Below are 144179 nucleotides of genomic sequence, written 5' to 3' on the forward strand. Positions count from 1 at the left end.
AAAGAGGGCAGCATTCACTGCAGTCACGTGGGCCCAGGTGGCGTCTGGGCACCAGGGTGCCTCGCCTTCAGGACCAGCTTCAGAGCTGGTTTCCTGGTAGAGAATCAGACTTACAGAGAGGGAAGGAAGGACTCTGTGAAAGCTGTATGGCATGTTAACAAAATCACTTAACTAGAAATATTTTCTCAATTGCTTTCCCTGACAGAAAAGTGAAATTCTGGAAAACACTAATTTGAGACACTCGACAATGCTACAGGATTGGAGAAGGCTCCTCAGTCTCCCATCTTTCCTTCTCTACAGCACACTCCCACACTATTCCCCACATAACAGCTGGAGAAATCCTTCTAAAAATGCCACAGTTAGATCATGCAACCTCCCTGTTCAAAAGAACCCAGATCCCAGGGCTTTGCTTAATGTTCACGAATAAAACCCAAAAGTCCTCCTGGACTCTGGCCAGCTCTCAAACCCATCTCATGTTATTCCCCTTTGGGCTCTCAGCTCATCGATACTGAAAGTTCCCTTGCTGTTTCTGGAATGCTCGAATCCCACTGTCTTGTGAAGGCCTCTACACTTGCTGCTCCCTCTGTCATGAACACTGCTCCCCAGATGTTTAACATAGCTCATCTCCTGGCTTACTTAGGTCTTTGCTCAAATGTCACTTTTTCAGAGGCCTGACCACCCTGTCCTCAATCCCCATCTTAACACTCACTCCTGTCTGACTGTTTACCAGGTGTATATCTCTTTACTGTCTACCCCACTGAAAATGAATACTGATATATCCCCAATGCCTGGAATGGTGTCTGGTATGTAGCTAGTGTCAACTATTTGTGGAATGGATGAATGAATGAATGAATAAGTGAGAGCAACAAAAAATGACAAATATGATGAAAGAAAATCAGGTAAATGGGTTTATAAATGCTTTTTGAGAATATTCCCTCTATACAGATAATTTTATGAGCAGTTTATCGGAATTGAGCTTTGCAGAAAAAAAGAGAAGGGAAGGAAAGAAATGAGGCAGGGACAGAGAGACAGTGGTAGAGATGGAAAGACAGAGATGGGCTCAGTGGTTAGGAGAAGTAGTGGTGTAATTATTTGTTCATTCTAGCAGGCAAAAGATTTAGTCAAGCCCCAAATGGTCATGTCTTAAGTAAAAATCTATGGAACGGGCTGGGCGTGGCGGCTCATGCCTGTAATCCCAGTACTTTGGGAGGCTGAGGAAGGCGGATCACTTGAGGTCAGGAGTTCGAGACCAGCCTGGCCAACATGGTGAAACCCCATCTCCACTAAAAACACAAGAATTAGCTGGGCGTGGTGGTGGGCACCTGTAATCCCAGCCACTCGGGAGGCTGAGGCAGGAGAATCACCCAAACCCGGGAGGCAGACGTTGCAGTGAGCTGAGATTATGCCACTGCACTCCAGCCTGGGCGACAGAGCGAGACTCCAGCTCAAAAAAAAAAATTCCGTGGAACGACTGTATGAATGATGTTAGGGGTTTTCCTGGTCAACAATAAAGATGTGAAACAGATTTTCAAGGGACTTGTTAAGTGGGTGGTGAAGGATTTGTTGACATGCTCAATGTAGGAATTGAAAATTAATCAAAAGCCTTAGAGAACTATTAGAGGAACTGATAAGATCACCAACAGAAGACATTGCACTCTATGGGGGACTTATGGGGTTTTCAGGGGTAATTTGAATTGCGTAAAATTTTCACTTTATGGGCTAACCCACCTAGTCCTGGAGTAAGACATGACTCCATTTCAAAGGGAGAAAGAAAGATTAAGATTTGTTCTAGTTGTACACTCAAATTGGTAGGGTCTCTCGTTTTAGGTTAAGGAGGAAAAAAAAATTGGTAAGGTCGAGAGAAGATGATGTTCACCGGGCCAGGAGTGGTGGTTTATGCCTGTAATCCCAGCACTTCGGGAGGCCGAGGTGGGTGGATCACCTGAGGTCAGGAGTTCGAGACCAGCCTGACCAACATGGAGAAACCCTGTCTCTACTAAAAATACAAAATTAGCCGGGCGTGGCGACACATGCCTGTAATCCCAGCTAATCGGTAGGCCGAGGCAGGAGAATTGCTTGAACCTGGAAGGTGGAGTTTGTGGAGAGCCAAGATTGTGCCACTACATTCCAGCCTGGGCAACAAGAGTGAAACTCCATCTCAAAAAAAAAAAAAAGAAAATATGATGTTCACCCTGGAAGTAGTTCTGTGTCCCACCCATCTTCCCAACTGATAAGTATTTAGGAAGGACCTTGATTTTGACCAAAACCAAACTATCGGAAGTTGTGAAATCTAAGCACTTCTATCTGGCTTATCGTCACTTCTGTGTTACAGAGAATAAAGAGGTTGAGTACAGGCTGTCAATTTCCTTGCTTGCCATGTAGTTGGTGATTCATTAGGATTTTCCAGTGAGCACTACATGAACTAAATTTCTTGTCTTGATGCATGTTGGTGCCACTGGAAGCCATGACGTGGTTTGCATGTGATCTGCAGCCTCAGGGCTGGCCTCTGCGAAGGTTTTAAAAATTCAGACTTACTGGTCTGTGCATTATTTACACAACCTTAGCTTGGAAGGCCTGAAGTAGAAATGTGTCTTCACAACTTTGAGAAGTGACAATAGCAGTGAAGGGAAGGGGTATGGAAGCTGAGATAATGCAAGATCACATAAAAGATTTGGTGTGTTGGGACACACAGAAATGCTTTTAAAAAATTAGCTAAAAGTTGAGGTGACGGTGAATTTGTTTCTGCATTAGTGAGATATAATTTCTCTCTCTCCTTTTGTGCTATGTGTGTGTGCTTTGATGTGTCAGGGTGGGGCTGATGAAGTCTAGTGGTGCTTACTGTGTGATTGGTTCACACTAACTTGTGTTCTAACCCAGAGAAATTACTGAAGCTTTTTTTTTTTTTTTCAAGAGAAGGACGGGAAACAGACAAGCAGCTATGGCATTACCCATATGGCAGAGGAAGCTACCTTTATGGCATCTTCACAAACACTGAAATGTGTTATTGGTCTGCATCTATGCTTCACTCCAAGATTTCCTAGCTCTATTTTTTTTTTTTGCATTCCAAAGTGAAAAGATGTAGCCTTTTGTTAACTTACAAAATTCTATAGCTCACACAATAGAGTAAAATAGTAATTAATACAGGTTAGGCTGTGAGGCTAATCACTGTGGAAAAATTGTGATCAAATCACTTAATTTCCTCTATTATCTAGGTCAGTGAGGAAAATAATTTCTCCACTTTCTTTGCCCTTTGTTCCAAACTGTTTTTAGTGACTGTGGAGAGTTGCAGGTTTTATCATATAGTAAAAAGAGGAGCCATTCTGACAATTATCAGCTAAATTAAAATGAATGGTTAAAAACCATTCAGCCCGAGAAATACATAATGCAGTTTAATGATAGAAAAGACCCAGCCAGGCTGGGCACGGTGGCTCACGCCTGTAATCCCAGCACTTTGGGAGGCCGAGTCGGGTGCATCACCTGAGGTTGGGAGTTTGAGACCAGCCTGACCAACACGGAAAAACCCTGTCTCTACTAAAAATACAAAATTAGTTGGGCGTGGTGGCACATGCCTGTAATCCCATCTACTCAGGAGGCTGAGGCAGGAAAATTGCTTGAACCCAGGAGGTGGAGGTTGCGGTGAGCCAAGATCGTGTCATTGCACTCCAGCCTGGGCAACAAGAGCGAAACTCTGTCTCAAAAAAAAAAAAAAAAAAAAAAGAAAGAAAAAGACCCAGCCAGTCTTTCAACCACTGGGATTGAAATTTCATGGTCTCTGAGGATGACTCACTTCTTAGCTGTGTCATGAGTTTCATTTTGAAATGAAATACACTGTGTGGTTTCATTTGAGGCTTCATGTTGATGCAAAAAGGAAATGAGTCCATATTGGGAAGTTAGGTTGAAATACATATATTAATGATGAAAAAGTGTCAGGCTGTCATTCAGCCATCCTTACTACTTCTGTTCCGGCATTACCAGGCTCTTCTGTAATTGTATAACACCTGTTTGTTTCCCCTACTTGTCTGAGAACTCGGAAGGCAGGAACTGGGTGAGGCAAGTAGAAGACACTCAATGAACAGCTGTTGAGTGAACCAGGGAACATCATCTCTAAGGGGAAGGAATCAGGGAATTTTCAGCTCCAATCTTCCTGTGTAATTGTTGATGAGAAAAATCTATATTCATCTTCACTGCATTTACACAGTTGACAAGAACGGTCTTATTTATAGAAGCCACTTTATGGTGTTATTTTTCACGATATAGTTACATTCTCGAACTTGCATATTCTCTTGAAACCAATGAGAGGGGTGGTGAGCATAGGAAGTGTAGTGGAAACAAAGTAGATGTGATGAAAAATGGCGCAAGATTCTGGGTTGATTTTACTCTTATTTCAATTTACATTTACATTTTTTGAGTATGTACAATATTCCAGACTGTTTCAAGGATACTAGACTTTGTATCTGATTTCAAAGAATTTATACTGTCATGGTGAGGAGGGGGACAGAAAGGAGACTTCTTAAGTAACCAAAGAAATTAGAGAACAAGAAAAAACTGTATGTAACAAAATATCCAACTGAATTGTGAGGTGGTACAGCTTAGTCTTTAGAGGCACAGGCTTTTAAATCAGACTAGGACTGGTACTGGTTCTACCATTACTAGCTCTGAGATCCTGGAGAAGTTATGTGACCTAATCTTATTTATTTATTTGCAAAGTGGGAATGACAATAATTATATTTACACTATAAGGTTATGAGATTAAATAATATTCATGTACACTGTATATCCCACAAGGAGTATCAGATCAATGAATGATAATGATAATTATATAATAATTATAATCTTAGTGATTAAAGGTGACAATGGAAAGGACTAGGAAAACAGCTCCAGTAACTGAGGCTATTTTAAAATTTCTGTTTCTAATCCACATGAAATAGAATGTTTTGCTAAAAGATGGTATTGGTTACTTGCAGACAAATTAAAATCATATAATCGATAGGCTTTGATAAAAAACATTGAGAACAGTGCTTGCTTTGGCAAACATTACTAAGTGAACATTTTGAACTTTCTTCTCAAAAGAACACAGTTAAGAGTCCAGAGAGTTGCTTTATTTCTGACAACCAAAAGGGCTATCTTCCTTGTCCAAATTATAACCATGCCGTCCAAGGGAAATACGTGTACTTTTAGAGAACAACAGCTTTGATTCTGGAAAAGGAAATACATGCTATAGAGAGTAGCCCTGAGAAATTGTTGAAGTTTGATAATGTTGCAAAACTGAATTTCTATTTGTGACCAACATAAACATTTTTCTTCCCTTTAGAATATGAGCTCCAGTCTTTTGGAGAAAATCTTTTTCTCTTCCTGATATTGGCTATTCATTTTATGTTTTACTGAGAATGAGGACAGTCCACGTGAATTCTCTCAATATCTCTTGAAGGGTTACCCTCTTTTCCTTTTTTCTACCTCAGCACAAGGTAACTTGCTTTTTTCCTTGCCAAGAACACTGCTCTTAATTCTATTACTGCTCACCTCCTCTCAGTTTTGCTCCATCCTTTAAGCCCTATCTCTCTTCCATCTTCAATCTCCAATCTCTCCTCCTCTGCCACAAATATGGCCAGCCCTCCGTATCCTAAAATAACCCCCTCTGACCCTGCTGCTGTAGCAGGTTACTGCCTTATCTTTCTTCCGTTTATTACCACACTTCTTCTAAAAGAATACAAATTCTGCTTTCACTTCCTGCTTATACATTCACTTCTTAACCCCTTGTAATATGGTTTCTACCTTTACCCCTCTATGAAACCACCTTCTGGAAAATCACTGAGAGTTTAGTTTCATATCCAACAAATCTAATGGACTTGTCTCAGTCCTCATTCTCCCTGTTGTCTCTGCAGAAATTTCAGTTTGTTGAATGTTCTCCTTCTATAGCCTCTGTGATACCATAGCCTGCTGGTTCTTTTATCTTTCTGGAAACTTCTCTTCCACCTCCTTCCCTAGCTGCTTTTTCTTTCTACTGCTCCATAAATAAAATAAAATCTTCTCCACATTCTTTGCCTCATGTGACTTCTTATCTACTCACATTGCTTTACACATGAATTTCTTCAATCTTTTTTCCCTTCATCTCAAAATTTTTCTCCTGATGATTCTAAAATCTAGCAATTTCCAATTGCTGTTAAGACTTTCTTACTTAGGTAACCAGCCAGGATTTTAAACTCAGTGTATCTAAAATGAAGCCCATTAACTTATGTTCATCAAACTCCAAACTCCAACTGATTGTCTCTATTTTGTTTTTATAAATGACACCACTATTAATGAATCATCTTTCACAACTCACAAGTAATTTTTTATTCGTCCTTACTTCTCACACCCTGTGCCTACTAAATTATGGAGTAAGGAAGATTCTATAGGCTTTTTGGTACACAGGGTGGGAAGAGCATCTATTTTGCAGTCAGATAAGTCTGAGTTCAGATCATGGTTTTGCTACTTACTACCCTTTTGGTCTTGAGCCAGTTAGTTAAGCTCACCAGAGTCTTGATATCCTTATGTATAAAGCAGGGAATATAACATTCCCTACATAGCCAATTGAGAGGATTGGATGAGAGCTGCACATTTTATGTGAAGTCCTAAATAAATACTGATCTCATTCTTTTCCCTAATCATGGTTATGCCTCTCATACTCACTTTTCTTTTCCATTAAATGGAATAATATGCATCAAGGACCTCATGCAGTTCCTGAAATGCAGATGCTCATTCCATGTTTTTTTTCTCCTTTCTTCCTTCCATTGTGGCCTGCTCAGTTCAGGACTGTGTTGCTTCTTGTCTGGACAATTGTTGCGGCTCCCGACATGGCTCTTGCTCCTGCTTCAGACATTTGGATTCACCGCACTCAGTGCTGGTTGGTTTTTCTTCCTCATGTGTGCTCTGATTAGGACACCCTTCTGCTCAGAAGACTTCACTTATTCATCATTTCCAAGAAAATGAAGTAGGAAAACATGTGGACCAAGTTATCTTAGAGACATATGTGCCATGACTTTCCTACATGTGAGGTCTATTTTGGCCAAGTGGTACCATTCACTGTTCCTTCAACATGTCCTTACTTTTCTATTCTATTACCTTTCCTCCTGGGTCTAGGATTGCCAACGATGCAGTCTCAATCTTTGAAATTTATTTCTACCATGATGCTTTCCCTGATTCTTTAAACTTATGGGATTTCTCTCTGCTTTGGCCCCCAAAAGACTTTGCACCTCTCATGTTCACCTTAGTTCTCATTTTAGTGGTTATTTATTTACTTGTTCACACTTACCCATTCCTCCCTTCATGATACAATAAGGTTTTGAGCCTGTGTCTAATTAATATATCTATATTTTTAAGTAGCTAGTCTTGCAGGCCCTGAAAACCTTTTGGTTCAATTAAAATAATTTAACTTTGATATACAGACCTATGCTTGAAAGTGAAAGTCTTATAGACAACAGAACCACTGTTTATGAGAAGAGAAAGAGAAAAGATAAGAGGAATAATAAGAAAAAAGGGCAGCTTCCTTGGGTTATGAGGTAGTTATTGGAATTCGGTCAGAAAAGTAAGAAATAGAAATAAGTACGTGTCCCAAGAGAAGCAGCAATACCTAGGATTATGCTGACAGAGTGAGGGGGATTTAAAAGCAGTCTCCATTCTAATACTTTTTAAATTCTCGGCATAGTGTAATGATTACTATTCCAAAACAGAAGATATGTTGGCAAACTGCCCTGTATTTGAAAATAGAGGAAACGCCCTGGAAAGAATGAGATGTGGTAAAGAGAGGAAATGACAATGTACTGAAAAGACTGGGCTGTAAGTCATCACAGGGGCGCCCTGAAACCCGATATGTCAGGCAGACTGGTGGGATCCTGGGATCCCTCATGTAACGGCACTCATTCTGACAGAAGCAGAGATAAAACAGACTAAGTACACAGAGGAGTTTAAGGTTTCGTGAATGTAAGTGCTGAGTACAGAATGGTACTCAATAAAAGCTTGTTAATTGATGGACCACAGGTTTGTGACAAGACTTCTCAGAGTCTGATTCTTTCAGGGTGGGATATAAGAGTAAGGTAAGCACCTCAGAAAATGCCTGGGGCAGGTCACTCAGTGTTGCTGGGACTGATGGTGTTGGCTTGGCTTGACTAGGATTTAATAATACAAATGTGCCTCAACTTATGAAGGAGTTAAGTCCCGATAAACCCATAGCAAACTTGAAATACCATGAGTTGAAAATGCATTTAATACACCTAACTGACTGAGCATTATCGATTAGCCTGGCCTACCTTACTCATGCTCTGAACACTTACATTAGCCTACAGTTGGGCAAAATAATCTAACACAAAGCCTATTTTATGATAAAGTATTGAATATTACATGTACTTTATTGACTACTGCACTGAAAGTGAAAAACAGAATGATTGCATAGGTACTTGAAGTATGGTTTCTACTGAACGCATGTTGCTTTCACACCATTGTTAAGTCGAACTAACACAAATCTCGGACGGTTTGTAGTCATATCTTACCCTTACATAAGCCACTTATTTCACAAACTTAAATCATAAGTAAGAACTTGGATATCATCCAAGAAGGCCTTTGAGTAGCCAAATTAAGTGCGATTAAAAAAGTTCTTTAAGATGAAAAATAGCAGTTTAACCCTGACCAGTCGTTTCTTCTGGTTAAGACAGCACACATCTATATGGTTGAAAAAGTTTCATTTCATTATAAACTTGTCTAAAAAGAATAGTATTCAAAACACATTTTTAAGCATAACATAGAGCATTTACTGCTCCATTAGACACACTTTGAAAATCAGAAGGCAATCTCTGAGATGGTGTGGTTTTGGTGAATTCTGCTTAAGTTGCTTGGCATTCAGGTTTTGTGAGGGCTTGGGCCGTGATCGTCATCCCTCCAACAGCTTTGTGTGTCTGAGATTGAATATATACCCATAACTCAGGGAAAATTTGTTTACTCATCATTTTATCATCAAATACACCATTATAAGTTTAGCAAGCAAAGACCAAGAAAAAGGTTAAATTAATACTGATGTTTTAATTTAAATGCAAGATAAAAAAAAATCTGGTTAACTTTATTCTCCTAAACAGTTGTTGATGCTTTTTGAACTCTAAAAATGAATTATTTGAAATGATGCCTTTAAAGCTTTCCTTTCTCTGTTTCACTTTAGTTTCTACAAGTATATAGGCTTCGCTTTCTAAGAAGATTCAGAAATTATCTTTGAGGAAAACTTCAAGAAATTTCTTTTTGGCCTCTTAAACTGGGCTTTTCATTGAATTCTGGTGCTCTTTGTTAAAATTTGCATGATTGGTTTTTAAATAATTCTGCTAGCATCGTGGTCTCATACAATTATTATTCCAGGATTAACAAGAGTCACAAAACTTTTATTAAATATCCAAAATACTAAGAAAATAACTTTCAATCAGCATGTGAGAACAGCCTATGATTGCCTTCTGCTGATTTACTGCTTATTTGGCATGTTTGGCAGGATATTGCAATCTTGCTTTCCACTACCAGGTTCATGTGGGAAAACTTAGGAACTGCTCCATAACTGTCACATCTGTCGCCAATTTCAGATTTTTCTGAATTTCCCTCATTATCTTCTGTATTTTCACTGGTTTCAAGTTTGCTCATCAAACTTCCTGTTTTTAACCACTGATCCATGCTCCCAGTTGAAAATGTAATTTGAAACTATTCACATAAAAAAGTTAAATGCAGTATAACTTTACAACATTTAAAAAACCTCAGAATTTGGGCTTATTTTGTGTTATGGAAGAATTTACTGTGTTTAGAGAATTAAGCATAAGTGTGTATTTGTAACAAAAAGTATCTGGTCTCATAAACTGCAGTGATAATTTAACTGATCTGTGGGAATTGGGTGTGTGTCCATGCAAAAGTTAAAAAAAAACTCACTGTTTTTTTTTAAATTGTATTTTATTTTTACATTGACAGATAAAATCCCAACTTTTTTATTTTATTTATTTATTTATTTATTTTAGATGTGGTCTGTCTCTGTTGCCCAGGCTGGCCTTGAACTCCTGGGCTTAAACAATCCTGCCTTTCTCCTGAGTAGCAGGGACTACAGGCGTGGCCATGGCCATGTTTTTATTAATAACTACACCATTGATCTTAATGAGACAGATGAGACAGACTCATTAAAAGCAACCCAACTGTAAAGTCTCTGTGGAATTGCCCAGAGATTATGTAACCTGATAGACTAGCACTCTTCCTGCCAGGTAGTGATATTACCATAACCTATTCTCGTAGATATGTTTTCAGGTTTTCTTACTATAAGAGTCGTGTTTATACTATATGATGTGGTCCACTGTGATTGGAGCAGAGGTGATAACTTGATTGGCCTGGATCAATCAGATACTCTTCTATAATTAGGGAATTGGAACTAAAACCTTCTAGTTTAGTCTAGTTACATTTTATGGTAGTCAGAATGCTAAGATGTCCCTAATCTCACTTTAGCTGGATATGATGCTAACCTGCAGCTACTTTGGAAAAGAAATATTGGTGGATAACACTCCTTTAATACCCTCTGAGACATGCAGAAAAATCTGCTCCTTTGCAAAATATGCACTGACTACTATGTCTTTTTGGGTTCTTGTATCTACTTTTTGTGCTTTTCTGACTTGGAACTTTTAGCTCTCACTTCTTGTTGCCATTTTGGTGTTTATCCAAGAGGTGAAGAATAGTCATGAGTCTCTCCAGTTCTGCCCATTCTGGGTCCATACTTTCTATACTGGACTTTCTGAGCTTTTTAATTGAAGGTATACCACAAAGACATCTGATTATTGACAGCATACTGCATACTGATTTTCCAACCTACCTTGGCAGAGTTGGAGCCTTGCTTACTTTTAGTTCAGTTGAGATAATACTGGAATCTTCCAAAAGAAACTTTGACAAAAACTAGGGATGGAGTTTGGTGGGAGTGGAGGGGTGGGATGGTGGAAAAGCATAGAAATCAATGAATTCCTGTAGGGCAGGGTTCTGATCTGTATTTTATGTCCAGTCAAGATTCAGTTTGGCTAGGACAGCTTTAGGGCAGGTAGCCTCTTGTTCCTGGACTAACTTTAAACTTCTCTGTATTGGGCATATATATTTGAATGAGCACAAAATTTTTTCTTCTACAGAAGAAAAAAAGGTAAGTGGGATGTCATCAAAATTTAAAGTTTTGTGCTTCAAATAACATCAAGAATGTAAAAAGACAACAAATGGAATGAGAGAAAATATTTAGAAAGCATATCTCTAATAAGGAATTTGTATTCAGAATATATAAAGAACTTTTACAATTAACAATAAAAGACAGATAATTCAATTTAAAATTGGGAGATAAATTGCATAGACGTTTCTCCAAAGAGTTACGAATGGTGACTCAGGACATGAAAAGACACTTAACATTGTTAGACATTAAGGAAATGCAAATCCAAACCACTATAACACTCTCATCCATTAGGATGGCTAAAATAGAAAAAAATCAAACACCAGACAATAACAATGTGTGTGAGCATGCATGTGTTTTTTTTTTTTTTTTCTGGACTGCTTTTTTTTTTTTCTTTTTTTTTAATAACACTCTGTGTAATTGAGCCACATGAAGCATTAGTTATGTTTGGGTTTCATTGCCATAGCAATTTTCAGCTTATTATGACTTTTACCATGTATTATGTGCCTCATTGATCTTTACAACCACGTAAGGTTGGTGAAATAGTACATTATTTTCTCTTTTTTGAAGATAAAGACACTCAGGCTCAGAGATATTTTGTGACTTGGCCAAGTCATCCTATACGTGGTTAAACTAGGACTTAAATTCAGGTTTTCTTTACAATATACCATACTGCTTCCTAAATAATACTGGCTTATGTTTAATTGCAATGTTTAGATGGCTTTAAAATATTATATTCATGCATATCACTTCATTTTAAACTTCACAACCACCCTATGGGATGAGTAGGCCAAGGAATGTTATATTAATTTTACAGTTGAATATGTTGCTCAGAATAATCAAGTTTTATTTCAAGCTCTGCCACCCACTTACCTTGGACAGATTATATAATTTCTGAAATTCTAAGCTTTTTTTTATGTGTAAACTGAAGTCTCCTAGTAGATGATCTCAAAGATCCCTCCTAAGCCTACTATTTTGTGATCTTATCCTTTAGTATGTCCTTCCATTAGCAGCACATGTACTTTGAGGTGCTTTTCTGGCTGTGGTGAATGAGTTTCTGTAGGATGACCTGTACTTTCTTACTGGATTATTTCTGTAACCCTTATATACATCTTTAAAAAGCATGGTCAAGATCAGGGGAGCAGGCTTTAGCCATGTAACAGAACAGGGCTCAAATAACGGAACAATATGGGGGTTAAATTTATGGAACCAAGGCTTTGGTTTCATTAACTTGGGCTCTGAAGTAATTAAACTACACATAGACATTCTAGAATGTCATAATTTCATTTAGTTGGATGACAACATCCTAACACATCAGAGTTAACTTCTTATGGTAAATAATGTGCCTCACATTTTTGTAACAATGAGTTTCTGCTGTACCAACACTTCGCAACCTGGCTGTAGAAAAAATATCCTTAATTTGTACGTTAGTATGAAGAGTGCATCAGAGGAGACTCTTTTTATTTCCCATTTACTTTCTGCGTTATATATCACTTGTTTTTATTTATTCACAATGATAATAAATAGATTTTAAAAGATATGTTTAAAGATACTTCTTATGTTTTCACATTTCCTAGGCATCTAAAAATAAAATAATGAACTAGATATTTAATAAATGTTTCTAGCTAAATAATTCTGTGATCTTTTCCCTTCATTGATTTTGAAGAGGTAAATTTCAGCTTTTTCCAGGATATTAGTTCAGGAAAATAGGTGGGTGTGAATGTTGCCTAACAGTTTTTGAGCCATCTGCACAATCTTTTGATAACAATCAATTAGGTTTCAGATTCTGTCAATATTTCCCCTACGACCCAAGAACCAATGATCTTATGGAAAATAAAAATTGCCCTTTTCCTTTTTAGCAGTTATCTTTGTCTCTCTCTGCCCTTTTCTCTCTCTCCTGTTGAAGAAAGCCATAAATGCACTGATAGTATTTTCAGTTCATCAACCATGTGGGAAATTATCATACTTCTACTTTCTTAAGAACTGAAAGAAGTTCCCTCAAAGAAAAGAGCTCTCTCAGTGGTTGGCTGAGTTAAATACAGAAAGTCAAAACATATGGGAAAATATTGAAGCCTTTTCCTACAACTTCCTAGAGTTGTTCTCATGAGAAATGAGAGTCAGCTTCAGGACAACTTAATTTTGGCTGAATTTTTGCCATCTTCCCTTCCATGTCTCTATAAAGGCCACCAAGATTCAAGAGTAGTAGTATGCCTGCCTAAGATAGTTCAGAGATCAAGCTTATCAGAAGAGATAAGAGTATAAAGTTTTCTTTGAAAACTGTGAAGAACTAGTCAAATGTATAATACTAAATTTCCAACTAACTTCTTAAAACGGCAATGGCTGTTTCTGAGATGTGTTTAAAGATTAGTAATTACACATTACTTAATAAGATAGTTAAAACCTATTTCATCATTTTTTTTTTATATGAAGTCTTGCTCTGTCACCCAGGCTGGAGTGCAATGCAGCAATCTCAGCTCACTGCAACCTCCGCCTCCTGGGTTCAAGCGATTCTCCTGCCTCAGCCTCCCAAGTAGCTGGGATTACAGACACCCACCATCATGCCTGGCTAATTTTTTTTTGCATTTTTGTAGAGACGGGGTTTCACCATGTTGGCCAGGCTGGTCTTGAACTCCTTACCTCAGGTGATCTGCCCGCCTCAGCCTCCCACCTGTAATCCCAGTGCTGGGATTACAGGTGTGAGCCACCGTGCCTGGCCTCATCAAATTATATTATGATGATTTATTCCCATTAGACCACATTCATTTCATGAAATGTATACATTCCTCTTTCCTAATAATAAGAAATAAAGTAAAAAATCCTATAATAAAAAAGTAACTTAAATATGCAAAGAGATACATTGGTTTTTAAAAAATCTTTTAGAGGGATTATGGGCCAAAAGTTTAAAATCATGATACAAGAATATGCTGAACTAGAACAATTGAACCTGACCATTGTTTCACAATACTATGGGGCCGTGGGAAGTTTTATAACTTAAACTTTCAAAAGATGGTTTTTTATGGATCTCTTCCAAAAGAACATACTTCACTGAATATAGTTCCAAACTATCTTGCTTGAACATTTTTTTTTCAGAATTTACAATATTTTCGTATATATTAATTACTACTCTTTGGTATTTACTGGTTGCTTGTGTATATAAATATAGAAAACATTCTGCTAAGCACTTTCTATGTACAATCCTGTGTAATAGCAGCACAATCTGAATGAGGCTGGTACTATTACTAATTGCAAATGAGAAAACTGAGGCTCAGGAAAGTTAATTGACTTGTCCTAAGAGTGTACATAGCAAAAATGTGGTAGTGGGTTTTTTTTTTTTTTCTGGAGAGTCTGACTTAAGGGTTCCTGTTAACTACTTTTTTTTTTTTTATTATACTTTAAGTTTTAGGGTACATGTGCACATTGTGCAGGTTAGTTACATATGTATACATGTGCCATGCTGGTGCGCTGCACCCACTAACTCGTCATCTAGCATTAGGTGTATCTCCCGATGCTATCCCTCCCCCAACCCCACAACAGTCCCCAGAGTGTGATATTCCCCTTCCTGTGTCCATGTGATCTCATTGTTCAATTCCCACCTATGAGTGAGAATATGCGGTGTTTGGTTTTTTGTTCTTGCGATAGTTTACTGAGAATGATGATTTCCAATTTCATCCATGTCCCTACAAAGGACATGAACTCATCATTTTTTATGGCTGCATAGTATTCCATGGTGTATATGTGCCACGTTTTCTTAATCTAGTCTATCATTGTTGGACATTTGGGTTGGTTGCAAGTCTTTGCTATTGTGAATAATGCCGCAATAAACATACGTGTGCATGTGTCTTTATAGCAGCATATAGCGCCTCCGTGGTATTACTTCTGCCTAACTTCCGACTAATAGTATTTCCATTTGTAAGATGGTCTTCATATTATAGAACCATTATTTTTGTCATCTTGGGACTTACGCTAACAGTTCTTATGGTGGGCCACTCTGACTTTTAGAATCATGGTTGCTACACGAACTTGAACTCATTCAAGCATGTTTGGGTATCTAATTTTGGGAAGTCCCACTAGTTTCTCATCAGTGCATTCAAACAAACTCATTCTTCATGGGATAAATATGTGAAATCTTTTGTGTAAGTAGTAACTCCATATCAGGCCCAGATAATGGCATTTTTTGAGGTATAGGCATTTGTACTTAAGAACAGCTGTAAACCAATCAGTGTTACTGGGTCTTTATATTAATGTTAAAATTCCATACTGTCATTAAAGGGAATTTAGTGTGTGTCAGGCACAGCTAGGACCTGTTAACTATAATACTGTTAACTGTAGCACTATTTTACCTCATTCTAGTATTAGCAATACTAGAGAGGCAGCTAGTGTTATCATGAGGCTGAGTAGTTTCTATCAGCCTCCTTGGGGAAAGCAATGGATCCAAGCCTTCTTAGTTTTATTTAAATCAATATGTTGAGTGATTTCTCCAATATAGCTAGGCATTTGGCAGAATAAATGATAGAAATTGTATTTTAGATACATAATTTTCCCAATAACTTCCCCAAGTAATTTAAAAAATATTCAAGACTTAGTGACTTGACTTTCTTGGTTAAATAGCATTGTTGACTTATTTATATATATATTCACTTCATTGGCCATATGTGTGGATTATTTACTTTTTAGATTAGATTGTGGAGGGGATACTATGGTGTGCCACCCAGGTCCTCCACTTCAATACTGAGGTACTCATTCTTTCAGCACCCTTAGAGTGTTACCTGTTGCCGATAGCTTTTACCCAAGTCCCACTCTAGGGATTGTCCTCAGCTTCCTTGCCCAAGACTATTGGTATGGTTTAGCTGTGTCCCCACCCAAATCTCATCTTGAATTTTAGCTCCCACAATTCCCACCTGTTGTGGGAGGGACCCAGTGGGACGTAATTGAATCGTGTGGGCAGGTCTTTCCCATGCTATTCTCGTGGTAGTGAATAAGTCTCATGAGATCTGATGGTTTTATAAAGGGGAGTTTCCCTACACAAGTACTCTTCTCTTGTCTGCCACCATGTGAGACATGCGTGTCACCTTCAGCCATGATTGTGAGGCCTCCCCAGCCACGTGGAACTGTGAGTCCACTAAATCTCTTTCTTTTGTAAATTTCCTAGTCTCAGGTATGTCTTTATAAACAGTGTGAAAACAGATGAATACACCTATGCTCCTTGCTCAGAAGCAGCCTGCACCCATGACTATGTGATACGCAAAATGTTCCAGGCTCCTTCGCCTCCATTTGGAACAACTCTGAAGGGCTATTCCAGCCCACCCTGACATCAGCTGAGACCACTGTTGTTTCTACATAATGGTTCAGTCTCTCCTTCTGCTCAATCCTTTTTTTCTTCAGCCCTTTACAGATACTCCTGAGATCACTCTCCAATAAAATCCTCATGCAAATCCCCACTATAGTCTCTTTTCTGGGGAACATGACCTAATATAGCTAGGGAAGAGTTTTAATTCCAAAATTATTTATTCTTGCCACTCATTCAGCATTCTTCTGGTCTATCTTCCTCCTTTTGACAGTTGTATACTCTGGGAAATCATTTTTTTTTTTTTAACCTGAGACAGAGTCTTGCTCTGTCACCCAGGCTGGAGTGTAGTGGTGCCACCAGGGCCCACTGCAGCCTCAACCTCCTGGACTCAACGGATCCTCCCACCTCAGCCTCGGGAGTAGCTGGGACTACAGGCCTGTGCCATAAAGCCTGGCTAATTTTTGTACTTTTTGTAGAGACAGTGTTTTGCCATGTTGCCCAGGCTGGTCTCAAACTCCTAGGTTCAAGTGATCCGCCTACCTCAGCCTCCTAAAGTGTTAGGATTACAGGTGTGAGCCATCCTGCCCTGTTGAAATCAAGCTTTTGATAATTAGCCTAATTACAATGTAAGTGGGAATGCAAATGCACTAAAAATAAAATTTAAGAGAAATTTGGATTCTTGCCAATACTTCCTCAGCATTAAAAATGATTAGAGATCTTTCAATATAATAGGACATGACAGGAAAATTAAAGCCATTCACTCAATATTTTGGGTGCCTACTCTACATAAAAATCTATGAAAAATTAAAGAAAAGTAAGATATGGCTCCTGCCCTCAAGGAAAAGAAACAAATAACTAGAAAATAAATAGATAAGAGAAACATTAGTTGTTTTAATAAAGTATTATGAGTTCTGATTAGAAAGCAATTTAGCTGGGATAATCAGAGCGGGTATCCGGAAAACTTTATATTAAGAGGGCATTGCAGGAAGGCTCAGTGTGTCTGAGGACACCTTAGTCAACTTAGCATTTTAAACCCATTAACCAACTTTTTATAAATTCCTATATGATACAATTGTCAAATCTTCTTGGCCCAATCTGAGTCAGTTGGAGGTGAGCTGATTTTGCCAATGGTAGTGTCAGCTACCATTGACGTGCCTCCACACTCCCAAGTCTTTCCTTTCGTAAGCCACAAGATCAAATGACCTTCTCAGTAACTTACATTTTCAGTTTGACAAAAGTATTTTCACTGGTTCCTTGTAACTCTGCATGGGAGAAATCATGAGAAAATTTAACAAGGACTTAAGTGTGTCCACTTATGTCGATGAATCATCTGCTCCTAGCCCTGAACCACTTCTTCCTGCCTTGTTGGCTCTGACTGCTTCTACTCTGTTAATAAGTGGTTTTGTCTGAGTTGTGCTGAAGAAAAAGATCTGGTGAGGGTGGAATGCGTCCTGGGTAAATGAAAGTGCCAATTGAAGTGAGAACACAAAGAGGTGAATGGAGAGATTGAACCCATATTCCTTTAAATTTAGACCTGAACTTATCATTTCAAGATGGGGCTTCAATATTTTAAGTTGGAAACAGTTCTGAGTTAATGCTCAGGGGATCCAATAATAATCTGTCAATAAAGTAGTAATCTTGGGAGATTTTCCCTAAGTGTAATTTCTGGACTTTGTACATATGTCTTATGGTAGATATGTACCCAAAGCAGCCTAACCAAACTGACCAAACTGGTGGATTTACCAATTATGTTTTCTTTGAAGCCATACATAGAAACCTCTGAATCTATTAGTGGACTCAATTCAGCTGTTGTAATTTGTCAACTGAAGGAACATATCAAGAATCAAGACCAACTTATCTAATCCACATGCTACTTTAGCTCTTTCTTTCATTTCACCTGGGATTTTATTAAAATTGTAGTTTTGGAAACCAGGGCAGGAGCAGGGCAGGGGTAGGGGAGCGGGGCAGGGTAGGGGAGTGGGGCAGGGGTAGGGGAGCGGAGCAGGGTAGGGGAGTGGGGCAGGGGTAGGGGAGCGGAGCAGGGAGAAAGGAAGAAAAACCTAGGATTGAAGATAGAGCTTCCCTTCATTGCTCAATCCCTGATATCCTGTGGCATTGGCTCCCATTCCTTGCCATTTAATTCCAGACAATAGAACCAGTCAGACCTGCAGTGCTGTATTTCAGACATTGCATCCTATGACAAACATGTCAACAGATCATAACCATGTGGCTTCTCTATTCTTTCCTGAAGCAATATTTCTTTATTATTGGAGCTTGGGAATTAAATAAAGAGAAACTTTCCAAAGAATTAAGGCATTTAAGCTGTGTGTTTTCAAAGCTTATTTTTTGTTCTATTTGGCAGCAGGAGTGCTCCAAGGATTTCTGGATAATCAGCACCATAGAAAATTATTCCTCCTTTAAAGTTTCTACTAAAGAATTTACATTAAATTTTTACATTTTCTATTATATAGCTCCAACCATCTAAAGCAAAACTGTGGTGTATTGCTTGTGTTTAAAACATGCAGTCACTGGACTGGAAGCAAGCTTTATGGAAGGTCATATTTCTCGAATGTTTTTAAATCTCTGGGGCTATCTTTTTTAAAAGAGAAAGTTAAACACCGATATGATAATATTAAAAGTTAATTTTTATTCAGCTCCTCTTAGGTACCAGATTTCATTCTAAGGGCTTCACAAGCATTAACTCATTTAATCCTCATTAAACACATTAGTTAAATATTTTTATTATCCTCATTTTTTAGCTTAGGAAACTAAGGCCTAGAAAGAGTAAGAAGGTTGATCAAGATCTCACAGCTGGTAGGTGGGAGAGCCAGAATTTGTATCTAGGCAGGTTGCTTCTAGGACTGTGCTACATGGCGCTACATGATGGCAAGCTGCCATTTTATAGATGATAAAATTGGTATCTAAAGGCATGAAATAACGGCCAGGCGCGGTGGCTTATGCCTGTAATCCCAGCACTTTGGGAGGCCAGTGCAGGCGGATCACAAGGTCAGGAGATCAAGACCATCCTGGCCAACATGGTGAAACACCATCTCTACTGAAAGTCCCAAAATTAGCTTGTCATGGTGGCGCATGCCTGTAATCCCAGCTACTCGAGAGGCTGAGGCAGGAGAATCGCTTGAACCAGGGAGTCAGAGGTTGCAGTGAGCAGAGATTGCGCCACTGCAGTCCAGCCTGGTGACAGAGCGAGACTGTGTCTCAAAACAACAACAACAATAACAACAACAAAAAAACCTTAAATAACTTGCTAAGATCATATACCTGGTAAGTCGTGGAGCTGGGATTTGACCTCAAGTCCTTTGGGCCTCTTTCCAATGCCTTTGTTTTCATTTCAAGTTGACTTATAGGTAAAAGTCACAGAAACTGGAATCATACAGTCAGAAGAACAGCCGAAAGGCAGTTTGGGTTTTTCCCACTATGCTAGACAAACAAAACCCCAAAAATGTGGGCATTTATTTTCATATTTCCAAATCTAATATAAATATAGGCTCAGCAGCAGTTTTTCCCAACCAAGCATCTACCTTTGATAAGTCCTCATTGTTCCTTCTTCCCCCTAGACCCCAACCTCCAAAAGAAGGGCTGGAGGCCAGGGAGAAATCTTGACTATAAAAGTGAACAGTTAAACGTACTTGGGGCTCCACTGATGAGGAATCTCCCCCATTGCTCACCTGTCTAGTGCCAGTAGGGTATCTTTGAAGAGAGTCCCAAGTCCAGTGTTGTAGAGCTGTCTCATGGGACCTCAGGGTCAACCCTGTGGTTGTAGTCACCAACGGGCTTCAGCTTGCCCTACAGAAGCTACCTGACATCTATCTGACCCACATCTACTCAAAATCATATCACATGTTGACTTCTTGATAAACATGAAGATGACATGACATGTAAAAATACTGACAGTAAGTGAACAAAGCAGGATACCCAGTTGAAGTCCTGATCATGATGTGAAGTTCTTTTTGAATTTTATGTCTTTAAGGATTAAGTGAATTAGAGTATCTTAAGCCTCTAACAGTGTTTGGGACATAGTAGATACTAATATTCTTTTCTTTGCTTGTCTTCCATTCCCTTCCCTGTTCATGTAAATAATGATCCTGGCAACCAAGAAACATACCAGCTGATCAATTATTGAGCAAATATATTTAAAATACCCACTGTGTGCCTGTCATTCCTAGGCTTTGTGTAGAATACTAGAGTTGTTGCTGGCTAGCCAAGTCCTTAAGAAATATACTTTTAAAAATTATTTTTTAAATCATGGTAAAATTTACATAACACAGAAATGATTATTTTAATGATTTAATTGTACAGTTCAGTGGCATTAAGTACATTTACAGTGTTGTGTAACCATCACTATCCATTTCCAGAAATTTTTTATTATCACAAACAGAAACTCTGTACCCATTACATAATGTCTTCATTCTTCTCATAGCACCTGGTAACGCTTTCTGTCTCCATGAATTTGCCTGTTCTAGGTATTTCTTATTAGTGGAATAATACAATATTTGTTTTTTTGTGTATGGCTTATTTCACCTAGCATAATGTTTTTAAAGTTTATCCATGTTGCAGCATGTATCAGAATTTCCTTTTTGTTGAGATGGGGTCTTACTCTGTCACTCAGGCTGGAGTGCAGTGACATGATCTTGGCTCAATGCAGCCTCAACTTCCCAAGCTCAGGTGATCCTCCCACCTCAGCCTCCTGAGTAGCTGGGACTACAGGCATGTGCCACCATGCCTGGCTAATTTTTTGTATTTTTGGTAGAGACGGGGTTTCACCATCTTGCCCAGGCTGGTCTCGAACTCCTGAGCTCAAGCGATCTGCCCGCCTCGGCCTCCCAAATTGCTGGGATTTCACTGCACCAGGCCAGAATTTCCTTCCTTTTTAAGGCTCGTATTCTATTGTATGTGTTTGCCACATTTGTTTATCCATTTATCTGATGATAGACACTTAGGTTTTTTCTAACTTTTGGCTATTGTGAATAGTGCTGCTATGAATATGGGTATACAAGTATCTGAGTCCCTGCTTTCAATTTTTTTGGGCATAAACCTGCAAGTGGAATTGCTGGATCATATGGTAATTTTATTTTTAACTTTTTGAGGAAACGTCGTACATTTTCCATAGTGGCTGTGCCATTTTACTTTCCCACCAGTGATGCACATGAGTTCCAGTTTCTACACATCCTTGCCAACACAGCTTGTATTTTAGTAAATGCACTTCTTGCAGTATTTTCCATAAAAAATCACCATCCTAATGGATGTAAAGTAATATCTCATTGTGGTTTTGACTTGCATTTCCCTAATGACTAGGGATATTGACATCGTTTTATGTGCTTGTTGGCCATTTGTGTGTCTTCTTTGGAGAAATGTTTATTCAAATCCTTTGTTCCTTCCTGAATTGGATTGTTTTTATTTTCATTGCAGAGTTGTAGGAGTTCTTTATATATTCTGGATATTAATCTGTAGTCAGATATATGACTTACGAATGTTTTCTCCCATCCTGTGGGTTGTCTTTTTAATCTCTTGATAGTATGCCTTGATGCATGAAAGTTTTTAATTTTGATGGAGTCCAATTTATCTATTTCTTCTTTTGTTGTCTGTATTTTTGGTATAGTATCCAAGAAATCATCGCCAAATTCAACATCCTTCAGAAACATACTTTTTGTTTGTTTATTTTGTAAAGAAAAGTCTTGGAGCTGGTCCAAAGGGAGTGAGTTATCTACACTGTTCACAGTCAGTTACAGATCAAACTCCTTGTTCTGCTATTTCCTGGCTTCTCACTGCTGCACTTGACTAGTCTTAAAAAAAAAATTGAGGCCGGGCGCGGTGGCTCACGCCTGTAATCCCAGCACTTTGGGAGGCCGAGGCGGGCGGATCACGAGGTCAGGAGATCGAGACCATCCTGGCTAACACGGTGAAACCCCGTCTCTACTAAAAATACAAAAAATTAGCCGGGCGTGGTAGCGGGCGCCTGTAGTCCCAGCTACTCGGGAGGCTGAGGCAGGAGAATGGCGTGAACCCGGGAGGCGGAGCTTGCAGTGAGCCGAGATCGCGCCACTGCACTCCAGCCTGGGCGACAGAGCGAGACTCCGTCTCAAAAAAAAAAAAAAAAAAAAAATTGAAAAAAGTCTTGGGGGAGTAAAGGAGGAGGGCAAGGGCTGAAAAACTGAGTATTGTGCTTGGTATTTGGGTGACTGAATCAATAGTACCCCAAACCTCAGCATGACACAATATACCCAGGTAACGAATCTGCACGTGTACACCCTGAATCTAAAATAAAAGTTGAAATTATTTTAAAAAAGAGAAAAATCTCAAGGGAAATAGAGAATAATTGAGGTCAATGTATAATAATTTCTAGTTGAAAGTAGTAGATAATGAATATATAGTTGTTCAGAGAAGAGGGAAAACAATCCAAGTACCTTAATAAAATCTTAACTTTACATCAGTTTACTTTGAGCAAGAAGAAATAAAGTGCAAGTACGGAAGACATAGTGCTTGCCCAACTAAAGAGGAGTTCTGGGAATAAGCCAAGCACTTGGAATAAGTGACAGTTGGATAATCACTTCAAATAAACAATTTGGATGTACATAGGATCTTGTATATATATTTATTTATTGCATAAACTTTTATCTCCCAAATCCAATTATGCTTTTAAAATAGGCAAAAGCTTGTTGTAAGGTGATGGATTGATGGGGAATGGGAGTGAGAAGTAAAGCAATTTTTGCAAGCAAGAAAATCAGTTTTGCAATCTGGGAGGCCCCTTACTTTATACTAAAATATCTATTTGTATAGTTTTGTTCCATTGATGAGAGGAAAATATTTGCGATGACATCCATGTGTCCTGAAGTTTCTATGGCACTTACCACTTGAGATATTATGTCCTGTTGTAAAAGAAGAGACCATGATGTTTGGTTTAGAAAAGAAGGTTTCCCTATATATCTAGATTATCTATCTATCTGTCTGTCTGTCTGTCTGTCTGTCTGTCTATCTATCTATCTTAATGCCATGCCAATCACCTAATCAATTATCTTTCAATTCAGAGTATGAATTTGCAATTAAATTCTGGGTAGTTCCTTGAAGTGGCTCTGGGAGTGTTAAGAACTGCAAACAGAGTTGCTATCCTATTATCCAAAGCCTGACTCCAAATTCCTATTTGTTATGTAATTCTTTGTTGGACTGGTGTTTAAACACACATTCCTTTGTATTTATCCTCCATTTCCTGGAGCTTAATTTTCTTCTTGGAGCAAATTGATCTTCATCTTTGGGAGGGTCCAGATCACAAAGGGTCTTGTGTGTCTGGTCAAGATGTGCAGATATTATATGTCATAGATTGGGAAGCCAGTGAGAAGACAGGATTATATTGATTTCCCTTCATATTCCCTTCATATTCCAACCTCACTGGGGAAAGGAGCCTTATGTTGGATATTATAATCCCATAAAGAAACAGGGAGAAAGGGGTTTGAGAAACAGAAACATAATCAATACCCACATACAAACATGTTCCTATGGGGATCTATTGTCAAAACCCTGAGATTTCTTTTGCAATGTTTACCAAGCACTCAGCCCATCAGACATTAAACACATAGGCTCATCACTCCTCTTTGATTCTGGCAGGCAGGTTTCCTAACTTCCAATTTATCTTTCCTATAGAGCAACTGGTCAGATGCTGAGTGTTGGGGATTGGGACAGGCAATTTACATTCTAAAATGGAGGCTTTAATACTTTTAATTTTCCCTTGAAAAGTTTCAAATGTACAGAACAATAGAGATAAAAAATTATTAAAATAAAATCAATAATTTAAATATTTAATTTAATATTAAAATAGCAGAGAAAGGAACTTTGCAATTCCTGTCACCCATGTTCAATAATTAGTAATATTTTGCCATACTTGCTTTATTACTAAGTCTACATTTTTGCTGGTCTTTTTTATTCATATTATTTTGATTGACAAATCATAATTATAACTATTTATGAGGTACAATGTGGTATTCTGATATATGTATAAAATGTGAAATGATTAAATCAAGTAAATTAACATATCCATCACCTCAATTATGTATCATTTTTTATGGTGAGACATTTGAAGTTTACTCTGTTATTTTGAAATACATATTATTGTTGACTATAGTCACCCTGCTCTGCAATAGATCTTAAAACCTATTCCTCCTGTCTGTCTGACACTTTATACCCTTTGATCAACAGCTCCCTATTGCCTCTCCCAGCCACTCTCTGGTAACCACCATTCTACTCTCTACTTGTATGAGTTCAATACTTGTTAGATTCCACACAAAAATGAGATCACATAGTATTTGTCTTTCTGTGCCTGGTTTATTTCACTTTTTGCTGAAGTATTTTAAAGCAAATTTTCTCATGACCTCATGTCATTACACCTCTACATGCTTCATTATGCACCTCTTAAAAAGAAACATTTTCTTACATAACCATAATTATCACATCTAACAATATTAACAGTGATTCTTGGGTAACCTCTAGTATATCCAGTCTACATTTAAATGTCCCTGCTTGTCTTAAAAATATATTTGTATAGTTGATTTGTTGAGCTAGGATTCAAACAAAATCAAAGATATTTTCTAAGCATTTCATTATACTCCAGATATTAGGTTTTCTCTGACAACTTCTTTAACCCCACCTTTTCAGTTTGTATTGGAGTGCTTTTATGCAGGTCATAATTTTGGAAGCCATTTCTATCCATTTCATTAAATCAGTTACCATGTATAGTAGGCTGAATAATGGCCTCTCCCCTCTCTTCCCCATGATATCCAGGTCCTAATCCCTGGAACCTGTGAATGTTAACCTACATGGCAAGAGAGATTTTGTAGATGTGATTAAGTCAAAAATCTTGAGATGGGGAGATTATCCCAGATTATATGAGTGAACATTAAATGCACTTACATGTGTCCTTATAAGAAGGAAGTGGAGGTTGGGTGTGGTGGCTCATGCCTGTAATCCCAGCATTTTGGGAGGTTGAGGTGGGCAGATCACCTGAGGTCAGGAGTTCGAGACCAGTCTGGCCAACACGATGAAAACCCGTCTCTACTAAAAATACACAAATTAGCCTGGTGTGGTGGTGGGTGCCTGTAATCTCAGCTACTTGGGAGGCTGAGGCAGGAAAATTGCTTGAACCCGGGAGGTGGAGGTTGCAGTGAGCTGAGATCATGCCACTGTATTCCAGCCAGCGAGACTCTGTCTCAAAATAAAATAAAATAAAATAAAATAAAATAAAATAAATAGAAGGAAGTGAAGAGAGATTTAATACAGAAGACAGAAGACAGAAGGCCATGTGACAGAAGCAGAAGGAAACAGAGTCACAGAGAGAACATGCTATGCTGCTGGCTTTGAGGATGGAGGAAAGGGCCAGAGCCAAAGAATGCAGGTGGCTACTAGAAACAGGAAAAGGCAATGCAAGGGATTCTTTCCTTGAGACTTCAGGGAGCTCTACCTACATCTTAATTTCACTCCAGTGAAACTGATTTTAGAGTTCTGGAGTCCAGAACTATAAGAAAATATATTTGTGCTGTTTTTTTTTTTTTTGAGACGGAGTCTCGCTCTGTCGCCCAGGCTGGAGTGCAGTGGCGCGATCTCGGCTCACTGCAAGCTCCGCCTCCCGGGTTCACGCCATTCTCCTGCCTCAGCCTCCCGAGTAGCTGGGACTACAGGCGCCCGCTACCACGCCCGGCTAATTTTTTGTATTTTTAGTAGAGACGGGGTTTCACCGTGTTAGCCAGGATGGTCTCGATCTCCTGACCTCGTGATCCGCCCGCCTCGGCCTCCCAAAGTGCTGGGATTACAGGCGTGAGCCACCGCGCCCGGCCTATATTTGTGCTGTTTTAAGCCACCAATCTATTAGCAGTTTGTTAGAGCAGCCATAGGAATCTAATACACCATGGGTCAAAGATGTCTATTAAGTAGGAATTCTATTCTCTGTAGAAGATAATTCAGAGACCAGAGAGCTACTGGAGAGGCAACATGCAGTTGAGGAAATGGTAATGAACTTGGAACTGGATTCTAGACTACATTCTGTCAAAGACTTTGAGCCAAGTTGACCTTTCTGATATTCATTTCCCACATATATAAAAATCAAAGGAATGGGCCAGGCACAGTAGCTCACACCTGTAAGCCCAGCTGTTTGGGAAGTTGAGGCAGGAGGATTGCTTGGGCCTAGGGGTTTGAGGCTGCAGTGAGCCATGATCATGCCAGTGCACTCCAGCCTGGGTGACAGAGTAAGACTCCGACTCAAAAACAAACAAGACAAAACACAAAAGTCAAAGGAATGGGTGGGATAAATTATCCTTGAGGGCCCTTTAAACTCCCTACTCTGTTTCATCAGAAAAAATCAAGTAAGATGGACAAAGCAATAGAACAATGAGGGCAGAGGAAAGCAACATAGGACACCAAGTTCTTATAAAAGGCCTCAAAGCTTAAGGGAATGTGTGGAAGGACGTGGGGAAGGTCGGGGGGAGAGTAACATTGCAAAGTAACCAAAACAATCTTATTACTTTATGTTGGTGTTTGTGCTGGTATGGAGTGTGTTTAAGTGGTGTGGACGGAAATGCCTCGGGTCTTACTGAGAGGCATCCTCCTTTTCTTCCCTGTTTCTTCACTATGTCACAGCATACCCACAACAGCCTGATCTGCAAATCAACAGTGTAAAGAGCTCAAATCCAGAGGCTGAAGGCTTATTGTGTTGACTTTCTCATCCTAGAGGTCACTGAATGCAGAACTTGGGAACTTCTGGACTTCCTATGCAACAGCTTGCTTAAACCTGGAAGGGACCCTTGGCTGGGAATAGTCACATTTATCAAATGGTTAATAGATCTTCTACTGGGTTAAAAGCTTTACATTCGAAATCATCCTATCTTCACAAAAAATCTCTCTGAAGTAGTTATTGGCACCTCTGCTGTGTTAGTAAGGAAACGAAGTTCAGCAGAAGATACGATTTTACTCAAGATGACACAGCTGGCAAGTAGTCAAGTCTGAATCCTTTTCTAATATTCATTTACGGTTATAAATTTCTCTTTAAGCACAACTTTAATTACACATAATAAATTTAATGTGTCATATTTTCATTATCATTAGTTCAAAATGCTTTCTAATTTCCATTATGTTTTTTTCACTAATCTGTAGGTTATTTTGAAGTATATTTTAAACTTCCAGGTGGGTGAGATTTTCACTTATCTGTTAGTTATTAATTCTACCTTACTTGAACTGTGGTTAGAAAACATTTTTATGAATACTATTAAACTTAGAAATGTGTAAGACTTGCTTATGGCTTTCAATTTTTGTAAATATCTGTTTATACTTGAAAAGAATGTGTATTCTGAAGTTCTTAGGTGTCCTCTGTGTGTCAGTTAAATCAAATTATTTGTTGTGCTGTTCAGATCTTCAATATCTTTAGTAAGATATTGCTAAGATTCTACTAAGATGGTGGATTTGTCCATTTTCTCTTTTAGTTCGGTCATTTTTTTGCCTTATATATTTTGATGCTATGTTACTAAGGGTATATGAATTATATTTGTTATATATGGACTGAAACTTTTATCTTTTTAAAGTATCCCTCTTGCACCCTTTTCAGTAAATGGCATGGGGAAAATCTGATTGCCACAGACAGAAGAATGAAACTGGATGCCTATTTCTCACAATACACAAAAGCGATTCAAGATTAAAGACTTAACTGTAAGACTTGAAACTGTAAAAATACTAGAAGAAAATCTAGGGAAAACTGTTCTGGACATTGGCCTAGAAAAAGAATTTCTGACTAAGACTTCAAAAGCACAGTAAACAAAAATAGACAAACGGGACTTAATGAAACTAAAACTCTTCTGCAGAGCAAAGAAAATAAGAAACAGAGTGAACAGACAACCTGCAAAATGGGAGATAGACAATGGAGACTAAGAAGAGCAAAGGAATGACAGAGAGGTGGAGGATGAGAAATTACTTAATGGGTACAAAGTACATTATTTGAGTGATGGATGCCCTAAAAGCTCTGACTTGACCATTATGCAATCTCTGCATGCAATAAAATTGCACTTGCACCCCATACATTTATATAAATTAAAAAGTAAAATATCCCTCTTTACCACTAGTAATGATTTTCCCCTTAAAATCTATTTTAACTATGTAGTAGACCCTCTTAATATTCTGCTCATATTTTCCTGTCACTTGCCATTGCTGTGCACACTGATGGTTTTCCTACTGCCATCACCAGTACTCCATTTGAGAGCTTTCTCTGGTAAGCTTTGTTCGTGTGCAGGGAAGGGAGGCTAAAGGTTCTGGGAAGTTGAAACACCAGTAGCAGTCCTCATCCAGTGACAGATGGAAACTGGAGGATAAATAACTCAGCTTCATCATCTCTTGGGTGGGACCACTGTGAGGGATATTCTGTATTATCTCTCAGAGGTCCTCAGCAGGACTGACTCCCAGGTGTCCTTTGTGGTAACCTGCTCACTAATACCTGGCATTGGCTTCTTTCTCTTCCTTTTATCACCCTTTCCCCTTCCCAGTTCTCCTATTAGAGCTTCTTGTGATCACTTTCCAAATGAACTATGTGCTACGGTTTGAATATTTGTCACCTCCAAAACTCATGCTCAATTTAATCCCTAATGTAGGAATATTGAGTGGTGCAGCCTTTAAGATGTGATTGGATCATGAGGACTCTCCCCTCATGAATGGATTAATTCATTCATGGATTAATTGATTAATGAATTAATGAGTTAATGGATTAATGGGTTATCTTGGAGGGGAACTTGTGGTTTATAAGAGAGAGACCTGAGCTAGCATCTTAGTATGCTCAGCCCCCTGTCTGTGTGATGCTCTGCACTACCTTGGGATTGTGTAGAAAGTCTTCACCAACAAGAAGGCTTTTACCAGATATGTCCCCTTGACCTTGGGCTTCCCAGTCTCAAGAACTGCAAGAAATAAATTCCTTTTCTTGATAAATTATCAAGTTTCAAGTATTTCATTATAAGCAACAGAAAATGAATGAATACACTATATGTTCCTAAATATTTGTCTGAGGTCTGTATCAGAGAGAATCACAGATAGTTTTATGTTTTAGTGTTTGCTTGACATATCTTTTTCTATCTTTTTATTTCCAACTTTTCTATATCCTCTTATTTTAGACATGTCTCTAGTAAGTATATAGCATGTTTTGTTTTCTTTTTTTAATAATACAATAATTTCTCTTTTAATTGAATCATTTATTTCATTTCTATTTGATGCAATCACTGATAATCTTTGTTTTCTTCGCTCCCCTTTTGTTCTTTCTTAACTTTTGGTTTTATATTCATCTAATGTTTTCATTATTCAACTTCTCCTCCTATCAGCTTGATGCTTACACACCGTCTTACTATTTTAGTGATTAGAGATTACCATAGCTATCCTCAATTTATCAAAATCAACTTTCCTAGTTAAAGCCGTGAGTCATTGTTCATAGCTGACATCCACAGTGGTGTGGGTTTAATTCCTATCAGCAGCTCATGTCAACTCTTTCTTTGCTTTCACTACAGTTTTCTTTTTACTTGGGTATAACTGACCAACAATCTTATGGGATCCTTAAAAGCAAGAGAGAGTAGTGGTGAGAATGGTAAGGTTGGAGATAAGGGGAGGTGTCATCATGGAATCAAAGAAACAGTTTTTGGTTTTTGGGGTCTTGGTGACATCACCTTTTTCTTTGCTCCTGGCCTCCCTAAAACCTCCCTTCTGTCTCACCCTTCCTGCTCTGTCTCCTGCTCTTTTTTTCTCTAGCTCTATGGTAGTTTACTAGGGCTGCTGGAATGAAGTACCGTAAGCTTGGTGTCTTAAACAACAGAAATTTATTGTCTCATAGCTCTGGAGGCTAGAATTCTGAAATAAAGGTGGCAGGGCCATATTTCCTCCTAAGATTCAATGGCAGAATATTTTCTTGCCTCTTCCTATCTTCCTAGCTTCTTCTGGTGGTTGCCAGCAATCCTTGCCATATCTTGGCTTGTAGACATGTTATTCCAATCTTTGCCCTCATCTTTATAGGGCATTCTTCCCTGTGCGTCTCTATGTCTCTTCACATGGCATTCTCATTGTGTGTCTGTGTTCTCATTTTCTTCTTCTTATAAGAATACCAGTTATTGGATTGGGGCCCACCCTAATCCAGCATGACCTCATCCTAACTTGATTACATCTTCAAGATCTTATTACCAAACAAGGTCACATTCTGAGGTTCCATGTGGACATAAATTTTGGGGGATGCTCTTCAACCCAGTACAAGCTCACTTACTCTGTAGAGTGCAGTAAAAGTAGCACTGAGTTAGAAATTAGACATTCTAAGTACTAATTGTGCTTGTGCTACTCATTATATAATACAGACTTTGGAGTTCACAAGCAGGGGTTCAAATCTCAGCTTTGTCATTTAACTACCTTGAGCCTCAGAGTAGTAAAATCAAATGATTTTATTTTTGAGATTCAGCTTTCAAATTCTAGTCACTCCTTTGGGCTATTTCTTTTTCTTACTCTGCCATGCCCATCTAATCCCTTTCCTCTTTAACAACTTGACCTCTTAATTCCAGTTTTCTTCCTCCTTAATTCTCCTCTTCATCCTTTTCTTCCCACTTTAGAAAAACATTATTTCTTTTAAATAATAGAGACAGGGTCTCACCGTGTTGCCCAGGCTAGTCTCAAACTCCTGGGCTCAAGCAGTCCCCCAACCCTGGCCTTCTAAAGTGCTGGGATTACAGGCATTAGCTACCATGCCTGGCCTCTCCCCAGTTTTGTTCCTTACAACTAGGATGATATTCATCCTGGTTTGTCCAGGAACAGTCCCAGTTTATGCCCATTGTCACAGTATAATTATTGATAATGCCCCCTTCTACTTTCAAAGCATTCTGGTTTAATGATGAGTTAAATGATTGCCCTACTTAGAGTGTTTTCATAACACTTAGACCTGCCTCTATCACTGCATGATTCACAATGTACTATGTTATTGTATTTTAATTGTTTTTTGGATTTGTCTCCTTGGTGGGATTTAGGGTAGTCACTGGGAATGATTTTCTTCATTTCTGCAGATTCCAGCATATATACCTGGCATTGGGAGGAGCTCAGTCATGCTGCTTGGACATGTGAATGTTTTTGAAACCTTGCTTCTTTCATTTTGGGCATAGCAGGTGTTCAATAAATCATTTTTAATTGAAGTAGATAGCTGTCTATTATGAAAATGAGAAATGAACTTGACAAGAACACTGCTTCTTCTCTCTGCCCTCCTTTATTTGTGGTCATTAGCTCAGAGATCTCATTTTACCTCCAGATTTGTGAGTCATTTCTTCCTCTTGCCTCACCCATAGCTATTTTAATTCTTTGAAAACTGGAGTTAGTTATCCTTTTCAAGCCTCCAGTGAGTGCTGCGGTGACCTGATTTCCAGTTGCTGGGTGCTTGCTTTGGGCAAGTGTACCTCCACGATTGAAATCTTCCCTCCACCCCGAGCTCCTGAGGCTCTCCCCACTCTGTATCTGTTTCAGAAGCAGTTTTTGTACCACCTTGCTTTTACCTTTGAGGCCATACCCACTGTTGGTTACTTCATCCTGTGGCTATGTCTATACAAGTGAAATTAAGTGCATAATGAAGTCAATGGTGGGTTTAATTCAGGCCACTTTTGCCTGACACTTCTTTCTGTTGCTGTCAGCTCATCACCTCAGCACCCCCAACCCACCTATTGTTTGGAGGCTGGGATCTGCTATGCCACAGGAGTATTTTCTGAGCCTTGTCATTTACTTCAAATGATGGAAGACATTTTCTTTCTTCAGGAATTATGAGACCTAATCCACCTGGATTTAGCAAATGGGTTGTTCTTCCTGCTGGTTGCTAAAAACCATCACGTATTCAGTTTTCGACAAACAATTGTTGAGAACTTACTAGGTACAAGCAATAATACCAACAAAATTATTGTCTTCAGGGAGTTCTCTAGAGGCTGCGGGCATGCACTGCTCAAATCCACTTGCGTGAGAAGCTCATGAGGAGGGTAGTTAGCTGACAGTTTCCAGCTGCGGACCCTCTGGCTCTGCCCCTGCATTCACGCTGCCAAGTCACACACTTCTGGGGATTCTTCTAGCGAGTAACTGAATGTGGTAGTTGTATGGTACCATGGTCAGGCTATTTCTGGCTGGCATGGGACTCCTCTAATGAGGAGTCTTTGCTTGAGGCCTCCTGGTCGGCCTGGCTCAGACTCAGTGCTGCAATGCCGTCTGACTCCTACTACCCAGTCCTCCTCCTTCCCTCCTAGTCTGAAGGCCCTCCCTGCCCATGCTGGTTGCCCCTCCCCAAATCCTTCACAGGCGTTTCTCCCAAGAAATCTCCCGCATGACTAATTTTGTCTTGGCATCTTGTTCGTAGAAGAGTTGAGCTGACACAAGTTTCCAGTCCAGTATTGTAGATTAAACATGTGCACAAAGAACACAGCATACTCTTCATTATATTCCTCTCCAACATTAAGTGGTGAGATTAAAGTACAACAGGGACAGGTAATCTTAGATTGCGAAAAGAGGTATATTTTATATTTACCATAGTCTGTCATTTCCGAGAAGGCAAAGACCATGACCAACATAATTATTTGTTCAGGTGAATAGTTCTTTGTTCACTTGTCATGGGTGATTAGTAAAAGCATTTAAGAGAAGAAGAATAATAATAGTTGTGTAATTGTAATAATAATAATAATAATAATAATAATAATTTATTGAGGGCCCTGTCTCTGCCAGGCATTAGGTACTTTGTGTATCTTTTTTTCCAGTCTTCATAACAACCAAGCAAAGAAGGTATTGCTGTCATCCTCATTTTGCAGAAGAGGAAAGTGAAAAATGAAAGAGGTTAGATAGATTGCTCAAGGTTGTCTGGACGCAGTGGCTCACACCTGTAATCCCAGCACTTTGGGAGGCCGAGGTGGGAGGATCACCTGAGGTCAGGAGTTCAAGACCAGCCTGGCCAACATGGTGAAACCCCATCTCTACTGAAAATACAAAAATTAGCCAGGCATGGTGGCGCATGCCTGTAATCTCAGCTACTCAAGAGGCTGAGGCAGGAGAATTGCTTGAACCTGGGAGGTGGACGTTGCAGTGAATTGAGATTGCACCACTGTACTCCAGCCTGTGCAACACCACGCCTGGCTTAATTTTTGTATTTTTAGTAAAGATGGGGTTTTGCCATGTTGGCCGGGCTGGTCTCACACTCCTTACCTCAGGTGATCCTCCCACCTCGGCCTCAGATTATTCTTTTTCCTGTCTTAGAAAAAAAAAAAAAAAAAGATTGCTGAAGGTCACCCTGAAGCTAGTGAGTGGCTGTGCCAGGGTTTGGGTTTGTGAGGCTCTGATGCTCTTGAATTTCCCATGATACCATGCTCTGTCTTTAGGGTGATCTTCAGACTTAGGCCACATGGTAATCAGTCTGGGGAATTTGAGGAATATCCCTCCCAATGGGCTAGGGAGTCTATAGCCTAGACCAGATCTTAGTCCATGAGTTCTACATTCTTAGTATTTCACAGTGTATTTTTAGGAACTTCTGAAAAAGAAAGATGATGTCTTCAAGATGGGCTTCTCCTTTTTTATTAGATCCTGTTGTCCAGAGTTGTAGAGCTAGAAAGTACCCTAGAAAAAAAGCCAGATACAAAAAGCCAATATGGTATGATTCCATTTATATGAAATTTCCAGAATAGGGAAGTGACTTAATGAGGGTGGGGTTTCTTTTTCGGGTAATGAAAATGTTCTGAAATTAGATAGTAGTAATGATTGCACAACTCTTTGAATATACTAAAAACCACTGAGTAAGTATAGTTTAAAAGAGTAAATATAATAAATATATATACAGTGTATTAGGCTTCCAGGCTCTCTTTAAGAACTCAAAAACTTGAGTTAGATAAAACTTCTTACATTACAAATGTTTAAGCTAAACTAAATTATGATTCATCTCTAGGTTTTTACCTTACTTCTAGAGGTCGAATGGCTTTCTTACTCTAAAATGGGTGCACACAGCTCACACTTTCAGATTATTTCTTTTTTATTTTTTGGAGATGGAGTCTTGCTCTGTTGCCCAGGCTGGAGTGCAGTGGCGTGATCTTGGCTTACTGCAACCTCTGCCTCCTGGGTTCAAGTGATTCTCCTGCCTTAGCCCCCTGGGTAGCTGGGATTACAGGCACGTCCACCATGCCCGAGTAATTTGTTTTTATTTTTATTTTTTATTATACTTTAGGTTCTAGGGTACATGTGCACAACGTGCAGGTTTGTTACATAGGTATACATGTGCCAAGTTGTTTTGCTGCACCCATCAACTCGTCATTTACATTACGTATTTCTCCTAATGCTATCCCTCCCCCAGCCCCCCACCCTATGACAGGCCCTGGTGTATGATGTTCCCCTCCTTGTGTCCATGTGTTCTCATTGCTCAGCTCCCACTTATGAGTGAAAACGTGGTGTTTGGTTTTCTGTCCTTGTGATGTTTTGCTGAGAATGATGGTTTCCAGCTTCATCCATGTCTCTGCAAAGGACATGAACTCATCCTTTTTTATGGCTGCATAGTATTCCAGGGTGTATATGTGCCACATATTCTTTATCCAGCCTATCATTGATGGGCATTTTGGTTGGATCCCTTTATTTCTTTCTCTTGCTTGATTGCCCTGGCCAGAACTTCCAATACTATGTTGAATAGGAGTGATGAGAGAGGGCATCCTTGTCTTGTGCTGGTTTTCAAAGGGAATGCTTCCAGTTCTTGCCCATTCAGTATGATATTGGCTGTGGGTTTGTCATAAATAGCTCTTATTATTTTGAGATACATTCCATGAATACCTAGTTTATTGAGAGTTTTTAGCATGAAAGGCTGTTGAATTTTGTCAAAGGCCTTTTCTGTATCTATTGAGATAATCATGCAGTTTTTGTCTTTGGTTCTGTTTATGTGATAGATTATGTTTATTGATTTACCTATGTTGAACCAGCCTTGCATCCCAGGGATGAAGCCGACTTGTTTGTGGTGGATAAGCTTTTGGATGTGCTGCTGGGTTTGGTTTGCCTGTATTTTATTGAGGACTTTTACATCCATGTTCATCAGGGATACTGGCCTAAAATTCCCTTTTTTTTTGTTTTACCTTTGCCAGGCTTTGGTATCATGATGATGCTGGCTTCATAAAATGAGTTAGGGAGGATTCCCTCTTTTTCTATTGATTGGAATAGTTTCAGAAGGAATGGTGCCAGCTCCTCTTTGTACCTCTGATAGAATTTGGCTGTGAATCCGTCTGGTCCTGGATTTTTTTGGTTGGTAGGCTATTAATTACTGCCTCAATTTCAGAACCTGTTATTGGTCTGTTCAGAGATTCAACTTCTTCCTGGTTTAGTCTTGGGAGGGTGTATGTGTCGAGGAATTTATCCATTTCTTTTAGATTTTCTAGTTTATTTGCATAGAGATGTTTATAGTATTCTCTGATGGTAGTTTGTATTTCTGTGGGATCAGTGGTGATATCCTCTTATCATTTTGTATTGTGTCTATTTGATTCTTCTCTCTCTTTTTCTTTATTAGTCTTGCTAGCGGTCTATCAATTTTGTTGATCTTTTCAAAAAACCAGCTCCTGGATTCATTGATTTTTTGAAGGGTTTTTGTGTCGCTATCTCCTTCAGTTCTGCTCTGATCTTAGTTATTTCATGTCTTCTGCTAGCTTTTGAATTTGTTTGCTCTTGCTTCTCTAGTTCTTTTAATTGTGATGTTAGGGTGTCAATCTTTCCTGCTTTCTCTTGTGGACATTTAGTGCTATAAATTTCCCTCTACACACTGCTTTAAATGTGTCCCAGAGATTCTGGTACATTGTGTCTTTGTTCTCATTGGTTTCAAAGAACATCTTTATTTCTGCCTTCATTTCATTATTTACTCAGTAGTCATTCAGGAGCAGGTTGGTCTGTTTCCATGTAGTTGTGTGGTTTTGAGTGAGTTTCTTAATCCTGATTTCTAATTTGATTGCACTGCGGTCTGAGACACACTTTGTTATAATTTCTGTTCTTTTACATTTGCTGAGGAGTGTTTTACTTCCAATTATTTGGTCAATTTTAGAATAAGTGCAATGTGGTGCTGAGAAGAATGTATTTTCTGTTGATTTGGGGTGGAGAGTTCTGTAGATGTCTATTAGGTCTGCTTGGTCCAGAGCTGAGTTCAAGTCCTGGATATCCTTGTTAATTGTTTGTCTCATTGATCTGTCTATATTGACAGTGGGGTGTTAAAGTCTCCCATTATTATTGTGTAGGACTCTAAGTCTCTTTGTAGGTCTCTAAGAACTTGCTTTATGAATCTGGGTGCTCCTGTAATGGATGCATATATATTTAGGATAGTTAGCTCTTTTTGTTGAATTGACCCCTTTACCATTATGTAATACCCTTCTTTGTTTCTTTTGATCTTTGTTGGTTTAAAGTCTGTTTTATCAGAGACCAGGATTGCAACCTCTGCTTTTTTTTTTTTTTTTTTTTTTTTTTTTTTTGCTTTCCATTTGCTTGGTAGATCTTCCTCCACCCTTTTATTTTGAGCCTATGTGTGTCTTTGCACGTGAGATGGGTCTCCTGAATGCAACACACCAACGGGTCTTGACTCTTTATCCAATTTGCCAGTCTGTTTCTTTTAATTGGAGGCATTCAGCCCATTTACATTTAATGTTAATATTGTTATGTGTGAATTTGATCCTGTCATTATGATGTTAGCTGGTTATTTTGCCTGTTAATTGATGCAGTTTCTTCATAGTGTCACTGGTCTTTACAATTTGGCATGTGTTTTCAGTGGCTGGTACTGCTTGTCCTTTCCATGTTCAGTGCTTCCTTCAGGAGCTCTTGTAAGGCAGGCCTGGTGGTGACAAAATCTCTCAGCATTTGCTTGTCTGTAAAGGATTTTATTTCTCCTTCACTTATGAAACTTAGTTTGGATGGATATGAAATTTTGCGGTGAAAATCCTTTAAGAATGTTGGATGTTTGCCCCCACTCTTTTCTGGCTTTTAGGGTTTCTGCAGAGAGATCTGCTGTTAGTCTGACGGGCTTCCTTTTGTGGGTAACCGGACTTTTCTCTCTGGCTGCCCTTAACATTTTTTCCTTCATTTCAACCTTGGTGAATCTGACAATTATGTCTCTTGGGGTTGCTCTTCTCGAGGAGTATCTTTGTGGTGTTCTCTATATTTCCTGAATTTGAATGTTGGCCTGCCTTGCTAGGTTGGGGAAATTCTCCTGGATAATATCCTGAAGAGTGTCTTCTAACTTGGTTCCATTCTCCCCATCACTTTCAGGTACACCAATCAAACGTAGATTTGGTCTTTTCACAGAGTCCCATATTTCTTGGAGGCTTCGTTTGTTTCTTTTCACTCTTTTTTTCTCTAATCTTGTCTTCTCTGTTTATTTCAGTAATTTGATCTTCAACCACTGACATCCTTTCTTCCTCCTGTTGGAATTGGCTATTAAAGCTTGTGTGTGCTTCACAAAGTTCTCATACTGTGGTTTTTAGCTCTATCAGGTCATTTAAGCTTTTCTCAACATTGGTTCTTCTAGTTAGCCATTCGTCTAACCATTTTTCAATGTTTTTAACTTCCTGTGATAGGTGAGAACATGCTTCTTTAGCTTGAAGAAGTTTGTTATTACCGACCTTCTGAAACCTATTTCTGTCAACTCATCAAACTCATTCTCAGTCCATGTTGTTCCCTTGCTGGCAAGGAGTTGTGTTTCTTTGGAGGAGAAGAGGCGTTCTGGTTTTTGAATTTTCAGCCTTTCTGCTCTGGTTTCTCCCCATCTTCATGGTTTTATCTACCTTTGGTCTTTGATGTTGGTGACCTATGGATGGGGTTTTGGTGTGGATGTCTTTTTTGCTGATGTTGATGCTATTCCTTTCTGTTTGTTAGTTTTCCTTCCAACAGGCAGGCACCTCAGCTGCAGATCTATTGGAGTTTGCTGGAGGTCCACTCTAGATCCTGCTTGCCTGTGTATCACCAGCGGACGCTGCAGAACAGCAAATATTGCTGCCTGATCCTTCCTCTGGAAGCTTTGTCCCAGAGGGGCACCCACCTGTATGAGGTGTCTGTTGGTCCCTACTGGGAGTTGTCTCCCAGTCAGGCTACACGGGGTTCAGGGACCCACTTGAGGAGGCAGTCTGTCTGTTATCAGAGCTCGAACACCGTGCTGGGAGAACCACTTCTCTCTTCAGAGCTGTCAGGCAGGGACATTTAAGTCTGCAGAAGCTGTGCTGCCTTTTGTTCAGATATGCCCTGCCCCCAGAGGTGGAATCTAGAGAGGCAGTAGGCTTTGCTGAGCTGTGGTGGGCTCCACCCAGTTCAAGCTTCTCTGCCACTTTGTGTACACTGTGAGCATAGAACCGCCTCAGGCCTCAGCAATAGTGGATGCCCCTCCCCCTGCCAAGCTCCAGCATCCCAGATTGATGTCAGACTGCTGCGCTAGCAGCGAACAAGGCTCTGTGGCCGTGGACCCACTGAACTAGGCATGGGAGGGAATCTCCTGGTCTACCAGTTGCGAAGACCATGGCAAAAGCGCAGTATTTGGGCAGGAGTGTACTGTTCCTCCAGGTACAGTCACTCATGGATTCCCTTGGTTAGGAAAGGGAAAACCCCCAACCCCTTGTGCCTCCCGGGTGAAGTGACGCCCTTCCCTGCTTCATCTTGCCCTCTGTGAGCTGCACCCACTGTCCAACCAGTCCCAGTGAGATGAACCAGGTATCTCAGTTGGAAATGCAGAAATCACCAGTCTTCTGCATCAATCTTGCTGGGAGCTGTAGACCAGAGGTGTTCCTATTCGGCTATCTTGCTATTTTTATTTATTTACTTTTTTGAGACAGAGTTTCGCTCTGTTGCCAGGCTGGAGTGCAGTGGTGGAATCTCGGCTCACTGCAACCTCTGCCTTGCAGGTCCCAGTTCAGTCAATTCTCCTGCCTCAGCCTCCTGAGTAGCTGGCATTACAGGTGTGCACCACCACACCCAGCTAATTTTTGTATTTTTAGTGGAGATGGGGTTTCACCATGTTGGCCAAGCTGGTTTTGAATTCCTGACCTTGTCATCTGCCCACCTTGGCCTCCTGAAGTGCTGGGATTACAGGTGTGAGCCACCACGCCTGGCCTAATTTTTGTATTTTTAGTAGAGATGGGGTTTTGCCATGTTGGCCAGGATCGTCTCACACTCCTGACCTCAGGTGATCCGCCCACCTCTGCCTCAGATTATTCTTTTTCAAGGTTTTCAAGTATTCTGTTTGAATGGGGTGTTTAAGTCAAGTGGCCAGTCAGGTTCTCAACTTTGGACTTGGTCCTGGATCTAGTTGTCAGACACCAGTGAAGCTCCAGTGACTGGGGAAAATAGGAAGACCTAGACAAGACTCCTGTTTTGATAGGTGGGGCTTGAGCAATTTCTGCCAATTGCTTAACATTGATTAAGACATCCCTGCACAGGGACATTAATTAAGACATTCTTGCATGTCTACCAGGAATCCAGGAGCTGCGATTGTACTGAAAGCTGATACTATGTAATTAGTTGGCTCCCGCAGATGTGGGAACTTCCTGTTCTTGGTGGAGGACAGAGAAGCTTTGCTTTTTCCTATAACTCCCTTGTCCCACCAGGTGTAGGGTGACTCTGCAGGGCTGGGCTCCAGACAGGGAGTCTTTCCATCCATCTTCAATCACTAGCTATAGGTGCCAGTTGCTGTAAAATTCTTGAATGAGTTGGTTGTGGTCTTTGTGTCTCAATTGTCCTAGCTGTAGAATGAGGTTAATGGCAATGGATCCAGATATTGTGCTTGTGTGAAGAGAAGTTTGAAGAGACCTTAGGATCCATTATGTCTGACACAGACTTAGAGACAGGAAGTGACATTGGCAGTTGATAGCAGAGCTGGGACTAAACCCAGGTCTCTAAATTCATAGTCTAAGGTCGTTTCCACTTTGACTTATTCACAAGCAGACATGTGATCACAGAAGAGGAAACCAAAATAGAGCAGGGATTGATTTACAAACCCAGAATGTTCTACTTGCTATATTATATCTACACCAATCCCCCAATCTTGTTTCTGTACTTTTTTTCCTCTGGATTTCTCTGTAGGCTGTTTTCTAGCCATTTTGGGGATAATTTTTCCAGATATTTCTCGTATTGAACCTCAAAATTCAATTTATTTCTAATCTGTTCCACAAACACTTTTAAAAGTGTGTTCTAGGCATTGTGGTAGTAGGAGATGAAAGATGAATCAGACCTAGAACGTGCCCCTGAGGCATGTACAATCTAGAAGAGGAAACAGGCATCAATATTTGACAACACACAATCCTACTTACTGCAATGAAAACATGCCAAAGGTACAGAAAAGAGAAAATGAGTGAGTAACTTCAGGGCATGGGGCATGAAAGGCAGGGAGATGGAAGTAGGATTCACAGAAGAGAGTGGCATCTAAATTGGGATTGAAAGAAAAACAGCAATTAGAATAAAAAATTTGCTGATATGCTTTTACTTGTTATGCTTCTATTCAAGCACTATTTATTGCATTTGGCGTAACAAAAGTTGTATGACAAATGCTTCTAGAAGATGACAGATAGATAGGTACAAGTTGGAACTTGGCTTTCATACTGAAAAGCTCACCAGAGAAAGTTTAGAACTTAACTCAGATACTGTTTCCATAACATGCCATTGCCGAGGAGGCTAATTGCAAGAAGTGCTTTGCCTGTAGCCAGAGAAAAGATGGATATGACCATTATGTTTATTTCAAGGGCAGCAACAATATTGGTAATTAAACTTTTTCAAGCATTTACCATGTGCTGTACTTTTTTTTTTTTTTGATACGGAGTCTCGCTTTGTAGCCCAGGTTGGAATGCGGTGGACGATCTTGGCTCACTGCAACCTCTGCCTCCTGGGTTCAAGCAATTCTCCTGCCTCAGCCTCTTGAGTAGCTGGGATTACAGGTGTGTGCCACCATACCCGGCTAATTTTTGTATTTTTAGTAGAGATGTGGTTTCACCATGTTGGGCAGGCTGGTTTCGAACTCCTGACCTCAAGTGATCTGCCCACCTCGGCCTCCCAAAGTGCTGGGATTACAGGTGTGAGCCACTGGGCCCAGCCCATGTGCTGTATTTTGTTACAAGCATCGTGTTATTTAATTCTCATAATAACCATATATAAAGTAGGTACCAGTATTACTGGTGGCTCAGAGAGGGAAAGCAATAACTTGTCTAAGGTCAGAGAACTAAAAAATGGCAAGCCAGAATTAGAACCCAGGGGTTTCTAACTCCAGGGACTGAATTTTAACTCCTATCCTGACCCATGGTAGGAACAGAGTTGGATTGTAACCCAGAATTCATCTGGATCCGTTAAATCTCTGCATAGAAGTCCTAGCCATGAGAATATGCTAGGTCCATGGGGTTAGACTCATGAGTGAATACTAGCTGAGTCCCTGCTTAACACTGTATGCCCTGTAAGGAGTGCAGAGAAATGTGAGCTGATATTCTGGAGGATGAAACAAAACAAAGCTGTGGCTGTAAGAGAATAAGTGCCTGGCCTAAGGTCACACGGCTAGTGAATGAGACCCAGAACTTGAATGGAGGACTTTTAACATTGAAACTAGTGCTCTTTTATCTACAATCCTTCTAGATAGGCTTCGACATTTATGCATAGGAGAGTCAGCTCCTGTAGGACCAGAACCTCAAAAAAATCTTACACAACTTTTAGGGTCAAGGTTTATTATAGTTTCTTTTCTGACCTAGAACAGGCATTCACAAAGTTTATAATAGTGGTGATGCCAGAAAAAAGATGTTTTGAGACTGCGAGCCAGAAAGATTTCTAAGTCTCCCTTTGATGTGACCCCTTATTTTCTTTTCTACTCTTCAATTCTGACCCATGAACTACTTGATATTAAAAAAGTCCTGCTACATAAACAGACACTTCTCAAAAGAAGACATTCACATAGCCAACAAACATGAAAAAAGCTCAACATCACTGATCATTAGAGAAATGCAAATCAAAACCACAATGAGATACCATCTCACCCCAGTCAGAATGGACATTATTAAAAAGTCAAGAAACAGCAGATGCTGGTGAGGTTGTGGAGAAACAGGAACGCTTTTACACTGTTGGTGGGAATGTAAATTAGTTCAACCATTGCGGGAGACAGTGTGGTGATTCCTCAAAGATCTAGAACCAGAAACACCATTTGACCCAGCAATCCCATTACTGAGTATATACCCAAAGGAATATAAATCATTCTGTTACAAAGATACCTGCACACGTATGTTCATTGCAGCAGTATTCACAACAGAAGAGACATGGGCTCAGCTCAAATGCCTATCACTGATAGAGTGGATAAAGAAAATGTGGTGCATATATATACCATGGAACACTATACAGCCATAAAAAGGAATGAGTTCATGTCCTTTGCAGGGACATGGATGAAGCTGGAAGCCATTATCCCCGGCAAACTAACACAGGAACAGAAAACCAAACACTGCATGTTCTCCATGTTCTCACTTATAAGTGGGAGCTGAACAATAAGATCACATGGACCCAGGGAGGGGAACAACATACACTGTGGCCTGTTGGGGGTTGGGTGGGGGAGGGACAGTATTAGAAAAAATAGCTAATGCATGCTGGGCTTTACACCTAGGTGATGGGTTAACAGGTACAGTAAACCACTATGGTACATGTTTACCTATGTAACAAACCTGCACATCCTGCACATGTACCCCAGAACTAAAAATTAAAAAAAAATGGGGAAAGAACATAAACAGATACTTCTCAAACCAAGACATACATATGGCCAGCAAACATGAAAAAATGCTCAGCATCACTAATCATTAGAGAAATGCAAATTAAAACCACAGTGAGATACCATCTCACACCAGTCAGAATGGCTATTAATAAAAATTCAAAAAACAACAAATATTAGTTAAGCTGTGGAGAAATGAGAATGCTTATATACTGCCTGAGGGAATGTAAATTAGTTCAGCCACTGTAGAAAGCCATTTGGAGATTTCTCAAAGAACTTAGAACTACCATTCCACTTAGCAATCCCATGACTGGGTATATATCGAAAAGAAAATAAATTGTTCTACCAAAAAGACACATACACTTGCATGTTCATTGCATCACCATTCACAATAGCAAAGACATGGAACCAACCAAAATATCCATCAATAGTGGACTGAATAAATAAAATGTGGTACATATACACTAGCCACAAAAAATAGAAATACTACACAGCCACAAAAAAGTGAAAATATGTCCTTTGCAGCAACATGCATGCAGCTGGAGGCCATTATCCTAAGTGAATTAATACAGAAACAGAAAACCAAATGTCACATATTCTCACTTACAAATGGGAGGTAAACATTGGATGCTCATGGACATAAAAGTGGGAACAACAAACATGGGAGATTGCTAATAGTGGGGAGAGAGGGAATGGGGCAAGTGTTGAAAAACTAACTATTGGGTACTATGCTTACTACTTGGGTGATGGGATCAATCATGACCAAAACCTCAGCATCACGCAAAATGCCCTTTTAATAAACCTGTACATGTACCCCTGAATCTAAAATAAAACAACATTATAAGTAAAATAAAACAAAACGAAAAAAGTCCTGCTTAGCTAACTTTTGAAATCATGCTGGTACATATTCTTTCCATATTTAAACAGCAATATAACTATAGGATGAGCTAAACTAGTTTTCATATAGGGCAGAGTTTAAAATCTGTGGTTGAAAGATCTAAAATTGTATTTATCTCCTGACTTTAGGGAGAAAAATGAGTAACAGCCCTGGTCAACAAAAAAGAGTAAAAATTAGTTGAAAGATAAGCTAGAAAAGGAGGTTAGTATTACACAATATTCTGGAAAGCTGGTGGGACAATTTGATTATGTGTTCAGAGCTGTGAAGGCCTTTGTGAAAGCCATGACCTTATGTGGTCATGTAACACTATCATGATTGGAGTGTAGCCAAGACCAGCTTTAAAATTAGGTGTCTGTGATGGAGGGACTTCAGAAAGGGTTTCTAAAGAAAACCTTCTCTACCCCTGCAACCCTACTATTAGTTTCATTCTCCTGATTCTAAAAAATTTTTCGAGAGTTTTCTACTAAAACATAGTTCCTCTTTAAATTGGTAGCACATCATGCTCTTGCTTAAAATTTCAAGGCTGGCTAATAATTCATTTACCATTGTATTGTGTTATGAATTAATAGATTCGATTCTTGGACTATCAAGCAGGAATGGCTTCAAGTATCACTGAGTCCAACTCTTTCACTTTATACATGAGGGAATTGAGGCTGTAGGGGGTTAAGTGATTTGCCCAAGATCCATTCCTAGAGCAGGAATGAGAACTAAGGATTTCTTATTCCCATTCATGTTTTTGAAAGTTTTTTTTTTAACTTCTTTTATGAGACTACATACATACATACATATATACATACATATATATGTGATATGTATATATATGTGTGTGTTTTCTTTATAAAAATTTTTACAATATTAAGCCATAAATGGTAAAAAGATTAAAATCCTCTTTCTGCCTTTCCACTCCCCCACAGGGATACTGTTGGAACCTTTTCTATACACATATGTACATGAATACATACATAACAAAATAATAAAATATAGTTTTTAATATTACTAGAGCTCACATTGCATGTATTGTTCTGCAGCTTGCTTTATTTTAAAAATGTGTATTTTATATACATATCACATATTTAATACATGTAAATATTGCATATTAAATATTTTATACACATATTTTATGTACACATTAAATAATTACATGCTATATATATATATATAAATCCAAAAGATTGAAAAGAAGTGAAAAGTCTCTCACTTACTACTTCAGTGTCTCAATCATCTAGTTTTCCTTGGAGTCAACCAATGTTACCAGTTTCTTGTGTGACTGCCTACAGTTATTCTTTGCATATACAAGTCTGTAAACCCCTGCTTTCAAAAAACAAACTGTAGCATACTATACATATTTATTTGCACCTGGTTCTTTTTAAACTTAATGTGTCTTGACGATTATCCCATACTAGCAGATAAAAAGCCTCCTCTTTTTCTTTTAATAGTTGTAGTAGTATAGTATGTCAGACAGTTGATAGTAAGGCATTTTATAAATAGCATTGTGTAGTATTGCATTTTGTGAATTTCTCATCCTTTATTTAACTTGTCACCTACTGATTTAGTTTGTTTTCAATATTTTCCTATTAAATAATTGTGGCAATAAAGAGCTTTGTATATAGGGCATTTCATGCATACTAGAGAACATTTATAGAATAAATTTCTGGAAGTGGCATTTCTGGATCAATTGTGTGCATTTATAATCTTGACAGTGAAAGAATTAAAAATATGTCACTCTGGTATATTGACTATTTAGGTTAAAGGCACTTGAAAAACAGTAGGGGCAAAAAGAATACTCTGCTGTTTCTTAAAAGCAACAGATGAAATTTCCCATGAAAAAGATCCTCAAAAGCTGAGAAGTTGAGACCAAGAGAATTCTGTACAACCTTTTTTTTTTTTTTTTTTTTTTTAACAAGGCTTAACTCATCTTTTAAGCCTACCAACACAATTTAATTCCTTCTTTACAAATTACTGTTTTTTGCCTAATTTAATATATAAGCAACTGACTACTTCTTTGGGTCTTCATTTCCTTCTGAGGGAGGGCTCCCCATGCCATGTCAAACTTAAATAAATAAATCTGTGTGCTTTACTTCTGTTAATCTATCTTATGTAAATTTAATTACTGGGCCCAGCAGGAACACTAAGAGGATGGAGGTTAAATTTTGCCATCCCTACAACAGATATTGCCAAATGGCCCTGCATGGAGGTATGGAGGCTGTATCAATTTACTTCCCTCCAGCAATGTATGGGAGCAACTTGCCTTCCCATGACAGTGCATAGAAATTGTGTTCTTCTTTTTCACACCTTCTTGGTCTTCCACAGAATGGCTACACCATTGTTTATTTAAGCATTCTCCTTATTGATGACATTTAACTTATTTCCAGTTTTTCAGTTTTACAAACAGAGCTGCACTGAACGTTCTTGTGCAAATTTTCAAACATCTCTTTAGGTATTTTTCCAAAGGGCATGTGTTTCCAAGAACTGAACAGTCTTGTGCAAGTTTGCAAACATCTTTTTAGAAAATGCACAAAAGTGGAAAACTTGTTTCAAAAGTTATGAGCACATTATACTTTGATAGATAATGTCAAATTGCTCCATGAATAGGCTGCAGCAGATCATGTCCCAGACAAAGCATAAAGGGTATCTGTTTCCAAAATTATCAGTTTACTTAATTTTTGCCACTCTGATAGTTAAAAACTTAACTCCTGTTTTAATTTTCATTTCCCTGATACTAGTGATGTCAAGTGTATTTTCATGTATTCATTTCTTGAAAAAGGTAGTCAGTAAGAGCAAAGCTTCTGGAGTAATAGTGTTTGGTTGCAGACTCCAACTGCCACTTGGCGACTTCCGTCTGAACAATTACTGGTGGGCAGGTTACTTAACCTCTCTGTGCCTCAAGGGATGTTATGAAGACTTTATGAGATAACGATTGCAAAGTTCTTAGAAAGGTTTCTGGTTTATATTAAGTGCTCACTAAATGTTACTCTTTTTGTTGATATAATTATTTGTATTTCCTCTTCTGTGAATCACCAATTTGTATCCTTTGATACAAGAATGGTCGGTGTCTTGTTAATTCACATACCCTCTTTTATATTCTGGTTATTAAGCGTTTTTTCTTTTGATTTATCTGTATCGCTAATATTTTCTTCCAGTTTGTTGGTTGGTTGCTTATCTTGTTTTTGTTTTTGGTGTTTTAAAAAAAATAATGCAGAAGGTTTAAATTTTTACATAGTTGTATAATTAGTCAATTAAAAATGAATTTTAGGTTTTATGAAGAACTTTACTACTCTCATATTGTAATTATATCCTCCCATAATTCTTTCTAATGTTTTTAATTTCTTTTAAATGCCTAACTCTTTAATGCCTCTTAGCAGGTAAGAATTTTACTTCTTTTATTTTGTTTTAAACAAAAGAATAGCAAATTGTTCCATAGTATAGCTACACCAGAATTTATCTGATTTTCATTTAATTTCACTGGAGAAAATTTATATTAGTGTACTCTGTGTCCTCCTATCCAGTTATGTGGTGATTTTGCTCATCTTTAAGTTTCTTTTCTTTATTTAGGTCTTACACATTTCTTATTAATTTTATTCCTAGGCATTTTATAGTTTCATTACTGCTGTGAAGAGAATCTTTCTTTGGATATCTTTCAACTCGCTATAGTTCATAGCAGAAAGGAACAGACAAATGCTCTATTTTAATTAAATTTTCTAAGATATGTACATTCTGAGAAAAGTGTAAAACGTCTCCCATTGCTTACCGATTTGTAATTTTCTTATAATTCTTGTGAATTTTGATTGATATATTTCAAAACTATGTAAAGAACACAAAACTTTCTAAATAGATTTTTTTCCTTTGTCTTGATTAGACATTGGCTATTAACATTGCCACATTTGCTTTCTTTCGCTTAGGATTTGCACACTGTATCTTTTTACATCTGTATTTTTTAACATTTTGTCATTTTCTTTTACATCTAAAACTAGCATAGTTTCGTGCTTTTTTCCTAACTTGAGCACCTTAATAGGTAAATTTAGTGCCTTCAAATTTATTGTGATTTCTAACATATTTGAACTTATCTTGTCATCTTCTCTCTCTCTCCTTCCATGTCTCTCCCTTTCTCCTCCCTCTTTTCTTCCTTCATCCTTTCTTTCCTTCTTCATTCTTTCTCTCCTTTTGTGGTTCTTCAGAGGTGGTGAGATGTGTGGGAACTTCTTTCTTATTGTGTCTTGGAGAGGATATAAGTGTTGGTGGAAGCTCATAATTTGTGTCTGAAGGTTTTCCCTACACAGCTTCTATGCTGATCTGCAGAGTTGCACCTTGGAGCTTATATAAAAATAGATATTGGACTCTACATCAAGCCCACTGAATCTGCTGGACAGGATTGATGTGCCCGTGTTCTGAATCCTTTCCTTTGTATATAACCCTATATTTTAAGCTTTCCCAGTGCTATTACATTTTTAATAGGCATTTATTATATAATGTTTAATGCTTGTGTAATTTTTTATTCCACTATTATTCAGTATTAAATTGTTTCCTGCTTTTATGCTATTATAAATAATTCTGATATAAACCTCTAAGTGAATTAAATATTTTTACATAATTAATAATATTTAATTTCCTAGGAAATCTTAAAAGTGTGATTATTTTATCAATTGAGACTGAATAGTTTGAAGACTATATACAAAAATTATATTAGGCTGGGTGAGGCAGCTCACGCCTGTAATCCCAGCACTTTGGAAGGCTGAGGTGGGTGGACCACGAGGTCAAGAGATCGAGACTCGAGACCATCCTGGCCAACATGTCGAAACCCCGTCTCTACTAAAAGTACAAAAATTAGCTGGGTGTGGTTGTGCGTGCCTGTAGTCCCAGCTACTCAGGAGGCTGAGGCAGGAGAATCGCTTGAACCTGGGAGGCGGAGGTTGCAGTGAGTCGAGATTGTGCCACTGCACTCCAGCCTGGCAACAGAGTGAGACTCCATCTCAAAAAAATATATATTAATATACAATATTACAAGTATTATGTATTTTATATTAGTATAATCACTATAAATTAAATATAAATTAAATTTATAAATCATTATATTTATATAAATATTTACACATTATATATTATTATAAACATATATATATTTTAAATATATATTTTAATAGTTTAATGGTTTATTTTATTTTTAAAGGTAAAGTTTCACATTTATTGCAGTATTTATGTGTTTTATAATCATCCAATACATGTAAAAGTGTGCCACCTTTTTACTGGTTTTCTATCTTTATGTCCACTGATGCAGTTTTTTTATTAACTTTTATTTTGGGTTCAAGAGTACATATGTAGGTTTGTTATATAGTTAAACAGGGGTTTGTTGTACAGGTTATTTCATCGCCCAGGTATTAAACCTAGTACCCTATAGTTATTTTTTCTGTTCCTCTCCCTCCTCCCACCCTCCATCCTCCACCCTCAAGTAGACCCCATTGTCTGTTGCTCCCTCCTTTGTGTTCATGAATTCTCATCATTCAGCTCCCACTTATAAGTGAGAACATGCAGTATTTGGTTTTCTGTTCCTGTGTCAGTTTTCTAAGGATAATATCCTCCAGTCCATCCATGTTCCTGCAAAAGACATGATCTCATTCTTTTTTTTGGCTGCATAGTATTCCATGGTGTATATATACCACATTTCCTTTATCCAATCTGTCATTGATGAGCATTTAGGTTGATTCCATGTCTTTGCTATTGTGAACAGTGCTGCAATGAACATTCGCGTGCATGTGAAAGACTATGTATTACGAGAATGATTTCTACAAGCTATTATACAATAAGATCTAGAACTTTTATGTGTTAATAAAAGGACCATTTTCTCAAAAAGCAAAGGCAGGAACAATAAAAATAGAATATAAATTTAAGAGAATTTAAAACTGAAGATAACTTAAACTATATTTCTCATAATTGCCCACATGGCTTTACTTCAGAGTGATGCTTGATTAATAAAACATAGTCTAGCAAGCAAGAACTAATTCTAAAATACTTTAGAATTACTTAAATACAAATACTGAATTTGTATTTCTTAAGTTCTGGAAGAAGATACACCGCTCAGAGCCACCCCTCTTACTGTTCTCTTTCATTTCTCATCCTCTTCTTTTGCACCTTGTGGTGCTTCTCTTTTCCAACGCTGGAGAACTTTTCCTGTGTCCTTTGTGTTGCATCTCCCTCACCATTTCCTTCTGATTCTGTATTACAAAAGACAGGGTGAGTCTGGCTATGGCAGAGAGATTCTCCGGGCGCAGGGTTGGCAGAAACCAGGACCCCATGTAAATGGGAAAAGGCAGGAAAAATGCCAGGAACATTCCCACTTAAACAACATGTCCCTTTATACCTGGGAATCTCATCTCTGTGGCTACCTATAATCATCCAATGTATGTAAAAGTATGCCAGCATTTTAATTGGTTTTCTATTTTTATGTGTCACTGATGCAGTTTAAAAAAAATTCTTATTTTAGGTTCAGGAGTACACATGAAGGTTTGTTATACAGGTAAACTCGTGTCACAGGGGTTTGCTGTACAGGTTATTTCATCACCCAGGTATTAAACCTAGTTCCCAATAGTTATTTTTTGTGCTTCTCTCCCTCCTCCCACCTTCCACCCTCAAGTAAACCGCAGTGTCTGTTGTTTCCTTCTTTATGTTGATGAGTTCTTATCATTTAGCTCCCCACTTATAAGGTTTGTTATATTGCCCAGGGAAGGCAAGATACAAACTCACCTCTTCTCTGTAGTGTGATTAACCTTGTTATAAGTTTATAAAATGCAACTTATGGGAAGGAAAGAATAAACAAACTGTTAATTGTTCCTATTAGCTCAGACACACCTGAGCCTTGTCTGATTGCCCAAAGAGTTTAACACACTAGAGTTACACAGAGAATAATTTGTAATAAAATAATAAACATTGCTGCTATTAAGCATTGATTGGTTGTGTTAATAGTTTATAAAATGTTATAATTTCTCAGGTTACTTTTATTACTATGTATCATTGCACTAGAACCCAGTGTCAATATAATTAGGAGGTCTGGATTCAAATCCCAAATTCTGATTTTAATGAGCTTTGTGACCATCTAATTTTACCCCTCTTGGCCGTGTTTCCTTACTTTAAGTCAAAAAATTAGAATCCACCATCTTAAGGTCCCTCTAAAATTTTATTATATTTTATATTCTCAAAGGACCTAGTGGTCAAATTGCCTAACCTGTGCATTGAGGTTAAGTTATCACAAATATTTTAGCAGGAAATCCTACGGACACGGGGTATAGTGAACAAGAGAGTAGAAATTCATCTTCCCTAATCCCATGTTCTCTAGTAAGATGTGCACTTTGCTTTGAGAAAGTTGCTCCTCATTTTCTTCCAGAAAGTCATGATAAATGCATATCTCAGAGGCTTAGTTCAAAGCTCTTCTCTGGAAGACGTCCTCCCATTAGCTTCCTTTGATATAGCAAATGTCACAGTGGATGAGAAAAGGTTTCCCTCTTCTTCCAACCCATGGTACAAATCCATACACAATAGAATGTTGAAACCCAGAACTCTAGAGAAGATACAGAATCTGATAGGATTTAAGTTCCAGGAAAACTTGGGGGTGGGTTTGAAATAAAATGCCTCTGTATGAAACATGGCACCATGATTTCTTTCTAAGGCTGTTGTGGCCCAATGGCTACAGATATTAGGTCAACCCAAATGGAATTGAGTAAGTGATCTCTTTATAAAGGTGGTGTATTGAAACATCCTCATATTACATTTATAATTTTATATTTGGATCCTTAAGTGGTTAACTGGGTAGGGGTTGTGGTGACGAGGAATACCATGGAAGGAACTGCAGAAAGTAGTAATGGGGCCAGTATATGACCCCCAAGATACATCTCCTCCTTTGGAAGAGACACTTCCAGGTCTTTGGTTAGGGATAGCAAAATGTTAGTTGCAATAAAAGCTGGAACGTGTTTGGTTTGGGGTTTGCCCTGGGCCATTCTGTGATCTCTCTAGAGCAGCCGTAAAGCTAGGAAATAGAGCCAGGTGGTAAGGACCCAGTGAGGTGAGTTCTAAGAGACAGAGAGAAAGAAGCAGAGGTAACCGGGCAAATAGAACAGTCAAGATGAGTCCAGAATGATAAGCCACACCTGCTGTGGTGACAGAAGAATGGGGAAATAAAAAGATCAGCCTGTTGGGTGGGACGCACATATTTTTCAGTGAGTCAATAAAATGCTTTTCTTGGAGTGCAGGCTAGATATTATCTAGTTAGTAACTTACTTTTTAAACTTAAGCTGAGCTTTTTAACTCCACCTCTTCATACCTTTTGCTTTATTTATTCACTAGAATTTCCACACTTATATATGATCAGGAATGTGCTATTTACTATTAGAGTCTCTGGTCTCAAAGAATTTGCAATCACATATTAAGCCAACCAGAACAAGGAGATTTATATACAAGTCAAGTGCTGCAATATTGTGGGGGAAGGAATTAATAATAATCCTTAAAGACAGAGAGATATCAAGTAAGGAATACAAAAGAAAGTTAGAATAGCTGCCTTCCAAAATCCCTTCTACTTCTTAACAGTATATAATTTTGCTTGTTCCTGTCTTTCCTTTTCAAGTCCCATTACCTCGTTTATTTATTAAGCAAACATTTAATATACGGCTTGCCATGTTTCAGGTATTACATATGCCTATTCATTTTATGTTCATAATAACCCTTTGTGGTAGGTGCTGTTATCTTCATTTTATCTGTGAGTAAATGACAGCACAGAGAAGTTAAGTTACTCTTAACATCTGGTAAGTGGCTGAGCTGAGATTTGAACCAGAGACTATCTCCAGAGTCTGTGGTCTTAACCATTTTATCATGTTGCATGGTTTTGAATCGAAATAGATATTTGTTTACAGAAAAAGGTAAAATTTGAATGATGAACAAACACCTAATTCTTATTAATTTCCTCTTGGATAGAAAAAGAGTTCATTTTCTCTCTTTTTAAAAAAAACAAGAGCCAATTTATTCTGAGTAGTTTTGGAACCTATATCATTTTAATTTTTCACTGTTCAGGAAATGAAAACACAGGGTGAGATGAGGGAATGATTTAGGTGTCCTTTAGGACTTTTTCCAAAGTGCAAACTATACTTTTGTGGAGTCAAAAGGGGCCATTCTTGTGTACACTTGGGCTAAAGTGACTCTTAGATCCACTGTTCTCTAGGATATTCCAGTCTTTCCCTCACCAAACAACTACTGATGGGATGACATTTATGCATTCATACTATGCTAGTTGAGAGATGGGTATACGTGGGAATGTAGGCTTGGTACCTGCTATTAATGAGCTTATAATTTAATTGGGGAGACAACACACACACACACACACACACACACACACTTAATTAACCTTCACAATCACAATCTAACAGTATCCCAAACAAAGAATTCAAGAACCGAAAGCTCCAGTGGGCAAACATTATGGCTGGGCTGTTTGGCTAGATGAGTAGAAGGCATATTGAACATATACAGTTCTGCAGATTCTCTTGGCTGAATCTGTCTCTAGAACCTTAACCTCTTCCACCCATTTGCTCTGCCTTAGCTGCTGCTGCTGCTGCTGCACCTCATGACACAACCTCATGACAGGTCCATGAGTGTCTAGCACCTGAGACAGACCAGTTTCTTGCCTGGAGTCTCTGGCTTCTTCCACCACTTTGAGATTTGTATATTGTATCACACAGGCTATGCATGAGCTGTGGCTTCCGAAGCAGCTTCCAAAGAGTCCAGAGAATACAATCTAGAAGTGTGGGAAAGTTGACTTTGGACAGAGAAAAACAGGAGCTAGAAAAATTTGGGCAGATAAGTATTGTCATCCCTTGGTATCCATGGGGGATTTGTTCCTGGACCTCCCTTGGATACCAAAATCCATGAATGCTCAATGCCCCAGTATAAAATGGCATAATATTAGCATATAACCTGTACACATCTTCCCACATACTTTAAATTTCTCTGGTTGCTTACAATACTTAATATGATATAAATGCTAAGTAAATAGTTGTCATACTGTGTTGTTTAGAGAATAATGACAAGAAAAAGTGTACATGTTCAGTACGAATGCACTTAAAAAATATTTTTGATCTACAGTTGGTTGAATTCACAGATGAAGAACTCAAGGATAGGGAGGGCCAACCACACTCTTTCCCTTTCTTCCTCTAATAGACTCATGTGAGACACAGCTTCTCTGACCAGTCTGTCTAGAGACATGCTGGGTAGCTGAGCAGGTGACCTCCAAGGGAGTGGCTGAGACTCTTCCAGCTCATTGTGAAGAAGAGGCCATTGTTACGCATTATCTCACATTGCTTGATGTCTTTCCCTGTCTCATTGTCCTTCTCCTTCACTCTTGTTGTCCCAGGATTGTACTTCCCCAAATAAAGGAATACCCTGTAATCTTTGCTCCAGTTTCCATTTTCTAGAGGTCTTAGAATAAGGAGGAAGAAAGGACAGTCTATGCAGAGTGTAGAATATAGAAAGGAATGATCTGGGCTGAAAACATTTATGTTGGAGGTAGCCAGCGTCAAGTTTTGGAGGGCCATACTGAGGGCCATGTAGATTCTTTGAAGGCCTTTGAGCAGAGGAGTGACATGATGGAAAGTGGGATTTAGGAAGGTAGATCAGGTGGGAATAGAAAATTGGAGTGCTATGAGGTTGGGAGAACTGCAGGCAGAAAGACTAGTAGGATGAGTATAGGGCCAAGCTAGAGAAATGAAATGGCAGATGGAGAACCTTAACATGGCTTTAACTACCTTGGTGAACTAGGAAGCAAGGTAATTCACTAGAGGTGAGTAAGAGGAAGATAAAATTGAGGGGTGGATGGGGAGGAGAACTTCAGTGTACTCTCCTGAGGTCAGGTGGCATCATATTGTTTCTTGCTGGGCCTGGCTGTGTCTAGGTCTTCTGCTCTCCATCAGTATGAAATCTAGGGCAACTGCAGAATTCCTCGTTTCATGATTAGTTTGTGTATTATAAGCAAATTGCCCAAAGACTGATCAGATATTTACATGGTCTATTCAATTTGGATTTTGTTAACTAAATGCTGTGAATTTTTTTAATTAAATTTTTTGTTTTTGAGACAGAGTCTCGTTCTGCTGCCCAGGCGGGAGTGCAGTGGCACAATCTCGGTTCACTGCAAACTCCGCCTCTTGGGTTCAAGCAATTCTCTTGCCTCAGCCTCCCAAGTAGCTGGGATTACAAGCATGTGCCACCGCGCCTGGCTAATTTTTGTATTTTTAGTAGGAACGAGGTTTCTCACCATGTTGGTCAGGCTGGTCTTGGACTCCTGACCTCAAGTGATCTGCTCACCTCAGCTTCCCAAAGTGCTGGGATTACAGGAGTGAGCCACAGCAAATTAAAATTAAAATTAATTTGTTAATTTTTGTTAATTAAAACTACTATCACAGAAACTGTTATTTACAGCACTTTTAATGAACAAACAGATAAGCCCTGTGGTTACATAGCAATTGACTTTTCTTCTAGCTGTGAAGCCAGAGTAACCACAGAAGAGTCATTTAGTCATGACTTTTGTCTAGATTTTGCTGTTCATGAGAAGGCAGAAGTGGGCTGAACAAGCCATATATTCATTCTGGACTTGAAATGCAGAAGTGTGTGCTCAGTTAGTTTAATTAAAAAATTTCTCAGTTAACATTTAAAAATATTTTTGAATATTTTAAAAATTTTAAGTACTTTATACACTGGCCAGTTATTGAATGCTTGAATGTTTGTTGAAGTTCCCTGTGTTCAAGACTGTTTGCTTCCCTAGAGGAGAAAATAATTAATGTTCTAAAACACAGCATGAACATATTTTATATGTTGAGACAGATAGGCAGCAATAAACTATAAACTAGATGAGATAGTATATCTACACAGCCTCCGAGTTGAGAAAAATTAAAGAATCCTTAAGTTAAACACACACATGTGCACACACACACACACACACATACCCAGAAACACAGAAATGAGTCCCATAAGGAAAAAGGTAATTTATTGTACATGATGCTGTAGTTTCTAGAGACTTAGAGTGTTGTCTGGCTAGTGACTAAAGTAAGAGTCTGGTTTTGACTCCTAGTTGAGCACAGGTGCCAAGGTGGGTCATTTTTCAAAGGGTGGTGTTCTCATAGTGGTACCCCTTTTGTCTCTAGTGTTGAAGTGGTGATGTTGATGCTTCTGAGGAGATAGTATTTTCTCCCAGCCCTGACAACTGCGCTTGCAGAGATCAAGCCTGACCGAGAGATAGTGTCTCACAGCTTTTTGGCTGTATTCATTGGTAAAGAGTCAGTTGCTTGTCATCAGTAATAACAAGTTTCAGTTTCATCACAGGAATATGTGAGCCAGGAAGGGCATTTAGAAATCAACCGAAGTTGGCTGGGTGTGGTTGCTCATGCCTGTAATCCCAGTGCTTTGGGAGGCCAAGGTGGGATGATTGCCTGAGGTTAGGAGTTTGAGACCATACTGGGTAGCATAGTGAGACTGACTACAAAAAAAAAAAAAAAAAAAAAAGGTGAGAGAGAGAAATCAACCAAAGGCCTGTGGGAGACTGACCATTGCCATAGGTGGAAGGCTAAACAGGGTTGTGGGAGTTTCAGAAATGGGGGAGCATTGTAGTTTGAAGTGATGGAGGAGGGCCAAAAAGAAAAATAAAAAATCACCTCAGCAGGGAAGCGCGAAGTACAATAAACATATGGATGAAAACAGAATAAGACATGAAAACTTATTTAGTTTTTAAATTTCTGCACACAGGAGAAAGTACGTGCTATGAGTTGGCTCCTTTCACCATACCAAGATGCCTATGCTAGAAGCTTTGAGTGCTGCTTAAAATATTGCTACAAGGTCATGCAGCCTCTGAAGGAGCTTCTTAAGCTGGCCCTAAGTATTATGTTACTATCTTTCTATGCTTTCTTTTTTCCCTGGAGAATAGGTTTAGTTTATGATCCCAATTCCTACTTCTCTGTAGATAATGCTTGCCTCTATTTCTCCAGCCCCCAATTTTCACCTGCGTTCAAACACTATTTTCAGCTGCCTTCTTAGATGCCTTCATTATTATGAAATCATTCAGAAATCATTGTGTCCAAGCCTGAATTTATCTTCCTTTAAAACCTCCCTAAGTTTCTCCCAGTTTTATCTGTGTAATACTGAAATAGTTTAAGTCCCTAAAAACATTCATTACCTCATCCTATACAATTTCCTTGAAATAGTTCTTTACGTACTTTGTTTTATCTTCCTTCCCCTTTTTACTGTCACCTTTAAAACCTCACATTCTCAAATAATAACCTCTTACCTTATCTTCCTACTGCTAGATAGAGACTCTCCAAACATTATTTCTACTATGAAACCATTTATTGCTTTCCATAGCCTAAAGGGGAGACCATGGATCCTGAGTGGCCTACAGAGAGGTAGGCTCGATAAGAAGGAGATGGAGCGTGTTATAAAGGCGTCTGTCACCACACACATATGGATTTCTCAAGTTTCATATTGAGCTGGCTCACTGCTCCATCAAAGTTGGAGACAATGATTGAAGTCAGAGACCTGGTGCAAATTTAGAGACTTGGTGCAACCCAGTCAGAGACCTGGGTTAAGTAGCCTGGTACAAATTTCAGATAAATACGTGGTCTCTGTTGTACTTATCACACATGAAATGGGAAGGTGAGGAGTAAAAATGGGATTATGCCACTGCAGGGTGGATTTGAATTAGACAAAGGAGAGATAGCTGAAGAGATACAGGGCTGTGAGAACATGTATAAGTTAGTTTTTCCATTCCTTAAACCAGCACTAAGGCCTTTCCTGACAGGCATTTCCCCCTTCCTTGATTTATTTTTCTCCATACCAGTTATTCCTACCTGACACATTCTATATTTTTCTTTTGTTTTGTCTCCCCCAAGTAGAATGAAAGCTCCATCAAGGCAGGAATTTTGTCTGTTTTGTTCACTGCTGTCTCCTCAGTTCCCAGAACCGTAACTGGCACAAGGCATGTGCTCAATATTTATGTAAATATTTATAAATATTTGTTGAACAAATGAATGGATACACTCTCTAGCATGAAATCTTATTTATTTATTGGTAAGTCTGATCACTTCTACCCTCAAACATGTTAAATTTATTTCTTTTCTAAATAATTCCTTGTAGAATTTTCTACTTTCTCCTCAGCTATCCAAATTCCATCCTATTTTGGGTTCTGGTCAGGCTGCATTATTACTGGGAAGCTTTACCTGATGGAAAGCGGGAAACCTGAAAACATCCCAGGGCACAGTAATCACAAGTCTCTCAGCATCCTGGAGACTCTTGCTTTTTGTATCATTTGTCTTTGGAATTATCACATCCTCAGAGGCTGGTGTGCATTGCTTTTCACTGCCTTCTTCTGATGCTAATCACAAATTTTCTGAACTTGATCTTCTCTTACTTTCAGTGTTATACTCCCACAGGTGTTGGCTTTAGGCATGTGCATTTTTGCTCATTCATGCATTATTTAATTATTTAATACACACTCCTCTAAACACTGTGGGAGACAGAAATAAATTAGGCCCAATACAAGCCCTTAAGGAAATCATAGTCTAGTTTGATCCAGAGTATTAACTAATTAAGTTTTAAACTCCTTGAAGGTGGAGGCATTTAAAAATATATTTGTGTGTGTGTGTGTGTGTGTGTTTGTGTGTGTTTCCACCATGCCTCCAATAATGCTAGGTACTTAGAGAGCTCAATAAATATACCAAATGATGGAAGAACCTTAGAATTAGCTGGAATTTAGACTATTCTAATCTAACCACCCCACTGTATGGGTGAAGATATAAAAGGAGTGGTTTGTTTATTACTTGCCTGCCAGATAGCTAACCAAATAACTATGGGAGGGTCTGGGTTGAGAGAAACCAGGGTCCTAGACTACCAGGTCAAATACATTATTGCTAAATCTCTATACCGTTGTCAGAAACATGCTACAGAAAACCAGGCTGGTTTATGTAAAAATAATTGTGTTAGTACTGATTAAAATTCTAAAGGGCTAGTATTAATAAAATGAAATATCTTGGGTAAAAGTGCTTAATATTACTTGGATGCTCTGTTTCTTTAGAATTAGAGAGTACAATGGGAGTAAATGCATCAAAACAATGTAAAATTCTTTGTGATCACCAGGGTGTGACCCTGCCTCCGGTAACGTACACAGCAGTTACTTCTGGAACCATTGCTTGAGATATCTAGAAACACTCTGGTGGCCCTACCTTGGCTATTCCTGGCTATGACTCTCTGCTCCAATCTCCTGCCTTATCCTCTTTACTTCTAATTAGTTAGTAGACATCCTTGGGAAGTAAGAAACTAGAGCTTCAGGGGACCCAGCTTCCTGGCTCCTCCTGTGCCGTCTTTAGAATACTGTGGCAGAAACCCCAATGATCTTGGAAATTTGGGTTTGCATGTTTAATCTCTCTTCTGGATCTATGATCTTCATTCTCAGCAAGGCTCAGCCCTCGCTCACTCTATGTATTTTTTCAAATTCCTGGTGGTGTGCCAGTTGGTACATGAAGAAGGGAAGGTTTGGTGACAGAGAAGGTGATACGGTTTGGCTGTGTCCCCATACAAAATCTCATCTGGAATTATAATCCCCATAATCCCCACATGTCAAGGGTGGGATCAGGTGGAGGTAATTGGATCATGGGGGTGGTTTCCCCTGTGCTGTTCTTGTGACAGTGAGTGAGTCTCACAAGATCTGATGGTTTTATAAGTGTCTGGCATTTCCCCTGCTTGCACTCAGTGTATTCTCCAGCCATGTGAAGAAGGATGTGTTTGCTCCCCCTTCAGCCATGATTTTAAGTTTCCTGAGGTCTCCCCAGCCCTGCAGAACTATGAGGCAATTAAACCTCTTTCTTTTATAAATTACCCATTCTTGGGCAGTTCTTTATAGCAGTGTGAGAAAGGACTAATACAGAGGGCTTCTTCTGAAGTAGACTTTAAGAGAAGAGTTTAGAAGTAGATTTCCCCATTATTAAAAACTGACTAATTTTGAGCGGTAGGTAAGTTACAGTACCTCTTTGACTGCATTTATTTCTGAGAATCTTGTGTGTAGAAAATCAATGAAAGACAAAATATATCTGTAAATATAAGTTCATAAAGTAAGGCTGGGAGCTGTATGTTTGCCATTCAAGAGTGGGATTAAAAAACTATTAGCTGACCATAGAGACCTAGGAGTAGCAGGTGAAAGAGAATTTTGAGGGAGGCACTAGCAACCCAGAGGAATGTGGTCATTTTTTTTTTTTTTTTTTACATTTTCCCTATGGTTATCACATACTGTGTGGCATGTAAAGACTGAGTTCTGCACAGAGATGGAGCATTTCCCAGAGCTGTTAGGGAGATGAATTGCATTTATCTAGGAGAGGCTGTTACTTTTCCTCAATTTATTCAGTGATTAAAAAATAGCTTGTGATTTTTGTCTTCAGAGATGCATAGTTGTTTTCCATGAACAATAACCCACTGGCCAGATTTGGTCTAATGTTCTGAGAGGCTCTGGCTGTGGCAGAGACAGAAAAACTCTACCACCCACAGGCATATGAGGCTGCACCAGATTTGAAGGATAGAAGTCAGGAACAATTAAAGGGCATGCAGGCACTGGAGTGAAATGCTGATTTGGAAGCATGATTTACGTGTGGGTGTTCCCAGCCTGGCATGTGGATAGGCGTCCTAAGGCTAACTTTATCCTTTCATTTTTGAAGTACACTGAGTGCTAGTCTCTGTGGATAGTTCCTTTGCAGAAGAGAACATGGCAGCAGTTGGGCTGGTGGCTTGCTCATAGCCACAGAGGCCAACCCATAATCCTGGGTATGTTAGTGATGGTGGTGAGATGAGGGGAGAGGGAAGTGCTTTGTACATTAAGTACCTCACCTTCCAGCATGGGATCCATAGCAGCTTTTGAACATTGGTCCCTTTAGAATCAAACACTGGCAATGTAACTTTAATCATAGGGCTATTTACTTTTTTTCCGCTACAATCTTGCAAATTTTCAAAAAGATTATGTGAAACTGCAGTTAACAATCTGTAAATTGTGTCTCTTCAGACTAAATTGTTCTTTGTTGTTGATGAAAGGCTGTAAAAGCATTCTGGTTTTTAGTCCTTAGATGAGTTAAAACTGATGGTGACTCTAGCTAAACTGAAACAAACTGTCTTTATCTCATCTGACCTTTTTAAGGAGATGTTTATGTATCTTTCTTACATTATTAGAGTACATAGTTTAGTTGGAGGACAGGACAGGGGCATTCTTGTTGCATGTTGTTGATTGAGAAAGAAGCAAGCAAGTGGCCTTATCCTTATGATGCTTGGTGAAGCAATTAGTGTTGTGGAATCAATGTTATAAAAACCGGCTCCGCATAACCTATTGCAGGCATCTAAAAATCTAGATTAGGTCTAACCCAGACACAGTTTCAAGTAAGGAGGGGGGTCATATAATATGATATTGTCACTCATCCCCATTATTTCTTATTACTGTTATAAACAGGAAGATTTCGAATCTAAAAGTAAGACTTACTTGTTTGAACCTGGGATTCTGACCCAAACTGTACCCACCACATTTCCACAGAGAAGGTTCAAGTCCCTGGATGCCTATGCCAAATGGATTCCCCCATTCTCCCAAGAATGCAAATGATGACAAATTGACCAAAGCTTCTGGACTTTCCTCTCTAAAACAGGGTCAATACCTGAGTTAAGACAGAGAATTTCAAGTCTGTGAATCTCAGCTTTGGTTCTGCTTCTTCTCTGCAGTTGAGAGAATTTATGAAGCCAAAAAAAGTACGATGCCACCCCATACAGAATCAGAGCTGTATTTATTTTGCCCTTTGGTATTCCATTCAACATTGAGATTTGTATTTCTCCAAGTCAGGGTGGGAAAAGATTTTCTAAGGCACAGTGGGAGAGGTGCTGATTGGTAAAGAGTTTGCGGAGGTGAAAGTAGAAAGACTGACTTGTGAGCTGTCTCCAAGAGGAATGAATGCAAAACATTTGATTTCCCTGTTTGTTTTTTGTTGCAGATACCTTGACTATGAATAATAGTTTCAATAAGGAAGACAGAATGAGTTCTGACACGAAGGTTGGGAGCTGTGACAGGCAGACGAAAAATGGAGCCAAATGGCATGGAGGTGTGTCATCACTGCTGGATTTTACCTTGATCTACATTCAGTTATCTACTTCTTTTCAAAATGCTGGGCATTCATTCAAGAAACAGCATATATGTTCTGACTTTGAAGTAATGGATGAACTGTCATGTGCAGTATATGGAAATAAGTTTTATTACCTTCTTCCCACATTAACTCATCCATCCATTCAATAGCCATTTATTGAGAAGCTCACTCTGTGTTAGGCACAGTGGTAAGTACTACAGGTTATCAATCACGTATTTCCTAGAAATTATATAGTAATGAACAACGTGCTTTTATTTTTAAATTGGCTTTGGTTTTATGACACATGCTAAAGGCTTCAAACAAGGAATCGCTGCATGAATAGAAAAGGTGAAGATAATTGTGATTAATTAATGAGCTTTATAGCTTTTTAGATCCATATTTCAGTGGACCTAAAAAGGAGCTGCCTTATTCACTATTTGAAATATTGTCTTGTTATTGCAAGCCAGTTAAGAGTAAGATAAGACATTGATTGACTCTAGAGATGCTCTAGTTGTTGCTTAGAAGTAAAGGTAAATAGTCTTCTGTGTGCCTACCCTTCTGCATAACCAGCAGCAATTACAGCAACTAAAACTTTCTATTTTTCAGCATGGATTTTGTGCCTATCATTATTTGCTATGTGATGCTACCATAATACCTGCGTAAGCTCACAGCCATGAATGTAGGAGGTGTAATAGGAAAATGAGACTGTGGATCAAAAAAATATTGAAACAGGATAGAAAGTCACTGATGAAAGCATAGAATTACATATTATTGGGCAGGATGGTGGAGGAGGAGAAACAAAACTGTGACCACCAGTGAAAGAAATTATGAATAAATTGCCTTTCTGATGGTTACAATGAAAGGAATGTAGGTGATGAGGGCCTCCAGTGGAAAGGAAGCATGGTAAGCAAAAATCAGTAGGTGACCCATGCCCTTCTAGTATCTGGGAAGGGAAAAGATCAAAACCTATGCAACTGAAGCCAGAGTCACTGTTAGTGGAGAGGAAAGTTAGTGTGCAGCTGAGGGGCTCGAGGGAGGTTTTCCTGGCCACTTCCAAGGTCTAGTGTATGGAGTGCCAGAGGGTGTTCTATGGAAAGAGTGGGACAGCTACCCAGTGAAGAATGTGGCTGAGTGTGGGAGAGGACCAAATATATAATTTGCAGCAATGTCTCGAGAAAGCTGAGAGGACCCAGATCTTGTGTGTCTGTCAGAGAAAGGAAGAATGAGTCACTAGTTTTAGCACTAAGGTTACCCAGGAAATTTTAACATCTACTTGTAAACTGTCACTTAATGTTTGACTTATGTGATAATTTGGAATTTTATTTAAACATCTTAATAAAACTTTGTTAATAAACTTCCTAGTAGGAGGATTTGTCCCATGTTTTGAATGTTTCTCAATGCTGGGAAATGAAAATTTCCAACTGGCAGTATTTCATAATACTGTTTACCTGGGAAAATTAGTATAACAAATAGAGTGATTTAAGTTTTATTCTGGAATTACACATCCCCCTTCTCCCTGAAAATGTCCCCTTAATTGTTTACAGCTGCTCAAAACTCAGTTTCATAGAAGGTTGAGCAGCAGCATATCCTAGATAAGAACAATGTGTCATGGAGCAATCTAACGTGAGCTCTAATATGATCTCTCAAACCTTGAAGAATCAAAGAAAGAACCTTGGTTTGGAATAAACGGTCAATTCTCAAGTAAAGCTTATAGGCATTTGAAAAACACTCTGGTGCTATTTCTTCAGAGGTGCACATTAATAAATGTCTTGGGCCCTCTTTTGACTGCAGGTGTCATGATGTTGGAACAGTAACAATAACTCAACCAACCAGGGCTTGTCTGAATACAATCCTACAGCAGCAGGAGCTGTGGAGATATAGAAGGCAAGGAAGACCAGGTTGTGAGGGAAGACGAATTTACTTCCAGGAATGTTGGGATTGAGAGTAATATTCTCCAATAATGGTGGAAGACAGAACAATAAAAGCCCACCAGCTCCTTCTGCATGGTGGGATAAGAGAAAAGCCAAGGGCAGAAGTGAGAAAAATAATCATCACCAAACTGAAAAGAAAACTTTTATAATAAAAACCGGATTGATAAATGACCTTTAGTAGTGGAAAGATACCATTCCAATGAAGCACGAATTGAAAGGATTTCTTCTGAAAGCTAATTTACATTTTCCTTTTTTTTTTTTTCATTTTCAGTGTGTTTTAGCAGGTGTATTGTTCTACATGGTTAGTTTCTTTACCTCTTTGAGAAAAATGGGTCAGCTTGACACATCTGGATGAAAGAATCCATCAGGTGATTATGATTGAAGACAGATTAAGCCTTGTTATGAGGGGAATATTTGGGGGCTTACCCTGAGGTGATATTTGATGATTTAGCTGTGGGAGAATTTCCCTCCCAAGATCAGCGTGACTGACACTGAAATTGCTACAGGGGAACCGGACCTTTCCAAGAGGTGACAAGGACATTTACCTGGTACAACACAATGGTTCTGGACTGGAAGTCTAGTCCCATTGATGAAGTTCCCAAAAGATGTCCAGGTCCTAATCCCTGGAATCTGTGAATATGTCATCTTACACATCAAAAGAACTTTGAAAATGTGATTGAGGTTAAGGACCTTGGAATGAGGAGATTACCTTGGATTATCTGGTTGGGTCCAAGCTAATCACATGAGTCCTTAAAGGAGAAGAACCTTTTTTAGCTGGGTCAGAGAGAGATGTGATGATGAAAACAGGCTCAGAGAGATGCACTGTAAGAAGGGCTTGACCAGTTGTTTTTGACTTTGAAGATGGAGGGAAGGGCCAGGAGCCAAGGAAGGTGGGTGGCTTTTGGAAGGTGGAAAAAGCAAGGGAACATTCTCCTCCAGAGCCTCCAGAAAGGAGCTCAGCCCTGTTGACATCTTTGTTTTTATTTTTTATTTTTAGTAGCATTGAGGTCTCACTATGTTGCACAGGCTGGTCTTGAACTCTTGAGCTCAAGCACTCCTCCCGCCTTGGCTTCCCAAAGTGCTGGGATTATAGGCATGTGCCACCACATCTGGCTTCCTACTGACATCTTAACTTTAGTGCAGTGAGACTCATATTTGAATTTCTGACCTTATATTATAGAACCATAAGACATTATAGAATTATATAGAATTATAGAACCATAAGACAATAACTTTGTGTTGTTTTAAGATACTAAATTTTTGGTAATTTGTTATGGCAGCACAATAAAACCAATATAGCATTATATTATGCCAATATCATCTCTTTGTTGACTATTGCTATTATAGTTTGTTTTATGGGTCTTGTGTAAACAATCAAGCTATAATATTGGGTTAACTTCCTAAGGAAAACTTGGAATATAGAACATTATTTTAAAGACTGAATTAGGTAAATACACCTGCCAGTGAATACATTAACAAATTAATTAATATATTCACTCTTTTCACTCACAAATACTTTTTGAGCCCCTATTACTAGCCAAACATTTTGTTAGATTCTGAGAAGGGTCTGCTAGGCAACATTGTGACTATAGTTAATAACAATATATTGTACTCTTGAAAATTACTAAGAGAGTAGATTTTTTAAGTGTCCTCACCACAAAAAATAAGTATGTGAGGTAGTGCAGATGTTAGTTAGCTTGATTTAGCCATTCCCCAGTGTATACATATTTCAAACCTTCATATTATACATGGATAAATATATACAAGTTTTATTTGTCAATTAAAAGCCCCTTGATGAATACAGATTCCATTCTGTCCTCGAGGTGGAGCTTGTAGACTTGGTGGGGTCCGGGGATCAACTTTTAAACAGGCAGTTCCAACGTGTGGAGTGGATAGGCTTATTCTCTTTGTTGCTTTTATGATAGGTATTTAGAATGCACTTTCCTCTATTAAGTTAAGCCAGCCACCATTCCCTCATTCAGTTTCCATCCTCCATGAATTTGCTCACATCTGCGGTCTACTGTCACTCATTCTTTCCTTCTCTTCCTGAGGGCTTGTGTGACTTATGTTCTTGGCTTTCTCTTAGGAACATGGTGCAGCTTGGCCCTGCATTATCCATCTGGAAAAACAGATCATAAAACAGTCCTTCTCTGTACTAAGTGCTAAAGTAGGAGGAAGGGTATAAGTCAGCTCCCTGAGCTATATATCCTTGTTTTCAGGAGCTGAGCTAGACACAAGCAGAACTTGCAAATAATTTACATTTCTTTCTGCTAAGGTGGTTCAGAATAAGTTGCAACAAACATGAACAGGAATGGTGCAGTAAATAAAATAATAATTTAGGTCATTTAAAAATTACTACCCATTATTTTCTAGATTGTAAATCCTAAGGGTGTTAGCTGATTAAATTGGCGAGGGCACATCTCACCAAGTCATCAGCTTCCTAATTATGAGAGATACATCTACTCAGGCAGGTACCTAGACAAAGAATAACTAGATTAATTACTCAAGAGTCTTTTTATTTCTTCCTGCCTTCACTTGTTAACTATACTAATAGAGAGATGGTATTAGGCATAGGGAAAAATACATCTGTTACCAAGAAAAAATGTTTGGGAGTCTTAAACCTGTGGAATCCTCTGCCCGTAAACATCTAGTTGAATATTTTTGTCTGGAGGGTTGGCCTTTAATTTTTTTCCCTGTGTTTTAAGATGATATACTTTACAAAATGTGGTCCTGATTTATAGATCCAGCAGTGTTTAAATTGGCCAGAAAGAGAGTGTGAGAAATGGATGTACTATAGCTCATTTGTTTTCTGTTGGTCTTCCTGTTTCATTGCTGTCATGGTACATCACAGAGGCAAGTCTGGTTTCTTTGGCTAACCTCTGAATAAAGGGCACTGTGGCTACTGCAGGGGAGCATGCAGAAGTGGTGAATGAATGACAGAAAAAATGCGAGTTGAGTCCATTCAGGGAGGTGATTTGTGGCCATGTGATAAAATGTGCAGATGTTAATTGTGCTTCTGTTTCTCACGCATGATTACCTTGTTGCTGTACACTGCCTGTGTGTGCCTGCAGAAAGTACATAATAGATTTTGCAGATAGGAGGTACAAAGAGGGTGTAGTGTGAGAACAAAGGCACTGGGAGTGGGCAAGTGACAGATCAGAGGAAGACTAGGTGGCAAGACTGGGCAGAGAAAAAGAACAATATTCAGGCTAGGAGGGCAGGCAACTACAGCTTGAGAATATCACAAAGCCCCTAAGGCAAGACTATGAACTTGATATGGGGTTTCCCAGTATTCCATCTTGCACATGAATAAATCATTTCATCTATTCTGAAGTCTCAAGTATCTAACCAGAAATTTCATTTGAAATGGAAAAGTCAGAAATCGTCCCCACCCTCTAACTGATTTGTTCATGGCAGTTTGTATACTGAAGCAACATGTCAAGCCTGGCATAGATTGCATGGGTTGCCTAAGGAGAGTGAATGCCCAGGATCCATCTCTGGGCCACTCAAAATGTAATCATATCGAGACAATGAGGAGCCTATAAAGAGTATCTAATAAAAGAAAACACAGTGGAACCAGGGAAAAATCTGGAAAGAGTGGTCTCATGAAAGCCAAAAGAGGAGAGTTTCAAAGAGTGAATTGTGGACTAATTGGGAAATGGAATAACATGTATAGAGAAATGTGTCTATTGGATTTGGAAACATGGAACAGTTTCATGTACATGATTTGGAAGGAAGCCAGATTAGAGTGGATTTGTCCATTAACTGATTCATGATGTTCACACATATTTCTTTGAGTACCGAACACGCATCAGATATTACTTCGGTTGTTGGGGGATTCATTGGTGCAAAAGCAAGCATGATTCTTTACGGGATCATGGTAGCTTATGTGGGAAGACAATTTTCCAATCACATTCCTTCTAGGTTCCTGGCCATCTAGCCAAACCATAGGTCACAGCCCTTGAACTGGTATATAATCAACTATTTGGCTATTTCTCCTTCCAAGCAGTGAACAGTCAGGTGCACTGCTCAGATTTCTGCCCCCCTGGGAAAATTTCCTTTCACTACTTTCCTCCAGGAATGTTCCAAAGAGGGCCTGTTGTACTGTGGCCATCCACTTTCGAGTAGTGCCTGCATGTCATGTAGAACCATCTGCAAACCAGGCCCAAGTCTTCTGGTCTTCTGTCAGTTGATCATAGGGAACTCCCCATGAGGCCCTAGGTGCAGTCTGGGAGAGAGAAGTTAGCATAGCAGAAGTGGGAGCCACGGGCATTTGGGTCACTTCTTTATGTAATTTACTTATGCCTTCAGGGTCTTCTTGGGCTCCATCACTTATATTACTTCCATTTGATGATGGAGTACTGCTGTGCACACCCAACTTTATGGCTTGGTAGGCGAGATAATATCTAGTTTGTAATGGGGAGCTCAGATTGCATGGTAAGTTGGTGGCTCATGGTTAAGCATCCTGTCTCCACCAAGGCCCAGTAGCAGGCTAGGAGCTGTTTCTCAAAAGGGGAGTAGTCATCCACAGAGGATGGGCAGGTCTTTGCTCCAAAATCCTAAGGGCTTGTGCTGCAGGTGCTTGCAAAAGGCTTTAAACAGCATTCCTATCTGTCACTGACACTTCAAGCACAATTTGATCTGCTGGATCTTATGGTTAAAGTGCCAGAGCAGCTTGCATGGCAGCCTGGACCTGTTGTAGAGCTTTCTCTTGTTCTGAGCCCTTTTCAAACTGGCTGCTTTTTTGGGTCACTCAGCAAATGAGCCAGAGTAACACAGTCAAAAGAAAAATATGTTGCCTTCGAATTCAAAGAGGCTCACTAGTTGTTTTGTCACCTTTCCGGCCATACAAGGGTCCAGTTGCAACAACATACCCTTCACCTTAGAAGGGCTATCTCAACTTGCCACACACCACTGGAACCCTAGAAACTTCACTGAGGTAGATACCTGAATTTTTCTTGGATTTATTTCCCTCCCTCTGACACTCAAATGTCTTACCAAGATATCTAGAGTTGTAGCTACTTCTTGGTCGCTAGACCCCATTAGCATAAAGTCATCAATGTGTTTGATCAGTGGAATAGAAGGGAAGGGAAGAGTGGAAGAGAAGAGTGATTAAGAATCTTGCAAACAGCTGGGCATGGTCATTCATGCCTGTAATCCCAGCATTTTGGGAGGCCAAGGCGGGCTGATCACTTGAGGCCAGGAGTTCAAGATCAGCCTGGCCAATACAGTGAAAACCTGCCTCTACTAAAAATACAGGAAATTAGCTGGGTGTGGTGGTGCACGTCTGTAATCCCAGCTACTTGGGAGGCTGAGGCACAAAAATTGCTTGAACCTGGGAAGTGGAGGTTGCAGTGAGCCAAGGTTGCACCACTGTACTCCAGCCTGGGTGACAGGGTGAGACTCTGTCTGAAAAGGAAAAAAAAAAAAAAGATTCCTGCAAATGAAATTATGATATAGGGAAGAAGAGTTGATATATCCCTGAGGTGGGACAGTGAAGATGTACTGCAGGCTCTGCCAGCTGAAAGCATACTGCTTCTGGTGGTCTTTACTAATGGGTATCAAGAAATACCAGGAAAATACAAGGTATCAGGGGATGTGTTGGTGTGCTCAAGTTACGAAACCACACCTGGTATAGCAGCTGTAGTTAGAGTCACTGTACTAATCTCACAATGATCTGTCATTCATCTGTCTTTTACAAAGGCCAAATAGGTGAGTTGAATGAGGATATGGTGGGAATCACCACCCCCGAATCTTTCAAGTCCTTAATGGTGGACTGATCTCTGCAATCCCTCCAGGAATGTGGTATTGCTTTTGGTTACTATTTTCTTAGATAGAGGCAGTTTTAGTTGCTTCCATCTGTCCCTTTCTACTGTAGTAGCCCTTATACCATAGGTCAATGAACCAATGTGGGGAGGCTGTCACCTGATGAGTATATCTACTCCAATTATACATTCTGGAACTGGGAAAATAACTACAGGATAGGTTCAGGGGCATACCAGGCCACTGTGATATAGACCCGAGTTAAAACTCCATTGATTAGCAGACCGCCATAAGCCCCTTCTCTGACTGATGAAACACAGTGATGTTTGAAGTGTCCTGGAATTAGTGTCAGTTCAGAGCCAGTGTCCAGTAGTCCCTGAAAGGTCTGATTTCCCCCTCCCCTCAGTACATACTTACCTTTGTAAAAGACTATAGATCTCTTTGGGAGAAAGATTAACAGTCTAAATATTTGGCAGTGTGCTATGTCCTTCCTCAAGGGGAACCAGCTTCCCCTTTATTCAAGGGGTCCTTGATCTGTAAATTGGCTCATCAGAAGGTTAATTGAGGGCCTGTGCCTCCTTTGTTTTTTTGATTCACTTTAGAATTCGGTTCACTTGACCTAGATCTTTTCTGCTTACATAGGTGAAGTAAGAATTTAGTAGGCTTCTTATCTCTTTAGCTTGTAGGAACACCATGATCATTTAGTCAATCACACAGGATGATTACTGCTTTGACTCTGCTCTTCATCATGGTGACCACACTCACCTTGCTTTTGGTGGTTACTGAGGGCTGCCGCTTGGCTTCTGCCACCCTGGGATCCAATTACTACTGTTGTGTTTAGATTTCCCAATTCAGGGCCTGCAGTTCCCATTGCAGGATCTGGTCTACAGAGAAGAGTGATTGTACAGCTCTTCAAATGTTAGAGCTCCTCTCAAAAATGTATTTCTCACAGTTGTGGTGAAAGGTATGTCTTCTGGACCCTGCCAGGGTGGGTGAGTAGACCTTAAATGACAAATTTACTCCAAAATTCCAATCTTTCTGGGCCTTTGAATCCCTTTCTCTACATTAAACCAAGGCAAGTCCAGCATGTCTAACACACTGTGGGCCACCTTTTGGTCCATGTTTTAGCCAACCACACAAACTGTTAGAGCCCTTTCTATTTCCCTGAGCTGCAACATTAAGTGCAGAATCTCTGCTTAGTGGGCTCATATCAATAAATTTAGCCTCATCCAACTTTATGTTCCTTCCACCATTATACCACACCCTTAATATTCATTCCCACATATATTCCCCAGATTTCTGTTTGTACAAATTAGAAAACTCAAGTAGTTATTTTGGAGTGTAGCACACCTCAAGGGTCACACTTTGTACCTCACCATTAGGGTCCTGCTGAGACTTGAGTCTAGGTGTAAGTCTAAAATTCAAAGGGGTTTTGGGGATAAGTCCTAAGGAGAATCGGCATTGCCTTGTTAGGCAATGGACTCAGAGGAGGCCATTACCTTTTCCTCAGACAATGCAGGGTTAATCCCTATAGATGAGGGTGGAGAGGATGCTTCTACTGGCAAAGAAGACTCATCAGAATTTGGAGGATTTTTGTCCCTCGCTCCATTAGGTTCTTCCCACATATTCCCATTGCAAATTCAGGATCCCGTTCTTTCCTAATCGATACCTTCATTCTATCAGTGGACAGAATAACCAAATAAACTTTTTAAAAAAGAGATATATAAATGGTGTTGACAAATATGGCTTACCAGGTATCAAAGCATAAAATAATTTTACAGGAATTAAAGAAGTATGTCTCAGGCTGAGTGCGGTGATTCATGTCTGTAATCTCAACACTTTAGGAGGCCAAAGCAGGAGGATCACTTGAGGCCAGATGTTTGAGTCCAGTCTGGTTAACATAAAAAGAACATGTCTCTTAAAAAACAAAACAAAAAAACCAAAAAAACAAAACACCCAAAACAAGTATGTCTATGGCTTCCAGATAAGCAAATAGATGAGTGGACCAAAATAGAGATTCCACATCAGACTCATGCATATATGAATGAGTAATACTTTTAATGAGTAGCAAAATGAAGAATCACAAATACTTCATCTTTACCTAGAATGGATAACAGTGGATATTGATTATATATATTTACCTTCATCACCTGGACATCCCTCAGAACATCAGAGAATAGGAGACAAATCCTACAAATATTCAGCGTCCTATCACATCAATAAAATGTTTAGGAGTTTAGTGGCCTGGAGCATGCCAGGACATTACTTCCAAAATAAAGGGCAGATTATTGTACCATGTACTTCCTATCAAGAAGGAAAACAATACATGATAGGCTAGGAAAGTAATTTGCATTGTAATTCAGTCACAGGATACAGAGCTTAGGTATGGTTTTCAGTTACGTCAGTTCTGCAGCTACAGGAGATAAATGTCTTAGGGCAGATATAGAAGTTTTCATGTCATTTATGCAAAAAACTTTAATGCTTGAGCTCATCCTTTTCTTTCTCCATTTTGTTCAGTGACAAGGAACAACCAGGCAATCTCATTATACTTGTTAGTTTGACAACAATGCTCAAAAATATTATATACATGGTCACTAGATGCTTTCTTCTTGTAAGTGTTTGGTTGGGAGTATTCAGTGGTAATATTTTGTGTACCTCTATTATTCGTGATAGTCCAGATCACACTAGGGACTACAAATGCTCTTTTTACTACTGGAAATAGAGTCACTTGTATCTTTAAAACTAGCCAGATTAGAGAGCCAATTTCAGAAACTCTAGAACCAATTCAGAAAATTCATCCTGCAGATTCTGTTCCTCTGGAACCACTTTCAGAACCAAAATCTGTTACTAGTCAGCATTCTGCAGAGAAGCTGAATTAATTATCTCTATCTATCTATTATCTATTATCTATCTATCTATCTATCTATCTATCTATCTATCTATCTACCTATCTAATCTATTTACCTATTTCCTAAAAGATTTATATTTATCTTAAGATATTGGTTATAAGGAATCAACTGACGATTTTGAAGACTGGCAAGTCCAAAATCTGCAGAGCTCATGTCTCAGTTAGAAGGCTGTCAGGCAGGAGAATTCTTTCTTGGAAGAGGTCAGTCTTTTTCTATTGAGGCTGTCAGCTGATTGGATGAGGCTAACTTACATTGTGGAGGATCATCTGCTTTACTTAATCTATTGATTTAAATATCAATCTCATCCCAAAACATCCTTATGAAAAGACTCAGAATGCTATTTGACCAAATATCTGTGCATCCCATGGCCCAGTCAAGTTGACACATAAAATGATCATAGTGAGCTAGTCACAGGGTAATTGCTATGTGACCACATATATGAGTTGGTGCAGTAGTGGTGGATGACAATGACATGCAGATCTAGGCTAGCTGCTCATGTGTCCTTTTTGAACTCTCTGGCTTTGTTCATGCTAAATCCCAGATGTGGCACTTGCACATTTTAATGGCCTGCTTCTGGTTCCATCTGACCTTATGATTTTGTGGATCTGACAGCTCATGATCAGTAGTTCTGGCCACTTGTCCACTTAATGTCCCACGAACAAGCTATTCATCTCTACTAGAGTTCAGTGGAACAGCAGAATCTGTCATTTGTAAGCTGAGTAATTCTCCACTGCAGGGAGCATAATCTTGCTCTCTCATTAGTGTTTGTCATAAACTTTGCACAACATCTTTCCCCACTAATGATGTCTCTAATGCAATAATGACTACTGGTTATATAATTTAAAAAGCAGGGCCACTTGCACCAGAATCTGGTCCTATTTCATAGCTTTTCTCTGCTCGAGGTCCTACTCAAAGCTGGAAGCCTTTCATGTATCCTAGTGAATGGGTAGAACCAATATCTTAGATATGCAATACACTATCTCCAGAACTTGAACAAGTCTATTAAGGGTTGTATTCCTTCTTGGTGGGAGGTGCAAAGTACAAGAATCTGCCCTCTACTTCGGAGGTAACGTCATGGCATACTTCAGGCCACTAGCCCCCTAAAAATTTTATTGATGTGACAGGCCCCTGAATATTTGTAGGATTTATCCTCTACCCTCTGTTGCTCTGATGGATGCCTAGGTGATCCGGTAAATGTATATAGTCAATATCCACTGTTATCCATTCTAGGTAAATATGAAGTGTTTGTGAACTTTTTATTTTGATAGAGTCGGAAAATAATGCATTTATTAGATATATTTTAGTAACATTTATGGAACATTCCTTCATTTTACTACTTGTCAAAAATGTTAATTCTTATATTCATAAGTCTTATTTGTAATTTCTATATTGGTCCACTCATCTTTTTGCTAAATTTAGGGCAGATATATACTTCTTGAATTCCTGTAACATTATTTTATGCTTTGATACCTGGTAAGGCATGTTTCCCCACACCATTTATATATTTCTTTCTAAAAAAGGTTTTTGGTTATTTTTGCAAATTTTTTTTTTTTTTTTTTGGTCTTTTTTTCTTATTTTTTTATTTTTTATTTTTATTTTTTTTTCTTTTTTATTTTTTTTCTTTTTTATTGATCATTCTTGGGTGTTTCTCGCAGAGGGGGATTTGGCAGGGTCACAGGACAATAGTGGAGGGAAGGTCAGCAGATAAACAAGTGAACAAAGTTCTCTGGTTTTCCTAGGCAGAGGACCCTGCGGCCTTCCGCAGTGTTTGTGTCCCTGGGTACTTGAGATTAAGGAGTGGTGATGACTCTTAACGAACATGCTGCCTTCAAGCATCTGTTTAACAAAGCACATCTTGCACCGCCCTTAATCCATTCAACCCTGAGTGGATACAGCACATGTTTCAGAGAGCACAGGGTTGGGGGTAAGGTCACAGATCAACAGGATCCCAAGGCAGAAGAATTTTTCTTAGTACAGAACAAAATGAAAAGTCTCCCATGTCTACCTCTTTCTACACAGACACAGCAACCATCCGATTTCTCAATCTTTTCCCCACCTTTCCCCCCTTTCTATTCCACAAAACCGCCATTGTCTTCATGGCCCGTTCTCAATGAGCTGTTGAGTACACCTCCCAGATGGGGTGGTGGCCGGGCAGAGGAGCTCCTCACTTCCCAGTAGGGGCGGCCGGGCAGAAGCGCCCCTCACCTCCCGGACGGGGCGGCTGGCCAGGCGGGGGGCTGACCCCCCCCACCTCCCTCCCGGACGGGGCGGCTGGCCAGGCAGAGGGGCTCCTCACTTCCCAGTAGGGGCGGCCGGGCAGAGGCGCCCCTCACTTCCCCGACGGGGCGGCTGGCCCGGCGGGGGGCTGACCCCCCCACCTCCCTCCCGGAGGGGGCGGCTGGCCGGGCAGAGGGGCTCCTCACTTCCCGGTAGGGGCGGCCGGGCAGAGGCGCCCCTCACCTCCCGGACAGGGCGGCTGGCCGGGCGGGGGGCTGATCCCCCCACCTCCCTCCCGGACGGGGCGGCTGGCCGGGCAGAGGGGCTCCTCACTTCCCAGTAGGGGCGGCCGGGCAGAGGCGCCCCTCACTTCCCTGACGGGGCGGCTGGCCCGGCGGGGGGCTGACCCCCCCACCTCCCTCCCGGAGGGGGCGGCTGGCCGGGCAGAGGGGCTCCTCACTTCCCGGTAGGGGCGGCCGGGCAGAGGTGCCCCTCACCTCCCGGACGGGGCGGCTGGCCGGGCGGGGGGCTGACCCCCCCACCTCCCTCCCGGACGGGGCGGCTGGCCGGGCGGGGGGCTGACCCCCCCACCTCCCTCCCGGACGGGGCGGCTGGCCGGGCGGGGGGCTGACCCCCCCACCTCCCTCCCGGACGGGGCGGCTGGCCGGGCAGAGGGGCTCCTCACTTCCCAGAAGGGGCGGCCGGGCAGAGGCGCCCCTCACCTCCCGGATGGGGCGGCTGGCCAGGTGGGGGGCTAACCCCCCCACCTCCCTCCTGGATGGGGCGGCTGGCCGGGCCGGGGGCTGACCCCCCCACCTCCCTCCCAGACAGAGCGGCTGGCCGGGCAGAGGGGCTCCTCACTTCCCAGTAGGGGCGGCCAGGCAGAGGCGCTCCCCCACCACCTGGACAGGGCGGCTGGCCGGGCAGGGGGCTGATCCCCCCACCTCCCTCCCGGACGGGGTGGCTGGCCGGGCCAGGGGCTGACACCCCCACCTCCCTCCCGGATGGGGCGGCTGGCCAGGAGGGGGGCTGACCCCCCCACCTCCCTCCCGGACGGGGCGGCTGGCCGGGCAGAGGGGCTCCTCACTTCCCAGTAGGGGCGGCCGGGCAGAGGCACCCCTCGCCTCCCGGACGGGGCGGCTGGCCAGGCGGGGGGCTGACCCCCCCACCTCCCTCCAGGACGAGGCGGCTGGCCGGGCAGAGGGGCTCCTCACTTCCTGGTAGGGGCGGCCGGGCAGAGGTGCCCCTCACCTCCCGGACGGGGCGGCTGGCCGGGCGGGGGGCTGACCCCCCCACCTCCCTCCCAGACGAGGAGGGAGGACGCTCCTCACTTCTCAGACGGGGTGGCTGCCGGGTGGAGGGGCTCCTCACTTCTCAGACGGGGCGGTTGCCAGGCAGAGGGTCTCCTCACTTCTCAGACAGGGCGGCCGGGCAGAGACACTCCTCACATCCCGGACGGGGCGGCAGGGCAGAGGTGCTCCCCACATCTCAGACGATGGGCGGCCGGGCAGAGACGCTCCTCACTTCCTAGATGTGATGGCGGCCGGGAAGAGGCGCTCCTCACTTCCTAGATGGGATGGCAGCCGGGCAGAGACGCTCCTCACTTTCCAGACTGGGCAGCCAGGCAGAGGGGCTCCTCACATCCCAGACGATGGGCAGTCAGGCGGAGACGCTCCTCACTTCCCAGACGGGGTGGCTGCCAGGCAGAGGCTGCAATCTCGGCACTTAGGGAGGCCAAGGCAGGCGGCTGGGAGGTGGTTGTAGCGAGCCGAGATCACGCCACTGCACTCCAGCCTGGGCGCCATTGAGCACTGAGTTAACGAGACTCCGTCTGCAATCCTGGCACCTCGGGAGACCGAGGCTGGCGGATCACTCGCGGTTAGGAGCTGGAGACCAGCCCAGCCGACACATCGAAACCCCGTCTCCACCAAAAAAATACGAAAACCAGTCAGGCGTGGCGGCGCACGCCTGCAATCGCAGGCACTCGGCAGGCTGAGGCAGGAGAATCGGGCAGGGAGGTTGCAGTGAGCTGAGATGGCAGCAGTACCGTCCAGCTTCGGCTCGGCATCAGAGGGAGACCGTGGAAAGAGGGGAGAGGGGAGAGGGGAGAGGGGGGAGGGGGGAGGGGGGAGGGGAGAGGGGAGAGGGGGAGGGGGGAGGGGAGAGGGGAGAGGGGAGAGGGGAGAGGGGAGAGGGAGCTCTATCTACCACACAGTCCTTCTCTGAATATTATTTTTGCAAATTTTTTATTCCACAAACACTTTGAGATTAGTTTGAAAAGTTCCAAAAAAGAAAGCTGTGGTGGAAATTTTGCTGGGATTAGACTAACTTTATAGATGATTTTACTGTTGAACAAATGACTCAGAGAATATGAATGTATGAACATAAAAACTTAGAGGAAGTTTGAGTCATAGACACACTGATAATTTCTGATAGAAGTAAATAGACAAAACTCTATCTTTAAATAAATGTTCTAAAACTCAGCAGCCATATTTTTTCCCTCTGATGGGGACAACCTTCTTCATGAGCTACAAAGGACATTTGCCCACAATTTCTATTGAGGGGCTTTCTTAGCACTGTTTCTGGGTATTTTTTTCATTTTATAATTGTGTTTAACAGGTCATGTAGAGGATTCAGAAACAAAATATGTAATGGACACAGTAATGAGGCACTTAAATTCTCCCTCAGGAGTGAAGCTCTTACCAAGTTCTGGGAGTACTGCCAGCAAATAACCCTCAGCTTTCAGTCCACACTGCGGGAAATGCCTCAGCTGAAGTCACTTCTCTCAAGAGCAAGCTCCCTGCTCAAGGAAGCTGAAACCCAAACATAATGTTGAATAAAAACAATAAAAGCAGACATTTTTACCCGGTTCCCAATTTTAGGGAGAAAACATTTAATATTTTGCCATTAAGAAAACACAAGCTTTTTGTTTTCTTAATGCCTAATTATGCATTATGCCTAATAAAGGCATAGATGTCTTTATTAGATTGTAGAATGTCCATTCTATTCCTAGTTTGTGGAAAGGTTTTTTTCCTTCTTTTCAATCATGAACAGATTTTTGCGTTTGGTTAATATTTTGCTTTTTCTTGATAATATAATTTTTCTCCTTTAATCTACAATTTGGTGCGATACATTGGACATTCTGTTTTTTTTTTTGAGACAGAGTCTCACTCTGTCTCCCAGGCTGGAGTGCAGTGGTGTGATCACTGCTCACTGCAACCTCCACCTCCCAGGTTCAAGCGATTCTCCTGCCTCAGCCTCCTGAGTAGCTGGGATTACAGGCGCATGCCATCACACCTGGCTAATTTTTGTATTTTTAGTAGAGACAGGGTTTCAAGACCAGGCTGGTCTTGAACCCCTGACCTCGTGATCCGCCTGCCTCAGCCTCCCAAAGTGCTGGGATTACAGCCGTGAGCCACCGTGCCCTGTCTGGACATTCTGATAATGTTAAGCCAAACTTGGTTTTTTGGAATAAATCATTTAATCATGATGCATTTAAAAAAATGTAATGCTTTAATTGATTTACTAATGTTTAAGTTTTTTAAAATCTAGATAAGTTAGCCAGTGTTTTTTTCCTCTTTAAAAAGTCTTTGTTGCTGGGAGGAGCCAAGATGGCTGAATAGGAACAGCTCTGGTCTACAGCTCCCAACGTGAGTGACACAGAAGACGGGTGATTTCTGCATTTCCAACTGAGGTGCCAGGTTCATCTCACTGGGGTGTGCCAGACAGTGGGTGCAGGACAGTGGGTGCAGCGCACTGTGCGTGAGCCGAAGCAGGGCGAGGCATCACCTCACCCAGAAAGTGCAAGGAGTCAGGGAATTCCCTTTCCTAGTCAAAGAAAGGGGTGACAGATGGCACCTGGAAAATCGGGTCACTCCCACCCTAATACTGCGCTTTCCCAACGGGCTTAAAAAACAGCACACCGGGAGATTATATCCCGCACATGGCTCAGAGGGTCCTCCGCCCACGGAGTCTCGCTCATTGCTAGCACAGCAGTCTGAGATCAAACTGCAAGGCAGCAGCGAGGCTGGGGCAGGGGCGCCTGCCATTGCCGAGACTTGATTAGGTAAACAAAGTGGCCTGGAAGCTCGAACTGGGTGGAGCCCACCACAGCTCAAGAAGGCCTGCCTGCCTTTGTAGGCTCCACTTCTGGGGGCAGGGCACAGACAAACAAAAAGACAGCAGTAACCTCTGCAGACTTAAATGTCCCTATCTGACAGCTTTGAAGAGAGTAGTGGTTCTCCCAGAACACAGCTTGAGATCTGAGAATGGGTAGACTGCCTCCTCAAGTGGGTCCCTGACCCCCAAGTAGCCTAACTGGGAGGCACCCCCCAGTAGGGGCGGACTGACACCTCACACGGCCAGGTACTCCTCTGAGACAAAACTTCCAGAGGAACGATCAGGCAGCAGCATTTGTGGTTCACCAATATCTGCTGTTCTGCAGCCACTGCTGCTGATACCCAGGCAAACAGGGTCTGGAGTGGACCTCTAGCAAACTCCAACAGACCTGCAGCTGAGGGTCCTGTCTGTTAGAAGGAAAACTAACAAACAGGAAGGACATCCACACCAAAAACCCATCTGTACATCACCATCGTCAAAGACCAAAGGTAGATAAAACCACAAAGATGGGGAAAAAACAGAGCAGAAAATCTGAAAACTCTAAAAATCAGAGTGCCTCTCCTCCTTCAAAGGAATGCAGCTCCTCACCAGCAATGGAACAAAGCTTGATGGAGAATGAATTTGACGAGTTGAGAGAAGACTTCAGACGATCAAACTACTATGAGCTACAGGAGGAAGTTTGAATCAATGGCAAAGAAATTAAAAACTTAAAAAAAAATTAGACAAATGGATAACTAGAATAACCAATGCAGAGAAGTCCTTAAGGACCTGATGGAGCTGAAAACCAAGGCGTGAGAGCTACGTGACAAATGCAGAAGCCTCAGTAGCTGATGCGATCAACTGGAAGAAAGGGTATCCGTGATGGAAGACAAAATGAATGAAATGAAGCGAGAAGAGAAGTTTAGAGAAAAAAGAATAAAAAGAAATGGACAAAGCCTCCAAGAAATATGGGACTATGTGAAAAGACCAAATCTGTGTCTGATTGGTGTACCTGAAAGTGACGGGGAGAATGGAACCAAGTTGGAAAACAGTCTGCAGGATATTATCCAGGAGAACTTCCCCAATCTAGCAAGGCAGGCCAACATTCAAATTCAGGAAATACAGAGAACACCGCAAAGATACTCCTCGAGAAGAGCAACTCCAAGACACATAATTGTCAGATTCACCAAAGTTGAAATGAAGGAAAAAATGTTAAGGACAGCCAGAGAGAAAGGTCAGGTTACCCACAAAGGGAAGCCCATCAGACTAACAGTGGATCTCTTGGCAGAAACTCTACAAGCCAGAAGAGAGTGGGGGCCAATATTCAACATTCTTAAAGAAAAGAATTTTCAACCCAGAATTTCATAGCCAGCCAAACTAAGCTTCATAAGTGAAGGGGAAATAAAATCCTCTACAGACAAGCAAATGCTGAGAGATTTTGTCACCACCAGGCCTGCCCTAAAAGAGCTCCTGAAGGAAGCACTGAACATGGAGAGGAACAACCGGTACCAGCCACTGCAAAAACATGTCAAATTGTAAAGACCATCAAGGCTAGGAAGAAACTACATGAACTAATGAGCGAAATAACCAGCTAACATCATAATGACAGGATCAAATTCACACATAACAATATTAACTTTAAATGTAAATGAACTAAATGCTCCAATTAAAAGACACAGACTGGCAAATTGGTTAAAAAGTCAAGACCCATCAGTGTGCTGTATCCAGGAAACCCATCTCACATGCAGAGACACATGTAGGCTCAAAATAAAGGGAAGGAGGAAGATCTACCAAGCAAATGGAAAACAAAAAAAGGCAGGGGTTGCAATCCTAGTCTCTGATAAAACAGACTTTAAACCAACAAAGATCAAAAGAGACAAAGAGGGCCATTACATAATGGTAAAGGGATCAATTCAACAAAAAGAGCTAACTATCCTAAATATATACGTACCCAATATAGGAGCACTGAGATTCATAAAGCAAGTCCTGACTGACCAGAAAGAGACTTAGACTCCCACAAAATAATAATGGGAGACTTTAACACCCCACTGTCAACATTAGACAGATCAACAAGACAGAAAGTTAGCAAGGATATCCAGGAATTGAACTTGGTTCTGCACCAAGTGGACCTAATAGACATCTGCAGAACTCTCCACCCCAAATCAACAGAATATACATTCTTTTCAGCACCACACCACACCTATTCCAAAATTGACCACATAGTTGGAAGTAAAGCACTCCTCAGCAAATGTAAAAAACAGAAATTATAACAAACTGTTTCTCAGACCACAGTGCAATCAAACTAGAACTCGGGATTAAGAAACTCACTCAAAACCGCTCAACTACATGGAAACTGAACAACCTGCTCCTGAATGAGCAATCTTGACTACTGGGTACATAATGAAATGAAGGCAGAAATAAAGATGTTCTTTGAAACCAACGAGGACAAAGACACAACATACCAGAATCTCTGGGACATATTCAAAGCAGTGTGTAGAGGGAAATTTATAGCACTAAATGCCCACAAGAGAAAGCAGGAAAGATCTAAAATTGACACCCTAACATCACAATTAAAAGAACTAGAAAAGCAAGAGCAAACACATTCAAAAGCTAGCAGAAGGCAGGAAATAACCAAGATCAGAGCAGAACTGAAGGAAATAGAGACACAAAAAACCCTTCAAAAAATCATTGAGTCCAGGAGCTGGTTTTTTGAAAAGATCAACAAAATTGATAGACTGCTAGCAAGACTAACAAAGAAGAAAAGGGAGAAGAATCAAATAGACGCAATAAAAAATGATAAAGGGGATATCACCACCGATCCCACAGAAATACAAACTACCATCATAGAATACTATAAACACCTCTACACAAATAAACTAGAAAATCTAGAAGAAATGGATAAATTCCTCAACACATACACCCTCCCAAGACTAAATCAGGAAGAAGCTGAATCTCTGAATAGACCAATAACAGGCTCTGAAGTTGAGGCAATAATCAATAGCTTGCCAACCAAAAAAAGTCCAGGACCAGACAGATTCACAGCCGAATTCTACCAGAGGTACAAAGAGGAGCTGGTACCATTCCTTCTGAAACTATTCCTATCAATAGAAAAAGAGGGAATCCTCCCTAACTCATTTTATGAGGCCAGCATCATCCTGATACCAAAGCCTGGCAGAGACAAAACCAAAAAGGAGAATTTTAGACCAATATCCTTGATGAACATCGATGCAAAAATCCTCAATAAAATACCGGCAGACTGAATCCGGGAGCACATCAAAAAGCTTATTGACCATGGTCAAGTGGGCTTCATCCCTGGGATGCAAGGCTGGTTCAACATACACAAATCAATAAATGTAATCCAGCATATAAACAGAACCAGAGACAAAAACCACATGATTATCTCAATAGATGCAGAAAAGGCCTTTGACAAAATTCAACAACCCTTCATGCTAAAAACTGTCAATAAATTAGGTATTGATGGGACATATCTCAAAATAATAAGAGCTGTCTATGACAAACCCACAGCCAATATCATACTGAACGGGCAAAAACTGGAAGCATTCCCTTTGAAAACTGGCACAAGACAGGGATGCCCTCTCTCACCACTGCTATTCAACATAGTGTTAGAAGTTCTGGCCAGGGCAATCAGGCAGCAGAAGGAAATAAAAGGTATTCAATTAGGAAAAGAGGAAGTCAAATTGTCCCTGTTTGCAGATGACATGATTGTATATCTAGAAAACCCCATCATCTCAGCCCAAAATCTCCTTAAGCTGATAAGCAACTTCAGCAAAGTCTCAGGATACAAAATCAATGTACAAAAATCACAAGCATTCTTATACACCAATAACAGACAAACAGAGAGCCAAATCATGGGTGAACTCCCATTCACAATTGTTTCAAAGAGAATAAAATATCTAGGAGTCCAACTTACAAAGGATGTGAAGGACCTCTTCAAGGAGAACTACAAACCACTGCTCAATGAAATAAAAGAGGATACAAAGAAATGGAAGAACATTCCATGCTCATGGGTAGGAAGAGTCAATAGTGTGAAAATGGCCATACTGCCCAAGGTAATTTATAGATTCAATGCCATCCCCATCAAGCTACCAATGACTTTCTTCACAGAATTGGAAAAAACCACTTTAAAGTTCATATGGAACCAAAAAAGAGCCCGCATCATCAAGTCAATCCTAAGCCAAAAGAACAAAGCTGGAGGCATCACGCTACCTGACTTTAAACTATACTACAAGGCTACGGTAACCAAAACAGCATGGTACTGGTACCAAAACAGAGATATAGACCAATGGAACAGAACAGAGCCCTCAGAAATAATGCTGCATATCTACAACTATCTGATCTTTGACAAACCTGACAAAAACAAGCAATGGGGAAAGGATTCCCTATTTAATAAATGGTGCTGGGAAAACTGGCTAGCCATATATAGAAAGCTGAAACTGGATCCCTTCCTTACACCTTATACAAAAATCAATTCAAGATGGATTAAAGACTTACATGTTAGACCGAAAACCATAAAAACCCTAGAAGAAAACCTAGGCAATACCATTCAGGATGTAGGCATGGGCAAGGACTTCATGTCTAAAACACCAAAAGCAATGGCAACAAAAGCCAAAATTGACAAATGGGATCTCATTAAACTAAAGAGCTTCTGCACAGCAAAAGAAACTACCATCAGAGTGAACAGACAACCTACAGAGTGGGAGAAAATTTTTGCAATCTACTCCTCTGACAAAGGGCTAATATCCAGAATCTACAATGAACTCCAACAAATTCTTGTTTTTTCCAACAAGAAAAAAACAAACAACCCCATCAAAAAGTGGGCAAAGGATATGAACAGACACTTCTCAAAAGAAGACATTTATGCAGCCAAAAGACACATGAAAAAATGCTTATCATCACTGACCATGAGAGAAATGCAAATCGAAACCACAATGAGATACCATCTCACACCAGTTAGAATGGCAATCATTAAAAAGTCAGGAAACAACAGGTGCTGGAGAGGATGTGGAGAAACAGGAACACTTTTACACTGTTGGTGGGACTGTAAACTAGTTCAACCATTGTGGAAGTCACTGTGGCGATTCCTCAGGGATCTAGAACTAGAAATACCATTTGACCCAGCCATCCCATTACTGGGTATATACCCAAAGGACTATAAATCATGCTGCTATAAAGACACATGCACACGTATGTTTATTGCAGCAACATTCACAATAGCAAAGTCTTGGAACCAACCTAAATGTCCAACAATGATAGACTGGATTAAGAAAATGTGGCACATATACACCATGGAATACTATGCAGCCATAAAAAATGATGAGTTCATGTCCTTTGTAGGGACATGGATGAAACTGGAAACCATCATTCTCAGCAAACTATCGCAAGGACAAAAAACCAAACACCCCATGTTCCCACTCACAGGTGGGAATTGAACAATGAGAACACATGGACACAGGAAGGGGAACATCACACTCTGGGGACTGTTGTGGGGTGGGGGGAGGGGGGAGGGATAGCATTAGGAGATATACCTAATGCTAAATGACGAGTTAATGGGTGCAGCACACCAACATGGCACATGTATACATATGTAACAAACCTGCACATTGTGCACATGTACCCTTAAACTTAAAGTATAATAATAATAAAATAAAAAATAATAAAAATAAAAAGTCTTTGTCTTGTTTTATTATTTGTTTTGTCAGTTTTGTAGTTATGTTTTTCAAGAAATTTGTGCATTCATCTTAGTTGTCAAATTTTGGTAAAAGTTGGTCAAAACATCCCATTATTATTATTTTTAATATCTATAGACTCTGTAGTAATGTACTTTCTTTTTTCTGATTTTTGGAGATTCTTCTTTATTTTTTGTTAATCTCTTGCTAAAGATTTATCAATTTTATTACTCTTAAAAACAGAAACCCTTGACTTTTTCATTATTTTGAAAATTTTAACTTTATTGATTTGTATTTCTATTTTTATTTCTTCTATTCACTTTGAGTTTTATTTGCTCTTTTAAAAAACTAATTTCTTATGGTGGAAACAGACTTTATATATTCCTTTTTTTCTAAATAGGTGCTGAAAGCAATATGTTTCACCATACGGACTATTTACATCCCACGTATGTTGTTTTTTTATTATTTAATTCAAATGTTTTAAAATTTCTCTTAGCGTTTCTTATTTTACTCATTATTTATTTAGAAGCATGTTGTTAATTTTCAACAGATTTAGATTTTAAAGCATTTATTATATTTGATTTCTTATTTAACACTGATGTGGGCAGAGAACATACTGTTAGATTTTAATCTCTTCACGTTTATTGAGACTTTGCTTTACTGTCTAGCATATGGTCAAGCTTAGTGAGTGTTCCATGAGCACTTGAGAAGAATATGTAGTCTGCTGTTGTTAAGTAAACTGTTCTTTCAATGTCAGTTACATAAAGGTGGTTGATACTGTCTTTAAAATTCTCCAGTATCTTTGCTGATTTTTTGATTACTTGTTCTTTCAATTATTGAGAGAAAATTTGTATTGATTAGGATTCAGTCTGAAAAGTAGAAACAGTAAGTGATATGGAAAAAGAAAACTAGACCTTATGCAATTATAAAACAGACCTTATTTTTTAGAGCAGTTTTGAGACTTTATGCAATTTTAAGAGCTGGTGAAGAAACCTATGAACTGTTGTTTCCTCTCTTCCTGGTGCTAGCTCTAAACTTGATATGGATTAGTGGAGCTGGTAGTAAGAAATAAAAATTAGATTGAAGCAGAGAAAAGAAATTACAAAGTGAAATTTGTGAGGAAAAAGTGGACTCCATCAGGATAGACCAGAACATGAATCTTTAATTCCTTTTAATTAACATAAAGAAGCATAACTAGAAAGTAAATCCAGAGGTAAAATGGAATACTAAAAATACTAAATTTAAGAAAAGAGGCAGAGAAGGAGGTGAAGAAAAAAGGCTTTTAATTCTTCTCATGAAACGAGTGACCTACAGAAGGAATGGTCACCCTTCACCATGGACGTGCATATGTGCATTGCTCAGGACTCAAGAGAAGTTAAGAGAGCAGATCCAATGGGAGATTGAGTTGCTGTAGGATCCATGTGTGCCAGATGAAGCAACAGCTCAGTAACAATATGTGTGAGTTACAACAGCACTTGGTGTTCTACATCAACATTCAGAGTGTAATGGCTGCTGCTTCACTTTTGCTCTCTAAATCTTACTTCAGTTTTTCTTGTGACCAAAAGTGAGTTAAAACCACACAAAAGGGCATTCTATGAAACATATCTAGCTTTGCTATGTCAACACAAGGATGTTAAATTCTCTAATTATATTTTTAGATTTGCCCAATTTTTCTCTTTAGTTCTGCCAAGTTTTGCTTCTTTTATTCAGTAGCTTTGTTGTTTGGTACATACATATTTATCCGCTACCTACATGCTAATGGGGCTTTTAATTTCTAGCATTTTCATTAACCTTTAAAAATATAGTTTCCATCTCCATATTGAAATTTCCCATCTTTCATACATGTTGTTCATCATTTACATTAGCTCCTTTAATACAGTTTTTTATTGCAGGTATTTAAAAATCCCTGTTTAATTGTAACCTCTGGATTATAATTATAATTATATCAGTCTGATTTTATTGGATGTTTCATCTTCTGTATTAGTTATGTTGGCTGCTATAACAAGATACTACAGATTGGGTGGCTTGCACAACAGTCATTAATTTTCTCACAGTTCTGGAGGCTGGAAGTCTAAGATCAAGGTACCAGCAGGGTTGGGTTTTGGTGAAGCATCTCTTCCTGGCTTGCAGATGGCCACCTTCTTGCTGTGCCCTCACATGGCACTTTTTCGGTGCAAGTGCAGAGAGAGAGAGGAAGAAAGAGAGAGAAAGAAAGAGAAAGGTCTCTGGTATCTCTTCCTCTTCTTAGAGGGACACAAATCCTATCAGATTAGGGCCCCATTCTCATGACCTCATTTAATCTTAATTACATTCTTAAAAATCCTATCTTCAAGTGCAGTCACACTGGTGGTTAGGGCCTCAACATATGAGTTTTGGGAGACACAATTAAGTCCATAACACGCTCCCAAGGAGAGGTCACATTACCTTGCTTCTTTGTGTATCTCATAATTTTTTATTAAATACTGCACTGTGTGTGTAAAAGAATAGTAAATCTTGAAGTGCATAACATTTTTGCCCATAAAATGCATTTCTCTTCTTTTGTTTCACTAGGGGACTGTGTTAATCTAGTTTGTAGTTGAGCTGGGTTTGGACTTAGTGGTTGTGTTAGTTGTATTCGGTTTACCTCTGGGTTCAAATTAATTGAAGATGGTATAAGGCTCTTCCCTCTAGCAGACTTGGTTTCTAAATGCCTGGATATTACCTTGCCCTAAGCATTCAGCAGGCCCCACATGCCCATGCCTCACGGAGCCTCTCTCAGGAAAGCAGGATTGCTTTCCTCAACCACAGTTGGCTGCTGCCTTTGTACTCAGTGTAAGGCTCAGAGTGCCCAGAGTGTCTCTCCCAGATCTCCAGCCCTGGCATCAGACTCTATCAGACCCCTCATATCTGAACTTTCAAGGGGGTTTGTCTCAGCTCTCCTCACCTTCCTCAGCTATAGACTGCTACCTCCTTGTGCTCAGGGTAGGGTTTAGAGTTTCTGGAATGTTTCCTTCAGTCTTTCCATTCTGTCCTCAGACTTCAGTGGGCCTCACATGCTTGCATCTCATGGGGGTCTCTGTCACCTCTTTTGCTCCTATTCCAGCTACAGGTGACCACTTCTTCATACTTCCTGAGGGCCTAGGGTGCCTGGAGGATTTCTCGTAGATTTTCCATTCTTCCTTCAGATACCAGTGGGTCCATTATGCCTGGGTCTCAGGGGATTTTATCTCAGAAACTGTGGTCTGTCCCCAGTCTTCTTGTAAGCACATGGGGAAGGCCTATGGATAAAAGCTGGGAGGTGGGTGTAGACTCTGTTTTGGAGAAGCTTAGGGATGCTGAACCATCAGCCTTAAAAGTTTATTAAAAGTTGTTAAATAAACTGTTGTGTTTTACCCATGTCAATGGCAGCTTCTTGCTTCTCCTTCTGCTCAAGCAAGGATGAGAGCAGCCACAGGTTTCTTTCTTTTCTTTTCTTTTTCCCAGGAGGGTGAGATAAAGCAAATTGTCTAATCAGGTTCTGAAGAATCGGAGACAGTAACCACTACTGAGTTTTACTTCTAATTTCAAGTATGCAGGTCAGGTAATAAAGAGGCTCAGACAAAGTGCAAGAGATCAGAGATGCTGAGGGTAGCTCTCAGATCCTCTCTACATCAGAGACATGTGCTTGGTTCAGAGTAGACAGGATCTCTAAGTAAAATATTGAGTTATTATCTCATATAGTGAGAGTGTTTAATCATGATACATCTCCATTTTATACCGTGGTTTATGTGCCATTTTCTAAGGAGCTATGACTCATAAATCCATATATTATGGGTGAGTAATAATCCTTAACTAGTGATAAGAATATTCTTATGTCAAGAATATTCCACAGAGAAGGACCCTTCTCCTATAAAATATAATTAGCCTATTCACTTGGAATTCTAGTTACTTTGTCAACCAGGATTAGACTAGATTACCCACCTTCTTTAATGTTTTCTATTATAGCAGCATCTCCCTGGTAAAGGAAGTAAATGAATCACAGTTCAGCTGCTTTAATTTCCGGAGGGGCTTGTTCTGGAGTCCTTAGTTCATTGTGGTGATGGTGGTGGTTCTTCCTTTTCATTCTCAGCTGTTTGATGGCTTAAAAAATACTATCATTTATGTTAAAGCAAACTAAATATTGCCTGAGATAGACTCCATACTTCTATATTTGAGTCCTTGTGGATGAACTGTAACCTAGCTTAATAGCCAGACAAGATTGAAAACCTAACTTAGGAGTATGCGCCTGTAACAATAACTGAGTCTTGGCCAATCTCAGCGGCCAGGCTTCAGCCACTCACAGACTGCTAAGTGTTCACACTGTGTTCAAATAAGGGAAATGCCAACCTGTAACCTATCCAGCTGTTTCCGTACCTCACTGCCGACTTCTGTATGTCATTTCCCTTTTTTTGTCTAAAAATCTTCTTCCATCACATGGCTATGCTGGAGTCTCTGTGAATCTGCTGTGATTCTGGGGGCTGCCCGATTTGCGAATCATTCATTGCTCAATTAAACTCCTTTAAATTTAATTTGGTTGAAGTTTTTCTTTTATCATTTGTAAGTTATCCATTTCTTATTGTTAGAATGAGAGTGACATCATTTTGGATTTTCTACATTCTAAGCTGAAGTGTCTACATTTTAAGCTGAAGTGGTGCTTTAATATGGCATTTGATGTCATTGAATTTGGAGAAAATTTCCTATATTACTTATTTTAAAATATTGTCTTCTCCTTCTAGATTTCTTTTCATTGGATATTACTTTTTGTAGATTAATTCTCTAATTTTCTTATGTTTTCTTTTTTATTGTTCATCTCTTTTTTGTTCCTTCAAGAGCTTCTTGATTGACTTGTTCAATTATTCTACTGAATTTATGTCAATTTAAAATGTGTAATTTCAGAAAGTTCTTTCTTGTTTCCTGACTGTTCCTTTTATAGTATACTTTTCATATATCATGAGTTCATTTCTTTTATATCTCTCTGAGAAATTAATATGCTTATTCTAAAATCTTTTTCTGCCTTCTGTATTGTCTGTCTTACCTATGTTTCTTTCTTTTCTGCTTGTTTTAGTTTCTTCATAATGAAGGTTTTGCTTAAGTGTCTAGTGATCCTTGTTGCCCACTCATATTTAAGTCAAGCAATAAAAAGCTCATTGGAATATTTTCCATTGGATAAGGGAACTCTGGTGACTCCCTCTGAAGGGTGATCAGGTATGAACAGCTTTTCTTTTGGGAGATTCCAAGATCCAGTGTCTGTAAGATCCTCTTGTAAGTGGTCAGTCTCTCTAGAGAAGAATTATCAACTCTTTGGTCTGAGAGGTGAGACCTGGCTCTTGGCATAAAGGTGAAATGGGAGCTGGTTACCCCCACTGTTTACTATGCATATTTTTGTTAGCTCTTGATCTTCTTGTCTTCTGTGTTATAAGTCTAGATCTCTCAGGTTAAAATTTTCAGCAAAAATTCCTCAACTCTGTGAGATGAAGAGGAGGTAATTGCCTAGATTCTTCAGTTTGATAAAAGAATATGGCATTTAAATGGTCTATATACTTTAAACCAACTCTTTCATTCATCCCCGAGCTTTACACTTCTATTTTTTATGTCTGCTACCTCTGTGTCTCTTTGCTCAACTCACTAGAGGAAGATGCAATCTAAATACCTTTAGCATACACTAAGTTAGTTACTGCATCTTTATCCACTTTCCATCTTTTACAGCTCCATTGATATCAGGGATGATGTTGTCCTTTCCTTGTTCTTTTTTATTGTCCTATGGAACTATAGTATTTATGTTCTATACCTAACTGATCCTAGTTTTCTTTTAAGAACTTGAAATAGCATGACCGACACTATCTTCATTAGAACAGAATGAACTACAATATCAATTTTTCACTGTTTTGGTTCATTTTGTTCAGAGATCACCATGTAATTTCAAGTTCTGGCAATGTGGTACCTTGGAGAAAATCTAATATTGGCACTTGTAGGTTACTATAGACATTTGTGTCTCAGTGGGCAGTGAGCTTGGTATCAGTGGCCAAAAGCTTATTACTTGGGGACTCTGGAAGAGCAACCATTGTTTGGCATGACCCAAACTAGGCATATCCATTGTGATCTTTTCCCAAATACAAGGTTCTCACTATGGGCTCAGATGAGGAAGAGGCAGGATTTCTAGTTCTTAGCACCACAGTGCTCTAGAAATACTCTAGGAGTGTGTGCCAAGTTGAAAGAAATCTTACTCCAGTAATTCCTGGATTTTTGCTGGCTCTATTTCTCAAAGAATCACCTTGTCCTATCTGAACCATCCAATAGGATCCAGATGGCATTCCCTTACCCTCTCTCTGTATAATTCCCCTATTACACACCTCCCTTTCAGTAGTCATTAAAACCAATGAAGTTGTTTTCAAAGATTCTTCATCAGTTCTTTTAAGGAGAAAGAGGATATTGAATATGGAACTTGCCATTGCTACATTGCTGCTACATTTGATTTTCCACTTGATATCTATGTCAGCTCTTTGGGCAGCCTCATCTGCTGCCTTTTAAAAATATAACTATTATATAAAAGAAAGTATGATATTAGTAGAAAACAACATTTAAAGAGGAAATGATGAAGAGAGAGAGGAAGTTGATGGGCATCAAAAGAATGGTGTCAGCAGTTTCATTTGAGAGTAGCATAATTAATGTTTTAAGCACTTGAGATCACACAAAGAATCCAAAAGAGAAAAATCCCTTATCCATTTTTCTTCCTCTTCCTCGGATGGACACAAAATAATTCAGGAAGATTACTTCATAGTTTCTGGGTTAGGTTAGGATATAGGGGAAGAAATTTCAGTTATCATTTACTGTAACTGCGTTCAGGAAAAAAATTCTTAACAGCGTTGCTGTCTCCAAAACTGCTAGAATTTCTAGGTTAAATAAGGCCTAAATATTTCAGGGCATTTCACCAGTGACAAATTGAAGAATATACCTATAGGTAAAACAATTCTGGTATTTTCTTTCAGGGAGAAGATAGTAACTAAATATCTGAATCACAAAGATCTGTTACTGTTTCTATGGGGAGAAAGTTTTCTTGATGTACTTTTGTTAAAGTAAAAATAGAAGTGCCTAGCTTCCTTCTCTTTTATAAAACAATATATTTAGCTGACAAATCCAACAAGCAACTAAAGCAAAACCAAACATAGAAGAATCATAAGAAGTATTTAGATTGTACTCCAAATAAAATTTCATGTCATCTCCATAAGAGTTTAGTCAGGAAAAAACTAAAAGCTGGCAATTTTACTGACATGTGCATCTCCAGGGGTCAGAAGCATAGCTATTCATTTTGGAATCATCAGGGTCTTGCACAATGTTTGGAATACAGTAGGTGTTAATGAATGTTTGAATAAATAAATGGATAAATAAACTGGAAACAAAAGTACCTGGAACGGACCATTATAAGATAGTGTGCTTCCCCACAGTGACAGTAGGAAAGCTCTCATAGTCCTCATGGCCAAGTGAGAGCCTGATCATGCTGATGATCAGGGCCCAGGGTTCATTGTTTCCTGGCAGTTGCCACTAGCTCCATCCATCAATGGGCTAGAGAGCACATGATCTCCCTCCAACTAGCCCTTCCAGCTTTATCCTTCGGTATCCCCGACATGAACCCTCTCCTTTGGTCCAACTGTTCTACTCATTGTTTTCTGTACACCTTAACTCGCGTTCCTCTCTGTGCCTCTGTTCACATTGAACTTGGAATGTAGTCCTTTGCATTTCTGCTTATAATATTCTACCTATGTTAAATACCAAAATTCTTCTAGAAGACCTCTTACCCCCAGTCATCCTTATTTTAAGTAAGGCTGTCTTAGAGCACTTGCTATCTCTTCTACCACATAGCATTGATTATGGGCTCCCTTGTACTGTAGTTATTTCAGAAACTAAGGAATCTATCTCACATATCATTTTTCCCCTTCAGAAGCATTTAAATTTGATGAATTAACTGATTGATAAATTCGGCATCAAGTATTTATTATTTTTACCATGTAACATGCAGGCATCATGAAGAATGCAAAAGTAATTTGAATAATGATTATAGTCTACCAAGGGAGATAGGACACATAAAAGTTGCTGCAGTACAAAGTAAATCGTTAAAAAAATAATGACCCATTATTAAAACATTACAGGGTTAAGAGTGCTGATTCCAGGTTTGGGGATAACAGGAAAGTTTAATTAAAGAGGTGCTCTTTTTGCTGGTTTTCAATGAAGAACAGGATAAAGACATGGAGAAGAGCATTCCAGGAAAAAGAAACACTTAAACCAACCGTGGGTCTGGAGTAGGGAAGTGCTAGAATTTCTGGGAACAGAGAGCGAGAGAGTGGTTCAATTTGGTTTAGGTCTTGGATATTTGATGGAGTGTTTTAGGAAATAAAGGTAGAAAAAAGGTCTGGGATATATTATACAATAAGAAGTTGTGACTTTTTTCTGCAGTCAAAGGCATTTGAGAAGGAAGTTATGAAGTCATGTTTGATCAGAGCTGTACCTTCAGATTAGATTAGCGTTTAAGTGAGAATATGCTTTAGAGAAGGAGAGGTACCAAAGGAGAAGTGGATTGCTCCAGTCTATACAGAAGTAATGAGAACAGGATAGTGGGAGTGGGAATTAAGAGGAGCGGATAGTTTTAAATAGAAAATCCAGATCTGATCAGCTGAATTGGGCATCAGAGTCAGACTTTAATCCTGAGTGACTGTATATGATTTGTTATAAAATAAACTGCAGAATACAGAATAAAATACATTTGTAAGGCAAAGTCTTACATTCAGTCATTGACAGAGTGAGGGTGAAGCATTATAGGGAAACCTAGGTGAACATGTCTCCCATAGCAATAAAAAATGTGGCAGAGACTAGAGGGCTGGAGATAGAGGGGTTGGGAACCATGTTTCTAAAAGTCATAGTTGAAGTCTTGATATTGAATGAGAGTGTCAAGGGAGAGAGTATAAACAAGAATAGGGAAGGGTTCCAAAGGCTTATCCTCGAGGAAAGCCTGAATTTAGGGGGTCAGGAGCAGAAAGGGGAGCCTGATAAGTAGGCAGCGATCAGGTTGTAGATGGAGGAGGAACACCAAGAGAGTGTTGTGTTATAAATGTCAACAGAAGAGGAGATTTTCAAGAAAGGGTCATCTGTTACATTAAATGTTGCAGAGCTGTAAAGGTGAAAGGGAATTTGGCTTGTTACTACATAATCCGATAATGACTTCTGATAGTCTAGCTTCAGTAAATTAGTAGAAGGCAAACACCAGATTACAAGGATTTAAGAATGTGTGGGGAATAAAGGAGTGGAGGCTGCAAAGTATTTGGAAAATTTGATGGTAAGGGGAGACCCAGTAAGGTAGTGATAAGGGTAAAGAGACCCAGGACAACATTTCAAGAAAGGAGGAAGATCCCCTCACCTTTTTGTGTGTGTTTGTTTTGTTTTGAGAAGGAAGAGACTATTGACAGGCTTAGCTGAAGGTGAAGATGCAAGAGACAAGAGTCAGCTGAAGACTGATCTTCAGAGGGCTCTCTCATAAAGATTTCTAAGGCTGTCTACACCAGAACACACAAAAAATAATCATCACAGCAAGTCTTTCCCTTTTACATTATTAAACAAAACACTTAATAGTAGTATTTTGAGATATTAATTGTAAACAGATAAATTAGAAGATGAAATAACTCACCATATTAAGGATTACAAAAGAATTGTCCAGATAAAGGTTAATTTCTCAAGGGTTTCTTCACAGATCATTAAATGCTCAATAGTGTGAAGAACTAAAAGCTGTAGTATTCCAATCCAATGCTGATAAAATATCACCAGAAATTAAGATAAAACAAACCAAAACTACAGAGCTAAAAGGGACATTTATATTTTGTGATTTAAAGTTCACATTTAAAATATGAATTTTTTATTCATATTTACCACTTTACCAAAATTTTTAATTCATATTTATTTACTTTACCAAAAAGGAAGCTAAATCAACCTTCTGTTCTATTTAATATAAAATACCTGGGACCCTGAATGTGCCCAGCTACTCATTTTATGCCTGCTGGGAAAGCCCCATCAGAAAAGTCATTTGGATCACCTGAGTGGGCTAGAAGGCAGCATGAAGATGAATCGTCACTGTAGAAAGTTCTGAATGCATGCTGTCTTCAAGAAAATTAATTATGCATCTGTAGTGTTCATTTTTACTGTATAATGCTATATGAAAATGTTGTATAAGATTAAAAAAAACCCTTAAGTTCTATAACCATTTTTAGCACAGCAAAGGTGATATAGCACCTATTTAGAGAGAGCACTCTAGTGTTTCAATTATTGTACACACTGCTGTAGGTGCTTTCAGGGCTTAGTAACTATATAGGGCTAAAGTATTAGACAGGGGCAAGAAAATTCTTAGAATGAAAGTCATATATTTGAACTCTGAAGAGTTGCAGAGGGACCCAGTCAAGTATTCATTTCAGTTTTGACCAGCACTTACATTTGAGGAAATTATCCAGAGCTGGAAAAATAACCACTCAAAAGGAACAGATGGAATAATGCACAGCATTCACACAGGGCCAGGATTAGTATCTGATCCCACTAGCTAGACTGGAAAATGTTATAATTTACAGGATGCTGGGTAGACTATTTAAAGGTTCTTGCCTTTACAGTGAACAATAATGCCCTAAATGAAACATGGCTCTGATCCTGCCTAACAAATTTTAAAAGCAAGACCTAAAAGGATCGAACTGTTTTGAAGTATTTTAATTGCATCTGAGAACAAAGCTCAAGAATCTTTTTGAGGTTCAAAAATATTCTGCATTCAACAGGTAAAATCACAACATCTGACATCCCATCAAAAATTATCAGGTATGCAAAGAAGTAGGAACTTATGACCTGTAATGAAAAAAAAAATCAATCAATTGAAACCAATCCAGAACTGGTATAGATGTGAGAATTAGCACATATGTCATTTAAACAGTTATTATAACTATGTTGCATGTTCAATAAGATAAGTAGGGACATGGAAGACATAAAAAGACCCAAATCAACTTATAGAGATGGAAACTGGCCAGGTGCCGTGGCTCATGCCTGTAATCCCAGTGCTTTGGGAGGTTGAGGCGGGAGGATCCCTTGAGCTCAGGAGTTTGAGGCAGTGGAGAGCGATGATTGTGCCATGGCACTCCAGCCTGGGTGACAAAGCAAGATTCCATCTCTAAAACAAAAACCAATGCAGATGAAAATCACAATGTCTGAGATGACACTGGGTGGGATTAATGGCAGATTGGACATTGCAGAAAAAAATAATGAACTTGAAGATATAGCAATAGAAACAATTCAAAAGTAAAACACAGAGAAAAAGGAACAAAAAAATAAATAGTGTAATCAGTGAGCTGTGGAACAACTTCAAGTAGCTTAATATAGCTGTAACTGTAGTTCCTTAAAAAATACAGAAAAGTATTTTTAAAAAGATGTTGTAAGCTTCCCAAATTTAGTGAATTATAAACCCACAGATCCAAGAAGTACAATGAAACCCCAAACCAAGCAATTTGAAGAAAACTGCATAAAGCAGATTATTAAATTGTATAAAAATATTGATGAAGAGAAAGTCTTACAGGCATGAAGAGAAAGAAGACACATTATGTACAGAGGAACAAATATAAAGATGAGAGGAGACTTTTCACCAGAAACAACGCAAGTGAGGAGACAGTGACTCAACATCTTCAAGTGCCAAAAAGAAAAACTGTCACATAGAATTATATACCCAGTGAAAATATCCTTGAGAAACAGGATAAAATAAGGACATTTTTAGACATACAAAAGTCTGAATTATTCATCATTAGCAGAGTCACACTACAAGAAATGTGAAAGGAATTTGTGCAATCAGAAGGAAAAAGACATCAGATAGAAATATTGATCTACACAAGAAATGAAGAACATAAAATGGTAACTACATGAGTAAATACATAAGATATTTTTCTTATTATTTAAATATTTTAAAAGAAAATTAAATATTAAAAGAAAACAATGACAATGTAGTGTATGGTTTGTATTAAACATATGGTGGTAGGCAGAATTCTAGAAATGTTTCCCAAGATTCCATTCCCTAATCCCCAGAACCATTGAATCTGATGATAATATCATTCCTGTGATTATGTTGTATTCTACAGCACAGCTGAGTTTAAGATAGGGAGGTTACCCAGGTGGACCTGACTAACCATATGAGTCCATTTAAACAGAGTTTCCTCCATTTGTTATCAGAAGGGGAAGGCAGAGGTATTGAATACCTCAATATTGAATACCTCAAGAAAGACTGGGTGCATTGATTTGTTTGTAGATAAAAAGGTTCAAGTGCAAGGACCAGAGAGTGGCTGCAATGACCTGAAAGTAAACCCTGGTCAACAGTCAGCTAGGAAATGGGAACTTGATTTCTAAAACCATAAGGAACTATAGTCTGTTAATAACAGAAATGAGCTTGCAGCAAGACCCACACTCGAGATGAGAATACAGCTGGCTGATATCTTGATTTCAACATTGTGAGAACCTGAACAGAAAATCCAGCGAGGTCATTCCAGACTTACAGAAGTCTGAGATAATAAATGGGTGTTATATTAAGCCTCTAAGTTTATGGTAATTTATTATGCAGAAAACCAAAGAGAAAACTGACATAAATAGACAAATAATAGACATATGTAGAAGTAAAATGTATGACAAAAATAACACAGAGGCTGAAATGGGCAAAATAAAACTACACTGTTTAAGCAATCTTACGGTTTTGTAAGTTGTATATTATCACTTGAAGGTAATCTGTGATATGTTAAAGACGTACACTATAAACTGTAAAGCAAATACTAAAATAATAAATTATTATTGTTAATATCGCCAATAAAGGAGACAAGATGGAATCATAAAAATATTCAGTTAATTCAGAATAAGGCAGAAAATAAACAAGAGAGCATAGATCATATGTGAAAAATAGAAAAAAGTATCAAGATAATAAGTTTAAATCTAACCATATCCATAGTTAACACTAGTTGTAAATGGACTAAACACCCCAATTAAAAGGCAGATATTTTCACATTATATATATATGCTGGTTAAGAGAAATGCACCTTAAGTGTAAAGACACAAGAAGGTCAAAACTAAAAGGATAGAAAAAAATATATTGACAATAGTCAAAAGGAAGCTAGAGTGGCTATATTAATAATAGACAAAGTAGATTTCAGATTTTATCCTGAGATAAAGTAAGGTACTTTATACTAATAATGATGTCAATTTACCAGAAGAAAAGAGCATTCCTGAATGTTCATACGCTCAATAACAGAGCATCAAAATACTGGAATCAAAAACCGATAGAACTGCAAGAACAAATAGACATATCCGCAATTATAATCAGATACTTCAGGATCATTCTCTCCACAATTGATAGAACAAAGAGACAGAAAATCAGTAAAAATATAAGAAACTTGGACAAAACAATCAAATGACTAATTCATATTAAGAAGTATTTATACAGAACTTCACCCGAAAAAGCAGCATAGATATTTACTTTCAAGTGTATATAGAATATTTACAAAGATCATATTCTGGGCCACAAAACGTATCTCAATAAATTTAAAAAGAATTAAAGTTTTACAAAGTCTGTTCTCTGGCTACAATGAAATTAAATTAGAAATCAATAACAGAATGATTTTCTGGCAAATCCTCAAATATTTGGAAACTAAATAAGACACTTCTAAATTGCCCATTGGGTCAAAGAAACGATCAAAAGGGATCAAGCTTGATGAGTCAGTAGGAAAAAATGTAAAAAAAGAGAGCTCAAAAGGGAAATAAGAAAGTACTATGAACTGGATGAAAATGAAATTACAACATATGAAATCGGTGGGATGCTGATAAATCAGAAATTATAAAAAATTTAAAGCACTAAGCAAAGAAATTAAAAACATTCAGTTTGGAAAGGAAGAAAGGAAACCATCTTTATTCATAGACAATATAATCTTCCATGCAGAGAATCCAATGGAATCTACAAAAAGCTATAAGAACTGAGTTAGCCAGATGGCAGGATACATTAGTATGCAAACATCAGTTGTATTTGTACATACTAACAATGAACGTGAGAAATTGAAAAAAATCATTTAAAATAGCTTCAAAAGTATGAAAATACCACTGTATTTGATAAAAGGTGAGCAAGATCTGTTTACTGAAATCTAAAAAACATTACTGGGAAAAACTCAACAATGGAGAGATATACAATGTTCATATGTCAGAAGAATCAATGTTGCTATAAGGTCATTTCTCCCCAAATTGATCTAAAGATTTAATGCAATCCCAATAAAAATTCTCACAGGCTTTTATATGTGAATTGCCAGCTAATTTTAAAATTCAAATAGAAAATGCAAAAGATCTAAAATAACCAAAACAGCTTTATAAATTACATATAGACATTATAAATGACAGTAACTAAGACAGTGTGATATTGGTATGGACAAATGAATGGACAAATGGACAAATGGATGAATATAATAAAGAGTCCAAAATTAGACATATTTAGAGATAACTGATTTTTTTTTTTAAAAGATGCCAAAGCAATTCAGTGGAGAAAGGATGGACTTCTCAACAAATGGTGGTGGAACAGTTGGATATTCATAAGCAAAACAAGAGCTTTGATTTATATCTTGCACTATATGTAAAACTTGATTCAAAATGGGCTATAGATCTAAATGAAAGAACTGAAATTATAAAACTTTTAGAAAAAACATAGAGAAAATATTTTTAAACCTAGATTAGGCAGAGATTTTTAAGATATGGCACTCAAAGCTCAATCTATAAAAATAAATTTATATATCAGACAATCAAAATTAAAAGCCTTTCTTGAAAGACACTGGTAAGAGAACAAATAAACAAGCCACAGCCTGGCAGAAAATATTTGCAAGTCATAGCTGATAACAGACTTGTATCAAGAATAGTTAAAGATCTCTAAAAATCCAACAATCAAAAAACACCCAATGAAAATTGGAAAGAAGATTTCAACTGACACTTCACCTAAGAAGATCTATAGAGGCAAATAAGTATATGAAAAGATGTTTAACATCATTTGTTATTGAGAAATGCAAATTAAAGTAACTGACCATAACAAGTGTTGGTGAGGATATGGAGGAACTATAACTCTCTTATGCTGCTGATGGGTATGTAAAATGATGTAACCTCTATGGAAGACAGTGTGGGCTAAGCTGAATAGTGGCCCTCAAAGAGGCTTATATCCTAATCCCTGGAGTCTGTGAATCTGTTATGTGGTAAAAGGAAATTTGCAGATGTGATTACATGAAAAAATTTGAAAATTAAAGAGATTATCGTGAATTACTCAGGTGACATCAATGCAATCACAAGGGTCCTTAGAAGAGGGAGATAGGAGAATCAGAGCCAGTAGCTGGAGGTGTGAACACAGAAGTATGAGGTTAGAATGTCCTGAGGAATGGGCCATGATCTAAGGAATGCAGGCAGGTTGGAAGTTAAGGAAAGCAAAAGAATTTGCCCCTGAAGCCTCCAGAAAGAACATAGCCTGGGTGACATCTTGATTTTAGACTTTTGACCTCTAGAGCTGTAAGAGACAAATTGGTGTTGTTTAAAGCTGCTCAGTTTGTGGCAATTTGTCACAGCAATATTAGGACTGGCAGATTCTTAAACTGTTCAATATACATCTACAAGTATCCTAGTCCCTCTACTCCCAGATATTTAGGTTAGAAAAATGAAAGCATATGCCTATTCAAAGCTTATATATGAATGTTTGCAGCAGCTTCATTGGTGTAACTGCCAAGACCTGGAAACTAGCCAAATGTCACAGGTGAGTGGTTAAAGAAATCATGATATATTCATACAATGGGATATTACCAAGCAATAAAAAGAATGAATTATTGATAGACACAACAACGTGGATTACTCAGAATTATTACACTGTTTAAAGAAGCTGGAGAAAAGAGTACAGTATAATTCCACTTTTAAAAATTCTGGAAAATGTAAACTGCAGTGACAGATCAGTATTTGCTTAGAAATGGGGAAGGGTGAGAGAATAGGAAAGAGTGGAAGGGAAGGATTACAGAAGATCATGAGGAAACATTTTGGGGGTGATGGATATGCTCATTGTCTTGATTGTGTGATGGTTTTATAGGAATATACATCATCAAAACTTATCAAATTGTATACTTAAAATATGTGAATTTATTGTATGTGAATTATACCTAAAACAAAAACAATGACAAAGCATACATACCTTTACAACAAAGGTTGTTATGAAGCTTAAATGAGCTATTATGCATATAACACTTGCTAAAATTCCTGACACAGAGTAAGCATTAAATAAAGTCCAGCTGTTATTATTTTTTAGTTCAGAGGAGGAAGTGCTAGAGCAGTAATTGTGAATTACCAATAGTCTTTTGAAAGAAATGTCAAGTCGAATTTCCTCACAGTAGATATGGGAAAAAAATGAGGAACAGATATCAAATTTAGAATTTTATTAAATATATTGCACAAAAATATGTTGCAATAAGAGTGTGGCTTGATAATACTCTTTCTATTTTAGGGTAGGAGCTGTGAAATTCTTTCTTGTTCTTGGTATATAAAGTTTGCTTACTGAGTGGCAAAGGTTCTATCATATTCTTCTTGGACACAGTAGCTGCTTAGCAAATATCGGTCAGATTGAACAGAATTAATAGTCATCTCTGTCTTTCTAATCCAGGAACCTGAAATTCATGGCCACATGTGCTATGCAGTTAATTAACCTCAAAACAATTTTGGAGATTCCTTGCCTCAAGACACTTATTCTTCCCTGATGTAAAATATTTAGGTAATGATAGACATGAAACAGTGACTTATGCAAAGAACATACCTGGGAAACTCCAGAAACTGTAGGGGGAAGTGTCTAGGAGAGGTGAGGTTGGATTTGGCTGGGTTTGGTGGGGTACTTTCATTTCTCATGGTTTCCACATGTTCTTTCCTGAGTGGAGTAGACTCTTCATCAGCCAATAGATATTTGTATCTTCTTCTCTAGTTTTCGTTCTTGCTGGGGGTAGGAGTTGGGTACTGCTGTGTGGAATGAAAATTATTTCTTCCACATTGTGCCTACTCTGAAATTTGTCTCTCACATGGCACTAAGTAACTCCATGCTGGTTGCATGATAGGCCATAGAAAGGTTTAACAGCCACACTTGGTTTCTCCTCCACAGCTAGTTTTATCACAGAACATTATCACTTTGAGAGCATATTACTTAATCAATAAAATCCCAAAGTATAATTGTTTGTAACTGGTCAAGTTTACCATCTCAGTGAGGGTAGGACTGTAAATCTTTAGTGTTCTTCCGGATTGACTGAAAAACTTGCCCATCACAACATAGATCTTAATCTGTGGTATAGATCTTAATTAAAAAAATGTTTTCTCATTATAAAGGCACTACATGAAGAAGACACTTTTTATATATAATTAACATATGAAAGATGCTCATTCTCCTTAATAATCAAGGGAATGTGGATCAAAATCATAATGAGACATGACGAAGTTGACAAAGATTTTACTCAAGTGTTGGTGAGGATATGGAGTAAAAACAACTTTAATATACTGCAAGTGGGAGTATGAACTGACACAGTCACTTTGAAAACAGTTTGGTATGCCTGGTAAAACTGAACTTGTGTGTGCTCTTTGATATAGCAATTTCACTGGAAACTCTTCTTGCATGTGTGTACTCAGACATAAAAAATTACAAAAACCCATACATGGATAAGTCGATTGAAGTATATTCATATAAGGAAATACTACAGAGCAGCAAAAATACATGAATTACAGCTACATGCATCAACATGAATAAATCTCCAAAATATAAAGTTGAGAGAAAGAAGGAGGACATGGAAGAATACATAAGCAGATGCTAAATTCCATTTCGAACATGTTAAATGTGAAGTGCTTACTGAACATCTTTGTGGAAATATCCAGGTTATGGGTGGAAATGCGGATCTGAAGCTCAAGATTCAGGTAATAGATATGGGCAGTATTTAATGAAGTGAGAACTGAAGCCATGAGTGAGATGGCAAAGGAGATAGAGGTAAGGTGGGTGATGGTAACCACTCTAATGAACTTCTGAGTTTAGTGAGTGGAATGATGAAATAGAAAAGGAGAGGTTAGGTAGGAAAAAGACATTGTGGTGTCAGAGGCTGAGGGCAGAGTTAGGACAAGCTATATAATGTGCAGGGCCTCGAGCAAAATAACATTGTGGGGCTTGTTAAAAATTTATTAGGAATTTCAAAATGGAAACAGGAGAGGCTTAAACCAAACACAAAGATTTTCTAAGCCTGGGGCCCTGGGTTATTGCATAGATTGCACATCTGTGAAGCTGGTCCTGGGAAGAATTTTGGGAAGCAGCAATCAAAGGGGTGAAATATGTCAGAGGGATTGAAAAAAAAGAAGAAGGAAAAAAATGTAAACACTTAAATCCTTTTTGCTCCTCTGATTATGGATGTAATATTCATTATAGAAAATGTAGAAAATATAAAAATGTATTAAAATATCTGTAATTTTATACTCTTAATAACCCTTAATCTTTACTGTCTAACCTTTACTGTTTTTGTGATTTTTTCCCCCACTCACTTCCTGAACAGACACACACTGGCATATCAACATTTTAATTGGCACTGTACTCTATTTATACTTTTTGTTACTTTTTAAAATTTAACAGTGCATCATAGGGATTTCCCCATGTCCTTAAATGTTCTTGGTGAAAATGATTGTTAATTAAAAAAGCTAGATGACTAGTTGGTCATTGGTGACTTTGGAGAGGCTGACTTTGTTAGTCAAATGCCACATAAGTGAGGAATAAATGAAAGTTGAAGTAGAGGCATCAAGTATAGACACTTTCAAGAAGTTTGATGGTTGCAAAAGATACAGGAAAGGTGGTACCTCATGGAAGTAGAATGGTTAAGGAAACTTGGTATGAGTGTAGGAAACCTGAATGTAATTGCAGGCTGAGAAATAATTCCAGAGAGGAAGAGATGAATGTGATGACTGATGGAACACATTCTTGGAAGAGTTGGGAAGACAGTGGACAATGTAGTAGCAGGACAGAAATGCCCTCTTCTGAAAAGTAGTAAAGTAAAGAATGGACTGCATGTGCTAAAAGTACAGAAAAGAAAAGATAATTAAATTTGCATCATGTAGAACATTATTAGGAAACTGGAAGACAATGGAGAGGGTAGACTTTGAGGTTACTGATAACACTTTGCTATGGCAAAAGTGATAGAGGCTTATCCAGAGATAAGTTCTAAAATTGTGAACAGCAGTGAGAGCCCTCCTGAGGCTAGAGAAGGATGATTTTGGAATGAAAATAAGTGACCCAGGTTCAAGATTTTCTTTGGTAATATTCAGCAGCATATTCTGGGTACTAATGGGAATAATCTTCAAGTTGTTCACTGTTAGAACCAAGAGTGGGTAAGGAAGCATGTCAAGGAGGAAGTGAGGTAATTAAGGAAATCGAGGGATGAACAGGTTGAAGGCTATGACTTAGCAGCAATTCCAGTAGATGTGAGAGAAGAAGGATACGTTATGGTCAAAGAAGGAAAATTTAGAGTTAAAAATCTCATAAGGAAGTAATTCTGCAGTGTCAGATGCAAGGGCAAATTTTGGATGGGTGCATAAGTGAGGGTTGCAGAGGTGGTGTAAGAAAGTTGAGTTGGAGCATGAAGGGGCCATCTGTATGGATATTGAGATTAACAAGATGTTGCCATGGAATGAGTTGGGAGATTTTAAGCCAAAGGCAAAACTATCAAAGAAGACACTGAAGGGCCCAGACATGGATTGAAAACAGCAACAAGGAGGGAGCAAGGGCCTAGGGAAGTATGTTTCAAAAGGCCAGGCATTGCTGAGAGCTCATGGTAGAATGGTGGTATGGAAGTGGCTGGGAAGAGATAAGAGTATATTGCCTCCTAAGTAATGATAATTCTTAGGAGTGGCAGGAGTAGACAACACTGGGGAGTTTTGACCTACTGTCAAGTCAAGGTGAGGGGAAGAATAATCCAAGAGGAGCTTGAGGATGTAGGTAAGCTTGTTCACAGTCAGTTGGATTCTACAGGCCACAATGTTGGGTTTTGGCCTACACATCTGGTGTCTACTGGGAGTCCATGTACTCATATCTATCTCTGACATCTGGTTTACAGCACCCCTACTATATCACCATTAAATACCCTCTTCAATTAATATTCCTCAAGTCTTCAAAGTCTCCCATTTTTTACAGCATACCTGTTAGTTTGAGGAGTGACAGGAAAGATTCTACAGAGACTGCCAGACGTGTTAAATGGGTTGGCAAGAATAACAGAGTAAGTCACTGTTGAATCCAGAAGAGGAAAAGATAGTAACAAGCGACAACAGCAATAACAATGAGGAACTCAAAACAAGTGTCTGGTTGGTGAAGAGCATAGATGAGTCCAGCACTCTCATATTTTGTTTTTGCTTCTCCCTTTAAAGTATCTGTGCAGTATAGACAAGAGTCAAACTGAAAACAAGGTTTTCTTAAGCGCTTTGTGGAGTGTGGCTACTGTCTTTGATGTTCATGAGAAATCAGAACTTTTAGTAATAGCAATTGAAACCCAGACATACCAAAGTAAGGAGAATGAAATTTTTGAATAGATATTAATGTTGATGTTGGCTTTACCTTTAAGCACATACGTTACCCATCAATGTTTGAATTGTAGGCTGTCACTCTTTATTTATGTATGTCCTTTGTTCTCTTATTCCAGGGTGCTTTGAGCACATTCTATAAATTTTTTTCCAGCAACTCTATGCAGCCTAGGAACAAGGATGGAGAAATTAGATGCAGAAATGTAATAAGTCTTGAGGATTAGTAAAGGCACTACCCCTTTCTATTTAAAAGAGGCTTAGATTTATGGTTTGAGTAATTTTTAAAGTATGACATTTAAAATTCCATACATTTTTATTAGGTTGTAAAGTCTACTTTATGTCACCAGATAACAATGTCTTGAAACATGGAACCATTAAAAGATTATGTGGTGTATGATGCACAAACTGTGGAATTCACAGGTACATGTGATTTGGCATAGGTGCTATAACAAGATAAAGTTATTTGATAGCTTTTCCAATGAAATAGTAAACAATGAACACTATCCCTTCATATAGCAAATAAAAGTCTAACTGATTAATGCATTTCATATATATTTTTTACAGTGCAGACAAATAGGATTTATATAATTTTGTCAATAAAAGATTTAAGCCAGTTATCAGTCTTTAAGTGTTTGTGATGGATTATTATGTGATAGACATTGAGATGGAAAAGAATCTATTCTTGTTTCTAGAGGAACTCTAACTAGAGGGACAGTGCACACAGACACACACACCAATCAAACATTGACTTGAGAGAGGAAAAGTGATTCATTAAAGACCCCCTACAAGATGATCTATTTACTCACTGGGTTCTAAGAAACTGAAGCAATTGAATCTTTCAGAGATTTCTGTTGCATTTTGATTGTCTGTCTAAGAGGCCTAGTTTTACTGAATTTATTTTCTCATATTATTATTATTATTAATTTTAAAGTTGACCATTTTTACCTTCATTTATAAATGATACTTGTTATGGTAAGGAATCATGACGTCAAAGATTCTGAGAGCAAACAGACTCTGGAGGCCACATAGTTCTAGAGATGAGGGCATTGAATCCCAGAGAGGTGATGGGTCTGGGCCAAGGCCTCATAGCTCTGCTAGTTGACAGTAGAGGCAGAACTTCTGTAGGGATCCTTAGCAGTACCAAAGGTGTTGGTCACTAGGCTGTACCTAGTGTGGGGATGTGGGGAGTTGTGCTTCTGTGACTGTAGAAGAAAGAGTGGGGGAAAAAGGGAAGTTAAACCCTATCCTTCAGTTAACTAGAGAAGGGAAACTAGAAATTGATGAGAAGAGCAAGTATCAAAAAGATGCTAAGAGAGCCTGAATCTCTAGATCCTTGATTTGGTCATAATTCCAAAGAAAGGACTTAAATGTGTTGAATTTGAGAAGTTATTAAGATTTGGTGTTGACACTATAAGTTAAGTATTAATGAAAAAGTTACCAAGTATTGCATTTTAATATTCTTTTTTCTTTTAAATTGCTAGCCAGAAATCACCTTTGAAATATGTGTTCTGTATAATAATTAATCATTTATTTTAAAATAGAGCTCAGTTTTATTGTACCAGATAAGGAAGCACACTTATTTCCATCTCAGTAAACTGTACCTGAAACGTGGTTAGTGAACTGAAAATCAAGACCATTATTTCATCTTGCTGAGATATTTTTGGAGCTAATTATCAACAAGTCTTATAATTTTAGGTTGTCACATTTGATATCCATGATATCTAGGTCCCTATGGAAGCTATGGAAGTTCTTGATAAATGGGTTAAGTAGCAAAGAGATAAGAATGAGCCCTGTGTCAAGCCACTGGGCAACTAACTCAGGTGGGCACAGATTCTGAGCCTGGGGAGTTTAGTCATTCAACTCTACATTAAACCACTGAACGCCACTAGCATTTAGCCTCTACTTCTTCACTGGTATTCATGGAGATTATGAAAGACGAAATGTATTATAAACTCTAAATACACAATAGTTATGGAGTTCTGCTCTTATACTTAGTTGAATTCTCAAAAATGGAAATGAACTCAGCCTCATATAATGTGTTCTTAGTGCATCCACGATGTCTTCTAGTGACCTACCATTTCCCCTTCTTAAGTTCACAAGCTATCTGTTTATTAATGTCGTGGATAATATTTTATTTCTTTTTCTTTTTTTCTAGACACAGGGTCTCACTGTGTTGTTCAGGCTGGTCTTGAACTCCTGGACTCAACTGATCTGCCCACCATGGCCTCTCAAAGTGGTGGGATTACAGGCGTGAGACATTGTGCTCAGCCTGCCTTTGATAATATTTTCATTATTTGAGTTTGTGAAATCTAACTTCATTCTTCTTTTGAAAACGGAGACCTTAATTTGCTTTTCGTCAGTTATCTGGCACAGCTAGCCTTCTCTGCATTTCTTTAAAGATTCTTGAGAGTCTTTCCTGTCTCACTCTCTCAAAGAAAATAAGTATAAGTGAATTACCACTAAGTACAAAGAACATTTAATTTAAACTTGCATGTTTCTAATGGGAATTACCATTTCCAAAGCAATGAGTGTGTGTGACTGTGTGTTTATGTTCATGTCAACATAAATATGTGTTTACGTTGGAGAAAAGGTTACGGCAGGAGAAGGTATCAGTGGCTTACTTTTATCCTCCCATGGTGTCTGAGGACCAGGAAAGAGTTAGAGAAACAAGCCTCCATAAACGCAACATATGGAGTTAGAACCTCACTATGTTGAGCTTGCTTTTAACTTTATTTTCTACTTCTAGTTCTTATTGGCCAGAGTATAGGCTTTTAATGGGGAAGACTTATAGACCGAAAGAAATCAAGAATCTGCTGCCTTCATAGAACTCCTTTCTACATTGCAAATCCTTGAGCATGTTGACTACAAGACCAATTAAAACAAAACCAAATTAAGCAAAAACAGCTCCAAACACCAATGGTTATTTCAGACCACAGAGGGGTAAATAAAAGCTTGAATGCTTAAAACCATTGGTTTTGATAAAAGTTATTAAAATTGATGATGCCTCTGCCAAAAATTCACAGTGCCATTGGCTGATATGGCTTTCCCCCCAATTAAAGCTTTCATCTTTAAATGATCTGTGAATAGACAAGACCACATAGTTTATACTTGTTGAAAATGCTACCACATTCCCTTATTTTTTTGGACAAGGTCCTGCTCTGTGGCCCAGGCTGGAGTGCAGTGGTATGACCATAGCTCACTGCAGCCTTGAACTCTTAGGCTCATGAGTTTTCTTCATCGGCCTGCAGAGTAGCTAGGACTACAGGCCCAAACTAGCACACTGGGCTAATTTTTAATTTTTTTTTTTTCTAGAGAGAGTGTCTCACTATGGTGCCCAGACTGGTCTTAAACTCTTGGCCCCAAGATATCCTCACCTCAGCCCTCAGCCTCCCAAAGTATTGGGATTACAGGCATGAACCACCATGCTTAGCCCCACATTTCTTTTTTCTTTCTTTCTTTTTTTTTTTTTTTAACCTTTGTAAGCTTGACATTGTAAAGATTCTTCTAAATTAAGATATGAGGTTTGCTATTTTGGGCACCCTTCTCGGCAAGCCCATGCCTTATGACATTACTTCTGCTCTGTTTACCAATAGTGTGTGTCAGGGCTGCTGGTTGTGGCAAACTCAGCCACAAGAGAAGAAGCTGAGAGAACTTTATCTCTCTCACTTGAAGGCACCAACATACTGGAAGGGGAATCTGGAAGATCCGGTGGTCATAAGACATATCATTTATGCATGGTAACTTCTGTCCTAATGAAGTTTAGCAACTAAGATTGTTTCTGGTTTCAGTCTGAAAGAAGGTTCCTATTCATGAAGTACTTCTTGTGTGAAACGGCACACAGTCATCATTTACTTCACAGCTGAACTTTGGTATGAGCTGCTTAACTGCTTTCTTTGACAATAGTTTTTAACCTATTTGCATATTTCCATCAGATTAATCTTTCCAAATCATGGTTCTGATTGTCAGGATAATGATGTATCTACAACTCCTGCCCAAGATAGAATTTCCTTCCTTCCTTCCTTCTTTCCTTCCTTCCTTCCTTCTTTCCTTCCTTCCTTCCTTCTTTCCTTCCTTCCTTCCTTCCTTCCTCCCTGTCTTTTCTTTCTTTTCTTTCTTTCTTGGAGTCTTGCTTCTTTGCCTAGGCTGGAGTGCAGTGGTGTGATCTCAGCTCACTGCAACCTCTGCCTGCCAGGTTCAAGTGATTCTCCCACCTCAGCCTCTCAAGTAGCTGGGACTACAGGTGCATGCCACCATGGCTGGCTAATTTTTGTATTTTTAATAGAGATGGGGGTTTCACCATGTTGGCTAGATTGGTCCTGAACTCTTGACTTAAGTGATCTGTCTGCCTTGGCCTCTCAAAGTGCTGAGATTATAGTCTTGAGCCACCACGCCAGGCAGAATTTGCTTTCTATCTGGAAGAGTGAAGGAAAAAAATCATATTTCTACTTTATCATCACGGAATATTTTCTTCATTGGAAAAAGCCTTACAGATAAATATTACTCCTTGGTAAATAAAGCAATTGCCATTATAATACATCTTGGGGAGAGGGATATCCAAACTAATACTCAATTTACCAGGTAATCTCAAATTTTGTTCAGTTGACATTTGTTGAAATTATTTTACTATTGTCTACTTCATGTTTTGAGTCTGGCACACAGGAATCACAGTATAAACACAATGTAGATTATATGTACAACTGAACAACAGATGTTAGGTAAACTTGTATTTTCAACATTCCATAAAGTTATCCTGAGATAACCATTTTTAAAAAATTAAAATTATTATAGTATGTAGTCTATTCACTTGTGACATAGAGAGCTAGTGCTCACCAAACATTGCATGTGTTTCCATTTATTTTCTAGCCTCTTTTGCCTTTCAGTTGGGGCCACATGCCTAGTTCTGGCCAGTGAATAATAAGTGGAAGAGGGGGCGGTTCCAAGATGGCCAAATAGGAACAGCTCCAGTCTACAGCTCCCAGCATGAGCAATGCAGAAGATGGATGATTTCTGCATTTCCAACTGAGGTACCAGGTTCATCTCACTGGGGATTGTCAGACAGTGAGTGCACGACAGTGGGTGCAGTGCACCAAGTGTGAGCCGAAGCAGTGCGAGGCATTGCCTCACCCCGGAAGCACAAGGGGTCAGGGAATTCCCTTTCCTAGCCAAGAAAAGCGGTGACAGACGGCACCTGGAAAATCAGGTCATTCCCACCCATATACTGCACTTTTCCAATGGTCTTAGCAAATGGCACACCAGGAGATTATATCCCGCACATGGCTTGGAGGGTCCTATGGCCACGAAGCCTCACTTGTTGCTAGCACAGCAGTATGAGATCAAACTACAAGGCAGCAGCGAGGCTGGGGGAGGGGCACACGCCATTGCTGAGGCTTGAGCAGGTAAACAAAGTGGCCAGGAAGCTCAAACTGGGTGGAGCCCACCACAGCTCAAGGAGGCCTGCTTGCTTCTGTAGACTCCACCTTTGGGGACAGGGCATAGCCAAACGAAAGGCAGCAGAAACCTCTGCAGACTTAAATGTCCCTGTCAGACAGCTTGGAAGACAGTAGTGGTTCTCCCAGCATGCAGCTTGAGATCTGAGAATGGACAGACTGCCTCCTCAAGCGGGTCCCTGACCCCTGAGTAGCCTAACTGGGAGGCACTCCCCAGTAGGGGCAGACTGACACCTCACATGGCCGGGTACCTCTCTGAGACAAAACTTCCAGAGGAACGATCAGCCAGCAACATTTGCTGTTCACCAATATTCACTGATCTGCAGCCTCCACTGCTGATACCCAGGCAAACAGGGTCTGGAGTGGACCTCTAGCAAACTCCAGTGGACCTGCAGCTGAGGTTTCTGACTGTTAGAAGGAAAACTAACAAACAGAGAGGACATCCACACCAAAGCCACATCTGTACATCACCATCATCAAAGACCAAAGGTAGATAAAACCACAAAGATGGGGAAAAAACAGAGCAGAAAAACTGAAAATTCTAAAAATCAGAGCACCTCTCCTCCTCCAAAGGAACGCAGCTCCTCACCAGCAATGGAACAAAGCTGGATGGAGAGTGACTTCGACGAGTTGAGAGAAGAAGGCTTTAGATGATCAAACTACTCCGAGCTAAAGGAGGAAGTTCGAACCCATTGCAAAGAAGTTAAAAACCTTGAAAAAAAATTAGATGAATGGCTAACTAGAATAACCAATGCAGAGAATTCCTTAAAGGACCTGATGGAGCTGAAAACCATGGCACGAGAACTACGTGATGAATGCACAAGCCTCAGTAGCCTATTCCATCAACTGGAAGAAAGGATATCAGTGATCGAAGATGAAATGAATGAAATGAAGCAAGAAGAGAAGTTTAGAGAAAAAAGAATAAAAAGAAATGAACAAAGCCTCCAAGAAATATGGGACTATGTGAAAAGATCAAATCTATGTCAGATTGGTGTACCTGAAAGTGACAAGGAGAATGGAACAAAGTTGGAAAACAGTCTGCAGGATATTATCCAGGAGAACTTCACCAATCTAGCAAGGCAGGCCAACATTCAAATTTAGGAAATACAGAGAATGCCACAAAGATACTCCTTGAGAAGAGCAACTCCAAGACACATAATTGTCAGATTCACCAAGGTTGAAATAAGGAAAAAATGTTAAGTGCAGCCAGAGAGAAAGGTCAGGTTACCCACAAAGGGAAGCCCATCAGAATAACAGCTGATCTCTTAGCAGAAACTTTACAAGCCAGAAGAGAGTGGGGGCCAATATTCAACATTCTAAAAGAAAATAATTTTGAAGCCAGAATTTCATATCCAGCCAAACTAAGCTTCATAAGTGAAGGAGAAATAAAATCCTTTACAGACAAGCAAATGCTGAGAGATTTTGTCATCACCAGGCCTGCCCTATAAGAGCTCCTGAAGGAAGCACTAAACATGGAAAGGAACAACCAGTAAAAGCCACTGCAAAAACATGCCAAATTGTAAAGACCATCAAGGCTAGAAAGAAACTGCATCAACTAATGAGCAAAATAACCAGCTAACATCATAATGACAGGATCGAATTCACACATAACAATATTAACCTTAAATGTAAATGGACTAAATGCTCCAATTAAAAGACACAGACTGGCAAATTGGTTAAAAAGTCAAGACCCATCAGTGTGCTGTATCCAGGAAACCCATCTCACATGCAGAGACACACGTAGGCTCAAAAGAAAGGGATGGAGGAAGATCTACCAAGCAAATGGAAAACAAAAAAAGGCAGGGGTTGCAATCCTAGTCTCTGATAAAACAGACTTTAAACCAACAAAGATCAAAAGAGACAAAGAAGGCCATTACATAATGGTAAAGGGATTAATTCAACAAGAAGAGCTAACTATCCTAAATATGTATGCACCCAATATAGGAGCACTGAGATTCATAAAGCAAGTCCTTAGTGACCTGCAAAGAGACTTAGACTCCCACACAATAATAATGGGAGACTTAAACACCCCACTGTCAACATTAGACAGATCAAAGAGACAGAAAGTTAACAAGGATATCCAGGAATTGAACTCAGCTCTGCACCAAGTGGACCTAATAGACATCTACAGAACTCTCCACCCCAAATCAACAGAATATACATTCTTCTCAGCACCACACCACACTTATTCCAAAATTGACCACATAGTTGGAAGTAAAGCACTCCTCAGCAAATGTAAAAGAACAGAAATTATAACAAACTATCTCTCAGACCACAGTGCAATCAAACTAGAACTCCGGATTAAGAAACTCACTCAAAACCACTCAACTACATGGAAACTGAACAACCTGCTCCTGAATGACTACTGGGTACATAACGAAATGGAGGCAAAAATAAAGATGTTCTTTGAAACCAAGGAGAACAAAGACACAACATACCAGAATCTCTGGGACACATTTAAAGCAGTGTGTAGAGGGAAATGTATAGCACCAAATGCCCACAAGAGAAAGCAGGAAAGATCTAAAATTGACACCCTAACATCACAATTAAAAGAACTAGAGAAGCAAGAGCAAACACATTCAAAAGCTAGCAGAAGGCAAGAAATAACTAAGATCAGAGCAGAACTGAAGGACATAGAGACACAAAAAACGCTTCAAAAAATCAATGAATCCAGGAGCTGGTTTTTTGAAAAGATCAACAAAATTGATAGACCGCTAGCAAGACTAATAAAGAAGAAAAGAGAGAAGAATCAAATAGATGCAATAAAAAACGATAAAGGGGATATCACCACCGATCCCACAGAAATACAAACTACCATCAGAGAATACTATAAATACCTCTATGCAAATAAACTAGAAAATCTAGAAGAAATCGATAAATTCCTCGACACATACAACCTCCCAAGACTAAACCAGGAAGAAGTTGAATCTCTGAATAGACCAATAAGAGGCTCTGAAATTCAGGCAATAATTAATAGCTTACCAACCAAAAAAAGTCCAGGACCAGACGGATTCACAGTCAAATTCTACCAGAGGTACAAGGAGGAGCTGGTACCATTCCTTCTGAAACTATACCAATCAATAGAAAAAGAGGGAATCCTCCCTAACTCATTTTATGAGGCCAGCATCATCCTGATAACAAAGCCTGGAAGAGACACAACAAAAAAAGAGAATTTTAGACCAACATCCCTGATGAACATTGATGCAAAAATCCTCAATAAAATACTGGCAAACCGAATCCAGCAACACATGAAAAAGCTTATCCACCATGATCAAGTGGGCTTCATCCCTGGGATGCAAGGCTGGTTCAACATATGCAAATCAATAAACGTAATCCAGCATATAAATGAACCAAAGACCAAAACCACATGATTATCTCAATAGATGCAGAAAAGGCCTTTGACAAAATTCAACAGCCCTTCATGCTAAAAACTCTCAAAAAATTAGGTATTGATGGGATGTATTTCAAAATAATAAGAGCTATTTATGACAAACCCACAGCCAATATCATACTGAATGGGCAAAAACTGGAAGCATTCTCTTTGGAAACTGGCACAAGACAGGGATGCCCTCTCTCACCACTCGTATTCAACATAGTGTTGGAAGTTCTGGCCAGGGCAATCAGGCAGGAGAAAGAAATAAAGTGTATTCAATTAGGAAAAGAGGAAGTCAAATTGTCCCTGTTTGCAGATGACATGATAGTATATCTAGAAAACCCTATTGTCTCAGCCCAAAATATCCTTAAGCGGATAAGCAACTTCAGCAAAATCTCAGGATACAAAATCAATGTGCAAAAATCACAAACATTCTTATACACAAATAACAGACAAACAGAGAGCCAAATCATGAGTGAACTCCCATTCACAATTGCTTCAAAGAGAATAAAATACCTAGGAATCCAACTTACAAGGGATGTGAAGGACCTCTTCAAGGAGAACTACAAACCACTGCTCAATGAAATAAAAGAGGATACAAACAAATGAACAATATTCCATGCTCATGGGTAGGAAGAATCAATATCATGAAAATGGCCATACTGCCCAAGGTAATTTATAGATTCAATGCCATCCCCATCAAGCTACCAATGACTTTCTTCACAGAATTGGAAAAAACTACTTTAAAGTTCATATGGAATCAAAAAAGAGCCCACATTGCCAAGTCAATTCTAAGCCAAAAGAACAAAGCTGGAGGCATCATGCTACCTGACTTCAAACTATACTACAAGGCTACAGTAACCCAAACAGCATGGTACTTGTACCAAAACAGAGATATAGACCAATGGAACAGAATAGAGCCCTCAGAAATATTGCCACACATCTACAATTATCTGATCTTTGACAAACCTGAGGAAAACAAGCGATGGGGAAAGGATTCCCTATTTAATAAATGGTGCTGGGAAAACTGCCTAGCCATAAGTAGAAAGCTGAAATTGGATCCCTTCCTTACACCTTATACAAAAATTAATTCAAGATGGATTAAAGAATTAAATGTTAGACCTAAATCCATAAAAACCCTAGAAGAAAACCTAGGCAATACCATTCAGGACATAGGCATGGGCAAGGACTTCATATCTAAAACACCAAAAGCAATGACAACAAAAGCCAAAATTGACAAGTGGGATCTAATTAAAGAGCTTCTGCACAGCAAAAGAAACTACCATCAGAATGAACAGGCAACCTACAGAATGGGAGAAAATTTTTGCAATCTACTCATCTGACAAAGGGCTAATATCCAGAATCTACAAAGAACTCAAACAAATTTACAAGACAAAAACAAACAACCCCATCAATAAGTGGGCGAAGGATATGAACAGACACTTCTCAAAAGAAGACATTTATGCAGCCAAAGGACACATGAAAAAATGCTCATCATCACTGGCCATCAGATAAATGCAAATCAAAACCATAATGAGACACCATCTCACACCAGTTAGAATGGCAATCATTAAAAAGTCAGGAAACAACAGGTGCTGGAGAGGATGTGGAGAAATTGGAACACTTTTACACTGTTGGTGGGACTGTAAACTAGTTCAACCATTGTGGAAGTCAGTGTGGCGATTCCTCAAGGATCTAGAACTAGAAATACCATTTGACCTAGCCATCCCATTACTGGGTATATACCCAAAATATTATAAATCATGCTGCTATAAAGACACATGCACATGTATGTTTATTGTGGCACTATTTACAATAGCAAAGACTTGGAACCAAGCCAAATGTCCAACAATGATAGACTGGATTAAGCAAATGTGGCACATATACACCATGGAATACTACGCAGCCATAAAAAACGACGAGTTCATGTCCTTTGTAGGGACATGGATGAAGCTGGAAACCATCATTCTCTGCAAACTATCACAAGGACAAAAAACCAAACACCACATGTTGTCACTCATAGGTGGGAATTGAACAATGAGAACACTTGGACACAGGAAGGGGAACATCACACACTGCGGCCTGTTGTGGGGTGGGAGGAGGAGGGAAGGATAGCATTAGGAGAGATATCTAATGTAAATGACGAGTTAATGGGTGCAGAACACCAACATGGCACATGTATACATATGTAGCAAAGCTGCACGTTGTGCACATGTACCCTAAAACTTAAAGTATAATAAAAAAAATAAGTAGAAGAAATATTTGTTTCTTTTGGGCCAAGGCAAACTAGGAGGGGACATATTCTAGATGGCGCAAGCACAAGATGGTGGGACTCTGCCAGCCTGGGTTCCTGGGATGCTATGTGCAAGATAGTGTTCTACTGACCAGGGCTGGATGAGGAACTTGAGTAAGAAATGAACTTTTCAAGATTTGAGAATTAATGTGTTCCCCACCCAACCCACCTTCTCTTAACTAATATAGCAGTTAAACAACAAATACCAAGTGTTAGGTAACTTGTAAATGTATTAAACTAATCAAATCTGAATTTCCTTCTCCTCCTCCAGTGGTCTTTTGTGCTGGAGAGGACACCTGGTTCCTTGTTAAATGGCAGTGGAGACATCCTGCTATTTCATCTTGAAGTACTGACCCTGAGTGTGTGTCTGAACTGAGGCTGGAGATGACCAAACTCTTTAATACTGTACCTGTCCTGTCTGTCAGAATCTTAGTGGGTACTGTTCCAAAGGGCAGGACCAGTGCTGGGGTCCTGTTCTTCCCCTTGCCTCCCTTTCTTGTCCTGAATAAGTGCCAACTCTTGGCTACTCAATCATGTACACCAATGATCATGAAAAATGGGGTGCGTTTGGCATTCGATCATCAATTGTTGGTGTACATGACTGAGTACTGAGAGCTGACACTTATTCTTTTTATTAAAATCACCTGCAATCTCTGGGTACTTTCAACAGAAGTTATGAAATTTTAGCTTGACCTTCCAAAATCTTATCCCATCCTACCTTTTAAATCTTGGGTCTTACCACAATCCTCCCAAATCGATTTACTTGCCACTTCCTAGACCTATATTTTTGGACATCTTTTAGTCATATCATGGCTTCCGTCTAAATGTCTTTCTTCCCTGCCATTCAAGTCCGACCCCGACTTCAAGGTGCAACTCAAGTTTCACATTTTTTGGTACCTTCTCTGAACCATGTTAAGCTTCTGAAAGATTCACAATCCTTATCTTCATTTCTGAAACCCAGAAAGTTCTGAAAATGGAAAGCTTTTATTATTCATTAGCAAAACCTGGTCTGACTTGAAAAAATTTGGAGAAAAAACCTGAACTGATTTGGCTTTATTTATCATTTTTGTATGTGATTTTTATCCCATGTAGTGTGTATATTCATGTTATATTTGATTGTGGGTGATACCCTAGACCCTTCCGGGCTATAACATACAGTTTTATCTGTCTAAAATCTGAAACATTCTGAGTTCAGAAACTCATCTACTCCCAGGGATTTTAGAAACTCATCTACCCTCAGGGATTTTGGTAATGAGATTGGTGCTTCGTTACTGTCCTTATGGAGAAATCACAGTATATATCTGTTTTGATGTGCACATGTACCCTAGAACTTAAAGTATAATAAAAAAAAGAAATATGATCTACTTGAATCTGCTTTAATAAACTGACTTCTGGCATTAGATTGAATTTTTTGATGATGAAAATATTTCTTATCAGTGATTTGGGTATAAGTTTTTACAAGTCATAAACTCACATGCACAAAAATGCTTTATTTGTCTTTAACTGAACTTAGCTTTTACCTCAAACTCCATCTTCATCTGATGGCAGAAAAGTTCAGGTAAAATCAGCTACATTAGTGATTACTCAGTCATTTAATGTTTTAACTAAGTCAATTCAGGGAAATAAGCTTGAAGTTCCTGCTCCAATTTTATGGCCCTTGTTCTGCCTCTTCTGTTGGAGAAACAGAAGCTTTCAGATGCTTCTCTACAGTGCTTTGGGACCCAAAGTCCTGCCGTTTTTTTTTTTTTTCTGCCTACACAGTTTTAACTCTACTGTTGTTAGACCATACTGTTGTAGGGTAAGTTGTCGAACCTAGACTTGGCTCTTTGTCTCCTTGATCTCTGCCTCAGGAAATGAGGCCCAGCTTTCAGAATCTCCCAGAGCTGAAACCCTGATCATTCTTCCCTACCCACACCCAAGGGGTAGGAGTGGAGCCAAGGGCTTGGAATGCCCATGTCTCTCTGATTCCAGAAAAATCCTTAATTAATCAACTAACTTTTATTCTCCTCTTCAAGTGACTAGGCAAGGGTTCTTCTAAACTTTTTTTAATGCTGATAACTTTGTTTTTTTTGATATTTTAAAAGTCACATTTCACATGTCATTCTGTATATAGCATAGATTTATTTATTTATTTATTTTTTAACTTTTGTTTTAGGTTCAGGAATACATGTGCAGGTTTGTTACATAGGTACACTTGTGTCATGGGGGTTTGTGGTACAGATTATTTCATCACCCAGGTACTAAGCCCAGTACCCATTAGTTATTTTTTCTGCTCCTCTGCCTCCTCCCACTCTTCACCCTCACATAGGCCCTAGTGTCTGTTGTTCGCTTCTTTTTGTTCATGAGTTCTCATCATTAAGCTCCCACTTATAAGTAAGAACATGTGGTATTTGGTTTTCTGTTCCTGCGTTAGTTTACTAAGGTTAATAGCCTCCAGGTCCTTCCACATTTCTTCAAAAGACATGATCTCATTCTTTTGTATGGCTGAATAGTATTCCATGGTGTGTATATACCACATTTTCTTTTTTTAAAAAACTTTTATTTTAGGTTCAGAGGTACATGTGAAGGTTTGCTACATAAGTAAACTCATGTTACTGGGGTTTGTTGTACAGATTATTTTATCACCTAGGAATTAAGCCCAGTACCCAATAGTTATCTTCTCTTTTCCTCTCCCTTCTCTGACACCCTTCACCCTCAAGTGGACCCCAGTGTTTGTTGTTTCCTTCTTTGTGTTCATGGGTTCTCATCATTTAGCCCTCACTTATAAGTGAGAACACATGGTATTTGGCTTTCTGTTCCTGAATTAGTTTGCTGAGGATAATAGCCTCCAGCTTCATGCATGTTTCTGCAAAAGATGTGATCTTGTTCTTTTTTATGGCTGCATAGTATTCCATGGTGTATATATACCACATTTGCTTTATTCACTCTGTCACTGATGGGCATTTAGGTTGATTCCTGTCTTTGTTATTGTGAATAGTGCTGCAATGAACGTTCAAGTGCATGTGTCTTTATGGTAGAATAATTTTTATTCCTCTGGGTATATACTCAGTAATGGGATTGCTGAGTTGAATGGTAGTTCAACTTTTAGCTCTTTGAGAAATTGCCGTACTGCTTCCACGATGGTTGAACTATTAATAATTTACATTCCCACCAACATTGTGTAAGTGTTCCCTTTTCTCTGCAACCTTTCTGGCATCTATTTTTTGACTTTTTAATAATCGCCACTCTGACAGGTATGAGATGGTATCTCAATGTGGTTTTTGATTTGCATTTCTCTAATGATCAGTGATACTGAGCTTTTTTTCATATGCTTGTTGGCTGCATGCATGTCTTTGATATGGTTTGGCTGTTTCCCCACCCAAATCTCATCTTGAATTGTAGTTCCCATAATCTGCACATGTCGTAGGAGGGACCCAGTGGGAGGTAATTGAATAATGGGGGCAGTTACTTTCATGCTGTTCCTGTGATAGTAAGTTCTCACGAGATCTGATGGTTTTATAAGGGTATATTTTCCCCTTTTGCTCAGCACTTCTCCTCCTGCTGCCATGTGAAGAAGGACGTGTTTGCTTCCCCTTTCACCAGGATTGTAAGTTTCCTGAGGCCTCCCCAGCCACGTGAACTGTGAGTGAACTAAATCTTTTTCCTTTATAAATTACTCAGTCTCAGGTATGTCTTTATGGGCAGTGTGAGAATTGTCTAATGCAGTCTTTTTTTGAAAAGTGTCTGTTCATATCCTTTGCCCACTTTATAATGTTTGTTTTTCTCTTGTAAATTTGTTTAAGTTCTTTATAGATGCTGGATATTAATTAGACCCTTGTCAGATGCATAGTTAGCAAATATTTTCTCCCATTCTGTAAGTTGTCTGTTTATTCTGATGACAGTTTCTTTTACTGTGCAGAAGCTCTTTAGTTTAATTAGATCTCATTTGTCAATTTTTGCTTTTGTTGCAATTGCTTTTGGTGTCTTTGTCATTAAATCTTTGCCCATTCCTATTCCAGGATGGTATTGGCTAGGTTGTCTTCCAGGGTCTTTATAGCTTTGGGTTTTACATTTAAGTCTTTAATCCATCTTGAATTAATTTTTGTATATGGTGTAAACAAGGGGTCCAGTTTTAATCTTGTGCATATGGCTAGCCAGTTATCCCAGCACCATTTATTGAATAGGGAGTCATTTCCCCATTGTTTGTTTTTGTCAACTTTGCTGAAGATGAGATGGTCATAGGTATGTGGCCTTATTTCTGCACTGTCTATTCTGCTCCATTAACCTGTGTGTTTTTGTACCAGTACCATGCTGTTTTGGTTACTGTTGCCCTGTAGTATAGGTTGAAGTCGGGTAACGTGATGCCTCTAGCTTTGTTCTTTTTGCTTAGGATTGCCTGGGCTATTTGGGCTTTTTTTTGGTTCCATATGAATACAAACTAATATGGTTTGGCCCTGTGTCCCCACCCAAATCTCATCTTGAATTATATTCCCATAATTCCCATGTGTTGTGGGAAGGACCTGGTGGGAGATAATTGAGTCGTGGGGGCGGTTTCTCCCATACTGTTCTCATGGTAGTGAATAAGCCTCATGAGATCTGATGGTTTTATAAGGTGAAACCCCTTTCACTTGGCTCTCATTCTCTCTCTTGCTGCTGCCATGTAAGAAGTGCCTTTCCCCTTTCACCATGATTGTGAGGCCTCCCTAGCCACATGGAACTGTAAGTCCATTAAGCCTCTTTCTTTTGTAAATTGCCCAGTCTCAGGTATGTCTTTATCAGCAGCATGAAAACAGACTAATGCAGTAAATGAGTACCAGTGGAGTGGGGCGCTGCTGAAAAGATACCCGAAAATGTGGAAGTGACTTTGGAACTGAGTAACAGGCAGAGATTTGAAAAATTTGAAGGGCTCAGAAGAAGACAGAAAAATGTGGGAAAATTTGGAACTTCTTAGAGACTTGTTGTATGTCTTTGACCAAAATGCTGATAATAATATAGACAATGAAATCCACGCTGAGGTGGTCTCAGATGGAGATGAGGAACTTGTTGGGAACTGGAGAAAAGCTGACTCTTACTATGTTTTAGCAAAGAGACTGGCGATATTTTGCCCCTGCCCTAGAGACTTGTGGAACTTTGAACTTGAGAGAGATGATTTAGGGTATCTGGTGGAAGACATTTTTAAGCAGCAAAGCACTTAAGAGGTGACTTGGGTGTTGTTAAAGGCATCCAGTTTTAAAAGGGAAACAGAGCATACAAGTTTGGAAAATTTGCAGCCTGACAATGAGATAGAAAAGAAAATCCTATTTTCTGAGGAGAAATTCAAGCTGGATGCAGAAATTTGCATAAGTAATGAGGAGCCAAATGTTAATCCCCAAGACAATGGGGAAAATGTCTCTAGGGAATGTCAGAAGTCTTCATGGCAGCCCCTTCCATCACAGGTCCAGAGGCCTAGGAGGAAAAAGTTGTTTTGTGGGCTGGGCCCAGGGTCTGCATGCTGTGTACAACCTAGGGACTTGGTACCCTGCATCCCAGCTGCTCCAGCAGTGGCTGAAAGGGGCCAACATAGAGCCCAGGCCGTGGCTTCAGAGGGTGCAAGCCTCAAGCCTTGGCAGCTTCTATGTGGTGTTGAGCCTGCCAGTGCACAGCAGCCAAAAATTGGGGTTTGGGAACCTCTGCCTAGATTTCAGAGGATGTATGGAAATGCCTGAATGTCCAGGAAGAAGTTTGCTGCAGGGGTAGTGCTTTCATGGAGAACCTCTGCTAGGGCAGCGTGGAAGGGAAATGTGAGGTTGAAACCCCCACACAGAGTCTGGGGCATGGCCTAGTGGAGCTGTGAGAACAGGGCCACCTTCCTCCAGACCCCAGAATGGTAGATCCACTGACAGCTTGCACCGTGTACCTGGAAAAGCCACAGACTCTCAACACCAGCCCATTAAAGCAGCTGGCAGGGAGGCTATACCCTGCAGAGCCGCAGGGGCAGAGCTGCCAAAGACCATGGGAACCCACCTCTTGTATCAGCATGACCCAGATGTGAGACATGGATTAAAAGGAGATCATTTTGGAGCTTTAAGATTTGACTGTCCAGCTGGATTTTGGACTTGCATGGGTCCTGTAGCCCCTTCATTTTGGCCACTTTCTCCAATTTGGAATGGCTGTATTTACCCAATGCCTGTACCCCCATTGTATCTAGGAAATATTTAACTTGATTTTGATTATATAGGCTTCTATGCAGAAGGGACTTGCCTTGTCTCAGATGAGACTTTGGACTGTGGACTTTTAAGTTAATGCTGAAATAAGTTAAGACTTTGGGGGACTGTTGAGAAGTCATGATTGGTTTTGAAATGTGAGGACATGAGATTTGGGAGAGGCCAGGGGCAGAATGATATGGTTTGGCTGTGTCCCCCCCCAAATATCATCTTGAATTCCCACATGTTGTGGGAGGGACCTGTTAGGAGGTAATTGAATCATTGGGGCAGGTCTTTCTCATGCTGTTCTCATGATAGTGAATAAGTCTTATGAGATCTGATGGTTTCGACAAGGGGAGTTTCCCTGGGTAAACTCTCTTTGAGTGCCGCTATCCATGTAAAGATGTGACTTGCTCTGCCTTGCCTTCCACCATGATTGTGAGGCCTCCCCAGACATGTGGAACTGTAAGTCCATTAAACCTCATTTTCTTCCCAATCTCAGGTATGTCTTTATCAGCAGTGTGAAAACAGACTAATACACAAACCCACAGCCAACATCATACTGAATGGGCAAAAGCTGGAATTATTCCCCTTGAAAACCATCACAAGACAAGTATGCTGTCTTTCATCACTCCTATTCAACACAGTACTGGAAGTCCTGGCCAGAGCAATCAGGCAAGAGAAGGAAATAAAGGACATCTAAATAGGAAGAGAGGAATTCAAACTATCCCTGTTTGCAGGTGATATGATTCTTTATCTAGAAAACCCCATAGTCTTGGCCCAAAAGCTCCTTCAGTTGATAAACAATTTCAGCCAAATTTCAGGATATAAAATCAATGTACAAAAATCACTAACATTTTATACACCGACAACAGCCAAGCCAAAGGCCAAATGAGGAATGCAATCCCATTCACAACTGTCACAAAAGATAAAACAAAATAAAGTAAAATAAAATAAAATAAAATAAAATAAAACACCTAGGAACACAGCTAACAAGGGAGGTGAAAGATCTCTACAATGAGAATTACAAAATAACTGCTCAGAGAAATCAGAGATGACACAAACAAATGAAAAAACATCCCATGCTCATGGGTAGAAAGAATTAATGTAATTAAAATGGCCACACTGCCCAAAGCAATTTACAGATTCAATGCTGTTTCTATCAAACCACCAATTACATTCTTCACAGATCTAGACATGGATTTATGAAAGTCTACTTTGAGCCTTAGTATATGTTTGAGCCTTAAAACTTATGCAACTAAAATTCTTTGTTCTCTGGCTGTGTAATGTTTTGGCGCTGACCCTGAGGCATGAATGTTATCTGACTCATCGGTAAAGGCCAGAAGACAAAGAATAGGTGGGAAGTACCTAGTTAATATATGCGAATTTCATTCTACTACATGTGTACTCTCATTTGGCATCATTCAAACCCCAAACTGCCTCCTATGCAAAGGGAGAAGTTGTATTTGTCCTTGTGTGAGTGCTTTTTGAACTGGCTTCCAGAAGGAGCATAGAGGATGCTGTTAGGCCAGGATTTCTCTCCTTCTCACTCATCTTACTCATGCCAGATTCATATATTCATCATGTGCATATTTAGTCAAAACAGCTCAGCCTTTTATATTTTTTAAATATATTGTGGAGCTGTATATAATCTAATTTAAATAAAGAATATTGCTAAGAAAAATACTTTGAAAACTTGTTGTATCTAAATAGGATTACACAAATGATTTTTCAAACACCCAGATCCATTTGGGAATTGATTTCACTTGTATGCTATCACTACTTAACTGCAATCAGCTCCTACTTTTAGCTATGAGTAAACAATTCATCCAGAATTTTCTAACTTATGATGAAATCCTTCAAGTACAGTAAGTCCTCACTTGACCTTGTTGATAGGTTCTTGAAAATTGTGACTTTAAATGAAACAACACATCATGAAACCAATTTTATCAGAGGCTAATTGATTTAAACAAGAGTTAAGTTCCTATGGTATGTTTCTGGTAACAAAAACATTACCAAACTTCTGACCCAAAACACTTCTAATATCAAACATTGAAATAAGTGTGAGCTATATACATATATTTAAGAAAGATTAATAAGAACGAGTCAGATAATTATTTACCCAATTTTTGGTGAATCAGTGAGTGATGGCAGTCTTCGTGGTGGTGGGTTAAATCAAGGAATAAATGTCTGCAAAGTAAAAATGGTAGAGAGCACCTCCTCCCACCACGAAGTTCAAACACAATTACAAATATTCATACCACATCATTTATTGTCATGCATTTGGATGATTATCATAGATTTTATGAATTTTAAAAATTGTTTTATTTCATTACAAATTTGTATTTGGCAATAACTTGTGTTCATTTATTTATTTTGCAACCCGCTTATTCCAGTTCAGAGTCGTAGGTGGCCTGGGAGACTATCATGGGGCAGCTCAGGAGGCAAGGTGGGAACCAGCCCTGGACCGCACGCCATCCCATCACGGGGCACACTCATACCCGCACCCACACTCACTCAGTCTAGGACAATTTAGATATACCGATAAACCTAACATCTTTGGGATGTAGGAGGAAACCGGAGAACCTGGAGAAAACCCAAGCAGGCCTGGAGAGAACATGCAAACTCCACACAGACAGTGATCCCTGCCAGGAATTGATTTTGCTTTTTCTCATAAATATTATAACAAAAGTGTGTTGAATAAAAACACATGATTCGAGAACCTGTTGTACTCATTTACGATACCAGTATGTTTCAGCTCTGGGGAGTATAATATCAAAAGGCCTGGCAGAAAACTTCCTCTCTTCCTTATAATGCTTGCTCCCCACCATAACATTAAAAATCTTTGGTTGTTTGTAGGGCCCAGCTTTATTTATTATTTTCACTGTTACCTCTTTCCTTTTCGGAGACACAGAGAGAATGAAAATAAAAAGCCTTTTCCATGCTCACGTGAACATTTCCATTTCTGTTGACTAAGAATAAACAGGGACTATTTGGTTGTTTTGGCTAATTGCAGTGTAACTACTTACACACTCCTCTTTTGTCATCTGTAATCTTGCACTAACCTTGAAACTACTCTTCCTTCCTTTATTGCTCTCCAATCTTGTCTACTTCTAACATGTTATTACTGAATGTTCTTTTCTAAAATATACATGTGATCATATCACTCTTAAAAAACTTTAAAGATTAAAAAATCCCTTTGTTGGCTCTGTATATTTTATAGGACTAATTCAAACTCTTTGCTTTAGATCATGAGATCTTTCATGATTTACAGCTAAGACTGGTAATGAACAATTACTATGTGTCTCTTATGTGTGAGTCAATATGATAGGACATTTCAATGAACCCCATGTAACCTTCACAAGAATCCTGTGAAGTCAGTAGTTTTATCTCCATTTTTTTACAATAAAAAAGCTGAGCTTAGAGAGATTAAATAATTTCCCCCCAAATAATGAATAGCATATTCTTATCTGCCACTGATCTCTCCTAAGCAGCCACATGCACCTAAAGCACTGAAGTCTTCATGGATGTCGGGATTGAACTGTATTTTCCTCATGCTTCTCTAACTTTCCTTATGCTGGATCTGCTGCCTGGAGTGAGAAGAAATCTTGTTCACTGGTCAATCTTAAAGAAAGCTTCAAGGTCCAGATAACCTGCCCTTTACTCTTGTTTAACCATTTTGTCTCCTGGAGAGATGGTTAGACGCACCCACCCCTGTGAGCCAGTAACCCTGGGTGGATATGTCAAATCACTAGAGGGTGAATCCCAGGTATGAAAAGTGTCCTGCCCTCACTCATCACCCAGGGACTGCTGATATCACCAAAAAACTTTTCAAGAAATTGAGGAAGAATAGAATATAGAGGAACTTTAAGTTACCGTAGTATTCCCATTATAGACGATCTAATGCCCACTGATTTTTCCTTCCTTTTTTATTAAAAAAATCTTTTTGATATATTGAGACCAATGTGCTTACACAAAAGGAGTTAGTGCCCACATATTCAAATGTCCAATAGAGAGATTTCTCTTATTTTATAGGTGTATTGTATTTTTTAATTGAAAGTGTTTATTGTGGTAAAATACACATAAAACTTATCTGAATTTTAAGTGTGCAGTTCAGTAGTGTTAAATATATTCACATTGTTGTGCAACCAATTTCCAGAACTTTTTCATCTTGCAAAACTGAATATACCCACTAAACAACAACCCACTATACCCACTAAACAACAACTCTCCATTCTTTCCTCCCCCTAGGCCCTGCTAACCATCATTCTACTTTCTACTTCTATGAGTCTGATGATTCTAGATACATTATACAAACAGAATCATACTTCAACATTCTCAACATTTATTCATGTGTAGCACACATATTTGTGTGTGTGTGTGTGTGTGTACCACATTTTGTTTATCCATTCATCCCCTGATAGACACTTGGGTTGTTTCTTCCTTTTAGCTCTTGTGAACAATGTTGCTATGAACATGAGTGTACCAATATCTTTTCATGTCTATGCTTTCAATTCTTTTGAATATTGTATTCATCTCTTCTCACATTGCTATGAAGAAATACCTGATACTGGATAATTTGTAAAGAAAAGAGGTTTAATTGACTCATGGTTCTGTAGGCTGTTCAGGAAGCATGGCAGCATCTGCTTCTGGGAAGACCTCAGGAAACTTACAATTGTGATAGAAGGCAAAGCTGCAGCAGGCATCTTCACATGGCCAGAGCAGGAGAAAGGGAGAATGGGGAAGGTGCCACACACGTTTAAACAACCAGATCGCATAAGAACTCTATCATGAGAACAGCACCAAAGGGATGGTTCTAAACTATTCATGAGAACTCCACCCCCATGATCCAATCACCTCCCACTAGGCCTCTCCTCCAACACTGGGGGTTACAATTTGACATGAGATTTGGGAGGGACACAGATCCAAACCATAACAGATATATACCCAGAAGTGGAATGGCTGGATCATATGGTAATTCTATTTTTAATTATTTTTTTGAGATGGAGTTTTGCTCTTGTCACCCAGGCTGGAGTGCAATGGCTCAATCTTGGCTCACTGCAACCTCTGCCTCCCTGGTTCAAGCGAGTCTCCTGTCTCAGCCTCCCAAGTAGCTGGGATTACAGGGGCCCACCACCATGCCCAGTTAATTTTTGCATTTTTAGTTGAGATGGGGATTCATCATGTTGGCCAAGCTGGTCTTGAACTCTTGACCTCAGGTGATCCACTTGCCTTAGCCTTCCAAAGTGCTGGGATTACAGGGATGAGCCACTGTGCCTGGCCTTATTTTTAATTTTTGAGAAATTATCTTAATGTTTGCCACAGTGGCAGCACCATTTTTACATTAGTACCAACAGTACACAACGGTTCCATTTTCTCTACATCCTTTCCAACACGTTTTATTTATTTATTTATTTATTTATTTATTTATTTATTTATTTATTTTTGATAGTAACCATCCTAATGAATGTGCTAGAAGTGGTTTTGAATCAAGAGAAACTCTGCCTAAAATATCAGATAGGTTTTTTTTGTGTTTTGGACCTCTCTGCCTCAAGGGTTAAATATAATACAAGAGAGGCATTTATTATCCTTTGCTATTTTAATAGAAACATCAATGTTCATAGAGAAAGTACAGTTGATTAGAAAAAATAAGCTCAGATCTTTGTCCAAGTCAGCAATGCTTACCTGAAACCAGGAGGTTCCGCCACAAAACCACCACCTATGAACTACCTTCCTCCTAAAGGCACCTTCCCTTAGGTGCAGTCACAGTATGTAAGAGGAACTAAGAAGCTGTTAGGGTGTTAACCTTAGAGATCTGACTTTATAAAGTATTAGCAATTGTCAAACTCCCCAACTACACTAAGAGTTTCTGGAGGACAGGGGTTGTTCCTGTAAATCTCTCCTGGCATTGTGCAGGGTTCAGAGAAACACATTCAATAAATACATGTTTGGTGCCTGCTATGTAAAAGTCACTCATCCTGGGAGTCACTGGGGATATGGCAGTGAACAAAATAAATAAAATCTCTGTTCTTAAGGACCTTAGAGTATAGTGGTAGAGACCTATTATAAATACAAGGTGTATATGAAATAGCTGATGAATACTATGAAAAAAGCAGAAAAGAAGAGTAGTAAGTGGCAGGAGAGGGATGGTTGCAATTTCAAAAAGATTTAAGGAAGGCTCACTGAGATGTGGCATTTGGCCAAAGACCCAAAGGAAGCAAGGGAGTGAGGCACACTGATGGCTTCTAGGGCAAAAGTGTTCTTGGTTGAGAGAACAGCAGTGCCAAAATCCTGAGGTGGGAGTGTGTCTGATGCATTGGAGAACAGAAAGAAGACAAGTGTGTTCAGTATAGAGTGGGTGGGAGGGAGGAGAAAAGGTCAGGTACCTAACGGGGAGTCAGACTGCACAGGGCCTTTCAGCCACTGAAAGACCTTTGGTTTGGGAAGCCTTTAGGGAGGGGAGAGGGTAGAACAAAAGAAAGGCAGGATGTGGCCTACATTTATATGGGTCACTCTGGCCACTGTGTTGAGCATAGAGTTTGGGGGCAAAGGTCTGAAGGAAATCCTAAAAAGATATTTAGTTGTTAATGGGAGTGGAGTTCATGATGTTTGGAGTTGAGAGTTGTATGAAGGGTGGGCAGGGTTGACAGCCTTCACAATATGGACTACACAGATTCCAAAGATGCCATGCCCCTGGGCAAGCTGTTCATGGGTAACTCTGGTAATAAGGCCATGCTCTAGAAAGAGTACAACATGATGTCTGGTATGGGCTTGGGACCTGTGGGGCGGTACCTGCTGTCTGCTTTGGGGTTGAGGCAGTCAGACCCTCAGAGGTCCTGTGCTACAGTTCGGATATTTGGCCCTTCAAGCTGCAGGTTGAAATCTGATCCCCAGTGTTGGAAGTGGGGCCTAATGAGACATGTTTGGGTCATGGAGGTGGATCCCTTACGAATGGTTTGGTGCTGTCCTCTCCGTAATGAGTGAGTTCCCTTCTCACTCTAGTAGTTCTCTGGAGAGCTGATTATTAAAAAGAGTCTGGCACCTCCTCTTCTCTCTCTCTTGCTTCCTCTTACCATGTATTCTGCATGTGCCAGCTCCCCTTCCCTTTTTGCCATGAGTAGAGGCAGCTTGAGGCCCTCACCAGGTGCAGACGCTGGCTCCATGCTTCTTGTACAGTTTACAGAATTGTGAGCCAAGTAAACCGGTTTTCTTTATAAATTATCCAGCCTCAGGTATTCCTCTATAGCAAAACAAATGGACTAAGACCCCCCTGTGATTGGAGCAACTTGTTGAGGCTAGCTAGTAAAGGGGACAACTGCCCGCGGAGGAGTTCTTTCTGCCTGAGTGAATGGGTCAGACTCATTTTAAAAAAATTTCTGTGGTGCTCAGGTCTGAGGGAATTTGAGCAAAATGTCATGGGCAGCAGACCACAGTTGGGTGGTTCCCACTAGAGAACTTCTACTTTATTCCTTCATTAGTACTAATGAAACTCACTCTGTGAAAGGAAATCACATGACGAGACCACAGCTGTTTCACCGAAAGTGCCACTAACTTGAGCTGTAAAGCTGTTCATAACCTTTAACCTGGAGCTGAGGCTTCAATAAAATAAGCCCCAAATAAACAACCAAAGAACTAATTGCACAGACATGTTTCAAATTTAACACTGAGAATTTATAACCTAAAATGATCCAAGTGTTCAAGAAGAAAGTAATAGCTAAACAAATCACAAAAAAATATATATATAAAATAAGAAGATGGAATACCACAGAGACATTAGAAATAAAATCTCTGGGGGTTCTTTTGGTGAAATGAAAAGTACCTAAGAGGGCCGGGCACGGTGACTCACGCCTGTAATCCTAGCACTTTGGGAGGCTGAAGCGAGTGGATCATGAGGTCAAGAGATCGATACCATCCTGGCCAACACGGTGAAACCCGTCTCTACTAAAAATACAAAAATTAGCTGGACGTGGTGGCACATGCCTATAGTCCCAGCTACTCAGGAGGCTGAGGCAGGAGAATCGCTTGAACTGGGAGGCGTAGGTTGCAGTGAGCTGAGATCACGCCACTGCACTCCACCCTGGTAACAGAGCCAGACTTCATCTCAAAAAAAAAAAAAAAAAAAAGTACATGAGATTATTTAGGTAAATAATGTAAAACACAAAACTGAATGTTTGTATAATTATACCTATTATCTCAAATATGTGTACTCACTGACAGATGGATTTAGAGAAATAGAAAGAGTTTATAAATGAATTTGGAGAAATAAAAATTGAGCTTAAACTCACGGGTTGTTTTATGTAAAGTGATTAGATTGTAAACATAAATATAAAAAATAAAGTCTTCAGAGGAGATGGGGGAGGTAGGCAGCTTCAGTGCAGAATAAGGCTGCTGACTCCCCGTCCTCATACACTACTTAGACTTCAGTAAAGTGTATTTATCTCTATTACTTTTCAAATAGAACAAGTTTACCTTTTATTATGAAAATAATGTATTATTATTATTATTATTTTAATTCAAACAGTACAGGAACGCTTAAAAGAGAAAGTACAACTAACCATGAATCTTACCATCTATGGTGATTCATATTTTAAATATCACAAAAAACGCACCTATGCCTCATCTTCCTCATTAATATGGCCTATTCACTATGTGCTGAGAAGACTAAGGAAGAAGCAGATAAGGCGAGAGCCCTTGATTATTAGCCTTGAAAGCCCACCAGAATAGGAGGGAATATTCCCAGGTTGCTATGTACTTGGTCACTGATGACTCATCTCTGTCCCAAAGGCCATGTGCAGCTCTGTCAGCTCTATGAACAGCCCTGCCACTGGATTTCAGAATGAAAGATTAGAAAGCCACCTTTGTGTGCCTTCTTGGTAAGCAAACTTATATATTTACATTGTGGAAAAGTGGTGCCAAGTTTTATGAGTTAAATTCCTCTGTTTAGTAAAGATAGTGACATATAAGAATATACTTTTTTTCCTCCAAGGGGCTCAATGAATGTGTAAAGTAAGTTTTTTGGGGGGCAGGGGATAATATTTAAAATATAGACCATCATAGCTGGTAGAATTTTACTTTCTCCTTTAAATATTACTGTACTGTTTGATTTTTTAAAAATGAGTGCATTCTTTTTACAATGAAAGGTAAATTTGTCCTGTTTGAAAAAAATGCACCGAGTCAATATTTTTATTTTTCCTAAATTGACCCTTATAAATATTAGTAGATCAGATCACATAAAATTAAAAATCTCTGTGACAACCTTCCCCAACCCAATAAACAATGTTTAAAGATAGATGACAAACTGGGACTATCAATTATTATTTCAAATACATAAAATAATTTATAAATCACAAAGAATATAATGAAAAAAGGTCCAGAGATATTAATAGACACAAAAATTTGAATTGGCCATAGACATGAAAAAAAGCAAAACTTATTTGTGGTTACAGAAATGCAAATAAAAAGCAATTAGCTACTAGTTTTTATCTTTTAGAGTGGGAAATATTAATTACTCATAGTCATTGTTGGCTATAAAGACTATAGACGTTCTCATACATGTTTGTGAGAATTTCAATTGGTGCAACTTATTTAAAGGAAATATCTATTTAAGTTTTAAATGGGAATATCCTTTGACCCTCATATTGTACTTCTAAGGTATTTCCAACAATGTAACTGTAAAATTTTACACAGGTTTTATGATTAGATGGCTTATGGTAGAATTGCTTTATTACATGGCCATTGAACATGGCATTGGGAGTTAGAAAATTGAATGCCTCTGGGGTCCAGATTTAAGGAAGACTAGAAAGTGGTGGGGCATTATGAGAACTTGAAGCCCACAGGCTGTGCTATCTCAGCTCAGTGTATTGCCCTACACCCTTCAGTTTTCAAGATAAGGACTTTTACATAATCTTTCCACATTTAAAAATGTGGGCCCTTTAGTCTAAACTTTTAAAATACCATCTAGACCACCACAGTATCTAGATTTTGGCCAACTTTTTCAATCCTTGGTGTATATCTATCTTCTCATATATTTTTACTTCTAAAATGTGTGCAAAAATGGCACAGAAGGGTGAAAATAACATATATATATCATGTTTAAAAAATAATAAAAGAAATTCCAGTCATGTTACTACTACTCACCTTGACAAATAGAACATTAACCAAACTTTTGTGTCTTACTACAATTATATTTGATTTGTTTCTCTTAAGAGGTAATCACTCCCTTTAATTTTGCTTTTATGTCTTGTTTTTCTTTATATTGTTAGCAATGATATCTCCACATTGGATTTTGCTTAGTTTTTACTGGTATTAAACATTTAAAAAGAAATCAGGCTGTAATGTATTCTGAGACTTTTTGAGATTCATCCATGTTTTTGTCTAAATAGTTTATACTTTTAGATTTAGTATAATGTGTTAAAGTTTAATATGCATGCCATATTAAATTATTTTAGAGGATTAAGAAAAAGGGTGTTTGTGGGGGCGCTGTCAGCCCAGCTGGTTTTCTGTCCCCTATACTGCTTTTGCCATGGTAGGGTCACTGGGCTAAGGTGAGGGCACAGGCCCTGTGCTGCGGGCCCTTCAGAAGCATGTTGGTGATTGGTCCTGGGATGAGTGGCATCCTTTCTGATGATCGGGCTATGAGGTACTGCTACTGTCTCTTCAGAGACCCCCATAATGCTGCTTGCCTGCCACCAAGGCCACCCATCCCTCCTTAACCCCAGACTCTGGGTTCTCTTCCCTGCAGCAGGGACACTGGGGCTTCCCTCCTGTTCCACTTAACTCCTTCATGTTTGGCCACAGCAGGAGATGTGACAATAACGAAGGGAATTTCACTTCTAAATTCCTACCACATCAAATCTAAATCCAAAAACGAGTACCCCAACCCAGACTGATTGAGTGGTCAGTCTCCATCTGCAGGAACATGTGGGTGCCTCATTGGAGGGGACTCAGAAGGCAGGCCCTCCTCCTGGGCTGTCTTTTTTCCCTCCACCCCTCAGATACCCCTTATCCCAGAGTATCAGTACCTCTGGCCCTGTCCAGGGGTGTCAAATAGGGCACACTTGACTCCGCTGGATGGAGCCAGAGGGACTGAGCAAGTGAAGGGTATCATCATCCACTGGCTAGAAAAATCATGTACAAAGATAAAACAGCAATGACTTGCAGACCAGGTCTGCACTGTCCATCCTGGATCACCAAGCTTCATCCTGGATGCTTTCCTGTCTTTCCAAGCCCTGACATCTAATCTATCTCCAAGTCATGTTTGTTCTTCCTTCAATATTGGCTTGGAACTATTCCCTTCCCTCTTCCTTGCCTCCATCATCTCATTCAGATACCATCTTAGGCTGAGAATACCTTTGTTTCTTCCACATATAACCATGGGGCCACGACTGCACAGTGGGGACACCTGAAACACAGAGGTGAGCAAACCCTGCAGGCCTTCTACCTCTCAGTGCTGGATTTTACTGCAGCAGCCTCCTGCCTGGACTGGGGCCTCTACGCCCACACCACTGTCTCCCTGCCTTTGCCAGAAGGCTCTGACAGTGCCTCCCTGCCTGGACCTTTCACGGCCGCTGGGATGAAGCCTGGGCACCATAGACCGCCCATCCTCCGTGTCCCCCACCTTCCTAGCCCCAGCCTACAAGCAGCCTTGCTCACCTCACTTGCCACCTGTCCCTTCCAGTGTGCCTATGTGCCTTGGTCCCTGCTGTTCTCTCTGCATGGCATTCTTCCACTCAGGTTTCAGCTGAAATGGCACCTCCTCAGAGATGCCTCCCTTTTTGCACCATGTCCTCTACCCTGCCTTGTCCTTATTTCTGGCCGCACTGCCTGCCTGCCCCACCCTCCTACCCTCACCAAACACACCACCAGTGGTTCTGAGTTGCCTCCAGCCTGGATGTTCCTCCTCTGCATCCAACTGCCCTGGGCATGGAGACGCCCATCCATGTTTTAAAGATTCATCCTTATTGATATGGATACCTGTAAATACTTCATTGTTTGAGCATACCATGCACTATTTATTCATACAGAGACCTGTGCTTTCTGACACAAAAAATGGCAAAGGAGACAACAAAGCAACATATGTAGAATTATTCCTCTTTCGTAAAAAGTGGATGTATATGCATACTTTTGTTTTGAGACAGGGATCTTTCTATGATGCCCAGGCTGGATTCAAACTCTTGGGCTCAAGCAATCCCCCTGTCTCAGCCTTCTCAGTAGTTGGAACTGCATCCAGGTGCTGCCTAACATACATGTTTTATATACATACCTACACACCCGCTTTGGAAGGCTGTGACACTGCAGATCTCCTGCTCCGCAATAGTGTGATTAAACCTAATCTGAAATCAAATATCTTGGCCTTGAAAGAGTCAGATGCTTTCTCAAAACCTTTGCTAACTCTTGGGATTAATTTCCTTTTGCTCCTCCCTGCCTTCATATTTCTACCTTTTGATGTGCTACCTCACTCATGTTCAATGCCAAGAAATTCAAAATGCGCATCAATTCTTGTAAAAATTCGCTTGTACCCAAACATTTCATGAATTTAGTAATTTTATTAAAGTGACCCGAGAGACTCATGGGGAAAAGGTCCCATTTTCAAACACACCCCCTCTACCACCATTACTGGCTTCACACCCATCCTATTCTTAAAAACTTCACTCATTACTCTGGGCAACAGAAAAGTTATTTTCACTGCCCCACACAGAATAAGTCTGCTCGGTTCAGGACCTCTCAGTGTTTTGTCTTTTACCTTAAGATTTATCAAATATTTTACTTCCTCATGTATAATACTTTAGAGAAATTTTGATAGATAAAAGTATCTACCCTTTTTACACAACACAATGAATGATGGGACTATAGGTGATTAAAAAAATCTTCATTATACATTTCTGTAATGGAACAATAAAAAACGTGTTTCACATTTATAATTGGAATCTCTCACAACTTCTGTTTGTGAAAAAAATTTATAATTAGAAAAGATAACACATTTATATTTTAGAAAAAATGCTATGAAGGGGGTTTAAAAGAGGCCTAGAAATTGATGTCAGTGGCTTTCAAGCTGTTTTGAACATCATCCTCATAAGAAATATATATGTAACTACCTAGTAAATTCAACCAAATGAAAGTTTCACGAAAGAGAATTCATTCTTATTATGTGACATCGTGACCCATGAAATCAATTTCACAGTCTACTAATGGATCTTTACCTGTATTCTGAAAACACTGGTCTATTGGTTTCACGCGTCAACCTGATCCTGAAAACTAAGAATAAATTAGTCCAACCATTTATTTCTTATTATTCATATAATAAAAATAAATGTATTTTTTATTCTCTTCTTTGGTTATTGTGATCTCATAGAGACACAACCTCATGAAGAAATGACGTCTAAGTGTCCCCCTGTACTCTTTTTTTTTTGTTAGCAAGTAATATTTTTAAGATGTTTTGTTCTGATTTCGTCTGTGTGAAGTCACAATAACAGTGTCATTTAAGTTTTTTAGTTTCTGGGAGAGGCTTTTGTGTTTGGAAAGGACTATTTATCTGTGGTTACCTGGGTCTTAAGTTAGTATTTATTTTATTAAAGTTGCCATTTACAAAACATTTTTCTTAAGCTATTAAGTTTAGCCTTCAAATTTGTATTCTATTTATAAATTAAATAAATTTTCTATAAATAAAATAATCATTTCTACATGTTCTTTGATTACAGATTAATGATATACTTGACCCCATTAAAATGTCAGTAAGTTGAATTCCTTTAAACATTAAAAAAGATACGTATAGAACATAAGTACCTTGATTTTCTCAAACACTTCAAATGTCTTTCATGGTATCATCTTTCGAGTTCTTAAGCAACTGTTGTATATCTGATAAAAAGATTCATAACTCAAGGAAATCAGGTTCTCAACTTTCAAATGCATTCAGAAACAAATCAAATGATTTTATACTTTTAAAATTAAAATATCAAATCAGATATCAATCATACATTTCAAATTGAAATAAAAAGGAATCCTAGAATAGACTGCGATGCAAATTCAAGACTGGGTCACAGAATGATTCTTTAGTAATCACAGGTGAACAGGCTGAGTTGAATCAGGCAGTATCTGCTGTATCAACACCTTAAACTTTTTAACTGGCATTTGGTTTTGTAACCAATTACATTATGTGTGGCCTGTGTCTATCTCAAGTTTCTTTTTCATCTCCAAGCTTTCATTGTAAGTTCTTTCAATATTTTAACCTCCTTTTATTGGAAAATTTTAAACAAATACAAAAGGAGACAGAAAGGCATAATGAGCAGAATAGACTCATTAACTAGATTTTATAATTATTACTTCATAATAATTATAATCTTTTTAAAAACTATACTTCCACCCATTTCCTTCTACCCTGTTTAATATTAAGAAGCAAATCCCAGACACTATGTCATTTTACAGCCCACTTAGGTCATTCACATGTCTTTAGAAGGAGGTAAGGCCTTAAAACTAAAAAGACTCACAATGCCGTTATCTCATCTAAGATTAATAACAATTTTTTAATATCATGGACTATTTAGACAGGGTTCAGGTTTCAAATTGTCTTACATGAATCATTATTATTTCTTAGTTTGTCTAAGTCTGTATTTAAAGAAGATTTTTGTGATTGGTTGATATTCTTCTTAAGTCTCTTAACCTGTCAGTTTGCTTCTTAATTTCTTATTTTTTTCCTTGACATTTATTTGTTGAAGAAAGTGGGTCACTTGTTCTATAGAGTTTCCCAGTGTAGACTGTGCTGAATTGATCTCCATGGTGACATGATGTCATTTAATATATTTTTCTATAAATTGATTGTTTAATCCAGAGGCAAACTCAAATGTGATGTGTGTGTGTGTGTGTGCGTGTGTGTTTGTGTTTGAGTGAGATTACAGCAAGCAAGACAAATTCCTTAGTGGAGTACCCCATCAAAAGTAATATCTGGTTGTCTCTTCAACCTTTCTGAAACCACTTTACTTGGGTAAATCAAATTGGGTACCCCCTGTCCAGGTTGCAGTTAATTTTTTAATTTTTTTTGCCGTGTGACTAGAGTTATTTGAATTCTGCTCTCCTCTTTCCTCTTTGTAACATTTTCCTTTTTGTGGGAGTAGCACTAATTGAATCTCTCTCCCCTGTTTTATATTTTATTTTATGTCTCATGGGCCACAGTTACAGTATTGATGAAAATCTACCAAGTAAGTTGAGCTTCTTTCTGTGTCAGCAGAGATGAGCCTAGTGCTCCAAGTAATCGTTGTACAGGCCATATATCTGAAGCAGGGGGGTAAATCCTCTTGAAAATAGGTAAGTTTTAACCTAATATGTAGAAAAAGTGGATGACTTTTAGGGTTCTTGGGAACTCCAACACTCCAAACAACCCCCTCCTTGACTTAAAATTCCAAAAAGAATTTCTTCACTTCTTTGACCTAGGCTTGAGTCTCTTTTATAATATATTTAACTTATCAGTACTTTATTACATCTTAATGTGAATAAATCTTTCTGTTATTTCCTGGGATGTGACTTTGAAAGGGGAGGTTAGAGATCTTGCTAGGAGCTTGTCCTTATGGTGAAGGCTGAGAAGGAAAGTCCGATCTAGGCTTAAGGTATATACTCAGGAGTCACATGCTCGGGAGATTAAATTAAGTCTGGGGCAGGCCAAGAGGGGGAAGAAGGGAGGTGATGTGATGCTTTGGATTCACCTGGATCATGATCTAAAATTTTAGATTATTCTTGAACCCAACCAGTCTCTCCCAGGTTTATTATCTTTGGACCTTGAATGATAATTTTTTTTTGACTATCAACATAATACTCTACTCCGTTAGCAGTTAAGCAAAAAGTCACCTGCCTTGGGCAAATTTGTATCTCCATTATTGCTGAAAAATACTAATAGTTGAATGAAGTGTTCATTTTGGTTGGCAAAGCTGTAGAATAACAATAGCTGGAATGCACAGTGCCAAGATCAGCAACCCAGTACACTACTGACTTCAAAATCAAGGGCACTGTAATTGAATTCTAAAATGTAACGGTTGAAAGTAATTTTTTTTCTGTTTATTTGACAAAACCTGTTCCTAGAGAATAAATAGATGCTGACATAAATACTTAAATGGCTGTTATTTGTGAAGGAAACTGTATTTAAAAGTAGTTTTTTCTTTAGCTTTCAGACAAGCCAAACCCAGTTTATCAAGATTTGTCATTGAGGTGGTAATAGAATATATCACCAGGGTTTTTATATTTCCATTGTTCCCCTTGCAGACAGCAACTTTGCAGAAAGCAATTATGTTGAAGTGACTCATATGCCATCAAAATTATTCCTGTTGAAGGTAATTTCAGCAATAAAACAGTTTGTTCTTTCCCTCCTTAGACACTGTTAGCATGAGGCATTTAAAAAAAATCGGTAGAGACCAATCTCTCTAATCCAATACGACTAATGTCCTTATGGAAGAAATGGCATCTGAAGAGGCAGAGACACATACAGAGAAAAGGCAATGTGAGGACACAGAGAGAACATCATCTACCAGCCAAGGAGTGTCTGAGACCACCGGAGGCTAGGAAAGAGGCATGGAACAGATGATCCCTCACAGCCCTCAGAAAGAACCAAGCCTGCTGACACCTTGGTCTTGGACTTCTAGCCTTCAGAACTGCAAGGCAATAAATTTCTGTTGTTTAAGCTACCCACAACATTTCTGTTGTGGTACTTTGTTACGGCAACCCTAGCAAAATGATACAGTTGGGAAATCCAGTGAAAAAGAAATGGATTCTTTGAAAACAGAGTGAGCAAGAGAGAGAGAGAGCAGTTGGGGTAAAACAATGGCAGATGGATGTCAAAGTTTTTCAATTAAAAAAGATGACTTTTCATTAATGAAGACTATAGTCTGAGACCCTCTTGAGTCTCCAGATCTTTTTCCCTTCAATTCTTCCTAATGTCTTCTCTAACTCTCTCCAACTTCCTTTCTTGGCGGCATGCATGTTTTATTCTTTAAAACACACTGAATTCCTACCATGAGCCAGTCACTGTGCTGGCCACGGAGGCATGAATGGCCCCAGCCCTCAAGGAGTGCCCAGTCCAGAGTGAGTAACAGTCATGCAATCTGGATATCAAGGACAGAGTGGTAAGGGCTGTGGTGGAGTAACTACAAGGGAAGCTAAGACTACTCTTAGGAGGGACACCTAATCTGATTTTTGTTTGTCATATAGAGCTTCCTGGAGGAATTGACTCCTAGATTTGTGGAGACCTAAAATGAGTGGAGAAAAGTGTTCCACACAGGGGGAACAGCACATGAAGTCTGGAAATGAAATTCATGACTGTGTCTTAGACTGTGAGTTAGGAAACAGTGAGAGATGAGTCAGAAAAGGTTGGCAGAATCCAGGCTGTATAATCTTTGAAGCCATAAATACATCTTTTGACTTATTCAAAAGCATACTGGAGCAGTGAAGGGACTCATGCTGAAAAGAGCAGCGAGATTTGTGCTTGGACTGGTCATTCCATTTACCTGAAGATGGCAAGTTGAACACAGGCAGAAATCTCCCCTTCCACTCTATCATATGGAGTTGATATCAGTATATTAAAATTGTATTACTAAATACATCTTATGCTTGAAAATAAGAAAATGGAAATAAAAATCAGAAATCCAGAAGCTTGCCAAAAAGTGAGGGGAGAGGAAGTAGACAGGAATCCATGATAGTAATAAGGGCCTAAATCCATTGGGCTTTTAGGGGACTGGGATTGTGGAACTAGAGCCTTTCAATATTTGGAAGCAGGGCTGACACCATTCTATCTGCCCATGGCTGGGGGCTGAGAGGGGCTACCTGTTCTCAGCAGGGTCCAGAGTTCCTCTGCCAGACGGAAACAAAGTACCACAACAGAAATTTTGTGGGTGGCTTAAACAACAGAAATTTATTGCCTTGCAGTTCTGAAGGCTAGAAGTTCAAGACCAAGGTGTCAGCAGGGTTAGTTCTTTCTGAGGACTGTGAGGGATCATCTGTTCCATGCCTCTTTCCTAGCCTCTGGTGGTCTCAGACACTCCTTGACTGGTAGATGATGTTCTTTCTGTGTCCTCACACTGCTTTTCCTCTGTGTGTGTCTCTGCCTCTTCAGATGCCATTTCTTCCATAAGGACACTAGTCATCTTGGATTAGAGAGACTGGTCTCTACCGATTTTTTTTAAATGCCTCATGCTAAGAGTGTCTAAGGAGGGAAAGTACAAACCGTCTGGAAATAATGCAATCCTTTGTTTACCTGGTCTAAGCCTGGTCTGGAGCTCTCCCTGATACAGAGCTGGGGATGAGGCAACTGAAGGAACATATATCAGGAGACTGTCATAACCCAGAATGCATGTAGGAGAAACCTGTGAAAGACGAGTGTAAGATAATTAGAAAGTATTTGAGGAAGAGCAACATCATTAAAGATAGACAACAAACAGCATGAATGGGATAACTGATACTTGAGCAGTTATAGCTAATGCAGGAATAAAGAAAGAACTTTAAAATAAATATATGATTATCCAAGAGACAAAGTAGGAAATGGCAACTGTAAAATAAGCTGGAGAACAAATTACCAAACTTGAAGATCAACCTAAAGTAGTCTCTCAGAATGCAGCACGAAGAAATAGAGAAGACAAATAGCAAAGAAAGGTTAAGAGATCATGAGAATGGATTCAGAAGATTCAGTATACATTTGATGAAATACGTAGGAGAGAATTTTGAATGGCCAATATATGAATGAGAATTTTCCAGAAGGAAGTATAGATATGAATCTCTGAGTTGAAAAAAATCCCATGAAGTAATAAAGAGGCAAAAAATATGTATATAGATATTATGCTCAAACTTTGGAACATTAGATACAATAAGAGCACCCCTAAATTCTGTCAGAGATATGATATTGATCAGCAGTCCCCAACATTTTTGGCATCAAGGACAGGTTTCATGGAAGACAATTTTTCCATGGATGGGGGAGGGGTTGGTTTCGGGATGATTCAAGTGCATTAACATTTATTATACTTTATTTCTATTATTACATTGTAATATATAATGAAATAATTATACAACTCACTATAATGTAGAATCAGTGGGAGCCCTGAGCTTGTTTTCCTGCAACTAGATGGTCCCATCTGGGGGTGATGGGAGACAGTGACAGATCTTCAGGCATTAGATTCTCATAAGGAGTGTGCAACTTGGATCACTCACATACACAGTTCACAATAGGATTTGTGCTCCTATGAGAATCTATTGACTCCACTGATCGGACAGGAGGCAGAGCTCAGGTGGTAAGGTAAGCACTGTGGAGCAGCTATAAATAAAGATGAGGCTTTGCTGGCTCACCTGCTACTCACCTCCTGCTGTGTGCCCTGGTTCCTACAGGTCTGTGGCCTGGGGGTTGGGGACCCCAATACAAAGTAAAAGAATAAACATTAAAATAATGTCATGTTTTCTATTAACAATATTAGATGCCATAAACAACAGGACAATATCTAAAAAACTCAGAGAATAATATCCTTTAATACAGAAATATTTATTATTCTAAATTATGCATCAGAAATTAGGGTTAAAGATCTTTGGCTGGGCATGGTGGCTCATGCCTGTAATTCCAGCACTTCTGGAGGCTGAGGTGGGCAGATCATGAGGTCAGTTGGAGACCAGCCTGGGCAACATGGTGAAACCTCGTCTCTACTAAAAATACAAAAATTAGCTGGGCGTGGTGGTGCATGCCTGTAATCCCAGCAAAGGGCTAATATCCAGAATCTACAATGAACTCAAACAAATTTACAAGAAAAAAACAAACAACCCCATCAAAAAGTGGGCTAAGGACATGAACAGACACTTCTCAAAAGAAGACATTTATGCAGCCAAAAAACACATGAAAAAAATGCTAACCATCACTGGCCATCAGAGAAATGCAAATCAAAACCACAATGAGATACCATCTCACACCAGTTAGAATGACAATCATTAAAAAGTCAGGAAACAACAGGTGCTGGAGAGGATGTGGAGAAATAGGAACACTTTTACGCTGTTGGTGGGGCTGTAAACTAGTTCAACCATTGTGGAAGTCAGTGTGGCGATTCCTCAGGGATCTAGAACTAGAAATACCATTTGACCCAGCCATCCCATTACTGGGTATATACCCAAAGGACTATAAATCATGCTGCTATAAAGACACATGCACATGTATGTTTATTGTGGCATTATTCACAATAGCAAAGACTTGGAACCAACCCAAATGTCCAACAATGATAGACTGGATTAAGAAAATGTGTCACATATACACCATGGAATACTATGCAGCCATAAAAATGATGAGTTCATGTCCTTTGTAGGGACATGGATGAAATTGGAAATCATCATTCTCAGTAAACTATCGCAAGAACAAAAAACCAGACACCGCATATTCTCACTCATAGGTGGGAATTGAACAATGAGAACACATGGACACAGGAAGGGGAACATCACACTCTGGGGACTGTTGTGGGGTGGGGGGAGGGGGGAGGGATAGCACTGGGAGATATACCTAATGCTAGATGATGAGTTAGTGGGTGCAGCGCACCAGCATGGCACATGTATACATATGTAACTAACCTGCACAATGTGCACATGTACCCTAAAACTTAAAGTATAATAATCATAAATAAATGAATTAAAAAAAAGAAAATTAAAAAAAATCTTTTCAGATTATAAGAACAACTGGAATTTATCACACATACACCCTTGATGAAAGAACTTCTAAAGTATATACTCCAGCAAGAAATAATGATAAGCAAAGAAGTTGTTAAAACACGTTCATGAATTAAAATATTTATTGATTTAAAAAAACAATAGGAGAAAGATGCATTTAGTAACAAGCTGGGACCAAAATTTCATTAAATATATAACTGTCCTTTTCAAGATATTCAACAAAAATATATATAATAAAGTAACCTAGATTAATATAACAGAATTTATCAAAACAGAAAGAAGAGAAACAAAGAGAAAGCATAGTAAGGAGAAAATACAAAATAATTTATTAGAAACAAGCATACATGTGATAGTAATCACAGTAAATGTGGACAGGTTCATTGCCCCTGAGAGAGTAGGGACCTTCTTTCTTGGTCATATCTGTATGCTTGCCATCAAGTTTTTCGAATAAGATATTTGTTTTATGAGATCTTTTAAAAAAGATACTATGAGATCTTTTAGGCTGGGCGTGGTGGCTCACACCTGTAATCCCAGCGCTTTGGGAGACTGAAGCCGGCGGATCACGAGGTCAGGAGATCGAGACCATCCTGGCTAACAGGGTGAAACCCCGTCTCTACTAAAGATACAAAAAATGAGCTGGGCATGGTGGCAGGTGCCTGTAGTCCCAGCCACTCGGGAGGCTGAGGCAGGAGAATGGCGTGAACCCCGGAGGCGGAGCTTGCAGTGAGACGAGATCGTGCCACTGCACTCCAGCCTGGGTGACAGAGCGAGACTCTGTCTCAAAA

At 39.3% G+C, this 144179-nt stretch overlaps 1 long non-coding RNA gene across 1 annotated transcript; it reads left to right on the forward strand.

The window, feature by feature from the left end:
* Positions 1–7905: 7905 nt before the first annotated feature.
* On the forward strand, positions 7906–65622 carry LOC130541340 (uncharacterized). Its single transcript, XR_008955384.1, has 4 exons — positions 7906–8072; positions 28066–28166; positions 62107–62443; positions 64027–65622. It is a non-coding gene; the product is annotated as an uncharacterized LOC130541340 (long non-coding RNA).
* Positions 65623–144179: the final 78557 nt, after the last annotated feature.

The sequence above is a fragment of the Pan paniscus genome, chromosome 2 (assembly GCF_029289425.2).
Source record: "Pan paniscus chromosome 2, NHGRI_mPanPan1-v2.0_pri, whole genome shotgun sequence".
Classification (NCBI taxonomy): Eukaryota; Metazoa; Chordata; class Mammalia; order Primates; family Hominidae; genus Pan; species Pan paniscus.